This window comes from Podarcis raffonei, chromosome 8 (genome assembly GCF_027172205.1).
Source record: "Podarcis raffonei isolate rPodRaf1 chromosome 8, rPodRaf1.pri, whole genome shotgun sequence".
Classification (NCBI taxonomy): domain Eukaryota; kingdom Metazoa; phylum Chordata; class Lepidosauria; order Squamata; family Lacertidae; genus Podarcis; species Podarcis raffonei.
In genome coordinates, this window is record NC_070609.1 from 78,883,680 (window position 1) to 79,026,106 (window position 142,427).

The following is a 142,427-nucleotide window of genomic DNA, read 5'->3' on the forward strand; positions in this document are numbered from 1 at the left end:
TCCTAGTTGATGTGCATCAGCAGGATTCCCCCTACTGGTGGTTAACCCTTCCCGGACTTCAAGCTGACGGGCTGAAGCCGGATATAGTCGGTTAGGACCGATGCCTAAGCCAATACCACTCATCACCTGTAACCAATAAAACCGTGGCCTTATTTAGCCCATTAACCTTAATAATTGTGTCATGTGTCATTATTTCCACTGGGCGGCATGGGAACTCGCCACGCAACCGTCTCGCCGAGCAGCAATGTACAAATCAACAGGCGTCCATTTCATTCCACGAGGCTCTGGAATTACTCCTGCCTCATGGTGTAGCTTTGAATGGCGTCCTGGAAGAAGGCGGTCGTATTGCGCTCCGGGTGAAAGAAAAGGATGTAACATTTGGGGCCAAAGTAGCCCACACAGATACTGAACAAGTTGAACAGGACGGTGGCCGCTTCAAAGACAATCACCACAAACCCTTCGAAGATGGACATGACAAGGAAGAGGGCCACCCAGGAGCCAAAATAGCCCGTCATGCACAAGGTGATGTATTTGGCTTCGTTGTAGCTCTTCGGCAAGGCCTTCCCCATGTAGGCAAAGCAAAAGCAAAGGAAACACAAACTCATGTCAAAGGCATTGTTGAAGACCGTGGTGGCGCGGTAGTCCTGGTTGCACATCAAGATGAGTATGGCCGGGTCGCCGCTCACCCGGGTTCGGAAGGGTACCGGCTTGTTGAAGTAGATATTGAGCGCTACGATGAAGACCTTGATGACCAAGACGACGGCGACAAAGACCCTCTGCCCGTCGTACTTCCGCCAGGCATCGTAGGCCCGAGGCAGCTGGGCAGCCATCTTGAAGACGCAGATGATCTGGAAGGAGCGGACGGTGATGCAGGCAATGCAGGTGGTGAAGCAGAGGCTGAAGACCGTTTGGCGGCCGAAGCAAACCAGCTCCGTCGGCCGGCCCATGAAGAAGAGGACGCTGCAGAAACCAGTGGCCAGGGAGGCGATCATCAGGAAGCAGAGGCGGCCCCCGGCAGACTTCACCACCGGCGTGGCAGAGTGGCGGATGAAGAGGGCCAAGGTCCACAAGGTCGCCAGGAGGCCGAGGGTCGAGAGAGAAAGGAGGATGATGGAGATGGCGTTGCCCCAGTGGATGTAGAGCAGCTGTTTCGTGAAGCACTCTTCTTTGCCGGGTTCCGACCACATGTCCAGTGGACATTTCTGGCAGGTGAAACTGTCTGCCGACCAAAAAGGACAGAAACCACAGACAAACATAATCAGTCAAAGTTAAGTTGTCACTATATCAGGGGCTGGAAATTTAATTGGATTGCTTTGTCCAACAAAAAGGTTGGTTGGTGGGTGGGTGGTGATTGGGAAAAGTGAACTGACCATCTTTGGCCCAATTATAAACCATTTTAAAAGGTGGAGTTTATCTAGCTGACCTTCCTTCATCATATTTCACTCTGTGGCTTTGGGAGGATATTCTGTTTAGTTGTTTGAAATGAATTTTCCTCTCAGTCTTGCTGCAGATTTATGTTGTGTCATGTTTGTTTCAATACTAAAGAGGATGCTCTCCAAACGCAGAAATTCCCTGATTATTATTATTATTCTGCATTTGCATTTGTTTGTTAAGACAGGGGTAGGCAACCTAAGGCCCAGGGGCCGGATGCGGCCCAATCACCTTCTCAATCCGGCCCATGGATGGGCCAGGAATCAGCATGTTTTTACATGAGTAGAATGTACCCTTTTATCTAAAATGCACCTCTGGGTTATTTGTGGGGCCTGCCTGGTGTTTTTACATGAGTAGAATGTGTGCTTTTATTTAAAATGCATCTCTGGGTTATTTGTGGGGCATAAGAATTCATTCTTTCTTTTCCCCCAAAAAAATATAATCTGCCCCCCACAAGGTCTGAGGGACAGTGGACAGGCCCCCTGCTGAAAAAGTTTGCTGACCCCTGTTTAAGAAGCTTTAGCTTCCGTTGTAGATCCTCTGTCTGGGTCTGGTTTTTCTTTTTCTTTTTAAAGATATTTATTGAGTTTTTCCACCTTTATACATTAAAAAATCAAAAAGAAAAAACAAAAAAGTTAAAAACACATAAAGTTTACAATCCTTATTTTCAATAACCTATTTCCCTGACTTCCCCACACCTCCCCTTCTTATATTCCAATTCAAATTGTTAATTCAACAAGTTCTTGTCCCCAATTTTTGACCTTTTTATATTTAATTCATTTTTTTAAAAAAACCAATTTTAACTTATAAACATCAGTATTTAAACATCAGTGCTCATTCTTAAAACTTTTTTCTAAAGTCGACCCAAATTCCCTTCCACGAATTCCCCAATTTTCATACTAATAACAAACAAAATAAAAAAAACAGATTATTATTCTGCACCCTTTGGATTCCCAAACCCCACCCCTCCCTTTCCCGGTTTCAATCCCCAACAAATGTCCATCAGTCTTAGTCTACTATCAACCTGGAGACCTCACGTCCGAGGCTCTTAATTCTCTCTCAATTCCTCTCTGCCGGTTTTTTTGGTAGTCCTTAATATTAAACACCAGATCTCGGAGAAGCTCTGTCCCGATAGGGTCCATATTTCTTCCAGCCAGACCTCCATACTTAAAAGTGGAGCCTGAATCTTGTTTCTTACTCCTTTTAAGTCCAAATGTCCCAAAAGCTCCAACTTTCACCTTAATCAAATTTGTAATCCATAGGTCTTCAGATCTCCACATAAGGAGATCTCTCCATTCTTCAATCTTCAATTCAAAACAGATTTTCATCATCCAGTACTTATTTTCCTTTGTAGCCATCATGTCAGGCCTCTGGCTCTCCTTTGTCATCTGCAACATTACATCTCCTCCTTCCTTTTCCTCAGAAACAACATATATTTCTTTCTCCACACTCTCAAATCTTTCAAGTTTCTCTTCTTGTCCAGCTGCATGGACTTCATGAGTCAAGTCCTTATCAAATTCAATGGATTTGTTTACTGTTAAGTCCAGAGTTGCAACATTTGTAGCCAAAACATCAATTTGGCCTTGTAACTTTCCCAAGAGAAGAAACACTCTGTCCAATTTAGCTTGAATTTTTCCTCCTTCAGCCATTCTTGTAATGTCCCAAAATCCCCTCTAGAGGGATTTTGGTTACTTTATCTTCCTTCCAGTTCAAATCCAAAAATCAAGTTAGTTTGTATCAGTTCTTCCTTGTTTTCAACAAAATATAACCAAATTGTAGCAAATATATCCAGCAGAGATAGCAGAAACAAAGTTCTCTTTTTCCTTCTTGACAGCTAATTTGACAGCTGTCAAACTCTTCTATATCTCCTCAACAGGCTCTCTCGCGGATCACTCCCGGGTCCGGGGGGGTGGCACTTCAGCTCTCAAAATTAGCTCTTATCCTCCAGTGAAATTACTTATACTGCCAAATCGTGAAATTAATGTCTTTTACCCAATAAAGAAGAAGAAATTCTCTCGACCTTAGTTAGCTAGTCCTTGCTTTAGATTATTTATAAGACGGGGAGACGGACTTCCTGTTTGCGCCTTCCCCGATCATGCCTAATTCAAAAAAAAAAAATTCTTTACAAATCCAATTTCCGTATTACTCATGGGTTGTTGCTTTTAGAGTCCAATTGTTCACAAGAAGAAGTCAGCGCTCTCCGACCATGGCATGCGGCTTCACTCCGCAGGAGAAGCAGTCGACTCTCAGCACCGCGCCGCTCACCCCGTCCCCCGTTCCGAAGCCTTTAAAAAGGCTCCTTCGCGGGTCGGGGGGCGCAAATGGTGCCCGCCGAGTCACCAAGTTCACAGGCTTCAGCGCCTGTGATTTCTGAGGATCCCTGTGTCGCCGCAGCGGCAAGACCCAGATCCTGCGGAGCCGATTCCCTCCAGAGCTCGGAGGGAATCCGCCATTAGCCAATGGCGCTAACCCGGAAGTCCTGGGTCTGGTTTTTCCATTAGGCATGCTAAATGTTTAGAGCTCCACTAGGAGAGATCTTCTTACTTGCTCACAGAGCTGAAAAGCCATGGGTCTCCTTCTCTCACAACTGCAACTGGGCAGGTTGTAGCAGAATTCTCGTGTACTTGGATCTATGACTATGGTGCCGATAAAATGTACATATTTATCTGTAGATCTAATATTGGAGGGATGGGCAGGGGGCGTTACAATTATAAGAGTGCCAATGGTCTACAAAGACTTTAATGCAGCCCTAGACCCTATAATCCCTAAGAGAAAAGCTTCAGGGTTGCTGTTGTTTTGTATTATCATTTAAACATCTTTTTTATCTTACCATATATCATTTCCCAAAATGCCCTCGGTTTCTTATGAGTCACAGTTTTGTGTGTCATAGGCGCCAACCCCCCCGGGGTCCTGGGTGCCTGAGCACCCACAAAATTCCCCACAGTCGGGGGGCCAAGTTGGAACTCCTGTCTAGTGTTATGAGAGAGGGAGGAAAACTATTTTTTCCATCTGCTTTCCACAGGCCATGCATCATTTTATAGACCGCTAACATCGCTGACTTGCCTTTTCTCTAAGCTAAAAGCAGAGTGGGTGGCAGGCTTTTCCCCATATCCACCACCTACACAAACTCTGATGGTAGACATAAGATTATAAGAAGAGCCCTCCTGGATCAGACCAGATGAAGATGACCTGTACTACAACTAATCCAGAATGCGGCAGCTAGACTGGTAACTGGAAGCAGCCACTGAGACCACATAACGCCGGTCCTGAAAGACCTACATTGGCTCCCAGTACATTTCTGGGCACAATTCAAAGTGTTGGTGCTGACCTTGAAAGCCCTAAACGGCCTCGGCCCAGTAGACCTGAAGGAGCGTCTCCACCCCCATCGTTCAGCCTGGATGCTGAGGTCCAGCTCTGAGGGTCTTCTGGTGGTTCCCTCGCAGCTAGAAGTGAGGTTACAGGGAACCAGGCAGAGGGCCTTCTTGGTAGTGGCGCCTGCCCTGTGGAATGCCCTCCCATCAGATGTCAAGGAAATAAACAACAATCTGACTTTTAGAAGACATCTGAAGGCAGCCCTGTTTGGGGAAGCATTTAATATTTGATAAATTATTGTATTTTAATATTTTGCTGGAAGCCGCCAGATGGGGAAACCCAGCCAGATGGGCGGGGTACAAATAATAAATTATTATTATTGTTATTGTTATTGTTATTGTTAGATGGGGACTCGTACACTCTAGCATCCTGTTCTCACAGCAGCCACCCAGATGCGCTGCCAAAAGGAAACCTGCAAATAGGACCTGCACAGAACAGCAGCTCTTGCTTCCTGTGGTCTCCAGCAAGTGGTATTCAGAAACTTACTGCTGCTGTTGAGAAAGGTCCCGGCCTCACACGGCACACACTCAAAACAGCAGGTGAGCATCCCAATCAATTTCTTCTTATGTCCCGCCTCGCATTGCTCTGAACAGATGGACTGAGGCACCTGCAAATGAGAGAGCGTGAGAAGAATTATACGTGATTTGCTCACCATTTATATACATGTGTGTGTGTGTGTGTATTGACGTTTTAACATTATGAGGAAAGTGAGGATTTACAGAAGGAAAGTAAGAAAGGAAGGAAGGAGAGAGAAAATGGAAGAAGGACGTTGTGCAACCTGCTTGCAAAAGGAAACACTGCAGTGTGTGTGGTGAAATAAACAAAAACGAAACAAACCAAAATGTTAATCTTAATTCCCTTGCTTTCTTATCATGTGCATACCATATGACTATGGATACAATTATAGCAATAAAATAAAATAAAATTCTTAAGTGTTATATATTAATTTGCATTTTGTATTTGCATTTTTGCTTGTTTGTCTTATAAGGCTGATTAATATTTTACAGCATTTTAAATGTGTTTTTGGAAGGGGCGGTTATTGTGTGTTTTTGTTTTTGTTTTAACTATTGACTTGTGTTTTTTATCTTGTCTGTTTATCCTGTGAACAGCCCTGAGATCCAATGACAAAAGGCGGTATATAAATCTGATAAATGTATAAAATTACATGGGTGTGTTGTATCTTAACTATTGTATCTTCTTCTAACCCATACTACTATAGCATAAACAGGAGAAACTGTTTATATGCCACCTTATTCATAAACAAAGCATACTGCCAAAATAAACCCCAAAAAACTATTTGCTAGACACTCCAAAGGCTTTCAGTTTTTGTGGCCAGGGGGATGGGATTTCTAACAAGGCTAATGCCAAGACCTTTGAATGTCAATCGCCCAAATTAGCCAGCTCAAACTTTTGCTCCCCTTTTGCTGTTCACCCCCCCACACACACACACACAATTTTTATTTTATTTATTTTATCATGGTGATAAATCGGAATCCTCCTTCCTACAGGAAGGCCCTCTAACATCTTCCAGAGCAGAGGGTCTTCTGTTTCTAAGCCCGTCCATGATGCCAAGGGTTGCCACCAGAAAAATTGTCAATTTCAGTCAGTTACATTTATTTGTTGAGTTCCTTAGAATTTCATTCCAAGTGATGTGTTTAAGACACAGCTCCAGAAATGCAGGATCTTAACGGCATCTCCAGGTGAGACACAAATAGTTTAAAGGTAAAGGTAAAGGGACGTCTGACCATTAGGTCCAGTTGTGGCCGACTCTGGGGCGACACTCATCTCGCTTTATTGGTCAAGGGAGCCGGCGTACAGCATGACTAAGCCGCTTCTGGTGAACCAGAGCAGCGCACGGAAACGCCGTTTACCTTCCCGCCAGAGTGGTACCTATTTATCTGCTTGTACTTTGATGTGCTTTCGAACTGCTAGGTTGGCAGGAGCAGGGATTGAGCAACAGGATAACTGCCTCTCTGGTAGTGATCCTGGAATAGTTTAGTTGTGTGCTTTCCTTTGTATAATGTCAAATTGATGCGGTTCGAATCCACGCGATTGTAAAACAAAAAACAAAACAAAACAACCACCCTTAAAACAGTTTATAAAGAGTTAAAAACAGCAAAAAAAAAAACCCCACAACTCTTGGATATAATCAAAAGATAAAAATCAGCAACAAACCAAAAACAGATGCGGCTGGTGCTGTGGTCTAAACCACTGAGCCTCTTGGGCTTGCCAATCAGAAGGTTGGCAGTTTGAATCCCCGTGACGGGGTGAGCTCCCGTTGCTCTGTCCCAGCTCCTGCTAACCTAGCAGTTTGAAAGCAGACCAGTGCAAGTAGATAAATAGGTACCTCTGTGGCGGGAAGGTAAACGGCGTTTCCGTGCACTATGGCTTCTATCAAGGTGTTCCGTTGTGCCAGAAGCGGTTAAGTCATGCTCGCCTCATGACCCGGAAAGCTGTCTTTGGACAAATTCCAGCTCCCTCAGCCTGAAAGCGAGATGAGCACTGCAACCCCATAGTCGCCTTTAACTGGACAACCGTCCAGGGGTCCTTTACCTTTACCTAATGTTTGGAACATCACATTAGGCCTGGCAATCTTCCACTGGCTTCCAGTTCATCTCTAGGCCCAATCCAAGGTGTTCCTTCACTTACAAAGCTCTGTGGGGATTCGGACATCAGTACCTAACAGAACACCTCCACCTGTTTGTAAGGACCCTTTTCCCGATAGCTCAGCAGGTAAAGCATAAGACTCTTAATCTCAGGTCATGATTTCAAGTCCCACGTTGGGAAAAGATTCCTGTATTGCAGGGGTTGGACTAGATGGTCCTAGTGGTCCCTTCCCAATCTACAATTCTGTGTCCTGAAACAGCCTTCATCCACCTGGTACCCTCAAAATACCTGCAGCTACAGCTCTCATCAGCCCTGGCATCCTGCGTCAGCTCTGTGCCCAATTTCATCCCCTTTACATGCACTGTAGACATTTTCAGAATAACAAAAAAAGCCGCGGTGATTATTATATCTGTCTATCAAAGACAAAGCTCTATGCAGGGACGCCTCAAGGAGTTAACCTCCAAACAGGCACAAGGTGGCAGTCTTGAGCCAATGTAAACAAATTGTGGGACCCGCCTGGTGCAGATAGCTATCAGAAGGGGTGAACTGAGATTTCTATGGACTTGGTTGCATTCACCCTAAAGCATATTGGTAAGTTAGCAAATTATAGGGAAGGACCGGAGCTCAGTTGCAGAGCTCCTGCCTTGCATGCAGAAAGCCTGCATCAATCGCTGGCACCTCCAGGTAGGGCCGGGAAGGACTCCCTGCCTGGAACCCAGGAGAACTGTTGCCGGTCAGTGCAGAAAGTATTCAGCTGAGTGGAGCAATGATCTTCAGGCAGCTTGCTCAGGGTTTTGGGTAGGAGACGATTCTGATGGCTCTGTTGGGGGTTGAGCCTCAGATCTCCAAGCAGATATCGAGCTGTGGTCCTTCCCCAGAAAGTGACGGTCAATATTGTCCACACCTCCAGAATTTCCCAGACATAGCCAGTCGGAAATAGTATCCAGGTGGAAATCGCTGTAATGTCTGGGAAAACCCGGATGCACGTCAACCCATGTCGGAAGGGTAGATTTTTGCAAACATCCTTTAAAAAAAGCTCAAAAACCTCGATTTTTTTGAGACTTTGAAATATGGCAACCCTAGTCCATGGTCATTTGTGGCCTGGACCCTTCCAGATTAGACTGTTGCAATTTTGGGGGTCGTGGGTCAGCTTACCAAAACTCCCTGAAATCCCCATTTTGGACATTTGAAGTTCTCAATCAGAGGTGAGTGGAACCTGTGTCCCTCCAAAGGTTGTTCAACCACAGCTCCCAGCATCATCCCTGACTACTGGCCATCCACACTGGGATTGATGGGAGTTGTAGTCCAAGGATGTCTGAAGGACCACAAGGTGCCCATCTCTGAATTAGGCAATCACTTGTCTTTATTGCCCCAGGCTACCTCCACCACAACTCTGCCTGTTGCCGCCTCCCTCACATGGGTTGCTGGTCTCTAGGTCCCATCATCTTCCCTGACCATTGGCCATGCTGGCTGGGACTGATGGGAGTTGGAGCCCAACAACACCTGGCCACAGATGTCCCACCCCCCAATCTTGAGATACAACGCCAGGTCTCGATGGAAGTTCCCACTGCCACTGAGAAGACCCTTGTATCTAGTAAGTACCCAATGGGTTCATTCCACAACAGGAGGAAGACCTCGGAGGTGAAATGGGCTGTCCGGCGCAGGGCAGCCATGGGAGTCCCTTGAGACGCTACTCACTGTGTTGTTTGCGGTGTGCCAGGTGATGATTTTCTCATTGACATCGAGCCTTCCCTGCAATGAATTATAGGAAGCAATCTTCTTGAAAGGCCGGCCGGGAACGTTCCATTGCCACTGTATGACCTCGAAACCGTTCAGTGGGTCTCCTTTCTGGTCAAAGTTGATCATGGTCCTCAGCAGGGTGAAGTTCACCTTGTGCATCTCCTTCAGCAGCTACGACACGAGGAGAGAGGCATCGTTTGTGCGGTGATGGCAAGCCATTTTGAGCTCAGGTCTCAAAACCACACTACAACCACCACTTCCCTCCCCGAATCTACTCTCGCAGATGCAGCAAGCGAGTGACCCCCATAGAAACACCCTATGTCATTTTTTTGTTACCTCAAGGGCGCCCTCTATGCTGCAGTACCAGGGACCCACCTTAGCATTCTGTCAGCTGACCTCAAAGGGCCAATCCCTGCCCAGGCTCTATCTCTCCCTCTAGTTTCAATGTTCAGCATTGAGTGCTGTCGCTTAGGTAGCCAAAACAGCACCACCCATATGGGGTCATTCCAGCAGTTGACCCAACTGATGGTGCCCAGTGGCCCTGGAATGATGGCAGACTGTTGGAAAGGGGTTTTTTTTATTTGTAGCTGGAAAGCTGCATTTCCTTCCGGGTCTCCTTACTGGGGTCATTGGTAGGGCTGGGCGATATATTGTCCAAAACTGGTTTCATTATCATGATATCGGCTTTGTAGTTTTTGACCTGGGAATATATTGTGAATCACAGCGTGTGTTAGGGCTGGGCAAGATATATCGTCCAAAATTGGTTTCCGCTCCATATCATGATACCAGTTTTGTAATCTTTAACCTGGGAATATATTGTGAATCATGATGCGTCTTTGTGTTTGTGTGCAAAAAAACACAGCATGGGGGGAAACCATGAAGCTAGCCAATGCCTCTACAGTACATAGCTCCATCCTTATTTCAGACACCGTGATATATCGGTTACATCGCAAAGTTTACCTGCTGACATATTGCATTGTTGAAAACCAGATAATCGCCCAGCCCTAGGCACTTGCAGAACTAGAGACAAAATTTGGTTCAATTTTTCTTTGGTAGGCAAATTTCTACACTCGCGTTCATCATCCCTCTCTATCCTCCGCCCACTGGGCAAGTCAGGGCCAGTGAGGGCGTAGGGCCCTGGGGCGGGGGTGTGGTTTTGGGACAGGACACAGCCCGTAAGGATCCCCAGAGGCCAGATAAAGAGGTCTGGAGGGCCTCGGCTGGCTCCCTGGCCTCATTTTCTCCATCCAACCATAAACAACCGTGTCTTGCAGCCTCCCGCCTTTGGTCAGCCCTCCATAAATACCGTATTTTTTGCTCTATAAGACGCACCAGACCATATGACGCACTTAATTTTTGGAGGAGGAAAACAAGAAAAAAATATTCTGAATCTCAGAAGCCAGAACAGCAAGAGGGATTGCTGTGCAGCGAAAGCAGCGATCCCTCTTCCTGTTCTGGCTTCTGGGATAGCCTGCATTTGCTCCATAAGACGCACACACATTTCCCCTTACTTTTTAGGAGGGAGCAAAAAATATGGTACATTCCCTCCCTCCCCAGCCATGTGGCATTGATGCGGGGGTTCACCTCCCACGGATAAATCTCCCGCCGGTCGCATCTCGTGGCGCTGCATCTTAGCAGCTGGTGCAAGGCGTGCGCGACCACGTAAACCGCCGAGTAGACGTTGAAGTTGATGCGGTCCCCGGTGCCCCGGAGGCTCTTGTCATAGGAACAAGCCTCCGCCAGACAGTCGTTGCATTCCTGGTTGCACGTCGCTGCGCCGGAGGCGGCCTGGCCTTCGCCGCCTTCCTCCGGGTGGGACGGACCCCTGACACGGAAGTCATCCATCCCTGGGACAGGCACATCCTGCACGGCCACGCCAAAGATGGTGCCAACACTCGAGATGTTGGCGACGCCGTGGGTGGTCGGGTCGATGGACCAGGCCTCTGCGGCGATCCACACGACGTCCGTCATCTCCTGGCGGATGACCTCTCTGAAGAACGTGGGGAGAGGCAGTTCCAGGCTGAGGATGATCACCACTTTGGCCGTGCTCCTGCTGATCTTGGAGACAATGCTGCTGATCCACTCCTGGGTGCTGTTGCCCGAATCGTGGGGATCCTTTCCCTGGACTGGGATGGTCTCCTGGAAGGCAATGCAGCCTCGGGTGGCCTGGGCTCGCAACAGCTGCAGGTTTTGTTGGCCATAGTCGTCGTCACTGGTGAGGACAATGAACCAGTTCCACTTGAAGTGCTGCAGGAGCTGGAGCATGACAGCAATCTGCTGCTCGGCGCTTGGGATGGTGCGGAAAGCCACCGGGAAGACCTTGGGGTTGCCCAGGTACTCGGTGGTGGCGCTGTAGGTGATCTGGAGTGGAAGGAGAGCATAGCTGTCAACTTACGGATTTGAAAATAAGGGACCAGCAGCCTCGAAAATAAGGGATCAGCAGCCAAAATAAGGGATTTTAGTCAACCAGCAGCCAAACGAAGCCTCAAGCGGTGGTTCCCACAGCGCAGCAACCCGGCAAAGGGGATGCAGCAAGGAAAACTACCGTCACCTCTCCGCTGGGAAGCGCTGAGCAAAGGCGAGTCCCCAGGCAACGCGGCCGATTTGATCGGCACAAGGCATGCAAGCTCCACCCCCCAGTCATTCTTAGACTCCTTATTGGGTGAGCAACGCAGCCAAGCAACACAGTTGGAGCTTCCCTCCTCCCTGGACGGCAGGGAGGGAGGGAGAGGAGCTGCTTCCTTTGAAACCTGGGAAATTTAAGGGACATCATCAATAAGGGACAGCAGCGGGACACAGCGCTGGGATAAGGGACTTTCCCACCAAATAAGGGACGGTTGACAGCTATGAAGGAGAGCCGAGTCACCCTCAGGGCGACCAAAGAAGAGAACTTCACAGGAGGGCACAGCACCAGCAAAGCAGGACTAGCAGATGAAACTGATGGAATATGTAGAAACTGCTAGCTTAAACTAACAGAATGAGAGATTAGGAAGAAAGAGTTTTTAAAGAAGAGTGGGGGGATTGCGGAATACTTGAAAAATTATTGTAAACAACTTAAAACGTTAGCAGGGTTGGAATAAACTGAGCAGTTGGAATGCAGGTGGAGGGGAAAACTGGAAAAGAAAGAACAAGAAGTGCCGTATTTTTCGCTCTATAAGACGCACCAGACCGTAAGACGCACCTAATTTTTGGAGGAGGAAAACAAGAAAAAAAATATTCTGAATCTCAGAAGCCAGAACAGCAAGAGGGATCGCTGCGCAGCGAAAGCAGCAATCCCTCTTGCTGTTCCGGCTTCTGGGATAGCTGCACAGCCTGCATTCGCTCCATAAGACGCACACACATTTCCCCTTACTTTTTAGGAGGGAAAAAGTGAGTCTTATAGAGCAAAAAATACGGTAGTTAGAATATGCAGCAGTAAAGGAAAAATGAAATGAACCATAGAAGGGGGGGAGGGAAGTCAAAGCTAAGTAAGCTGGTAATATGTGCAAATTAGAGTGGCTGGGGAAACCCAGTCACATGGGTGGGCATTATTATTATTATTATTATTACTATTATTATTATTATTATTATTATTATTAAACAGGACATCCCTATTTTCAACAGTGAAATTTTGGAGGATATACATAATGCCAGCCAGGTGAAAATACTAAAAGAATGACTCCGGGCCGGCCAGAGGCATGGCTTGTGGAGAGGAGGCGTGGCCTTGGGAGGCTTCCAAGGGCCAGACGTTGAGGTGTGAGGGGCCACATTCCACCCCTGGGGCCCGCAGTTCCCTGCTCCTGCCTAGGAGGGCCACCAACTTTACCTGTGGGACGAGGAACTGGCTCAAGAGGAAAGCGGCTGTCACCGCTGCCTGGGACGAGTCTGGCCCGATGACGGCTACCACCCTCGGGCGGTACTGCGTGTAGTTGGTCTCAATATCCACCAGAGAGCGGTTGTTGGAGAGGAAGTATAAGATGGGATGGATGGTGTTGGTGAGGTAGCAGACGTCCACCATCTCGTAGCCCAGCCGCACCCCTGGCAGGAGGGCGCTGGCTTTGTTGATCTCTTCTATCGCGAAGCGCATGGCCTGGAGGTAGCTGTAGCTCACGACTTTCAGATTGTACCTGGGAGAGGGGTGAGAGGCGATGCACTGAGGGCCAGGCTCTGGACCGGGGGGGCCGGGCAAAGCTCCGGTTGTGTCTCCTGCTCTTCTTTAAAAGGATTCCAACAAGCATCATTAAAAAATGTGAAACACAAGAACGTCAGAAGCATAGCTGTCAAGCGTCCCTTATTTGGCGGGACAGTCCCTTATCCCAGGGCCATGTCCCGCTGCTGTCCCTTATTGATGATGTCCCTTAAATAAGCTACTGAAGGTAATGGGGCCCTTTCTATGTCCAGCTGTGCTTTGTCAATAACAAATTGTTGCTGTGTTTTTGTGTTGAATATATGCTATATGGTAATTTTTAGGACCTAATAGGTATCTAAAGCCATTTGCACGCAACAAAATATGTATTTTATCAAAGTAATTGTTGATCCCTTATTTTGGCTAGTGAGCCATTATTTTCGAGGCTGCTGGTCCCTTATTTTCAAATCTGTAAGTTGACAGCTATGATCAGAAGCCATCAGACCCATGGTCTAGCTGCCTGCACTGACTGGCAGCAGCTCTCCTGGCCTTCAGGCAAGCCTATCCAGATGCATATTCCACAACTGGAGTCCTGTGTTCAGCTCTGGGCACCACGAAGGAGCTGGGTATGTTTAGCATGGGAAAGAGGAAGCTGAGAGGAGATATCGTCAAATATCTAAAGGATAAGCCGCATGGAAGATGGAGCAAGCTTGTTTCCTCCTGCTCTGGAGAGCAGGGCCCATACCAACGGCTTCACAAGGCTTCACAAGGAAGAAGATTCCAACAAAAGACCAGGAAGAAAAATATACGGTAGAAAGAGCTGTTCCATTAATTTGATTTTGAATTGATTTTAAAATGAATTGATTTTAGAATGCTGTGTTACTTTTATTGTTGTTAGCCGCTCTGAGCCCGGCTTTGGCTGGGGTGGGCGGGATATAAATTATTATTATTATTATTATTATTATTATTATTATTATTATTATTATTATTCCAACAGTAAAATGGACTCCCCTGGAAGGTGGTAGACTCTTCACCAGTGGTTTTTAAGCAGAGATTGGGTAGCCACCTGCCAGAGATTGTTTAGCTGTGAATCCTGAATTGCAGGGGTTTGGACTAGATAACTCTTGGGCATACCCCAGACACTTCTGTGAATCCACACCCGCAATCTCATTTCAGTTCTCCTAAAATCACCTGCCCTCCCCAGTGCCAGATTTACATATAAGCTAAACAAGCTATAGCTTAGGGCCCCAGTCTCTTGGAGGCCCCCAAAAAAATTAAAGGGAAAAAACCCGGATGTACATTTCCAAAATATAAGTTAAAAAACAAATAAAACCTACATACAGCAACAGTGTTTTGTGTTGTGTAGACTCCTATGATGTAAGTAATGGACCCCGCCTGCTAGCCTGCTCCCTAAAATATCACAGGTTTGCTCATTTCTGTATACAGGGTGCCTACATTCTGCATGGGCTGGTTGCATGGTTACATGTGCAAATGGCTTGAGATACCTATTCGGTCCATAAATTGCCATATAGCATATATTCAACACACAAAAAACAGCAACCATTTGTTGTTGACAAAGAACAGCTGGATATATAAAGGACCCCATTACCTTCACTAGCTTTGGGCCTCATCAAACCTAAATCCGGCCCTGGCCCTCCCCCATTTCTGATACCCGGTACATACTTTTTGCAGATGGGGACCTCCTGCGCGGGGCTGAGGTGGGGCTTGCCCACAGCTTCTGTGTGCAAGGAGAAGAGACCCCCTAGGATGTAATCTCCTGCCAGGTGGAAATGGGAAGCGGGCGTGGTTATTGAGGCCGCGGCAGCCACCAAGGCACTGATGCAGGCTGCCACTAGTCCGGTGAAGCGCATGGTGGGGCACTTTTTATGGCACCCTCATATCGGCAGCTGTCCAGCCAGAAGATGGATGAGGTGTCTCTGACCTTCCCCTTGCCACCTGCCAGAGCCTTTCACTAGCTCCTTTGCATAGGAGGCAGGTAAGGACCAGCTCATTTGCATACATTTATGCATGGGGTGGGCCGGACACGGGTAGCACTGTGGTCTAAACCACAGCGCCTAGGGCTTGCCGATCAGAAGGTCGGCGGTTCGAATCCCCGCAACAGGGTGAGTTCCCGTTGCTCTGTCCCTGCTCCTGCCAACCTAGCAGTTCGAAAGCATGTCAAAGTGCAAGTAGATAAATAGGTACCACTCCGGCGGGAAGGTAGATGGGTGTTTCCGTGCGCTGCTCTGGTTCGCCAGAAGCGGCTTAGTCATGCTGGCCACATGACCCTGAAGTTGTACGCCAGCTCCCTCGGCCAGTAAAGCGAGATGAGCGCCACAACCCCAGAGTTGTGCACAACTGGACCTAACGGTCAGGAGTCTCTTTACCTTTATGCATGGTGTGGGGAACCGTGACCTGGGCATTGGACTCAATGGCTCAAGTGAAAACATAGGCCTCAGTCGTTTCGCTGCAATGTGCTGACCGCTTTATATTTTTCAGGGTTGGCCAACGTGGCCCCCTGCAGATGTTAAAGGTAAAGGTAAAGGGACCCCCGACCATTAGGTCCAGTCTTGACCGACTCTGGGGTTGCGGCGCTCATCTCGCTTTATTGGCCAAGGGAGCCAGCCGTTTACCTTCCCGCCAGAGCGGTACCTATTTATCTACTTGCACTTTGATGTGCTTTCGAACTGCTAGGCTGGCAGGAGCAGGGACAGAGCAACGGGAGCTCACCCCGTTGCGGGGATTCCAACCACGGACCTTCTGGTCGGCAAGTTCTAGGCGCTGTGGTTTAACCCACAGCACCACCTGCAGATGTTACTGGACTCCAATTCCCATCAGCCCCTGGCAGCTCAACCAATGGTCCAGGATGATGGGTGTCAGAGTCCTTCAACAGCAGGAGGGCCAGAATTCCCCCAGCCCTGCCTTAAAAGCTAGGGGCAATGAAGGCAAGAGATGGTCCAGTTCAGGACTTAGCTGAGATGGCGAAATGACATGTTTAACCAGAGAAAAGTCACTGTTCACATTTGTTGACGACTGGAAGCCTCCCGTAGACTTTGCATGGAAAAGAAAAATAATGACTTTGGATTTGAAGACTGAAGATGTTTGTTTCTAGAAAGTGGCTTTGTTATGTATTGAGTGAATGAAGCGAATGTTGTTCGCATATGACAAACGAAGAATTAGAAGTCTTACCTTCTGAATTTTATTTCTCTCTCTCCTTTAACCATTCTATTTCTTTATTTCCCTCTCACTCTTTCTTGATTCCTCCTCCCCCCCCCCCTTACGTTTTTATTGTATTTAGATCAAAGTCTCAATGTGGGCAAAAAAAGGAGGGGAAGATATTAAGTATTCAGTATTAAGTTTTGTATTTTTCTCTATCAGCACTAATATATTTTTTTAAGACTATAGAGAGCCTTTATTCTCAATAATATAGGAACAAGTGGAGAATACTTTTATTTCTTTATTATTTGTAAATGGAATCTTTGTACAAGTTAATACTTCATGATCCCTTTGGAGCTGTGCTGTATCTTCACATTTTTCCCTTCCAGGATGTGCTTCTTTGTGGTTTAAATATCAGATTCTTTGTTTTCTTCCTCTTTGTTGCCTGTACTTTGGAGGGGAGGGAGCTTAACAAATCAATAAAATTAAAAGAAAGAAAGAAAGAAAGGAAGGAAGGAAGGAAGGAAGGAAGGAAGGAAGGAAGGAAGGAAGGGACTTCTGTTCACATTAAAAGGCAAGGCTGCCTCAAAAATGGTTTATGTCAGGGGATCATAAACAAAAAAAAACAACCCCTCAGCCCTCTTACCTCCCAGATTTCCACCATGCTAGAAAACTCCTCTCCCCCTTTTTCATGCAAAGCTCAGGGTTCGCTCAGGCAAATAACCCTGTGCTTTGGATTTGCATAAGTAGCCTGTTTGCATTTAACCTTACAAGAACAGGCCAACTGCTCTGTCAAAGCTGTGGAAGGTTGCACTTTGAGAGCATGACACCAATCTTGATCCGGAGACCCCGGTGTTCTTTGGAGGACGAGGGCAGGGGCAACTTTCTGTTGCTGTGGTGGCTGTAAATTTATTTATTTATACCCCGCCCATCTGGCTGGGTTTCCTCAGCCACTCTGGGCAGCTTCCAATATTAAAAACATAATACAGCATCATAATTAACTTCCCTAAACAGGGCTGCCTTCAGATGTCTTCTAAAAGTATGATAGTTGTTTATTTCCTTGACATCTGATGGGAGGGCGTTCCACAGGGAAGGAACCACCAGACCTCAGTGTCTGGGCTGAACGATGGGGGTGGAGACGCTCCTTCAGGTATACTGAACTGAGGCCGTTTAGGGCTTTAAAGGTCAGCACCAACACTTTAAATGCAAGTTCTACAGCAGGGATTAGGAGGCAGTGATGGGCTTTAAAAGAGAGGATTGGGACAAATTCATGGAGGAAAGAGCTATTTGCGGCTACAATCCTCAATTGCTATGTGTTATGGTGCATTGTCATAAAACTGTAGAGCTGCAATGGCCATCTAGCCCAGGGATTCCCCGACTTAGGTCTCCAGCTCTTGTGGACTACAACTCCCATCATCCCTAGCTAGCAGGACCAGTGGTCAGGGATGATGGGTATTGTAGTCCCAAAACAGCTGGAGGCCCAAGTTTGGAAAACCCTGCTCTACAGAGACTCATCAACCTTCTTGCCCAAGACTGCATGGCGCTTGGCCTTTCACCAGCCTGGCGAAATAGAAGAAATACCATATTTTTTGCTCTATAAGACTCACTTTTTCCCTCCTAAAAAGCAAGGGGAAATGTGTGCGCGTCTTATGGAGCAAATGCAGGCTGCGCAGCTATCCCAGAAGCCAGAACAGCAAGAGGGGTTTCTGCTTTCGCTGCACAGCGATCCCTCTTGCTGTTCTGGCTTCTGAGATTCAGAATATTTTTTTCTTGTTTTCCTCCTCCAAAAACTAGGTGCGTCTTATGGTCTGCTGCATCTTATAGAGTGAAAAATACGGTAATCTAGATGACCACCCCCCTCGCCCAGAATCTTGCTTACAGAACATGAACACCTGATTTTCCCAGCATCCCAATTACGATTCAGTCTACCGTCCTCTGGGGGCAGGAAGGATACCTGATGAAAAGTCATGCCGAATAAGATGAGTCAGTTGGTGGATATTTCCATCTGATGTTACCGAGGGCTCAGCAATCTGGCTGGTTTGCATACATTTCCCTGCCCTGAAGTATCTGGCCTCAAACCTGGAACAGAGGAGTCCCAAAGCTGTAGCCGACAGACACACCTAAGGCAGAAACCCCTCCCAGGCATGGCCTGGTGAAAAGAATTTCGGGAAGCAGGGTTTGGGGAGAGCTGCTGCCAGTCAGAGTAGGCAGTACAGAGTGAGATGGACCAACGGCCCGGCTCAGCAAATGGGCTGTAGCTCAGTGGTAAATCAAACAGTTTGTATATGTTTCAGTCTGAACCCCTAAAAAGTTGTTACCAGTCAGTACAGGCTAATTTTTATCATTTACAGTGGTATCTTGAGTTATGAACTTAATTTGTTCTGGAGGTCCGTTCTTAACCTGAAACCGTTCTTAACCTGAGGTACCACTTTAGCTAATGGGGCCTCCCGCTGCTGCCGGCACGTGATTCCTATTCTCCTCCTGGGGCAACCTGAGGTACTACTTCCAGGTTAGCGGAGTTTGTAACCTGAAGCGTCTGTAACCCAAGGTGTTTGTAACCCGAGGTAAAGGTAAAGGTAAAGGGACCCCTGACCATTTGGTCCAGTCGTGGCCGACTGTGGGGTTGCGGCGCTCATCTCGCTTTATTGGCCGAGGGAGCCGGCGTACAGCTTCCGGGTCATGTGGCCAGCATGACTAAGCTGCTTCTGGCGAAGCAGAGCAGCACACGGAAACGCCGTTTACCTTCCCACCGGAGCGGTACCTATTTATCTACTTGCACTTGGACGTGCTTTCAAACTGCTAGGTTGGCAGGAGCAGGGACCAAGCAACGGGAGCTCACCCCATCGCAGGGATTCAAACCGCCAACCTTCTGATCGGCAAGTCCTAGACTGTGGTTTAACCCACAGCACCACCCGCGTTCCAGGTACCACTGTATTATTATTATTATTATTATTACTACTACTACTACTACTACTACTATTTGCATTTAGTCTTGTTTTGTTTCATGAAAAGTAAACTCAAAGCAGCTTGCTACACATCTTCGCAACTGAGTAGTTACCAACTGGATTTCCAGGACACAAACTGGACTAGAACCTTAGGGTCCTGTGGCAGAGGGTGCCCAAGCAAAGTAATGCTGCTGTTGCAATTTATGGGAAATTAATTTTAAGCATAAGGGATGTGCGCCTTTTTACAGAGGCCTATTTACACTGCTAATCGACAAGATGCCTGTAGAATTCATTAAGTGGTTCCAGTTGCATTTTTAAGGCTTTAGCAAAGCAAAATAGTGTCCCGGTGGCAGGATCATGGCACGTGGGACCTCTATTTCCCGAGCAAATGCGCTTAGCTCACCTCTGCAGCTGCTGACGTCACATAAGAGTCCACAAAGTCACACGGTATTTTGTACGACACGTGGTCTCATTCAACCCAACGGTAAAAGGTTTTCACCCACAGATTCCCACTTGTGGGATTCCCAAGAGCTGGGTTCCTACACCGGAGGAAAGTTGCCTCTAACCGCCTGATCCAGCTAACCTGAGCAAACTCAAGCGTGTGCATGTCACATGAATTGAAATCCTCAAGCCCAATGGCAAGATGTGGCCCTCCAGACCTCTATATCTGGCCCTCAGGATCTCAAACCACAAAACTTCCCATCAGGCAACTTCCCCACCCCTTCCCTAAGTAAATGTATTTTAATAAGCCAAGTCCGAAAGCGCATAAAATCTTAATCAGATTTACTAAGCTCTCTTTGTTCCAAAGGCACATACAAATATACGCCCTATTACATTATTATTAACACTGAATTTAACAGCCGCATTGAGCTGTTAAACATATTGCATGTTAGCCGCCCACAAACCAATCATTCCATTTTAACTTTCCCCTCCAAAGAATCCTTCTTTTATTTTATTTGGAAAGTTGATGCCGGAATCTGGATAAAAATATCTGGGCTGCAAAAATAGGCATCCTTAAAAAAAAATAAAAACCACCTTTGCCTTGCCGCACTTGTGATCAAATCTACAGCAGGTGAGGTTTATAAAGAAAGTGGCATTGTTGTCCAAATAATATTGGCCAATGGGAACTTGGGTTTTGGAGATTCTATCCAAAAAAAACACAAAACCCCACAGGGGTTGGAAGGAACAGGTCACACAGGTCAGCAAGTTTGCAATGCTCGCTGCTGATACGATCCATGCTCAGTCTGAAACCCGGAGGTCTTTTGGGGGATGCAACCCTCTTTTTCCAACCCACAACTCTGAGCGCAAAGGCTGCAGGGTCACCTCAGACAAGCAAATGTCCCTATGAACCAACGTTTTAACGAAGCTGCGCTTGGCAGAGAAACCATATTCCTCTGCCCAGGTGGGAGCAGGGCACAGTTTAAGGTGGAAAAATAGAATGATGCAAACTTTTTAGAGACCTGGATCAAGATATCAGCATATCTGGAATCCTACCAAGGTTTAAAATGTGTTGAAATTTAGAGAGCTTTTTAAAGATTAAAATAATATTAATAATTAAAGGTTATTCCAAAGGCTAGTATTGCACTGAGCCCCAATGTTTCCTCCAAAACAGGAAATAAGGTTCCCCAAGGGATTTGGGGAAGGGGGCACCAGTTCCTAGATACACTTGTGCATTATGAGAGATTGCCACTACTTTAACAGATCCACAGTGCGGTGGGTCGGTAACCCAACTGTGGCTCCAAGATAAAGGCACCGACAAGAGCTGCATCACTGCATGTACGGATACTTCCAGTCGCCCAGGGGTGCGTGGGTTTCTTTGACGGCTTGGGGGGACGTCCAGCGCAGGATGTAGTGGGGGCTCCCGGGCTTGTCGTTCGTTCCTGTTTCCAAAGGGGGGGAAATGCAAATGGCAATCTGAGAACAACGATTTCTTTTCTTTTTTTCAAAACACAAAACAAGCAAAGCAAGCGGCTAGACCTCATTGCGCCTCCGGCTACTTATTTCACGTTAGGGATCTTCTGTTGCTAACACCGTTTTCTTCTTCTTTTGCCTGCCTTTTCATTGGTCTTTACCTCTTTGCATTTTTAACTTTTTCTATGGTTTTCTTGCATGGTTCTGTTTTTATTGCTGTAAACCGCTTTGACGTACATTTTTGAAATGCTAATTTTTAAAAACAACAACAAGATATTCAATAAATAAATCTTGGGATTTGGAAGTATGCACTATTACAAGGAAATGTAATATTACATTTCTTCTCAGCACTCCCTGTTAAGTCCTTTTGGACAGCCAACATGGTGTAGAGCAGGGATGTCCAACAGGTCGATCGCTATCTACTGGTAGATCCCTACGAGGTCTTGGTAGATCACTGTTTGATCTCCGCTCCCTTTCCTCAGCATCGCTGAAACTGACTCCTGCCCTCCATTGTTGTCTGATCAGTGGAAGGGAAGACAGAGCTTTCCCTCTGTGGCTGTTATCTTTCAAAGCAATATTATTGTGAGTGACTTTTTCCCTTTGACCCTTGCCTTTAACACCCCCCATAAAATGGAAAAAGCTCCCTAAGAAAAGCTCAACAACTTTGACCTGAACCCCCAAAAAGTGGGGGTAGACATTGCCAGATTTTAATTCTGAAAGTAGATCGCAGTCTCTCGGGAGTTGGCCACTCCTGGTGTAGAGTGTCAGACCTGGGTTCAAATCACCCCATTTGGCCACTTGAAGCGCGCCCCCTGGGAGACCTTGGGGGACAGCCACTGTCCCTCAGCCTAGCCTATCCCACAGGGTCGTTGTGAGGACAAAATGAGGGGGAGCACTAGGTATGCCACTTTAAGCTCCTTGTAGGAAAGAAGATGGTCGTAGAATTGCAAGGGATTCCAAAGGCTCACCTAGGCCAATTCCATGACAGATAGCCATCCAACCTCTGCTTAAATTCTATTATTATTATCATCATCATCATCATCATCATCATTATTATTATTATTATTTATACCCTGCCCATCTGGGCGGCTGGGCGGCTACCCTGGGCGGCTTCCAACAGAATATTAAAATACAATAACCTATTAAACATTAAAAGCTTCCCTAAACAGGGCTGCCTTCAGATGTCTTCTAAAAGTATGGTAGTTGTTCTTCTCTTCGACATCTGGTGGGAGGGCGTTCCACAGGGCGGGTGCCACTACCGAGAAGGCCCTCTGCCTGGTTCCCTGTAACTTGGCTTCTCGCAGCGAGGGAACCGCCAGAAGGCCCCCAGTGCTGGACCTCAGTGCCTGGGCAGAACAGTGGAGGTGGAGACGCTCCTTCAGGTATACTGGGCTGAGGCCGTTTAGGGCTTTAAAGGTGACTAAAACAGAGGAGAAAGGCAGAACCCAGTGCAAAACCCCACCCAACTTTCGCTCTCGCACACCTGAGGCCCGGGATCCGCCGAACGGCTGCTGCGCCACGACGGAGCCAGTTGACTTGTCGTTGATGTAGAAGTTGCCGGCTGCGTTCCTCAGGACCTTTGACGCTTCGTCAATGACGGCTCTGTAAGAGACATAGAAATGGGGGGGGGGGGAGGAAATCATGTTAAGACAGCACGAGGCCACACCTGCGCGACAGGTCACACAGACAACCCAGAAGACCAGGGATGGAATCACTGGATGTGCCGGGGGGGGGGGGGCAGTCAGTGCCTCTCTCAGCCTAACCTACCTCGCAAGGTCACTGTGGGGATGAAATGAGCACGGACAGAACCATGCACACCACTGAGCTCTTCGGAGGGGAAAAGGTGGGGTACCAACCCAATGAAATAATAAGGAACAATAATAAAAGTGGATCCTTGTCTTGGAAAGATGGCCCAGAATCAAAACCCATACCTATATAAAATTAGTTCCTCCTTTCTTGACTTGCTCGCACCACCTGATTTGTACTATGCTGGCAAATGTGGTCAGGATGAGACCCTGGGGGGGTGGGGGGGTGGACTCCAGTGCTTACTTATCTTGGGCAAACACTGCCCCCGTGAGGCCATACGGAGAAGTGTTGTCAATCAGCTGAAGGACGTCTTTGTACTGACTCTCCGGGTAAACATATACCGTCAGGATGGGCCCGAAAATTTCCTGAATGGGGGGGGAGGAGATAGGGAGCAAAAGATAAGAGACAAGAGATTCATCTCTGAGAACAGCATTGGTGTGAGTGTCTAAGCCTCTGCAGTTCTTCAGGATCTGTCCCAAACCTTCCAACATTCAGCTTAGATAACACCTAGAGTCGAACTTAGCTGGATGCCACATAAGGGGTCTACTCTGAGTAGGACCCCAACTCCCAGCGTTGTCCCAGACCACTGGCCAAGCCTGGCTAAAGCTGATGGGAGCTGGAGCCCCAACAACACAAAGAGAGTTGCAAATTCCCATCCCTGAACCAGGCTGTCACTTTGCCTTTACTGCCCATAGATGCCTCCATCGCTTGCCTTCACTGCCCCCCGGCTACCTCCATCACATCATATAGTGCAGAGATGGGCAATCTATTGATCTCTGGATGCTGCTGGACTACAGCTCCCATCATCCCTGACCATTGCCCCTACTGGATGAAGCTGATGGGACCTGGAGTCCAACGACCTCTGGTTTTTCCCTGGAGTAGAATGTGAGATCCAACATAAAATGTTGCTGCCTCCAGTCTTAACAGATCAAAGGTTTTTTCCTTTCTAAGGTAAAGGGACCCCTGTCTGTTAGGTCCAGTCGTGGCCGATTCTGGGGTTGCGGCGCTCATCTCGCTTTACTGGCCGAGGGAGCCAGCGTAAAGCTTCCGGGTCATGTGGCCAGCATGACTAAGCCGCTTCTGGCGAACCAGAGCAGCGCACGGAAACACCGTTTACCTTCCCGCTGGAGCGGTACCTATTTATCTACTTGCACTGGCGTGCTTTCGAACTGCTAGGTTGCCAGGAGCAGGGACCGAGCAACGGGAGCTCACCCCGTTGCAGGGATTCGAACCGCCAACCTTCTGATCAGCAAGCCCTAGGCTCTGTGGTTTAACCCACAGCACCACCCGCGTCCCTTTTCCTTTCTAGAGTAGGGTAAATGCCTTCATCCATGGTACCCACCTTGGAAGCTGTGTTGGGGGGGGACACACAAATACTGTTGGCAATTTTTGCTTTAGCAGCCAGCTGGATCAGGCCCATGCCTCATCTAGTCCAGCATCCTGTTCTCTCAGTGGCCAGCCTGATGAAACCCACAAGCAAGACCCGAACCCAATCCCCAATAATAATAATTTATTATTTATACCCCGCCCACGTGGCTGGGTCTCCCCAGCCACCCTGGGCGGCTTCCAACAAAGTATTAAAATACAATCCCTTCTTGCAATTTCCAGCAACTAGTATTCAGGAATATTGCTGCTGCTGACTGTGGAGGCAGAGCACAGCCATTCAAACCCACCCACCCAAAATTTGTCCAATCCCCTTTCAAAGCCACCCAAGTTGGATCTTGTGACTTCCTAGCCACACCATAGCTTTCCGGCTTCACACAAAATGTGTGTGTGAGCCACGGAGGACGGTCAACGTTCCCCTGGGAAGAAACGCTGCCCCCTTCGAAGACTCACCTCTTGCATGATGGGGTCTTTCGGGTCCTTCGTCTCAATAATGCACGGCTGGACGAAATACCCAACCTTATCATCGCACCCGCCTCCAGCCAGGATGCTGAGGTTCGACGATGTCTTGGCGTGGCCGAGCCACTTCTTGATGCGCTCAAAAGACTGGAAGAGAAGAAGGACATAAGAGCATGAAGAGAACCTTCCGGATCAGGCCAATGACCCATCAAGTCCACCATCCTGTTCTCACGGTGGCAGAAGAGGAAACCAGCAAGCAGGATCTGGTCACAAGAGCCCTCTTCCCCTTCAGAGAGCTAGTGTGGTGTAGTGGTTAAGAGCGATAGAGTCGTAATCTGGTGAACTGAGTTCGATTCCCTGCTCTTCCACATGCAGCTGCTGGGTGACCTTGGGCCAGTCACACTTCTTTGAAGTCTCTCAGCCCCACTCACCTCACAGAGTGTTTGTTGTGGGGGAGGAAGGGAAAGGAGAATGTTAGCCGCTTTGAGACCCCTTCGGGTAGTGATAAAGCGGGATATCAAATCCAAACTCTTCAAACTCTTCCCACTGTTTCCAGAAACTAGCATTCAGAAGCATGGCTGCCTGTGGCTAGCAGCCATCGATAGTCTCCTCCTCCTCCATGAATCTGTCCAATCATCTTTTAAAGCCACACAAGCTGGTGGCCATCACTGCCTCCTGTGGCAGGGAGTTCCGTAGTTTAACGATGTGCTGCATAAAGAAGTTCTTTTATCTGTTCTGAATAACCATTTCCTTGGTTCATCTTCATCGAATGCCTAGCAAGTTCTAGTGTTATTTTGAGAGGGAGAAAAAAACCTTTCTCCGTTCTACCCATAAATTTATAAGCTTCTATAAGGTCGCCTCTTACTCAACATTTCTCTAAACCAGTGTTTCTCAAACTTGGGTCTCAAGCTGTTTGTTTTGGACTACAACTCCCATCATCCCTAGTTAGCAGGACCAGCAGTCATGGATGATGGGACTTGTACTCCAAAAACAGCCGGGGACCCAAGTTTGGGAAAACACTGCTCTAAACCAAAAAGTCCCAAAGACTGCAACATTCCTTCATAGGGGAGTCGCTCCACCACCAGCACCCCCCCTTTGATTAGTTTGCTTGTCCTTTTCTGAATCTTTTCCAACTCTATAATATCCCTTTTGAAGGGAGGCAACCAGAACGACACACAGTATTCCAGATGCAGTCGCACCACGGGTTTGTATAATGGCATTATGGCACGGGCAGTTTCCATCCCCGCCCTACAAAATTTGGGTGCGACCACCGGAATGGAGGGTTTGTGAAGGAAGGCCCAAGTCCTGCACCCACCCAGATCGCATTCACACAACCGCCTGCAATTGGGTGATCGGTACAAGCACCCCGACAGCACTCTACTGTGTCGACTTCAGAGTTGTTCTCCGCTGAAAATCGAGCATCACCAAGGAGGTTAACATTACTTAGACTCCACAAGGCATTACTAGCATATACAGTGGTACCTCGGGTTACATACGCTTCAGGTTACAGACGCTTCAGGTTACACACTCCGCTAACCCAGAAATAGTACCTCTTCAGGATAAGAACAGAAATCGGGCTCCGGCTGCGCGGAAGCAGCAGGAGACCCCATTAGCTAAAGTGGTGCTTCAGGTTAAGAACAGTTTCAGGTTAAGAACGGACCTCCAGAACGAATTAAGTACTTAACCTGAGGTACCACTGTAAAGCCCTTAATAGCTTGGGACCAGTTTGCTTACAGGGTCACCTTAATAAACACCCCCACGACTGCTAAATTCTGCAAAACTGCCACTGTTACAGATGCCTGCAGTACACCATGCAAAAGATCTTTTTCATGAAGGCGGCACCTACACTTTGGAACTCCCGGCCTTTTGAAGTCCAGAACGTGCCAAAACTCACAGTGCCCTTTTCGGCGCCCACCAGAAACTTTTTTTTTTGCCTATCCACGCATTCTTCGGCTGACTGCCAGTTTTAATTCTTTCGGAAGTTTTCGGATACTCGCCGATTTCATCATTTTGTTTGTTTCCGTAAAGCGCTCAGAGGTTACTTAGTGGTACCTCTGGTTGAGAACTTAATTCGTTCTGGAGGTCCGTTCTTAACCTGAAACTGTTCTTAACCTGAGGTACCACTTTAGCTAATGGGGCCTCCCGCTGCTGTTGTGCCTCTGCCGTGCATTTTCTGTTCTCATCCTGAGGTAAAGTTCTTAACCCGAGGCGCTACTTCCGGGTTAGCAGAGTCTGTAACCTGAAGCGTCTGTAACCTGAAGCATCTGTAACCCGAGGTACCACTGTACAGTAGTACCTTGGGCTACATACGCTTCAGGTTACAGACGCTTCAGGTTACAGACTCCGCTAACCCAGAAATAGTACCTCGGGTTAAGAACTTTGCTTCAGGATGAGAACAGAAATCGTGCTCCGGCGGCGTGGCGGCAGCGGGAGGCCCCATTAGCTAAAGTGGTGCTTCAGGTTAAGAACAGTTTCAGGTTAAGAACGGACATCCAGAATGAATTAAGTACTTAACCCGAGATACCACTGTAATGCCCTCAAGCGGTGGCTCCACTCCCTTGGCCAAGGTGGGCTGGCTCATCTGGGGGGGGGGTTGAGCTAGATGGAAGGGACGGTGGCCGCCCCTGACCTTCTTAGGAGGGCCAAGCAAAGGAAAGAAGAGGAGGATTCTGGGAAACGAGAAACTTGCCCCAAAGATAGATCCCCGTGGTCAGTGGCGCCTCTTCCCAACCCCTTTGGGTGTGACGAGAGATTAGCCCGATTCAACAGGAGAAGCAAAGGACTTCAAAGGGAAAGTCTTCGGCTACGGGAAGGGGGAAATGTGCCTAGACGGAGCGAAGCAGGGGAACGTGAGGGCGGGGAGCGAAGAGGAGGAGGAGGAGGCGATGGCAGCGGTGGGGTTATCATTATTGACAGATGCCTGCTCCTAAGCTGTGAAAATACGTCTTTAAAGAAAGCATTTGCCGGCTCAGCCGTAATCTCAGCAGGGATTCGCTCAGCAGAAAAGGCAGGAATGGAGGAAGCTCAGCTCCTGGGAGGTGGAGATAGCAGAGCGAGGGGGGGCGAGGAAGGAACCGAGGTGTGGGTAACGCCACGCAGGACCCAGAGACTGGGGAGGGGGGTGGGACAGGGAGCCATGGAAAGCGGGACAGGGAAGGGCAGGTGGCTGTGGGCTCGCTGGCTGTGGGTCCAAGAAGGATGGGCAGGCCAGATCTATATCCCTAGGTGGAAGGAGGAAACGGGTTTGCTAATTTGGGCCTTTTTTGGTTCCCACCATTTTCGCCCGAGGAGCTCAAGGCAACTGACATCGTTCTCCTCCTCTAATCCCCACAACAAACCTGCGAGGTAGTTTAGGCTGCCCCAAGGCCACCAAACGAGTTTCATGGCCAAGTGGGGTGTGGGTGAATTCGAACCCTTCGTCTCTGGGGTCCTAGCCCAACGCCATAACCACTACATCACACTGCCTGCAGTGCAAGTGATGCACTCCGGAGTTTCATTGAGGAATATCCTGAGAGACGTTTTCCACCAAGTTTTCCAGGACTAAGCAGCAACCTGCACTGCAGAAGGGCAAAAATCTGCCATAGCCATGAACGTCTTTTGAACCCCTGTCTGGACAGGGATAGACTAACTTCTGTAGTCTATGCTCTGGTAATCTCTAGGTTGTTGTTGTTGCTTAGTCGTTTAGTCATGTCCGACTCTTCGTGACCCCATGGACTAGAGCACGCCAGGCACTCCTGTCTTCCACTGCCTCCCGCAGTTTGGTCAAACTCATGCTGGTAGCTTCGAGAACACTATCCAACCATCGTCCCCTTCTCCTTGTGCCCTCCATCTTTCCCAACATCAGGGTCTTTTCCAGGGAGTTTTCTCTTCTCATGAGGTGGCCAAAGTATTGGAGCCTCAGCTTCACGATCTGTCCTTCCAGTGAGCACTCAGGGCTGATTTCCTTCAGAATGGATAGGTTTGATCTTCTTGCAGTCCATGGGACTCTCAAGAGTCTCCTCCAGACCATAATCCAAAAACATCAATTCTTCAGCGATCAGCCTTCTTTATGGTCCAGCTCTCACTTCCATACATCACTACTGGGAAAACCATAGCTTTAACTATATGGACCTTTGTTGGCAAGGTGATGTCTCTGCTTTTTGTCTAGGTTTGTCATTGCTTTTCTCCCAAGAAGCAGGCATCTTTTAATTTCATCATTGCCCCTTCATGGATCACTGCCTTGCCGTGGCGAAGGAGCTTGAATAACTCAGAGAAGCTATGAGCTATGCCGTGCAGGGCCACCCAAGATGGGCAGGTCATGGTGGAGAGTTTTGACCAAACATGATCCACCTGGAGCAGGAACCGGCAAGCCACTCCAGTATCCCTGCCAAGAAAACTCCATGGACAAAGACCTCTAGGTTAGATTACTGCAATTGCATTATACATAGGGTGGCCTCTGAGGGTGGTTTTGAGGCTTCAAGCTGGTCCAGAATTTGGCGGCCAGGTTGCTCACCAGAGCAAGACGGCGTGAGCATATTGCACTGATCCTGGCCTGGCTGCGCTGCTTGCCAATTTGTTTCCGGGCCCAATTCGAAGTGCTGCTTTTGATGTATAAAGCCTTAAACGGCTCAGGACAGCAATACCTCAAGGAGAGACTCTCCCCATAAAAGCGACCTGGACCCTGGACCCTTCTTCACGTGCCTCTTCTGTGAGAAGTCTGGAGGGTGGCAACACAAGAACGGGGCCTTTTCTGCAGTGGCTCCCCGTAGAGGCTCGCCTGGCACCTTCATTATACACCTCTAGGCACCAGGCAAAAACATTCCTCTTCAACCAGGCCTTTCACCTCTATCTGTGGCTTCTGAGAAGAGGGTGAGACGCATTTCCCCATCCCCACCTTGATTTTAATGCATCTATGTTGCAGGGGTGTAGTTGTAAGTTGCTCTGGGTTGCCTTGGGCAAGATAAAGCAACTAGCCAAATTAATTAGTGAATAAATGGGGGTCTCAGGCCCAGGGGCTGATTTGAGGTCCTCGAAGCCTCTTTGTCCAGCCCCTAGGACTCTCATCAGGCCACACCCCCTCCTCTGAGGCCACACCCCTCACTGCCCAAGCTTTGCACCCCACTAGAGTGTTTTAGCCTGGCTGGGAAGTGCTTCCCTTGAACTCTGAAAATGCCTCTTCCTTCTTTGGATGGGGGCATAGAGAAGGACATGTGACTGTTTTATTAAAGTACCCAGTGCCGGATTTACGTATAAGCTAAACGAGCTATAGCTTAGGGCCCCACTCTCTTGGGGGGGCCCCAAAAAAATTTAAAGGGGGGGGGACTGGATGTACATTTCCAAAATATAAGATATAAAATAAAATAAAATAAAACCTACATACAGCAACAGTTCTGTAGGTCCATAAATTACCATATAGCATATATTCAACACAAAAAAGCGACAATTTGTTGTTGACAGCAGGACGTTAAAAGGCCCCATTACCTTCAGTAGCTTAGGGCTTCATCAAACCTAAATCCGGCCCTGAAAGAACCCTATTGCACAAAGGCAAAATTTACCTTTATTGCCCCTCCCACTTTTGCCTCTGCTCCCACCCACCATGACACGTGGCCCCCAAAAGCCTGCCTAGAAGGGAATGTGGCCCTCGGTCTGCAAAAGGCTGGGCAAGCAGTGGCCAAAGGATAAGGAGTGTGCACATGTGTTGTTGTTGTTGCTGCTAAATTTGTTGCATCCCAATCTTTCTCAAAAAAAGCCCTGGGGTGGCGGCTACCAGCAGCTAACACACAAAACGGATTTTACAGAAACCATAATCTAGAATCTGGTATGATGCTCAAAATAACCAAGAATCCCAGCTTGGCCATACAATTCTCCATTAGTGATGGCGGTTGGCACCCACTGGGCCCAGTAGGGCAGAAGGCAGGGAGCCAAACAGCAGGTGGCGCTAGAGCAAAAGACAGGGAGAGCAACAGACTGGTCTGGTTGCAATACAAAAGCCAGGCAGGGAATCACTAGCTTAGGACAGAGTCTACTGGGCCAATGAGATCAACGCTACAGCGTCCCGAAAGTCTGCAAGGATAAATGAACAAAACCAGCGTAGGGGGCAGTCAGAGGTGCACAGGAACAGAATTTCCATAGAGAAATCCTGATTTCACCGCACAGAATTACTGGAGCAACCGAAAAAAAGATACCAATGAAGCCCGTTACCTTGTGGTCGATGACAGCAGAGAAGAACGTCTCAAAATCTGTCGGCTGGGGAGAAAAGAAAATGAGGAAGAAAAAAGTGAGATGCCACTTGGTTTCTGTTCTGCCCATCTCCCACCAAAGCGAGGGCTGCGCTCATGTCTTACGTTGAAGGTACTGTGATACCATTTTAACACTGCTTTGGCTTCCTCTGAAGGATTCTGGGAACTGTAGTTTGTTAAAGGTGCTGAGGGTGGTCTGAAATCCCTCTTCCCCTCCCGAGTTATTCCTTGGGAAGAGGGATTGATTGCTAAACTGCTTTGGAAATTGTAGCTCTGGGAGGGGAATGGGGGAACTGCCTAACAAATCTCAGCAGCCTTAACAAACTACAGTTCCCAGAATCCTTTGGAGGAAGCCATGAATGTTTAAAGTGACATGATAATGCTTCAAATTTTCAGCGCAGATGGGGGCTTTTGTTGCGATCAGCGCTGTTTCCGTCACACTACAGTTCCGAGTCCCACTAAAAACTATTAATCTCGCTATCTGCAATGGCCGAAACTAATGTAATTAATTGCCAAATGAAGTTCAGTGTCTTTAGGTACAGAAGCTGCTATCATCAATGCTTTCCCCAAAGAATTCAGGGAGCTGTAGTCTGTTATGGGTGCTGAGAGTTCTTCTTCCCCACACAGAGCTACAGTTCCCAGCACTCTGTGAATGTTCTCAATGAAGACACGAATCACAGAGCACGAGATTTGGATGGGGAAGGGATCTAGCTTCAACCCTCGCCATCTATGGCTGGAAGGGGAGCCACCACATGTTTTGGGGACCCCTCCTGTTTTGCAATATTGTGCTCTGACGTTGTGATCCGCCCTGCAGCCTTGACCCAGGCCAATGGCCCAAGTAGCCCAGCTCCCCCAAAGGGGAAACCTGCAAGTGGGATCTAGGAGCAAGGGCCCTCTCTCTCCTCCTGTGTTTTCCAGAAACTGGGACTCGGAAGCATCTTGGCCTCTGACTGTGGAGCCAGAGAACTGCCACCATGGCTAGTAAGGTAAAGGTAAAGGGAGCCCTGACCATTAGGTCCAGTTGTGGCCGATTCTGGGGTTGCGGCGCTCATCTCGCTTTATTGGCCGAGGGAGCCGGCGTACAGCTTCCGGGTCATGTGGCCAGCATGACTAAGCCGCTTCTGGCGAACCAGAGCAGCGCACGGAAATGCCGTTTACCTTCCCACCAGAGTGGTACCTATTTATCTACTTGCACTTTGACGTGCTTTTGAACTGCTAGGTTGGCAGGAGCAGGGACTGAGTAATGGGAGCTCACCCCATCATGGGGATTCAAACCACCGACCTTCTGATCGGCAAGCCCTAGGCTCTGTGGTTTAACCCACAGCGCCACCCGCGTCCCACCACCATGGCTAGTAGCCATCAATAGCTCTCTGAAGAAAAAAGGGGGTGGCGGCAAAAGGCAGTGGTTTGGTTTTTTTTAATTAGTCTGTTCCGTGCAACCAACCCATGCCTGTGTAGGCAACGAGTTAATTTCTAATTGCCAGAGAGAGAGAGAGAGAGAGAGAGAGAGAGAGAGTACAGTGGTACCTCGGCTTAAGTACTTAATTCGTTCCGGAGGTCCGTTCTTAACCTGAAACTGTTCTTAACCTGAAGCAGCACTTTAGCACAATTTCTGTTCTCATCCTGAAGCAAAGTACTTAACCCGAGGTACTATTTCTGGGTTAGCGGAGTCTGTAACCTGAAGCATATGTAACCTGAAGCGTATGTAACCCGAGGTACCACTGTACTAAGGACGAAGGAGAGAGTTCTGTAGGGAAAGGGGGTGTCAGGCATTGCGGGGAGGGGGCAGGGATGGTCCCGAAAGCGGGGAGGGGGAAAGCAGGGGATAAAGAGGTGCCTTCAATGGGAATTAACAGCCAGCCAAGTGCAGCCTCTAATCCCATCAGCCACCCGCTGAGCCGCAAAGCCCCTTCAGCGGGAGAGGAGTCTTCCCACTCACATCGCCCACTTTGATCTTCCGGTGCTCTTCCAGGAGCGCGGCTTTGATGCGGGGCCACAGAGAGTCGGGGGCATAGAGGCGGGAGCAGGCCGAGCACTTCTGCCCACCGTACTCGAAGGCCGAGCGCAGGGTCCCGCTCACCACGCTGGGCACGTCCGCCGAGGAGTGGACAAAGTGGAAGTTCTTGCCGCCGCACTCTGCGCAGAGGGAGAGAGAGAAGGGAGACTTTGGCACGGGAGTTGAGCGGCAGCATGGCGGCGACTTCCGTGCATCGAGAGAACGTCGGAAGAGCCCTGCGGCTGGATCAGGACCCTGGCCCAGCTTCCTCTTCTCAGAGTGGCCAACTCTCCTGCAGCTTCTGGGAGCCGAAATCCTCTCTCTCTCTCACACACACACACACACCCCAATCAAACACTGAATTGCTGCTTGTTTTTTATATAATTTATGTTGCGGTCGTGACGCTCTGCTATGTTATTACTGTATGCAAAACCGCTTTGCTGCTCAGGTGAGTGAAAAGCAGCACTGAAATACAGTCGTACCTTGGAAGTCGAACAGAATCCGTTCTGAAAGTCCGTTCGGCTTCCAAAATGTTCAGAAACCAAAGCGTGGTTTCCGATTGGCTGCAGGAAGCTCCTGCAGCCAATCGAAAGCCCCGCTGGATGTTCGGCTTCCAAAAATAGTTCACAAACCGGGAGCCAAAACGTTCAAGAACTAAGCTGTTCGAAAACCAAGGTACAGTCATACCTCGGGTTACAGACGCTTCAGGTTGCGTTTTTTTGGGTTACAGGCTGCCGAAACCCAGGAGTACCGGAACGGGTGACTTCCGGGTTTCGGCGGTCACGCATGTGCAGAAGCGCTAAATCGCACTTTGCGCATGCGCAGAAGCGCCGAATCACAACCCGTGTGTGTGCAGACGCGCCACTGCCGGTTGCGAACGTGCATCCCGCATGGATCACGTTTGCAACCCGAGCATCCATTGTACAGTTGTATAATGAATGAATGAAACATGGCAGAAGGCAACTCAGAGTCTCCGGGCAAACCATCACCTGAATTTCAGCCTTTCAATCCACATGCCTCCCGGAGGTATATAAGAAGACCCCAGCTGGATCAAGCCATCTAGCTCAGCATCCTGTACTCACAGCGGCCAAACAGATGCCTATTACAGGAAGCCCACAAGCAAAGCTCAAGCACAAGGGTGCTCTCTCCTAAGAGCCTTGAGGGGTGGGGAGAGTTGCTGTTCTGCTCAGGTCCTGCAGCAGGGAGTTCCAAAGGTTCTCTGCACATCGCACAGCGCAGATCAGTTTATTTCCATCCTTCCTGAGCAGTTCATGCATTCACTGAGTGACTAACAACCACAATGGCTACAGCTGGAGGCAGCTATGCTTCTGAATAGCAGTTGCTAAACGTGGCAGGATGGGGAGAGGGCTCTGGGGCTCAGCTCCTGCTTGGCCTCAGGATCTGAGGCATCAGCTTGGGCACTGTGAGGACAGGATTCTGGGCAAGATGAGCCATGTGCCCTGATCTAGCAGGCTGTTGGTATGCTCTTAGCTCCTTGGGGGAAAGGAGTAATAACAGCAACTCATGCAAGGAACAACTGAAGTCTTTCCAGCCTCTGTGGAGAACTGGGGCAGCATCACCCACATCAGACTCTTACCCCCAGCAAGCCGTGGGAAGGTGCGGTACCGATCCAGGTTCTCGGAGACCTGCTTCCAGAGGCGTTTGAAGGTTCTGGAAAGGAGGGGAGGAAAAGAAGAAGAAGAAGAGTTTGGAAAGGAGTCTCAAAGCAGCTAACATTCTCCTTTCCCTTCCTCCCCCACAACAAACACTCTGTGAGGTGAGTGAGGCTGAGAGACTTCAGAGAAGTGTGACTGGCCCAAGGTCACCCAGCAGCTGCAGGTGGAGGAGCGGAGACACGAACCCGGTTCCCCAGATTACGAATCTACCGCTCTTAACCACTACACCACACTGGCTCTCATGATGCAGAATTTCAGAACTCAGGCTCTTCCGATGTTCATATGAACAGTGATGTTACACACACACACATAATCTCTGTTTCGATCTGTCAAGCCTGCCCCTAAACATATTGTATGTGATCCTGGGTTCAATCTCTAGGGGGTTGGACTAGATGTCCCTGTGGAGTCCCTTCCATCTCTAACAATTCTACAATTCTCGGGGCACCAAATTCTCTGTTTGCCACCAGCCAGCTGCTTAATTTCTGGCAGAGGCTGCATCAGCAGATTCTCATTCTCCCTCCCATTACAATTTGCTGTTTTCTGGGGCGAGTGGGAGTTGCCATTTCCACCCCTCTCTCCTGCAATCTCTGGCTCTCCGAAGACTGCGAGGCTATTAAAAGTGCCAGCCTCCTCTAAACCTCTGAACGAGCGCCACGCTCGGATGCGCCCCTGCTCCTTAAAAGGTGGGGAGCTCATAAATTAGCGCTGGAGTGTGGGACTCCTGGTGTGACAGCATTAGCATTTTTATTGTTTTGAAAAGCAAGAGTTTGGTCACACTTGAAATCAAAAAGAAAAAAAAAGAGGGGGGAGAGTGAGAGAACGAAATGAAGTACTTCTGGCTTTGCCTCTCCTGCACTCTGCCACGGACAGGAAGTGTCAACCTATAAACAGGAAGTTGAGCAACCTGTAAACACACCTTCCAAGAAGTATCAGCCAATAAACAGGAAGTTGAGAAACTTGCAAATACAACTTCCAGGAAGTGTCAGTGTGTAAGCAGGAAGCTGTTTACACATAAACAACTCTTCCAGGAAGTGGTACCTATAAACAGGAAGTCAAGCATGCTGCAAATTCATCTTGCAGGAAGTATCAGTCTATAAACAGGAAGCTGAGAAACTTGCAAATACAACTTCCAGGAAGTATCAGTGTGTAAACAGGAAGTTGAGCATCCCGGTAAACAACTCTTCCAGGAAGTGGCAGCCTATAAATAGGAAGCTGAGCTGCCCACAAATATGACCTCCAGGAAGTGGAAGATTGTAAACAGGAAGCTGAGCATCCCGTAAACAGGACTTCCAGGAAGTGGCAGCCTATGAACAGGAAATAGAACAACCTGTAAATAGAACTTCAAATCGGTGGCAGCCTACAAACAGAAGGTCTCCCACCCCTCCTAACTCACGGTACACTGCCGGTGAAGTTGAGCCCACAAAAGTGCTCCGAGGCGGTCACTGTATCGCCAAAAACGGGGCCGTCGGCCGGGACGAACTGGATGATGTTGGGCGGGAGCCCCGCTTCCAAAAGGATCTTGTAGACGGCATAGCTGGACAGCATGGCTGTGTCGCTAGGTTTCCAGAGGACGACGTTCCCCTGGAAGGGGAGAAAGCAAATCAGGTTTGTCACAGAATCATAGAATTGTAGAGCTGGAAGGGATTCTAGTCCACCCGGCTGCAATGCAACTGGTATTTAGTTAGGACAGTTAAATGGAACCTCCAAGTTCAGGGGCAGTGTACCTGAGAATGCCAGCTACTTTGCAGAAACAAGGGCAGAGGGCTGTGGCCTTTGTGCCCTGATTATGGGCTTCCCAGAGGCGTCTGATCAGCTGGTGTGGGAAGCAGGAGGCTGGCTTGACTTTGGGCCTTTGCATGTTCTTAAATAGCCACAGTGGTATGGAATGGAGCCTTCGTGTGCGGGGGCAGTCTATCTCCAAAATGCCAGTCGCTCGGAGACAAGTAGCAGGAGAGACAAGAATAGGTGGTCTCACTCAGCAGGCTGAACACTGAGCAGGAAGCTGCCTTATCAGACCAATTGGCACATAAAGCTCAGTATTGTCTACACTGACTGGCAGCTTCACAAAGAGGACATATCAAGCCTACCTGGAGATGGGATAAACCCTGCAGCTACAAAAGACTTTCCCAGGTTGAGCCTCACCTCAAAAAGGGCACTGTAAAGTTTCAAAAGGTTCAGAACAGGGCAAAGCGATCGAGAGGGTGGAGAGACTCACCTGTGACGAAAGGTTGCAGCATTTGGGACTTTTAAATTTAGAGCAGGGTTTCCCAAACTTGGGTCTCCAGCTGTTTTTGGACTACAACTCCCATCATCCATGTCTAGCAGGACCAGTGGTCATGGATGATGGGAATTGTAGTCCAAAAACAGCTGGAGACCCAAGTCTGGGAAACTCTGGCTTTGAGAAAAAGCAAGGAAGAGGGGCCATGATAGAAGTTTACAAATTTGGGTGTGACACGGAGAAAGGGGAGAGAGAAAATATTTTCTCCCTCTCTCATAACACTAGAACTCCTCCAACGAAGCCGAACGTTGGAAGATTTGAGACAGATAAAAGAAATAACTTCTTCATGTAGCGTATAAACTATGGAACTGCCTGCCACTGGAGGCAGTGATGGCTACCAACCTCTCTGGTTGCGGAAAACTACAGGAGGGGAGAAGGCCCTTGTGCTTGAGAGACTAGTTGGGACAGTGGCCTGATTATTCCTAAATTCTTACGTTCTTGAATTTGAGAGATTGGATAGGTGCTTTTGTCCCTACCCCACTCTCCTCCCCATCTCAGGATTGCCTAGCAAACTTCGAGGAAGTTTCCTAGTTTAAAAAAAAGACCTTTTTTAAAAAAATGTCCAGAGGATGGCGAGGGGAGGGAGGGTGATGTTTAAGAACCGGAACGCTTTCCCCATGAGATGCTCAGCAGGCAACAGGAGGGACCCCCTCTGGTGTTCAAAAAGCACAGGGCCGGGTGTAGAAATACGTGCTGCACGGAGGGGGGAGGGGAGAGAAACACTTCTCCCCAAAACTCCCCCTGCCACTGGCTGGTGGGGGGAGGACGAAACACCAGCCCCCCCCCCGATTACTCACCATCAAAGCGGGAGCTCCTGCCAGGTTCCCTCCGATGGCGGTGAAGTTGAAGGGGGAGACAGCAGCAACGAAACCCTGCAGGAGTAGGGAAAAAAGGATGAATTAGGACCGTGGAATAAGCAGCCACGGAAGAGTTTCTCGGGGGGAGCGGGAGGAGCGAGCAAGCGAGCGAATGAGCCCGCAAAAGCGTCTGTAGCATCTGCTTTTTTTAAATATGCACAGGGCTGCAGCTCCCTGAGAAACTTTGCTTTCATTAAAAGAAAAACACACAACCCTGCAAAGCTTCTAGCCCTCATTGTGCACAGGCGAGCTTGAAACCATGCAGAAGTCACACACCTGCTCACCTCTAAACCTTGGTTTATTACCCCTTAAGGCTCCCAAACTATTTGAATTCCTTAACTTCTTCGGCTCATAGATATGCCTTTGTAAAGGCAAGATTCAACACCTTCCCATCGAACGTGCTGAGAAATAGATTCTCCAATGGACAGATATCGCTCTTATGTGATTGTAATTGTGGGGCACCGGAATCGTTGCATCACATAATTTTTGATTGTGCATTACACTCATCGGCCAGGAGCAAGTTTCTTGCTCAATATCTAAAGGGAATTGCCGATGATACGAATGAAGCCAAACTGAGATATCTATTAAATGATGATGACCCCCTAAGATCACTCATGGTTGCCAGATTCTTGATCAGCGTTCTATCCCTAAAGAAGAGAAACGGACTCCTGTGCGGCTCGGATAATCCCTCTAAACTATGATCTATGTTTTAGGATATAATTAGGTGATATCACCATTGATGTCTCCTACTAATTTATGAGTAGAGGGCGATGTTTATGTTACAAATTTATTGTAATGTATGATGTTGGTCTTTTGTTTTTGTTTTGCTTTGGTTCTTGTCTGTTTTTTGTAAGTTTTGGCGGTTTTAAATTTGGTGGTTTAAGTACATTATGTTGGTATGGGAAACTGTCGTGTGATGGGCCAATGGCCGTAATAAAGTTCAATACAATACAATAAATACATGCAGAAGTCAGAAAAGGTGGGTGGGCAGGACTAATAAGATGGTCAGAAGTTGGGGGGGGGGGGCGAATGCCATTTAGGAAAGCGCTTTATTATTATTATTATTATTTATTATTATTATTTATACCCCACCCATCTGGCTGGGTTTTCCCAGCTACTCTGGGCGGCTTCCAACAAAACACTAAAATACAGTGGTCTGTTAAACATTAAACGCTTCCCTAAACAGGGCTGCTTTCAGATGTCTTCTAAAAGTCTGGTAGTTGTTCTTCTCTTTGACATCTGGTGGGAGGGCGTTCCACAGGGCAGGTGCCACTACCGAGAAGGCCCTCTGCCTGGTTCCCTGTAACCTGGCTTCTCACAGCGAGGGAACCGCCAGAAGGACCTTGGCGCTGGATCTCAGTGTCCAGGCAGAACGATGGGGGTGGAGACGCTCCTTCAGGTATACTGGGCTGAGGCCATTTAGGGCTTTAAAGGTCAGCACCAACACTTTGAATTGTGCTCGGAAACGTACTGGGAGCCAGTGATCTTTCAGGACCGGTGTTATGTGGTCTCAGCAGCCACTCCCAGTCACCAGTCTAGCTGCCGCTTTCTGGATTAGTTGCAGTTTCCGGGTCACCTTCAAAGGTAGCCCCACGTAGAGTGCATAGCAGTAGTCCAAGCGGGAGATAACTAGATCATGCACCACTCTAGCGAGACAGTCTGCGGGCAGGTAGGGTCTCAGCCGGCGTACCAGGTGGAGCTGGTAAACAGCTGCCCTGGACACAGAACTGACCTGCGCCTGCATGGATTGTTGTCTTTATGATCATAGAATTACAGAGTTGGAAGGAACCATCAAGGATTTCCTGGTCCAAATCTCCCCCCCCCCCCGCAGTCACAATGGTCTCTATCCTGACTGTCGCATACAGGGTACCCCACCCCAGGGGGGAACAACCTTTGTGCCCTACCTCCAGCCCCCGATAGATCATGCTGTTGGTACTGGGGGGAACGCTGAGCGGCTGCTGTTCCTCCAGCTCCACGGCGTATTTGGCATTGAAACGGAAGAAGTCGATGAGCTCCGCAGCCGCGTCAATCTCCGCCTGAATGACGGTCTTTGCCTGGTTTAAACAAACAAAACTTTCCAAAGTTGCCATTCTTCCAAGTTCATGTTCGGTCCCTTATCCACACGGGCCTCTGCTTCCCTTCCCTTAACGCAGAGCTACCACATAATACTTGTTCAGCGTTCATAAAAAAAAATAATGAGCAGAACAATGAAATTATTACTTTAAGAGAAAAGTTAAAATCAAACATTTGAAACACTGGAAAAAAATAACAAAAATCAACAAGGTGTTGAAAATCGGTTCAAAACCCTCGCAAGCATTCCACGTGCCTGGATCGGCTTTGCCTAATCAAAAACATTTTCAGCAGAAAGTGTATGGTGAAGATGCTTGCCCGGTGTCAAGAGGCAGGGAGTTCCAAAGTCTAGGTGCTAAAAGATTGGGTTTCTTTTCTTTTGCAATCATACAATCCAAGGACTGTAGAGTTGGAAGGGCCTGCCAAGGGTCAACCCCCTGCAATCAAGCAGTACAGTGGTACCTCGGGTTAAGTACTTAATTCGTTCCGGAGGTCCGTTCTTAACCTGAAACTGTTCTTAACCTGAAGCACCCCTTTAGCTAATGGGGCCTCCTGCTGCCGCCGCACCACCAGAGCACGATTTCTGGTTGGCAGGAGCAGGGACCGAGCAACAGGAGCTCACCCCGTCGCAGAGATTCAAACCAACGACCTTCTGATTGGCAAGTCCTAGGCTCTGTGGTTTAACACACAGCGCCACCCGCGTCCCGCCACCATGGCTAGTAGCCATCAAAAGCTTTCTGAAGAAAAAGCGGGGGGTGGCAAAAGGCAGTGGTTTGTTGTTTTTTAATTAGTCTGTTCTGTGCGATCAACCCTTTCCTATGTAGGAAACAAGTTAATTTCTAATTGCCAGAGAGAGAGAGAGAGAGAGAGAGAATGTACAGTGGTACCTCAAGTTAAGTACTTAATTCATTCCGGAGGTCCGTTCTTAACCTGAAACTGTTCTTAACCTGAAGCACCCCTTTAGCTAATGGGGCCTCCTGCTGCCGCCGCGCTACTGGGGAACAATTTCTGTTCTCATCCTGAAGCAAAGTACTTAACCCAAGGTACTATTTCTGGATTAGCGGAGTCTGTAACCTGAAGCGTCTGTAACCCGAGGTACCACTGTATATAAAATTTTAGTAAAAATAAATAAATAAATGATATTGCTTCTTCTTTCGGATTTTTGTTTCTATCTCAACACAGCCCGCGGGAAGGCAGAGGAGGGTCCCAACCACAGAAGCATCTCCCATAAACCCTTGCACAGCCTGCTGGGATTTTAGACCCGTGACACACCACACACCTGTCCCACCATGGTCTTGGCCAAGATTTCCGCCCTCCTGGGACTGCTCAGCAGGTCAGCCGCTTTGAAAAATATCTCTGCACGGTCCTGGACAGGCCGCAGGTCCCATTCTCTTCGGGCGGCCACAGCGGCGTTGATGGCCTTGTTCAGCAAGTCCTGGTTGGGAGGGAAGATAAAAGGGGAGGTTTATAAGAATTACATGCAGTTTGGAGAGAACAGAAAGAGAGAATAACTCCCTCGGCTGTGCGATGCACACAGCACCAGGGGCACTCCCTGCCACAGGACAGCAGCATTCATCTGAGTACTGGATGGTGGGGAGTTTTGCACCCTGCTGGTGGGCCAACCAGAGGCATCTGATTGGCCGTCGTGGGAAGAGAGGGACTGTAGCTCAACGGGTAGAGCATGCAGGAAATCCCATTTCTGCCACCAAGAAACTATCCGTGCCCAAGCAGCACATCTGCCTCCAGACACAGCTTCCGACGAAGGCGCTGCTCACCTTATCTGCATAGCAGTATTTGGCCACTTTGTGGGAACGGTTGAAAGGCTGAAAAAGAAAAAGAAAGGTCACAGTGATCCATGCGACGGTCACCTCCAGGCCTGACTACTGTAATTCGCTCTACGTGGGGCTGCCCTTGAAGCTGTCCCAGAAACTCCAGCGGGTGCAGAATGCTGCAGCGAGACTCCTCACAGGGTCTCTGCCATGGGAGCATATTCACCCAGTGGAGTACAGGGTCAGATTTAAGGTGCTGGTTTTGACCTTTAAAGCCCTTCACGGCCTCAGACCCTCGTACCTACAGGACCGCCTCTCCCGGTATGCCCCACAGAGGACCTTAAGGTCCATAAATGGCAACACCCTAGAGGTCCCGGGCCCTAAGGAAGTTAGATTAGCTTCAACCAGAGCCAGGGCTTTTTCAACACTGGCTTCGGCCTGGTGGAACGCTCTGCCTCATGGGACCAGGGCCCTGCAGGATCTGATTTCTTTCTGCAGGACCTGTAAGACAGAGTTGTTCCGCCTAGCCTTTGGCTTGGAGCCAATTTGATTCCCTCCCCCTCTTTCTTTTTTCCTTTCTCCTCCTGTGATGAGGCTGCATTTTAATATTTTAATGTTGTATTTTAAGCTTGTTTTTAGGTTGTATTCATTCAACTTGTTTTTATTATTGGTTGTTAGCCATCCTGAGCCCAGCCTTGGCTGGGGAGGGTGGGGTATATATAAAATTTATTATTATTATTTTTGGTGGTCCTTATAGTAACGTTCTGCCCGTCTACTCAGAAGCCAGCCCCGTCTCCCAAGGTTCAATGGGATTTACTCCCAGGTAAGTTTATATAGGATAGCAGTAGTCTTAGCTGGGAATAAAGCCCATTGGCATTCCAGAAGATATTTCAAGGAATATTTCAAGCTCATATCAAGGGCTACCCAGGTAGCAACTAATCCCAACAAGATTTTCTTTCATTAGATTTATATCCCGCCTTTTTCTCCAAGGAGCTCAAGGGGTGTACATAGTTCCTTCCAGCCCTCACTTAATCCCAGCAACAACCCTGTGAGGTAGGCAAAAGCAGCAACTAGCCCCCAAGGTCCCCACAGAGAGCTTTACAGCTGAGTCAGGATTTGAACCCGGGTCTCCCAGGTCCTAGCCTGACACTCAAACCACTACATTGCCACAGGTTCCAGCGACAGAGAGGTTATCCTTCCCAAACAAAATCTAAAAACAAAATCTTGACAGCTTAGTGATTTTGGGAACTGGAGGGAAAATTCATCAAAGGCTATATCAGGCCACTAACAAAATATAAATATAAGCAGAAGTTTGCCGACGGAACTCACCGAGACTTGATACCTCACATCGGCCGTCCACACCTCCTCTCCTCCGACGACACACGGGATGGATTCGGTCTTGCCTTTCAAATCATTTAGAGCCTACAGAAAGAGTTAAGTTTGAAGACTTAAGTTTTCCTTTAGAGCCTCCCCTAAGGAATTGCTCCCCTCTCGTTACAAAATGGGGGTCCCTATCCATATCCCCTTCTGGGGCTCACATGCCAGTGGTGAAAAATGAGAGGAGTAATGGAAGCAACTTCAAAATCAGGCTGGTTTCTTCACAGACTCGCACGTCCCTCTCTATTTCTCATCCAGGCAAGAAAGAGGCATTATCAAGGATAATAATAATCAGAATCAGAATCAAGGATACATTTCCAATGAGGCAAAAGGGTTCAAAGGGTGTGTGAACTAGGTCCAAAGGGCAGTGCAGCCTGGAGAGAAGGGATTTTGTCTGGGAGAAACCTGGGAGCCAGACAGAGAGGTGTGGATCACTTTTCCAGATTTAGTTACAGATAGGTAGCCGTGTTGGTCTGCCATAGTCAAAACAAAATTTTTTTTCCCTTCCAGTAGCACCTTAAAGACCAACTAAGTTAGTTCTTGGTATGAGCTTTCGTGTGCATGCACACTTCTTCAGATACACTGAAACAGAAGTTGCCAGATCCTTCTATATAGTGAGAAGGTGGGGAGGGGTATTACTCAGAAGGGTGGTGGGAATGGGTGATTGGCAGATAGCTGTGATGAGCCTGTTGACGACTCTTAACGACTGCAATAGGTCTTACAGGAAAAAGCAAGGGGTGAGAAGGTGAAAAATGGCTTTGTCATGTATAATGAGACAAGAATCCAATGTCTTTGTTCAGACCAGGTCTCTCCATGGTTTTAAGTTTGGTAATGAGTTGCAATTCAGCAGCTTCTCTTTCCAGTCTATTTCTGAAATTCCTTTGTAGTAAAACAGCTACTTTGAGATCTTGTATAGAATGTCCTGGGAGATTGAAGTGTTCTCCAGATTTGCCATTCCCCTGCTACAGAGCCCTGCCGCTGCCCCTTGAAACAAATCCACCCATTCTTCCCTGCTGCTCCCATATTCCTGGAACCCCCATCCAGGACCCCACATAACTCCCTCTCCCACTCCTCAGACCAGGAACGGAGAACAGCCAAGGTGCTCCAGACATGGTTGGACTCTTCCATCTTCCATCAGCCCCAACTAGCGCAGCCAATGGTCAAGGGCGGTGATGGGGGCTGGAGCCCAATCACATCTGGAGGGCCACAGGTTCCCCATCCCTGCATTAAGAAAAGGTAGAGCTGTGATTGAGTTAGCTGGGGCAGTGAAGGCAAGTGGTGGTCTTGCTCAGGAATGGGGAAACTGTGCGCCCTCCAGAGGTTGGTAGACTCGAACTCCTATCAGTCGCAGCCAGCATGACCAACCATCAGGGATGATGGGAGCAGTGTTCGAAATTAGATTGGCGCTTGCTTTTGACGAGTGTGCAGATGATTGGTGGCTTTGTGGATGTGTGTGCGATTGGCTGTAGCAGTCCTGCGGGTGAGCAATTTTCAAGAAGTCTAGGCAATTCCCCCTGAAAAAGTTCAGCAACTGTGTGCAATCCCCTCCCCAAAAAAGCTCAGCAACTCTGGGCAATCTCCCCCAATTTTCTCAATTTTTAGTCCCCAATTTTTAGTCTTATACACGGGGGCATGTTATACATGGAAAAATACGGTAGCTGGGGGCAGTAAAGGCAAGTGATGGTCTAGTTTAGGGGTGGGGGAACTGTGGGCCTTCCAGATATTGCTAGACTTCCCATCAGCCGTGGAAGCAACATCTGGAGGGCCAAGGCTTCCCCATTCGGTCATTAAAAGAAGGCAGAGTTGTGACGGAGGCAGTGAGGGGCAGTAAAGGCAAGTGATGGTCAAGTTCAGCGATGCCCAAAGTGTGTATATCTCCTCTATGCAATACCTTCTGAAGAGCTGCTCGTTCGGGGCTGCCGGACTTGAATGCCAAAATGGGTTCGTTGGCCACCTCTGCAGTGGCTCGGTGCTGCCATCGCAGCCTGGTAGCGGGGCAGGTGGGAGAAAGGAGAAAGAAAAGGGAGAAATGTTAGTTCTGGGTCCCTTTGGGAATTAGCCCCTGTTAAGCTGACAAACCTAGACAACATCTTAAAAAGCAGAGACATCACCTTGCCAACAAAGGTCCATATAGTTAAAAAGCTATGGTTTTCCCAGTAGTGATGTATGGAAGTGAGAGCTGGACCATAAAGAAGGCTGATCGCCAAATAATTGATGCTTTTGAATTATGGTGCTGGAGGAGACTCTTGAGAGTCCCATGGACTGCAAGAAGATCAAACCTCTCCATTCTGAAGGAAATCAGCCCTGAGTGCTCACTGGAAGGACAGATCCTGAAGCTGAGACTCCAATACTTTGGCCACCTCATGAGAAGAGAAGACTCCCTGAAAAAGACCCTGATGTTGAGAAAGATGGAGGGCATAAGGAGAAGGGGACAACAGAAGACGAGATGGTTGGACAGTGTTCTCGAAGCTACCAGCATGAGTTTGACCAAACTGCGGGAGGCAGTGGAAGACAGGAGTGCCTGGCCTGCTCTGGTCCATAGGGTCACGAAAAGTTGGACACAACTAAACGACTAAACAACAACAAAGCTGCTGGGTTCTTTTACAGAAAGGCAGTGGCGGATGACGGCTACAGAATGACATCCACAACAGCGCTAGCAAAAAATCTTGCTACAGGGACACTGCCATTGCCAACACAGCCTGCCCAATGTTTTGGCCTTCAGTCCAAAGTTCAACAGTTTGCTCAGCAGACTGTAGCTGGACCTGTGCGTCTTGGTGCAAAGTTTGACATTCTTCTCCGCACAGGCCGGCGAGCCAGCTCAAATTTTCTTTAAGAACTTTAGGACAAGTGCAGTTGGAGAGACATGGGGAAAGCAGACCGGCTGTGTGTGTTTACTTTCCTAAGATGGTGGCTTCGCAGGTCTGTTATCTCATGCAAGCGCTGATAAAATCCAAGCCCTCATTAGCTGCGATAAGGAAAGGAAAGGTGCGAGGCAGATAGAGATAACAGGACTGTGGGACTGTTGGAATTACCAGGAATCTATGTCAACGGGAGGCAAGAGATAGACTTAAGAATTAAGGGCCTCTGGATGTTGCTGAACTACAACTCACGGCAGACCCAGCAAGCACAGCCAGCAGTGGTGGGAGTTGTAGTTCAGCTACATCTGAAAGGGGCGTAGTAGAAGGTCCTAGATTCAATAACTAGCATCTCTAGCTAGGGCTGGGATTCCCCCTGCCTGAAACCCTGGAGAGCTGCTGCCAGTCCGAGTAGACAGCACTGAACTAAATGGGCAAATGATTTGAGTTGGTAAGACCACACCAAAATTGCGATGTTTCCATTTGGGAATGGGAACTATTGCCCTGTTGCTAACTTTTTAAATATTTTATTGAATTTTTATTTCAGTCTGAATTTTAAAAAACAACACAAGTGCGTCTTTTTAAAAAATCACATATTGTTTTTACCACCTCAAGGACCTGATCGCCTTAGGGTAAAGGTTGGGTATAGTAATTATCACTAATAATGAATTTAGCAGAAAAGCCAGGGATCAGCATTTTAATTTAAAGCCTATAAATAATTCTTTTCCAAATAAGTTAAGGGAAGCACTCTGAAGGGCAAAAATGCAGAAATTCTCCTCCTGCAGTTTAATTTTTAAGAGGTCGAATCATCTTTTAACCTTGCTGGTGGGGGGAGAGAGAGAAAAAATTCCACTTGCTGACTACAGGCCAGAAAATTTCATCAGAGCAGCCACCCGACCTCTGTCAAAGTTCTTGCCTTGAAGCTCCTTGCAAAATCTTTGACTGCCTAGGGAGAAAGGGAAGCACACCTAACAACCCCTCCCCCAAGTCTGTTTTTTTCCAGGTTATCTGAATTTGGGGAAATTGCTCTTTTCGGGCATGGTCAAAGTCTCAGAAAGCGAAAGGCTTCTGGAGATAAAAAGAGAGGAACTGGGTGCTTGTCCCAGGAGATAAATACTATGGGTTAGTTTTACCCAGATTAGGCCTACTGAAATTAATGGTCTCAAGTTTGCCAATGTCCATCAAGTTTATGAGTTTACTCAAAGGAAGGCTAATGTTAGAAACAACTCAATAAATACAGATCTCAATCCCCTGCTACCACCCACCAATAGAATGTTTACTGACAGTTTGAAATTGCAAATCCTTACAACAGCACAAGAAAGTAAGATCCAGGAGACAAAAAGAGATCATGGCTGAAATCCTAACCATGTATACATAAAGGTCCCATTGAAATGAATGGAGCGTAACTCACAGGTTAAGTGAAGTTAGGCTTGCAGGAAGGGGCCCTTACGTTAGGAATCAGTAGAAGGGGGCTATTCATTGAGGAATGAATAGAAAAGTAGTTCCTGGGGAGCCTACTAGGAGGTTCCCTACCGCCCCCCCAAAAAAGTAGAAGGGACTGCCCAGTTTTGATCTTCGTTTACTGGAGGGGTACTTTTGCAGGCAAGGAAGGAGGTTACTCCAGAGATACCCCTAGAACTAAGGGCTCCAGACTCCCCACCACCAGCCCGAAGGATGATCAGATAGTGGCAAGAAGACCTTCCTTTCAAAATGGGGTGGGTCACTTTCAGACTTCTATAAGAAGGGCTCTGCAATACCCAATATAAAAGCCAGCCAGGAAACTACAACTAATCCAGAATGCGACAGCTAGACTGGGAGCGGCGGCCGAGACCATATAACACCAGTCTTGAAAGACCTACACTGGCTCCCAGTACATTTCTGAGCACAATTCAAAGTGTTGAGCGTCTCCACCCCCATCATTCTGCCCGGACGCTGAGGTCCAGCGCAGAGGGCCTTCTGGCAGTTCCCTCATTGCGAGAAGCAAAGCTACAGGGAACCAGGCAGAGGGCCTTCTCCGTAGTGGCACCCACCCTGTGGAACGCCCTCCCATCAGATGTCAAAGAGAAAAACAACTACCAAACTTTTAGAAGACATCTGAAGGCAGCCCTGTTTAGGGAAGCTTTCAATGTTTAACAGACTACTGTATTTTAATGTTTTGTTGGAAGCCACCCAGAGTGGCTGGGGAAACCCAGCCAGATGGGCTGGGTATAAATAAACTATTATTATTATTATTATTATTATTATTATTATTATTATTATTATATACAGGAGCACAGTTTGCGATGGGGTGGTTTCAGCCTGACTGCCCCACACTTGGAAAATCGGGATTCAAGACAGGAAAGAGAAGATTTGCCCCCCTCCCCAAATAATCTCCCCCTCCCCCCCCCAATAATCCAAACTCACCCCACCCTGGGTAGCGTTCTCTGTAACAGAGGAAGCAACATCCTACGTATATACACTGTATATATCTCTCTCTTTAGAGGCTTTGCAAACAGGAATCCCAAACTGGGAGCAAAGCACGCATGGAAAGGGGTAACCCCTCCCTGTTCCTTAATTTGGAATGGACCATTCTCTTAGCAATGCGGGGGAGGATATCTGCATTACTCCCCCCAGAGAAGAACAACCTATTACGCATTGCTACAGAACATAGCTCCGAAAAGCATTTTTTGTTATGTATATTTTCTCAGCAGAGTTCAGCCTCAAATATCCCTAGCTGAAAGTATCTATATTTAGATTCTTCCTTTGCCCCCCTCCAAAGAAAGGCAAGTAGGCTAACCCAATGCTCTTCGGAAAACGGGGAGGGAGCCGCGGGAACCAACCAGAAGGCGGCACCGCAGAGTTCCGGCCAATCAGACGCCGGCTTCAAGTTGCAACCTTTAAATGAGAGAGGTAAAGGGGAAACGCAGCAAAGATGTCTTAAAGGGGGAATCAGCTAAGAGAGCGGTTGTGGAATTGTGGGGGGCAAACTAAGGAATCCTGCAGCATTTCCAATGCATTCACAAAGGGTTGGATATCGGCCCCAGACCCAAGCAAGCATTTTCCCTTAGTCTGCGGCAGCTGGACCACAGGCAGAAATGCAACCGGTGCAGCTGTCCGTGCTATGAAGATGTATCTAGAGCAGGGGTCAGCAAACTTTTTCAGCAGGTGGCCGGTCCACTGTCCCTCAGACCTTTTGGGGGGCCGGACTATATTTGGGGGGCGGAATATGAACGAATTCCTATGCCACACAAATAACCCAGAGATGTATTTCTAGTAAAAGCACACATTCTACTCATGTAAAAACATGCTGATTCCCGGACTGTCCGCAGGCCAGATTTAGAAGGCAATTGGTGCGGATCCGGCCCCCGGGCCTTAGTTTGCCTGCTGTAATAAACGTAAATCTGCCCTTATTCCCTTATGGGGGACACAAGAGCCCTTATAGACTCCTTTGCAGGTTCTGCATAGGTTGGAGAAAATAACAGAGGCCAACCTGAGAATATTGAGAAGCAAAGCCTGATCTTTATTGAACTGTTGCAACAGGGTGCCCCCTTCACATGCAGGAGAAGGAGGACCCAGATCAAAGGTGTGTCCACATTTTAAATTGCCCGCCTTGGAGTCCAAGACCACCCCCAGAAACATCATACCTACATCACAGAAGGGGTGTAGCTCAAGACCACCACCCCCAGATACATCATACCTACATCACAGAAAGGGTGGTCTACAGCAGAAATCTGAGTGCGTTGTTTCCCTCCTGTCTTTCAGGTTACCTGTTAATGCTCACTTGATTGGATATCCTGGGGAGCCTGGCCCGTCTTTTGTAATGACAAATACTTGGTTCCTGAGCCAGGTCACAGGCTCACCCTATTCATACACAAACATACCCTTAAGACAGGATTTGTGAACAAAAAGACAATGGGGAGGCTCCCCCACCTCCTCCCTCCTTGCAGAAAACACATTTGAAAATGGTTTCAGAGTGGTCCTCCTGTGCTGCTCCAGACATGTGGTCCACACATCTATGTATGCGCTTTGTTGGTACATTTATGAACATTTATTATATATATATAAGACCTTATATTTTTTATTTCACTACCCATGCAGCCTTTCTCAACCTTGAGTCAGATGTTTTTGGCCTACAACTCCCATCATCCCTGACCACTGGTCCTGTGAGCTAGGGATCATGGGAGTTGTAGGCCAGAAACATCTGGGGACCAAGGTTGAGAACCACTGATAGAGGGAAGAGCTTTCTCTGTGGGATATCTGCCTGGTATTGCTGGAGAACATAAAAAGAGCCCTGCTGGATCAGGCCAAAGGCCCATCCAATCCAGCATCCTGTTCTCACTGTGGCCAGCCAGATAGATACCCAAAGGGAAATCTGAGAGGAGGATCTGAGCACAAGAGCCCTCTCTCCTCCTGGGATCTCCAGCAACTACAGTGCAGTTGGGTCAAGAGCTCTTGAGTCGTTATGGGCAGGTTCTACCTCCTGTTAAGAACGGTGCCAGGGGCCTTGAAATATTAGTTGCTGGAAATCACAAGCAGGGCTGCTAGTGGTGATGGCTATGTTCTACCTTCTCTGCCATTGGTGGCAGTGTGCCTCTTGCAAGAAAACTGGGGTTTTGCAGGCCAACTCCCCATCAAGGGACTTCAGGTCCCCCAAGGTCTGCTATCAGTCAGAGATACAAATGGAGGAAGCAAGGCAAGCTGTTGATCTTTATTGGCCTCTTGCAACAGGGTCCCTTGCCCCCTTGCTTGCAAGAAGGCGAGGAGCCCAGAGCAAAAGCATGTTAAAAATTCCAAACACCTAAATGGCCACCTCCTTCCCTACAGAGCCTTCTGGGTGCTGAAATCAGCACACGGGGCCCCTCTTGGTAGTTCCTCTGCCCTCAGAAGCTCAGGGGGGTGGCCAGCCTAGGAGAGGGCATTCTCTGTGGCACCTTCTGAATTGTGGAACTCCCACCCCACAGAGGTCTATCAGGTACTTTCATTATGCAGCTTTTGTTGTATTCTAAAGACACACTTCTTTACCCTGGCCTTTTGACACATGAGATGTGTTTTCGGAACGCAGCCCGTTATTTGTTTTAACCATTGTTAATGCTGAATTAGGGACGCGGGTGGCGCTGTGGTCTAAACCACAGAGCCTAGGGCTTGCCGATCAGGTGGTCACGGTTCGAATCCGCGTGATGGGGTGAGCTCCCGTTGCTCGGTCCCTGCTCCTGCCAACCTAGTAGTTCGAAAGCACGTCAATGTGCAAGTAGATAAATAGGTACCGCTCCGGCGGGAAGGTAAACGGCATTTCTGTGCGCTGCTCTGGTTCGCCAGAAGCAGCTTTAGTCAGGGGTCCCTTTACCTTTACTGCTGAATTTTAAGGTTGTTCTAGCCCACCCTGGGGACCTGTTGGCAAAGGGCAGGTAATAAATGAAATAATATTTTCAAGAAATGTGTTGTTGTTTTTAAAAAAACTAATTCTGTGTTAAATGAGGTAGTGGAGACTGAGCAACAAGAAAAGGTGCTCTCGGCACACAGCTATATCCAGACAGACCATTATCAGCATTACCTTGAAGTGAGCTATTATTAGCATTCTAAGGCTATAAGTAGAAAACAGGGGTAACAGAACACCGCATGATCAATGGGCCTGCTGGAAGTACCAGGAGAAAGTTATATGGAAGTTTCACTTAAAGAAAAAACAAAGCCTGATGCCAAAGTGAGGGACTGAATACAAGAGGCTTGACGCGGGTGGCACTGTGGCCTCTTGGGCTTGCTGATCGGAAGGTCGCAGTTCAAATCCGTGCAACAGGGGGAGCTCCTGTTCCTCTGTCCCAGCTTCTGCCAATCTAGCAGTTTGAAAGCACACTAGTGCAAGTAGATAAATAGGTACTGCTGCAGCGGGAAGGTAAACGGCGTTTCCATGCGCTATGGCTTCCATCATGGTGTTTCGTGACCTGGAAAGCTGTATGTGGACAAACGCCAGCTCCCTTGGCCTGAAAGTGAGATGAATGCCACAACCCCTTAGTCTCCTTTGACTGGACTTAACCATCCAGGGGTCCTTTACCTTTTTACCTTACAAAAGGCTTGAGGGAAGAAGAAGAGTTTGGATTTGATATCCCGCTTTATCACTACCCGAAGGAGTCTCATAGCAGCTAACATTCTCCTTTCCCTTCCTCCCCCACAACAAACACTCTGTGAGGTGAGTGGGGCTGAGAGACTTCAGAGAAGTGTGACTGGCCCAAGGTCACCCAGCAGCTGCGTGTGGAGGAGCGGGGAATCGAACCCAGTTCCCCAGATTACGAGTCTACCGCTCTTAACCACTACACCACACTGGAATTGTCCAGTTTTGCAGGATCCTGCGCTCATAAGGGACAGGTCTTCACAGGCTTCACCTAAGTTGGAAAGAGTTGGTGTGGATCAGTCACTACCAACCTGGTGCCCTCCAGGTGCTTTGAACTGTAATTCCATCAGCACTGGCTGGGGCTGATGGGAGATTTAGTCCAAAACACTTACAAGGCACCAGAGTTGGTGAAGCCTGGTGTGCAACACAGAGGATTAACTACAGCTTTGTTCTGTAGCAGCAACATGGGCTTGCTACTACTTGCAGCGTGGAACACTCCATTCCAGGTTCTTGCCAGCCTTACACTCTTCCAGGACACTCCATTTCATCCCCCAACTTTCTGCTCCCTACTCCCCAGACAGGCACTCAGTGTTCTGTGACCACTGAGCATGCTCAGTCTTCATTGGACTAAATTAAGGGTGGGGAACCTCAGGTCCAGGAGCTGAAGGAGATCCAAGCATCAAGCCAAACCATCCCCCAACTCCAACCCTGCTCTATAGCCACTTTCTTGAGAGCTTTTGGACGCAGGTGGCACTGTGGGTTAAACCACAGAGCCTAGGACTTGCCAATCAGAAGGTCAGCGGTTCAAATCCCCGCGACGGGGTGAGCTCCCGTTGCTCGGTCCCAGCTCCTGCCAACCTAGCAGTTTGAAAGCACGTCAAAGTGCAAGTAGATAAATAGGTACCGCTCTGGCTCCGTGCGCTGCTCTGGTTTGTCAGAAGCAGCTTAGTCATGCTGGCCACATGACCCGGAAGCTGTACGCCAGCTCCCTCAGCTAATAAAGCGAGATGAGTGCCGCAACCCCCGAGTTGGCCACGACTGGACCAAATGGTCAGGGGTCCCTTTACCTTTTTACCTTTACCTGAGAGCTTTTGCCTGGAAAAAGGACGGTGTGTGTATGAGAGGGACATGCAAACCTGATTTCTGCCTGGATGAAATCTAACAAAAGGGGGCAGTCACATCCACTGCCGCACCCATTCTGCTACTGGCTCTGCCCACCATTGCCATGCTGCCCAGCCCCGCAGAAAAAGATAGACACACACAAAACTTTCAATAACCAGGAAGTTTGGCGTTTATTGTAAGGGTTTTTTTTCCCTTTTAAACAAAGAATTACCAGAACCCGTTTTCCCCACCAACAAGCTTCAGGTACATCCCTGATTCACAGAGAAGCCCGTTTGGTATGTGAAAGAAAGGGAAGGGGAGGGGAGGGGAGGAGAGAGATTATTCAAAAGTAAAACATTTGCTAGAAAGAACTTGAGAACTGAAGGATGAACCATGTTTCAGAGCTCCTCTCCTAGAAGCAGGACCAGCAGCACAGGGCAGTTCAAGCAGAGATGGACGGGACTCGTGGGTGTGCTTCCTTTTCCAAAAGAGGAAAAGTCCCCACAGTGCTTTGGGACATCAGATTGGATGTGTAAGATGGGAGCTTTTTGGCACTCATGAATGCATGGCAGCAATCCACTTGGAGCATGGAAGTGTCAGGATGCTCACACAATTTCTGGGTGCCCTATCCAAAATGAAAGTTTCTGAACCATCAGTAAAACACAGGCTCATGTGAGGCTGTGCTACAGATGAGGAACAGGGAAATCCCACTTTGATGGGGGGTGGGAGGCATGTGCTTCTGGAGTAAGCTTAAGAAATGGTTAACCCTTGGACCTTTCTCCCAATTAGAGCACAAATACATTACATCTGGTTATCCCCACTCCCTTAAAATGCTAATATACAGAATATAAAGCACAATATGTACAACAACACAGTAAACAGTTTCTTTCCCCATCCCACACTCGTTAAGTAGTCAGGTTTTTTTGCGGTTGGAAAGGAAATACTTCAGCAACTTCAGTCATAAAGAGAAAGGCGGCAGCGGCGGGGTTAATCCAGATTACCCTTTTTGGCCCCAAAATTGAGCCACCTTAAAAAAATAAAATAAAAAACCACAGGATACCAGCATTTGGAGGACGTTATAAATTTCTTATAGCTTATACATTCCTTATAGCGGAAGTCATAAAACAATTTACGCCCACATCACTACTCGCAAACTTCTCTACTGCATTATTATTTTTTAGGCAACAGTGCAAATTCAGAATTTGCAAGGGGACAGAGGGGCCTTGTGGTCCCTTTGCTGGAGGAACATCAGCCATCAGTTGCAAACAAAAAAACCAACAAGCAAACCAACAGCAAACAGACAACACCCAAGCCCTTGTACCTAGGTTTCTGCAAGACAGCCAGCCGAGCAGCTATTTTGCACCATGCAATTCCTGACACCACCTGCCAAGATCAACAGGGCCTCCATTTTAGAGCTTACCTTGCCTAATAAAGTGCAGTTTGTGGATTTCTAAAAGCAGCTCTGCAAGATACATTCACAAAAGAGTTACCAGCTCACAGAAGTTTTTAGTAGTCCGCCTGCCTTCTCACAACACATCCCCTATGTCAGTCATTTAGGGGCCTAAGGTGGAAAAAAATAAGGCCTCTGCTTTGGTACAGCTTTTTATCTGCAACTAATTATACACATGACAGGTTACCTACAAGCCTGTTGGAGCTATGAAGGGTGTGAAATGCTAATAAGCTCTTTGAAAATAGCAAAAACACCAACCCAAACTTTTGTGTCTCCGCTTTTTCAGAACAGGAGAGGCTATATAACAAACGATGGCTGAAATCTCCAAATCAGACACAAATGCTGAGAATCGCCATTTTTAAAGCAGGCTGCTTAAAAAGTGGTCTTGCCTTAGCTCTCCTGCCAAGATGGATCAAGGCTCTTCCTTTTCTACATCTCTCACAAAGAACCAGAGTCAGCAAAGGATGGAGGCACAGAGCTTGGCAGACAGAAGCTTTCAAGTTCACCTCTATGAATTATCTGGAAAACTGGTCTGAAAACCTACCAGGAGGGAAAAGTTAAGTTTGTGCTATTGACCATCTGGAGCAGCAAGTTTTATAGAGGCAGGCAAACAGTCTGCAGTAGCATGACTGTGTTTTGAAACCTGCATCCTCTTCTAGTCTGCTTCCGAGAGAGACACAACAATCAAGTAATCTGTTGTGGAAACTCTGGCACTGGCACATGACATGAATGTTGCAAGGCTAGAATGGCTCTCTCATCAATTTATGCTCAATGTGTTTGAAGGGATGGAGGAGCCAATACAAGGCAGAGAGACTCCTGCACAAACCAGGAGCATGCCTAGGGCTCTGGAGGGAAATCCATACAATCATTTTTGCAGGTGGAAGCACCTTCCAGAAACTATCTGCTTGTTGCTGCAGATATTGTTGGAAACAAAGGCAGACAACATCTTTGCCATTATTAATCTTCCATCCAGAGTACTGGCTGGGCAAATCAGCTAGTTATATTTTTGCTACTGTGAAAATTTGGGACATTGAACTTTGCTGTTTTTGACTGCCAAGCCAAGCTGCAATAGGTAGCAAAGTGCTAAGTCAGGTACAACCTTCCTAAAACTCTGAATTCTTTTTGTGAGCACCATCGACCTGGGCCAACTCAAAAATGAAGTGGTGAGAGGATAAGGCGGCCATCCACCCACCGCACAGGTTCCCATCATTCAGATTCTAATTTGCTACAACCATCCTTCCCCCTCTGATTCATTTTGAGTATGTGAGCTAGCCAGGAATGGTGTTGAGTACAGGAATCCTTTGGGTTGGAGCCAAATCAGCTTTACTCAGAGTAGACCCACTGAAATCAACAGTTCATGTCCATTATCTTCATGCAGAACTAGCATTAGATAAACCCTCTTGAGATTTGAGCGTTACTTCATGTTATGCTGAAAACTGATTTTGACCCATTTCTTTGTGTATGTGTGTGTTTGTGTACACACATGCACACAAATAATTCAGACTGAATAATAATAATAATAACGCCACATCCTTACCTCCATTTCAGTTCCCACATGGGGAAATCTAGAAGGGTTTGTTTCTTGAATAATGCATGTGGAGCGACTGACAGGACAGGAGGTTTGCTCTGTTTTCCCTCTAGTGAGATGCAAAAACCTTGGAGAGTCCTGACTGAAGGATGGTGAGCATGTTTTTCAGCTATTGCAGTTTGTTACACGGCTTCCCCCAAATGCTGCCAAACAACGGTTATGATGTCTGAACTTAACACCTTTAAAAATACAGCATCCCCTTTGAAGAGTACACATTTAAGCTAAGTGAATTTCATTAGGGGGTGGTTTTCCTTTTTGTCCTTGGCATTCATCTTCAAAGCAGCTTTGCATACTTGTTCACTGCCTGAGCCAAGATGTAGTAATAAAACACTGGGAATAATTCAACATTATTGTTCTTTGGACAATTTTTTCTAAAACAACAACATGCATCCATAAAGCAGGCACAAGGCCCGTCTATTGAATTCGCCTATTCTTTTTTTCATATATTTTTTTTACAAACCCAGTTTGCTTAGGAATCTTGACAGATCTTCATCCTCTCACTAACAAGTAAAGGAAATTAGCCGGCTTAAAAAATCCCTTAAAAACCCACAAGAAAATAAGATTCCCACCCCCACTCCCACCCAATTGTAATTCATTTTTTTAAAAAAGTGTCAATATGACACTGCCTCAAGAATAGAAAATAAAGTATTTACAGCTTTACAGAAAAGGGGGGGGGACGAAGTCATTACAATTCACGTCCAGCATTTTCACATTTTTTTTCCTGACAAGCTTTAAATCTGGTTGCTACGGACGGACAAGACTAAATGCAAATCTAGAGGTGCCACTGTCTACTAAAGCCAGCAGCACTGACTGAAAGAAATGCAATACGAAGGAAACTGTACTGTTAAGGGACTGATCCATTTGTGAACTCACCCTGATGCTCCCTCAGAAATAATAAAACCTCATATTCAAAATGTGAAGAGAAATTTTTAAATTCAGGTTGCATATGATAAAAAAGATACCAACCACCACCTTAACCACTACTATTCTGTTCTATCATTATTCTTACACAGGTAATCCCCACCTACCTCTAACACATACAAATAATAATAATTGCTTACTTGAGTACCCATCTAGTCATTACAAAATGAACCATTTTGTTTATGCCCTCTGTGTTGACCAGTGAAACCTCATCCCCCTACCCACTTATACAACCATACAAGAACCAGTTCCCCCTGCCCATGCCTACCCACTACACTCTACCTTGAGCATGCCAGCCATTAAAAGCAAACACATTGACACATGCTCTTAAAGTTTAAAACACACCCTTCCCCCCAAAGAAGATTAGCAGCAATGAAGTTAGATGGCCTTAAGTAAAAACTGCTCAAATTCTCAGTTTCAGAAATAGCTAATCCTACAATTTCTGGGCAACTGAAGTTTAGCAGGTACACATACAGCCTGCACTCAGGAGCTGCCAGATTGGGTAGACGGGTCTCCCAGTGTCTGGAGAAACTGCAGAGCGAAAGAGCCAACATTCAATGCTGGCTTCGGGACCCTGAGATGCTATTTATGAAAGTGCCAAGGCCCAACCCTTTGGAAAGGACAGGGCTGCTGGTCTCCCCTCCACCCCACCCCCCAAAAAAAGCTGCAAAACTCACAGTCAGAAAAGGGTACAGCTTTGGATAGAAATGGGGTGAAAAGAATAAGGGCTTAGAAATGAGATTCCTTTTCCAAAGCAGAGAGAGAAAGCGATGAAGCGCTTGACCAAAAGTTGCAAAAACAAGCTTTTTAAGGGTCGCTAAGCAATGGGGCATAAAGCTACTAACCAGAAGCAGCAAACTTGAGTTTCAAGCAGCAAATCAGGACGAACACAAAGTGTCCCTTTTTATATTGCATCTTCCACCCCCCCTTTTTTTTGCATGGATGGGAATATAGTAAAGCTCCCCTTCTGAAGCCAAATACTTCCCCACCCAGGAGTGTCTCCTTCACAGGACAGACGTGTTTCATCTGCCTAGGAACCAGCCATCACCTTCAACAACCCAAAGCAGCAGCCAATGGGACAAGAAAGCACTCTGGAGACGGGGCGGGGGGGGGGGGGCGGGGAAGGAGCCCATCAGCCATGGAACAGCTTTTACTAGGGGTTGATCTGTAGGCATGAGGGGAGAGGTTTCTTCTTCTAGGCATTTTGTATCATTAAGAAGCATTTTGCAGGAGAGATAAATATCTGACACCCACCCACCCACAGCAGCTTTGCCAGAAGGGTGATTGTGCCTCCAAATCTGGGCAGCATAAAATGATACCATGTTGGCAAAGAGCTACTCTTTTGTTCTGGATAACAGCAAGTGATCTGGACCAAGAAGATGCTGGTTCATGGCACCAACCCCAGCTGACTATGTGGCAAATAAACGTCAGGTGCTTGTGTTTAAGCCACCAAAGGATGGAGTGGGGGGGGGGGGGCTAGTCTCACTTGCCTTTTCAGAAAAGCAAAGCACGTGACAGTTATACCTTAGTGTCAGACAATACAATACTGTACTCTTGATTTTTAAAAAAATCCACATCTTGTAATACTTATTTTCAGTGTACCTGAAATACAGTGGTACCTCGGGTTACATACGCTTCAGGTTACAGACTCCGCTAACCCAGAAATAGTACCTCGGGTTAAGAACTTTGCTTCAGGATGAGAACAGAAATCGTGCTGCGGCAGCACGAGGCCCCATTAGCTAAAGTGGTGCTTCAGGTTAAGAACAGTTTCAGGTTAAGAACGGACCTCCGGAACGAATTAAGTACTTAACCCGAGGTACCACTGTACAGGTGCAGGACCTGACATGCTTCAAGACATCTAAAGCTGTGTTCCTTGCTGAGGGGTCTTGGGAAAGGTAATGCCACCCACCCTATAATTTAGTTAACACTGATTCTGAGGATGGTGTGGAAAGCTATCACGCTCCAAGCTTCCAAGAGCAGCACAAAAATGCAGTCCTTCCTCAACAGTAACTTTTTGAGAGGAAATCATTTGATGGCTAAAGTACAAATGAAGGGGGAGGGTGAAGAAAAGAGGGAGGGAAGGGAGAAAGTTTGGAACCAAAGGATCACTGGGAGCAGATGCAGCAGTAGGAAGCTCCCTTGGCCAAAACAAGCTCCACAAACAAGTAAAGGTGTGCAAAGTGAATGCTCAGCTTCCTTCCCAACAGGAGACAGAGAAGCCCAGCAGTGACCTAACATTCCATACAAATAAGGCGAACGCTTTGCTTGCTTGTTTTTGCATAGTAATTAAAAAACAGTGTTATTCCCACCCCATCAGACTTTTGCTATTCTTGCCTTGCCACCAAGCTTCTAATAGAGTTCTGGACCTCAGCAGAAAAGGTGTTGTGCAGGTCTCTGAAAGGATTCTCTCAAGCCACAATTCACATCCCTTCTAACTGCATGAGCCAAGAGCAGGTGTCATTAAAGGGCTAAGATTGGGAGGGGAGGACACTTTCAATGCTGTTCACGAAAGACACTTGTCCTCATTGCTGCTCAATGGTGTGGTATTTGCTACTTAGTTGCCACAGGGCCTGCTCTGCCAATTTGCCCAGCACTTCAGTCCAGTGCTAAACTTCCATAGCAATTCATTCTTCTGCTATCAGAAGCTTATTTAGAATCATCATTTGTATATAAAAAGCACTATGATATTCCAGTGGAGCTCAAAGTGGCTCAGCTTGGGGCAAAGGCACAATTAAAATACCATATACACATACTTTTTCTTACAGAACTCCACATCTGTCATTTGTAGAACAGTATAAATGTTTTTTACAGCACCAAATCCTTGGATGGGGTGGGAAAAAATACTAGATCAAGTCCTTGGCACCCCCAAGGCTAGGGGCTTTGAAGTCTCTGATCTCTCTGCATTTGTGAAATCTCTTCTTTTTCTGGGTTTTCTTTTTCTTCTCTCCTTGCGCCATAAACATTCTGGTTATTTATCAGCTGACCATGGGCTCAACGTCTGCTTCTCTGTCAAACTCATCCTGAATTTCATCCGTGTTTCCTGAGTCGCTGCTGGCTACCGAACTGGGAGACGGGGAATTTCTGCTGACAAAGAAATGGAGAGAGAGAGGAAGAGTGTGGTTAGATCCATCCTCTTAATAAGCCGTCTTTCCATGTTAAACAGCGGCAAAAGCATGTTCAACTTACATGGATGTAAAGTAGGGAAGTACTGGCTCCTCAGAATGCAAAGGGCAATATGTTAGCTGCATTTCAGGCATCAACAGTTTTATAGCGACATGTAAAACCCTTCGCAGACATTGCAAAAAGTGAGATGACAATTGGAGAAGACAGCACCCTAGTGCTCTGGACCACTGGGTGCCATAAAGTATTTGTCACTCTTAAACAGTATTGCTGTTAAACTGGATTTTCAAGGTAAACAGTTACATCTTGGGGCCTGCTGTGTTTGGTACTTTCAGCGAAACCAGACACCTCAGAACAGCTAGTCTTCAGATTATGGAGTCCCTCCCAATACCTCTGAACGAAAGCTCTCCATCACCATCCCACTTGGGCAAATAAAAGTTATCAGGTGTGGACTCAGGTGTGTTACCTTTCAGCAGAGCCTTTAATGAGCCGCCGGCAAGTCTCCATTTGCACATCCAGGCCCCGTTTCATGCTGCACATTTCCATGTACTCGTGGAGGTGGCGATTCATGTCACTCTTGGCCGTGGCAAGCTCAAGCTGCACAGAAGGAGAGGGCCAAGTCAAGCAAAGCAAAGCATGAGAACCACCTTGTGCCCTCCCTGTCCTCCTGCACATTTTGATGGAATGTCAATTTATTACCACCAGCTGGCCTAAAGGCTGCTAACAGAAGTGAGCATCGCTATTTATAAAGGAGGTAATAAGCTACCTCCTCATTTTTCTTGACAAAGTTCTGAGCTTGTGATATACATAGATTCCAAAAGATTCAAGGCAAAGAAGTATCCCTTCACCAATAACATACACAAGCCCTCTCAAGTTGCACCCAACTCTTCCCTGATTTGCCTATCTGAAGAAGTGTGCATGCACATGAAAGCTCATACCAATAACTAACTTAGTTGGTCTCTAAGGTGCTACTGGAAGGCATTTTTTTATTTTGTTTTGACTATGGCAGACCAACATGGCTACCTAACTGTAACTAGAACCTTTATTTCCTATTACCTTCTGTCATTCTGCCCACCCCAGAAAACTTTGCCCACCTTGTTTCTCTTCTCATGTCCAATTCAACCACACATAGCCCTCATTAGCAAAAAGAGATGGAGATGGTAACTGCCTCGAAAGTTACCCCTCAGCAATAAGGCAAAAGCCTGACCATTTTGATCCATGACCAGCCTGTGGCTGCTCATCAGATTTAATCATTTGCTGCTCTTAATTAAACACAACCAGGCCACACAAACAAATCTTAGGCTCCTCGTTCCTTACCTCAATCTGTCCTATCGTTTCTTGGTATTCTTTGTCCCTTGTTTTGAAGAAAGATTCTGTTTCATGGATCAAGTTGCCCAAGTTCTCCTCTTGCTATAAAATAAAGAAAATCAGGAAGAGGTGAGCAAGGAATTCTGTCACCCAGAACCAGCCAAAGAGCCAGGCAATACTGTAGATCCTATCCAGCTCAGTATTGTCTACAATGACTTGCAGTGGCTCTCCAAGATTTCAGGCCAGGATGTCTCCCAGGCCCTACCTAGAGATGCTGCAGATTGAACCAAGGGTTCTGCATGCATTTAGTATATTATGGTAACATTCAAGATCATCTGTTCTAAGATAGTGTCCACTTGACAGAATTCAGCCCAGCAGAGCTTTACAGACAGAAGCCTGCAGTGCAGAAAAATGGTTCAGTTCTGGCTCCGTCTGGGGAGCTAGAGGCCTGGAGAGAGGGAGTTGCAGCACTCTGTGCTCAGCTCCCTGAGTCAATTAGCCTTTTATTCCTGATCTCGATCTACAAGGCAAATCTACCCTTTCGTTGTGTAATTTTCAGTTAGAAGGGATTTAAGCCTCTTAAAACCTTTAGAGCTGCAGCATGCTAGGCCTGAACTCTGTAATACTCCACTGATAGCTATACTTCTAACACACAGGCACATGGTTATATGCAAATAATCTGTCACTTAATTCCAGCCCATCACTAAAACTGCTCTATCGCCCTGGCAGTTGCAGCTCACTAGAAAGGCGCCTTCACAAACGTATGCCACATTTTGCAGCTGTAGCACTTTGGTGTAATCTCTCACCGTTTTGCAGTGCACACCACCACAGCTCACAAAATGGAAAGGAACAACTTAACATGCGCTCCTGGCAGTCAGTATAAGGTGGATTGCTGAGGAGATGTGGCTGCTGCAGTGGCTTTCTAGCCCAGGAGACAAAGCTTCCTACCTCCCACCATCACCACCCTCTATCATGTTACTGAGAAAGGGAGGAATGGAGGTACACTGAGAATTTGACTCTCCCAGTGTCAAGGCACTCAAGGCTCAAATGCATCATCAGAAAGGGACATCAGAAAGGTTTCCGAGCAGTACGTCTCCCAGTACGTTTCCGAGCACAATTCAAAGTGTTGGTGCTGACCTTTAAAGCCCTAAACGGCCTCGGTCCAGTATATCTGAAGGAGCGTCTCCACCCCCATCGTTCTACCCGGACACTGAGGTCCAGCACCGAGGGCCTTCTGGCGGTTCCCTCACTGCGAGAAGCTAAGTTACAGGGAACCAAGCAGAGGGCCTTCTTGGTAGTGGCGCCCGCCCTGTGGAACGCCCTCCCACCAGACGTCAAAGAGAACAACTACCAGACTTTTAGAAGATATCTGAAGGCAGCCCTGTTTAGGGAAGCTTTTAATGTTTGATGTATTACAGTATTTTAATATTTTTTTGGAAGCCGCCCAGAGTGGCTGGGGAAGCCCAGCCAGATGGGCGGGGTATGTATGTATGTATGTATACATAAATAAATAAATAAATAAATAAATAAATAAATTATTATTATTATTATTATTATTATTATTATTATTACTACTACTACTACTACTACTACTACAACAACACACCCATTAAACACAGAAACTTTTCCCTACAGACTTTATTGGGCAACAGGGACAGGATTCTGTTGCTCTACCCAAACAGTTTAACAAGCACCAATGGAATAAGCAGCTCAAGGCTCTTCTGAACCAGGCATCCTAAAAAGAGAATTTGCAAACCAGTTGACTTGATGCCCTTGGAGAAAGATGTCTAGGCCACTTCATCATTCCTCTCCTCTCATTTTAGCTCAGTGTTTCTGATATATGTAGGCTAAATCAAAGTCCCATTCATTAAAAACTAGTAAAACTTTGTTAACTGTGCCTAGTCTGCTTCCTTTGTGACTAACTTCCTGTGCTGCTGTGTTTCCTGTGTTTCAATCTCTCTGTTGCTGGCTTTAAAAAAATTGTTAAAATATTATCAGACATACAACAAACCTACATTTTTAATACCAAAGCTTGGCCAGCTTCCTGTGAAATCCCCTTCTCATTTTGCTCCAATGTTTAAGTGACTTCAGCTTTATTTCTCCAATATGGGACAAATCAAAATCAATTTCTACAGAATCACCAAGTGCCTATCAGTTTAAGAAATTTATGCTATGTTCCAGAAGTTGTCAGCCACTTCTAAGTTGTTGATAAAAGCATAATTTAACATAGTAAAAATAAAGATTCTCAAATTCACAACCAGTGCTCTTGAGTCCTATATGATCTCATAGGCCCATGTTACTATAGTTGAAGGGAGATAAGTCAAGAGTTGCTTCCCCTCCTCCCCATTTTCTTGTTTACAAACACCACCATTATCATTTAACGAGACCTTGAGTGCCTGGCAACCAGTCACAAACATCATTTACAAACCACCACTGCCTGCAGAAGAGCATGTGATGGAAGGTTCAAGCCACCGGATCATGCGGTAACAGGAGGCTCCACATGAAAAAGCACTGCAATGTGATTCCAGAAACACAGCAAAAAACTTAAGAATGCCCAGCAGAAAACCACACTAGTTTCTGGAGTTGTAGCCAATGCTAGACCCATTTAACTTTGTAGCCATGACAAACCTGGGTTCCATTAATTTCCAAGGGTCTACTCTGAGTAGGCCCAATGTAATGAGTATTATTAATTAATTAATTAATTTGGTATACTGCCCCTCGTACACAGACCTCAGGGCAGGTTCACTACATAAAAATACAATATAATAGGCCTGTGTGGTGCAGTAGAGTGTTAGACTAAGACAGAGCTTTCCAAACTGTGTGTTGTGACAAGTTAGTGTGTCTGCTGCAATGTGTAGGTGTGTCGGTGAATGCTCCCCACGCTCCTGGGGAGGTCTCCCCGACCTGGTCTTTGAGGCTGGCGGTGGGGGAAAGCAGCGCTTCCCTCCACCAGCCCCAAAGAGCAGGTCAAAAAGAACCTGAAGCCTCCGGAGCTCAGAGGGAACTCCCGCTGCACTCCAGAGGCTTCGAGTTGCCTTCACTGAAGCCTGGAGAGTGAGAGGGGTCAGTGCGCACCGACCCCTCTCACTCTCCAGGCTTCCAAGGTAGCCGCCTGAAGCCTCAAGAGCACAGCGGGAACTCCCGCTGTGCTCCGGAGGCTTTGGGTGAATGCACCTTGAACGCACCTTGTTTTAGAGGGGAAGAACAAGAAATTTTTTTTTTACTGTTCTCCCCCTCCTATGGTCCGGTGCATCCTATAGAGCGAAAAATACGGTAATACAGTACATGTGTGTTGAGACGGTGGGGAGCTGAAGGTGGGTGGAGAAAATATAAAAATGTAGCAAACACAATGACAAAGCTTTAAACTCCATGTTGGTTTTTTCCTGCACAAAAAAAGGAGCCTCAACAACACAACTTCAGATGCAGATCAAAAACAATCGCCTGTCAATTATACAGCAGCAAGTAAACCAATCTTTGCAAAAGTGGCCATTTTTATTCTCCAGCAGAGAGGATTTGCCAAATTCTAACACAATGGAGGCTTTTGAAAATTTGGATTTATGTTGTTGATAATAAAAAAATCATTACTTTTTAAAACCCTTCCAGAAATCAGTCACAACCTTACTTCTGAAGAAGCTAGAGAGCCATCCCACGAAGAGCCCAGATCCAAAACTCACCTCTCCCTGGAGCTCGATTGATGGGTTACAGTTGGTGAAGTCTTCCCAGAGGAGCAAAGTATCCTCATTCTCCTCCCACGTCAAACTGTCACAGTCATCATCAAAATCAAAGGTTTCACGCCTGACAGGGAAATATATATACATATATTTTCATTAAAAATCCTTGTAATCCTTCTTCAAAACAAGCTTAGGAGACGGTATTAGTGCTAGAACACACACATAAAGGCATAGGATTTTGATGTGGCTATCTCGCCCTCTGCTGAAAAGAGGCTCCACATTTGCCTTTTATTCTGCTGCAGGATAGACAGACTTGAAATTCCAAGCTAATCTTAGTGTGACAGTTCAGCTGTTCCCCTCCAGGTGGTGCTGCACATCAAAACAACAGTCCAGAGCTTTACACAAAGGTTCTAGTGTCCGAATTAAAAAGATTTCTGCCCATCACTAACAAAAGATACAAAATGCCCAAGACGTACACATGTAATTAAAAAGTCATGCTTTAAAGCAGTGAAAGGATGGGCAGTTTCACTAACCACCTATGATCATTGCTCTGTGCTGCTTTAGTTTCATATGCCGTACAACAGGCGTCGGCAACATTTTTTAGCTGCAGGCCAGTCCACTGTCCCTCAGACCTTGTGGAGGACTGGAGAAGTGGCACTGGGGGGGGGGGCAAGTAGTCCTCCTCCTCACCCCCCATCTCCACCCACAGCCGCTGCGCTTACCTTCCCTGGCCGCTGCTGCTTCTCGTGGGTAGGCAGAGTGAGCTCATCCGCTCCGCTCTCTGGCCCACAGGAGCACCAGGGCAGCGGTAGCGGAGGGAAGATGAGTGGCGCAAAAGGGCTGATGCTGGAGAGGGGCTGCTTAAAATGGTGCTTAGCCAGCTCAGCCCAGCCCCCTTCCTCCTCTAGGCAGGGCAAGAAGAAGCCAGGAGGAGGGAGGGAGGAGGCGCCACCGCAGTGCGTGTTAGGGAGAGGGGGGTAAATGGAATGGCGCGGGGGGGGGAATGGCGCAGCCCAAACGAACAGAATCCCCACACCGATCCACGGACAGTCCGCGGGCCGGATCCTGAAGGCAATTGGGCCTGATCCGGCCCGCGAACCTTAGTTTGCCAACCCCTGACGTACAACAAGCATTACTAGAAACTGGGGGCCCCTGATGGTTTCATCACTAATCCTACCCCCTCCCCAGATTCTCTGACCCAATTTTGAAATCTCCAGGGGACAGAGCTGCATGTGGGAGGTGCACAGCGAATGAGGAGTCCCAGAAGCTCATTTAGCTCTGATGTCTAAATTGGAAGCGGTTTTATATACAGTCTGACTGTTGATCCACTTAGATCAGTATTGTCTGAATAGATGGGTGGCCGGAGTTCTACACCGTACCAAGCAAGACTCTTTTCCCAGTTCTACCTGGGGATGCCAAGAAGTGAATGTAGTGACTTCTGCAGGTAAAGCAGGTGCTTTGCAAGGACCTTTGGACTACAGACCTGTAAGCAGTTAAATGCCGTACAAATGAAGTAACGCAACAGCTCTCATCATTAAGTAAGCAAACATTACTAAGGCAGTTCCAGGGAACACCTCACATCAAAACTGATGCCTTTTATGGGACCAATTTGGGCTAGCCGAAGGAACACAATCAAGCTTGAGAAGTTACATCTAGTCAATGTCACAAGGCAGTGATGCCTGAATTTTCAGCTAAAAACTAACAGGATGAAACTTTGAAAAGATTTTACACTAGCTTCTTTTAAAGAATTGATCCCATCCTCCAGGAATCTTGTGGCTACTCTGCTGAGCTCCACAATGGCAGACATTTTTGTCTCCTGAGTTCATTTCCTTCCCAGCAGAGCATATATAAAGCAGGAAGTCGAGGTCAACACTTCATCTTATGACGAATGGATTCAAAACTTGGCAGTGGACTGGAAGAGGCAGCGTGGGAGCACATGCCAGCTTCTAAAATCGGCCAAGCCTCCCAGTTTAAAACTACTGCATTTATTTTGCAACCATGGCTATTTGTATAATCTGAATAATTTGAACCCTCTTACGAAAAGACACAGCACTAATGCAGTTGTTGTTCCTTAGGGGTTTTAGAAGGGATTTCTTTTCACTTCCAACAATGCAATGGACTGGCCTATTAAGTGTACAGTCAGAACTGTCAACCTTGTCCACAGTGTTTAAACCCAAAAGATTACTTGCAGAGTGTCAAAATAAACTGCAGGATTCCTGGGTGGGCTTGCAGACGCAGGGGTTGTACTCCATTACTGCTGTAGTCCAAGCATGTAGCATTTTAAGAGTAAAGGTGCACAGCAAAAGGTGATGTTGGCACATGCCATTCAAAATAAGAGCTGGAACAAATCCCATGTCCCCAAAACATGCCATAGGGGTGGGGCTCCTACGTAAGGCGCATGGCATGAATGAGAGCTGCTAACTGCAGATCCTTCTGAGGGAGAGTGCATATGCACAATGGCCTGGAAATTCTGCTTCTTGAAAGGGGCAAAGTGTTTAAAAGCATTGGCTCTATAAAAACAGTCATAAAGACCAGCATTATGATTACTAAGCAAGAGTTTCACTTGGGGACATAATTTCTGAGTGACGAAGACTCTTATCTTTTATTGGCATTTAAGAAGAGGACTGCTGGGTGAAGTCATGATGGATTCCAGTAACGGTATGTATAAGCTAGCCAATCCTGCCTAGCTCATTTTCAGCAAGCTTCCCTCGCACTGGATAAGAAGGGTTGCTTAGACAGCAGGGCATGCAGTGCAATGTAGGCTGTCCCAAAGTGTGTGTTGTGATGCCCCTGCGTTAGGGTTGCACTTACAGCAAAAGGCGGCAGGCCCTCTTGTCAGCAAGTCTTCCTCAGGGGATCTACATGCAGAATTTCAGATACCTGTATTTTCAGGTATCTGAAATTCTGCATACAGATCCCCACCCTTTTCATTTTCTTTTTGAAAACCAAGTTGTTTCTGGCCATGATGACTGCAAAGCATACAACTGGAAGTGTGTAGGCAATTACCACCAAGATCTCAAGAGGTGGCAGGGAGTGAAAAGCTAATATTTCCAGCGGACAGGCTTGAGTGCCCTGTGGTATCCCTGTGATATGAAGACTCTATCTTAGCTGTATTTAGAACAGAGCTAGGGAACCTGATGCCCTCCAGATGTGGTTGAACTACCACTCCATCTTTCTGTGACTGGGGCTGATGAGAGCTGGAGCCCAACATCTGGAAAGCACTTGGTTCCCCATCTGTGCTTTAAATAGACATATTCATGGAGGATAGGTCTAGCAATAGTTATTAGCTAGGACCGCTATCTGGAACCTCCAGGTTCTGGAAGCAGTGGCCCTCTAGTTACCAGTTCCTGGGGGACAAATTGGCCAAGGATTCCTGGCTTTGAGTATTGCTTGTGGATTTTCCCAGAGGCACCTGGCTAGCCAACAAGAGAAGCAGGATGCTGGAATAGATGGGCACTTGGTCTGCTCTAGCAAGGTTACTCTCATGTTCTTCCAGCAGAAACAGAATTATGCAAAACAAGCAGATCTATGCGAGCTCTCTGATTTGCATGATTAAAAGCTACAAAATCCTACTTGCCTCAGTGAAGAACAGAAACTACCTCGAAGCCATATTTTGGTGCCACCTCCCCCTTTCCAAGAGCCACAGCCAAAAGGATGCCAAGACGTTCCCCAGCCTCTGAAATACTCACAGCTGATTAAACATCCTCTTCATTTCATCCGTGATGTTCAGAGAACAACTGACTTCATCGTCCGAAAATCGGGCATTGTCTGGATCCTGCTCAGAGAGGTCATCATCCGACACGAGTTTCCGCTCTTTCTTCTTAGAAGCCACCTGAATTGGAGAGAAGGGCAGTGACTAGAAGGTTCAGGTGAGTTGCTGCGCCAAGAAGGGGCAGAGATAAAGGAGAGGTATAAGGTGGGGGGAAAGATTGTGAGCCATCAGCCACCCCCACCCCACTTCCAATGGTTTGAGTGAGCAAGTGACAGCTGACACAGATTCATTAAATCACAAGTGTTACAGGTGGCAGAACACACAGCACAGGGAAGCAGATTGAGATAGCGCGCGGCAAAAAAGCAAGCTGCTAGACAGGCCATGCCTCAGTGGCACAGCCATTTGGGCTGCAGTCGGCCATGCGAAGGCTAGGAGGATGACGCACAAGCGGTTGGAGATGCTCACGGTGACAAGCTGGAGAGCAACAGGCACCCCTTGGCGGTCCCCTGCCTGGCCTCAGCTAACAGTGACAAGGGGGGACTAGGCTGTGCCATACAGCTAGGAAGAAGAACCCCGAGTCCTGCACCATTTTCCACCTAGAAGCAGAGCTAGTCAGGCACCAGTTTTGACAGGAAAACAGAATGAAATTGGAGGAAGGAGTTTGGAAACACAAAGAAATTTCATTTCAAATATCCATCCACCATAAACAAAAGTGGATCACAGCTAACAAACAGAGTTATAATCGGTAAGCATATATGAGTGAACTGATTCCTTAGTATGACTCTGGGATGGTTTTATGAATTTTGTTTTATTGGTTTAAGGTTGTATGGGACAGTGTGCTTCTTGGGATTTAATAATGGATAGCAGAATAATCAGGGGCATAAATACTAAGAGGAGGGGCAGGGTGCCCTGTGGTGATGGCCTGTCTCCTACTCCCTGGACCAAAATCTACTTGTCGATGGAGGTTTTCACAGCTGCCTACACACTTGCAATGTCATGACAGCTAACTGTTTGTTTTCTCCTAGAGTTCTCCCAGGGTCAGAAAAAAATATCTGATTTTTATTTTACAAGGAACATAAAAGCCAAGTGGGACATCGTAATGCATTTTTGTGGTGTCTCAAGAGGACCAGCAGACATACAAGCTTGCTCTTATGATTTATCTGAAGACTTCTAAAGAGATTGAGGTCTTAATGTTGCTGTGTGAGACCCAAGGCCTGGTGACACCTGTGCAGACCTTTGTAGATGCAAGAACACAACTCCCTGCTTCAGTTAGGTTATTCCCAACATGGGAACAGAGCACATGAAACTGGGGTGTTCTCTACAGAGGCTTGTCAGCTGGTCCCATGATTTATAGTGGGAATCCTGAACAGCAACTCCAAATCCAAAACACAGCTCCATCTCTCTCTGGCACAGCCATGTTCTCCACAGGACAGGACGGAGCCTAATCACCTGGAATATCTTGGAAACGTCTTCAGAGTTGCGCTGCTGCGCTACATCACACAGTTTGGCTGTGATATCGATTCGTCGGCAGATGTCCATGTCCACCTTCATGGCTTTTTCTTGGATCTTTGTGTCCAGGTCTGTCATAGGCTGCAGGAAGGACAGCAGTGGATTATCTTCCATTAATACAGTTCAGAAGATAAGAAGGAGATGACCTACAGTATCTCCATCAATGCAGATCACGCCAGCCTCCATATTAAATGCTGCCTGATTTCCAGGCATGCTAAACATCCAAGGGACAGCAGCATTTGGGGTAGGTAGTCAATTCACTGCAAGTTGAACACTGATTTCTAACAAAGGCAAATGTTCAAGGAAGGTTACGCTTTAAACAAACTCTCAACCCAAAGCCTTACATTTGCAATGCTATTTATTTTATGGAATGTACATGGAAAAACCTATTCCAGAAGTCCCCCACATGATGTGTGGGATGCAGGTTCTGTTTTATGTAGAAAGACAGTACTTCATGTCAGAAAATTCACCTAGCTACTTCACACTAAAAATAGTTTCTCTTACAGGACAATGATATTATTGAATTCCAACATCTTTCAAGAACTTACAAGATGAAACCTGGCACATGATATATGCCTGCAGAAAGTAATGAGCGTTTAAAAAAAAATCTACAACCTAAAATATTTAATTCTAGGAGAAAAGGGACCTTCCGAATTTTCTAATCTTGTTCAGATTTTCACTTCCTAGGTTTGTTTGTGTACATATATTGTTTTGCTGCTCATTATTTGCAGTTCTAAGCTCCTTTAGGAGGAAGAGCAGCACAGAAATGTAAGAAATTCAGTGGCTATAAATGGAGGAGCATTTCCCAAATATTCTGTAACTGTGCTTTTTGCACTACATAACCCTTAAAAATCTACACACACAAGTCTTTCTAGAGAAAAGCATCTAGTTTCTTAAAAAAGAAAAATCCAAATCTGACCAAAGCCAAATATTTATTCCACATACAATACTGATAAGGACAACTTTTTACACCTCATACCCTTCCATTATGGAAATGTCTCTTAAACAATTATTTCTTATCCAAAAAACCTTGCACTACTCTCTATGAAATTCTGCAGCTTCTGCTATCTACAAAAGATGTACATTTTTTTGTATTCCCTCACCCTTAGTTAGACTGTGCTCTGACTGGGCTGCTGCTCTCTGCACACACTAACAGTATTTATTTTAAACTATTAAGTTTTAACAGTCCATAACTACGCCACCTATAAATTACAAAGATAAAATTATGCCCTGCATGTTTACATCATGAAAGTTACAAGGTATGTAAACTCAACTGAGATCCTGCCAACCTTTTTACAGTTCTGCTGCCCTAGAGCCACAATGACACAGCCACACTTGGCCGGAAGAATGGATTTCCCTCATAAAAAGGAGAGTGCAAATACTTGTGTCCATTGACATTTTCTTTGGAGTCTGACTTTCAGAACCACAATATGCACCAACAGGTTCTCTCCACACCCCCCCACGGTTTTTATAAGGAGCCCAGGGCAACATTCTGATATGTCCCAGAGCAATGTTTGAAGTTCCCAACTGAAAACAATACTACAGAGGGGGGTGGAGAGAGAGAGAAAAGAGGAGGGCTGGGGTAGCTCTGCTGTTGAGCCCAGAGATAAATGTGAGCAAGGCCTTAAAGTGAAGTGTGTGGAAAATCAGGAGTGGCTTTTCTTCATGTGAACTAGAATCTTTGAGCACTCAAATTCCCTACATCAGCTAAATAGTTGTCACATAAACGAGGTTTGTCATGCTTTCTACCTGTTCTGATCGTCAGGCCACACTATTGACAATTCAAGTTTCTGCTCCCTGAAACGACTCCCTAAAATGGCATTCACAGTTCTAAATATGCACACAGTTTACTCAATATGCTCAAATGGCAGGCTTGTGACCCAGCAAAGTAGATCTGAACTGGAGTTTCTGAAATCATTTTGGTTAGATGAAACTGAAAGGAGTATTTTTAGCATTTTTCTAACAGATGGCACCTGCATGGTGCTTCTTCAAACCTGCACTTAATGGGAAAACCTAAACCCTTTAAAGAACATTCTTTCCAGAGGTTGCAGCACTGGAGGGGTGGGGGGAAGTACCCAGCAGTGCTAGCTGGTGTGAAGCCATCGGGGAACACTCAGGGTTGTGTGATAAGCAGCAAGTTAAATGCATCTACACAGACCAGACAGGAAGCAGGGAGAGGACGAGGGAATTGGTCTGATGCATTAGATCATACAAGGCAGCCATAATACTAACTGCAAGCAGCACTTACTGAAATCATAACTTTTTCATTAATGAAGCTATGAAGATGACTCCCCCCCCTTTAAACCTGGTGCAACTCAGCCTGCCAGGGTACTTACATCACTCATCAGACCCTTGAAGACGACAAGTTCAGCTTTCAGTCTCTCAATCTTCTCATTTAACTCTTCTTGGAGGGCTTCGGCTTCTTGTGCCTCCTAGAGGACAAATGGGACAAAGAATTGTGGTGCAGAAGGAAAGGCACAAGCTTCAGACACAAAGCTCTAAAGAAATAATTAAATACAGATCAGGAAGCTAATTTCAGTTTGCTCCTATCTTGTGGATCAGCCTCACTAACTCCCAGGTAAGCCATGGAGTGGAAAATGACATGTGGTCCTCTGGGTCCGCACAGTGCTATCTCAGATGCCCCAAATACTGTAATAAACATTATCTCTGGATGTTGGAAGGTCAACAATGTGAATTAGATCTACATAAGTAGACAATCTTAGCTGCTAATGAAAAGCTATGCCATTATGCAACCCACACCTCTGGACTGCCAGCTTTATTGATTTATCAGATTTCCAATGCATCCTTCACCATAACACCCTAGAGTGAGTTACAACAATTGAAAATACAATCAGAAAAAGAAATCAAATTATTACAATTATAAAACTGTTCAAAATGCAACAGGACAATATCAATTCAATGAAAGAGGTGGGTCTCACAAAATAAAATGTCTTAATGATCAAATAATTGGATTACGATATGCATCTTCAGCGTATGACAAAAGCTGTACAATTAAGATGCTTAGATGCACCTCTGTGGGGAAGGAGTTCTACAATTTAGGGGCCACCACAGAGAAAGCCCTATCTCAGGCTACCACTGAGGATGGTGGAATTATCAAGAACCCCTATCACACCCCACAGTTCTTAACACCTGCGAAGGATAGTAGAGATGAAGACAGTTTTTCAGATTTTTGGGGCCTACATCCTTGCCATAGGATACCAGGAATTGAAGTCCTCTTTATAAAAAAATAAAATCAGAGTTCTTTATTATCCTGTAGTACAATTTACAGAAAAGCAGCTGTGAACTAGTATCCCATTTAGGGTCTGATTTTTTACAAATGAAGTGATACACACACCTGGTCATTAATCCCAGGCAGTCCCTAACCCCAGGCCACAGGCTGCTCATGAAGCCAGCTAGGTGCCAATAAAAATAAGAACTGGCCCCATCCATCTTTGAAGAAACATACATTTAGGTGCTCTCTGAAACCTACCTCTTGGAGAGTCTCTACCATTGATTCCAGATTCATTCTCTTTGCCAGTTCCTCCTCCCATCTGAAAAAAGAAGAGTTGTGAATTACAGATAAGAGAGAAGTATGTGACAATGGCACTCTAAAAAAGCACAGCCCAAGTTGGAGGGAGCCTTACGAGTTCTGAACCCAATTTCAAATTGGAAGATCTGACAAGCAGTTGTCCTGGCCTTGGATAGTCCTGTATGGGATCCAGTTTTCCTTGCTTGTCACTGATTGTTACATACGGCCTAAAGCCAGCCTTCTCCAACTTGAGGCGCTTTAGATGTTTTGGTCCACAACTTCCATAAACCCTTCCATAAGCCCTAGTCAGCATGGCCATAAGATGCTGGGACTGATGGGAGTTGTGATCCAAACATCTGGAGGGCACAAAGTTGGAGAAGGCTGGCCTAGGTTAGGGCGAATGCATGCCCTACCCCAGAATTTAAATACAGTACTGAATCTCACTTACTGGAAAAACTTGCCAGGAATACTTTGGTTCAGTAAAAACATGTTAACCTCCAAATGATCATTTCTCATAATAAAGGACACTCTTTTAACAACTACAACTTCATAGGTGAAGCCAAAGCCTGCCTCCTCCTACAAGCACAGTGGCAGCCCAAGGCACTAGGAGCTACTGCTGACTCCATCAGATAAAACATTCTGCAGAAAGCTTCCCTTAAGTAAGCCTCAGGAATGCATCAGGTCACGTTTGAAGACCTTTCGCTCCACAAATCCCTCAGCAGAAGTGCTGGAGAACTTGAAAGCTTGGTTATGAAACTATGATTGACGACTGCCATTAGATGTCTGGAAAAAAGCATCAACGCAAGGATGATTAAAATACTCCCAACAGTCTAATTAAAAGCACGGTATGAAATTACACTTGTTTACTTATCCAATTGGCTAACATTAACAAGGTTACATTGGTGGAAGAACAGAAAACACAAGATCTACCCACAACACTTCATCAAAACTACAAAAGTTTGAGAACTGTTCCTGTGTCGTTTGCTGACAGATTCATGCAATGATTTGCCAGCATTCCCATTTCCAAAACAATCTAGTGATGTTTGTGTTTACCATTCAACCACATCCCACTGAACTCTTTCCAAAAGCAGCTTCTGTGCAGAACCAACATTTTACAAGTCGTAACACACACACCCTTAAGGGCTGCATTTAGAACACAGCCACATGCCAAGGGGATCATTTCAGAAGGGGACAACAAAGGCAGCTGTTAGGCTGTCATTTTCCGTACTAATCCTTGACAAACTGCACCTGAACGTGTCGTTTTCCTGAAGCGGAAGGAGGAACTCTTGTGAACCACAAGCATTATGTGCAACCCACAATGGCCAGGTTTACTTTTGTGTCTGCAGGGCAGATCTACTGGCATGAGGGGTGAAGTCTCCCTAATAAGCAACTGCACACTTGAGCAGAAAGATATTTCTAACCTTGCTTTTCAACACCAGCCATTTAAAATATTGGTGCTGGGGTTTGTTTTTAACACATGTGTTTTTAGACTTCAACTCTAGTGACCCTGCTTGCACACAAGTTACTGGTTACCAGGGTATTTATATACAAGCAATGATGCTTTTCCAAATCTGCATCTATCTTCTGACCTGCAGGAAATATACTTGGAGGTAAAAAAAGAAAAGTTGCCATTCTAGACAACAGATTTAGAGATAAATAGTTGAGTTATTTTTCCAAATCATTTACACAAGGAATATTGATGAGATCATTACAATTTTACATGCCAGGTAGGATGTTGTACCTCCAGTACTTAAACTGATAGTATCAGTTGCTGCTCTCAAAGGCTTATCTTCCTTGATTTCAACTTCTTGAGCAAGAGACAGACAAACTGGTATTTTTTTTAAAAAAAATAAAAAGCACAAGCAAAATGTTAGGTGGGTCCTTTCCCAGTACATGAGTCATTCTAAACAAGTGTCATAAAGTTATGACAAATCACTGTCCTCTCATAGTCTGCAGGGTGTTTGCTAACCACAATCACACAAGTAGAACTGTGAAAAGTTTCATTATCTTTGTTTAAACCTAGTTAATTTGCTTCATGCGGTGGAAGGACCCAATCCCAGTTTAACTGACTTAACAACATGCTTTCCTGGTGACACAGAGGAACCTCAGGCCCAGGGGCTGGATGCAACCCTCCAGGCCTCTGTCTGGTCCCAAGGCCCCACACCCTCCCAAGCTGCACCCATTGCCAGACTGTCCTTGTACCCTCCTTGAATGTTTTTGCCTGGCTGGAGTATGTCCTTAAACTCTGATGCTGCCTCTGGCTTGCTTGAATGGAGGATAGAGAGGGAAATGTAAGGGTGAAGAAATACGTTGCCTTTGCCAACCCCTCTCATGTGGCCTCTAAAATGGTTTTCCAGGAGAGAATGGGCTGAAAAAGGTTCTGCGCCCCTGGCATACAGTGATGGAGTCATATGCATGCTATGTGAATGTACACATGTAAAGAACAATCCACCCCCACCCCCTGCTTTTAGTTGCAAGGCTAGCTGAGCCAGATAGGCAATTTTTATCTGCCAATGACTCTCTCTGAAGAAGAGCCAGCCGCTACATTTCACTAATGGCACGTAAGGTTTCCCCAATGGAAGTCATAACCAAAATCCCTTTTTGTTCTTGGCTTTGACTGTTTCTCCCATGACACTGATTAATTTCATACCAGCCCTGTGTGAACACATTTAAAAACCAAAGTATCTCGACTCCCTGGTGTAAACCAACTCCTGAAGTCTTGAGTCTGACACAAGAACACAAATTAAAGCAACCCACCAGCCTTGCTCCTTTCAGATTAATATGTTAAAATAGGCAAGGGTAGAGTCATGACATACAGATCCTATTCACAAACAAATATTGTTAAAACGGATTCTGAAACAATCCACCACTTTTGCTGCTAGAAGCATCACAAGCAATATAGAGGTAGTGATGAAGGAAATACTTGCAGCTGACTGCTATGTTCTTTAGCCATTCCTATAAGGCCTCATTCATTGCCAAGAGAGCTTTAAGATGCTGGTGCAGCATGTTTCAGCTGTCCTTAAGATATGCTCAAGCTCTGAAGCAACCTGAGAGGCCAGCATATAAGTGGGGCTGCTGTGAAGTAGCCTAAGGAGATGCTGAGGCAGCCATTCTTGATCACACACGTCACCTTCCCCCTTCCAACAAAGCAGAGGAAAACGCCTGACTGCTTCATTAGCATCCCTCTGGCAGTAAGAACATAGGAGCCTGTCCTTCTATTGGTAGGCCCACTTCCAGGCGGTGAGACTGCAAGGTGTCTGGGAAGGCAGCCCAAAGGACAGCAGTTCTCACACTTATGCTGCAGACAGCTGCTCTTCCTAGGTTCAAAATTTTCTTGGCCCAGACCTCAGTTCCCACAATGTGCAGCTGCAATCAAGGCAGGACATTCAGCGCTGGAGCAAATTTTGCCAGCCAGAATTTACAGACTGCAAAAATGCCATTAGCAGCCACGTCACAGGCTACTGGGATTATTTTTAAATAAGGTATCAATTCCAAAACATTTAAACGCCGGGCATGATCTAAGCTCCTTCCTCTCTCTAAGGGCAGCTGTGTGTTTTGACTACTCTCAACATTCACATGGCTCATTGTTATAGTTACTGGGAAATGATGGACCAGTCAAGCTGAAGCTAGGAATCCAGCCCTCTGTTTCCATAGGCAATAGTGCATTCCTCACTTATTCCATCACTGCAGCCCCAGACCTCAAACTACCTCCGATGTCATATGCTTCTTTGACAGGCTGGGAGGAGGGAAATACTTTCTAGAGGTAGCATAAAAACAGTTACAGTATTACACAGCAAGGCAACAAGGCAAACCACACCGAGCTGATGAAAGCAGTGTTGGCTATAGAAAAGAGTCAAGAGTTTAACTACGTACTTCAGCCTTAGAAATATTATTCATGAATTGAACTGACTTCTAAAGAAATATGAACAGTGACAGAAGGAATTTTAAAAGGTGGCCATTATGTAAATGTTTATCTTGATCGGGAGTTTCCATAAATACCCACTTCCTTTTGCATTAGTTTGAACCATTTGGTTTAACTCTTGCATTACAGTGGGGGATACCAATGCCTACAATGATTCTGGGTCCATGCCTTCCTTTCCTGTTGGGCCCCAGGAAATTTCAATTGCCCTCTACCCTCTGAAAAAAGGCACCCCTCCCTCCTCCTCTTGCCCCCATCCAGGAGAGGTGTTGAGGTCTGCTGGGATATCTGCTCCCTCCCTGTCTGATGGAGGATTTGAAAAACAAGCTTTGATATTTTGGGAGTAGCTCTGACAGAGCAGCTGCTTTGCATTCAGAAGGCACAAAGTTCAGTCCAGGTGGGAATACTGGAGAGCTCTGCAGTCAAACCTCATGTCCCAATGAGGAACATCTTGCCCCCATCAGAAGAAACCACATCATTGCTGAACTGACACGGTGCTTCACCAAAGGGGCTGACCTTCTTCCACTCCAAAGCTACGCCCAGTGGACAGGGACCGTGGGGTTTAGTTTCCAAGATCATTGTGGTTGGCGACCTCTGTGGGGAAGAACCACTTGATCAATCAGTCTGCAGAGACACTATTGACAATAACTACAAAGTCACCTTTGGGGTGGACTTAAGAGATGGAGCATTTTGAGGTGCCTGCAGCTGTGGGACACAGCTGGCCAGGAGTGCTTCAAATGCATCGCCTCCACCTACTACCACGGGGCTCAACCTATAATCATCATCTTCGACCTGAATGACATGGCCTCCCTGGGCCATACCAGGCAATCACTGGTTGATGTCCTGAAGGAGAAAAACCCTTCCAACGTCATTCTCAGGAAGGATCTTAGCTCTCCAGTGAAATACAGCTTCATCAAGAGGGATACCCTCAAGGTGACAAAAGAAATGGAGGTTGAATACTGGACTGTCTCCTCACTCACAGATGAGAACGTGTGGCGAGTTCTTTTTCCTGGTGGCAGAACTGACCTTCAAGGGCAGTGTGGTGGCAGAGCTGGAGAGGAGCAACACACTCAGGATTGGCAATGCCAAGTGGATCCACAGTGACGAGTGAGACCTGTACCTGATAAGTGGTGGAGAGTCAAATGCTGCTAGTGATGCAAACTGTACAGATGGGGAAGAAGTTGCATTGGCCTGAACATTTGCACTGAACTTATTTCTATACTAAAGGAAAGTGTTTTTTAGTGTGTGTGTGTTTTTTTAAAGAATAGAACAAATAACTCCAGGTTGTCTCATATAGGACCATCACAAGCTGCTTTGTACTAAGTCAAACCATTGGTCCATCTAGTCCAGTACTGTCTACACTGACTGGCAGCAGAGGCTGCCCAGGATTTCAGGTAGAGGATCTTCCCAGCCCCAGTTGGACATGCTGCTGGGGACTGAGCTTTACATCTTCTTCATGCAAAGAGCAGGTGAGCAATGTGCGATTCCTGCATCGCAGGGGGCTAGAGTGGAAGACCCTTGGGGGTCCCTTCCAACAATAAAATTCTTTGATTCTATGAGGGGGGAGGTGTTAAAGAAAATCTCTTCCCCCCCCCCAAAATCCTGCATACCTAGGCAGTATGTGGGGAAACCATGACCTTCCCAGAGAGTGATCACATTTTGCTGCCAAACCAAACAGACACCAAACCAACAAGCTTGATAGGATGAGGATTATGTCACAGTCACAGACTGAAAATCACCCCTCCCAGGGAGACAAACCATTAAACAATTATTGGGTACAATTTTAAAATGCCTCTTAACTGCACATGGAGAGCTAAAGAACATTGTGAAGAAAGGAGGGCAGGCCATGTTTGCTCCTAATATGAACCAATAGAGAGGTTGGTTCTCAAGCTTCCATAGAAATAATTGTGATTATCAGGTGCATGCTTTAATCAACATACTAGCGGCAGAATTCCACAGTTCCAATGTCAAGTGATAATTTCAAGGGATGATCGAACATACATGCACACCTAGGTGTTGAAAGGAATTCTTCATTTGGTGAGAGCCAAGGATGAGAGAGTGTAATAACAGATGTCAGCTTTTCATCTGGGCATGAGGGTTACACCTAGTTTGCTCATCTCTTCGATGAGAAGCATCTAAGGTATTCTGTCATGAGCCCCGCCAGCATTAGACAAAAGGATGAAGAACAAAGAACAGCGAGTGCCAGGCCCAGGTAATTGCACCCTGGGTGGTACCCCCTTGCCCCACAGTCACGGGCTTGAGACACGTTTTTCCACTTGCTGCCCCATGGCAACGCTGCTTGTCTTAAATCGCTTCAGATCTCTTGATGGCCATGTTTTCCCAAGGTGCACCTGACTGGCAGGGTGTGCCATACTGTTTGCTAATGCTGGCAAGAGATTTTATGTTCCTCATGCTCAAACACAACCAGTTTACTTTGAAATTACTCATGTGTGGGTCTGTAGCAACATGCATACTAATCTCTTTCTCCCTATATCCATCTAAAGAGTCATTTCCCAATCACCAGGACTGGCATTAATGGTTTTTTAGTTGCTGGTTACATCACTGTGGCAACTGCCAAGGATGTCTGATTGGAAATCATCATTCAAGGAGAACTACATCTCTCATCTACGTCAATGCCATTAAAAAAAATGTCAAAAGGCAACATTTGATGTACTAGTTCCACGAATACCGATGCAAAAATGACGCTTATAACTAAGATAAAACAGAATTGTGGAAAATTAGTACCCTCCATCTAGGTAATTTTTGAAGTTTATACCAGCTTGCCTTGGTGCAGAATTCAGCTAATAAAGATGCAGCATTTTGAGTTAGCTTCTCTAAATACACTGTATGCCATTAGGTGCTCCTTTAAACCATTAACAGCAGAGACAAGTATACCACAGACAAGAGCTTTTCAAATCATTGATGATAGTCAGCACTTGGTAGGCGATGCTGAGGTGGGAGCAAGAAGATGACAAATAGCTGTAAGTAACCAGAATAACTGCATGCATTTTAGCAGTTCTGTGTTTATATTTTTAGTAAGATGCTTACTGAAACACAAAATTGAATGGATACTGAACAGCTCTGTGCAAAATGTTTTAATTTAATGGGAATATCCAATTCCATTAAAAGCTGGCTGAAGCTGCTCAGGAGTTGCAACTTAGAGCATCATTTCCTCAAACCATGGATGAAGTTCAGTATACTAATTTTAACAAAAACAACATTATATACTGTCAACACTGGCAGGCAGCTGCTCTCCAGAGTTCCCTGTCCTTCCCAGCTCTACTTGGAGAATGATGCTGCCATTGCAGACCCTCAGACTTTCTGCACAGAATTAACTAATCTACCTGAGAACTACACCCTCTCTTCTCTTAGTTTTCGATATGATGCTACCAAGTACCAAGTTTCTATATGCAGGAGACTTGAGCAAACAGTACCATCAAGTTGGCTTCTGTACCTGTTCTCATTAATTATGCCCCAAAATGGTAATACTATTTCTCCTGATGGTGGAAAATGTTAGCAAGAGATTTCATAGGTCTGGTATGCACATGTCAGAACAATGATAATGGCTGGTGAGCCAGTACCTTGTAAGCACTGAACAATTATGCATGGTGATTAAATTCACCTGAAGGGGGGAAGCAACAACTTGTTGTTGGAGCCACAATAAACACTCTGCACTGTAACAAAGAGCAAAGTTGTATTTGTTCCAAGCTTTGTAATAGCAAAACTCCTCCATGCTTAAGTTTACGAAGAGCTGAGAGGAATGTGTTGGGTTGTGGTTTTGACCGCATTCTTCAAAGTTCTGTTGTTAATTTCAGCAGGGCAACACCTTCTCAAGCAGCTCTTGTGCAGAACTTGCAAATAAATACATTTCAATCTATTGTGGTAAGATCTGTATGCATGCTATGCTCCAGCTACCATTGCAAAGATTTTATTTGCTTAAAGCAAAGGAACTTCACTGAAATAAGAGCTGGGATATCTCTGTCCTAGCCTGCTCCAAGTGCTCAACAGCTCAGTCCTTCTAATATAACCAAGCAGCCTGATCACATGCTATTTGCAACACACATTGTAAACTGCAGAATTTTAAAATTAGCATTCTGAATATTAAACAATACCACAATTTTTCAGCCTTACCTGAATAGCAGGGATGGAGAACTAGTGACACTCTAAATATTTTTGGACCACAGCTCCCATAATCACTGAAAACTGACCATGTTGGCTGGGGTTGATGGGAGTCCACTGTCATCTAGAGAACCACAGGCTCCTCATCCCTGCCATACAGCTCTGATGGCATGGCATCCATATAATTTAGGTCAGGGGTCAGCAAACCTTTTCAGCAGGGGGCTGGTCCACTGTCCCTCAGATCTTGTGGGGGGCTGGACTATATTTTAATTTTTTTTGGGGGGGGAATGAATGAATTCCTATACCCCACAAATAACCCAGAGATGCATTTTAAATAATAGCACACATTCTACTCATGTAAGAACACCAGGCAGGCCCCACAAACAACCCAGAGATGCATTTTAAATAAAAGGGCACATTCTACTCATGTAAAAACACGCTGATTCCTGGACTGTCCACAGGCCGGATTTAGAAGGCAACTGGGCTGGATCCGGCCCCCAGGCCTTAGTTTGCCTACCCATGATTTAGGTGATATATGGAGATTCCCATGACAATTTAGTCAGCTGTCAGGGATGATGGGAGCTGTGGTTTAGCAACATCTGAGGAACCAAGGTTGCAGAACATTTCTCTAGGCATCATGAACTATTTATAGCACTCTCCAGACATAAAACTGTACTAAAGAGAACCACCTCAAAGGATGGATCAGAAACAACCTTATTTTTAAGGCCATCCTAAAAAATAGGGGAACCCTTCAAAAGAGCTACTCCTTAAAATTACACTGAAACATGCCATGGTAAACAGGACACATGTTTTGTAGGCTTAGTTGAAGCAACAGGAAAGTTAGTAGCTTGAAAAAGGAAAAGTGAATGTAGCAAGTTTTCTACAATACATTTTCTTCCAAGTTGCCAAGACTGAACAAATGCTTCTGAATCACCTTCCTGACGTTTTCTGAAGGGCAGACTGTAGCAGTTTATAACTGGGATGAAAGCCACAAAGGCCTTTGTATTACTGATCTCCAGATTCAGCAGAAAGGAACCAATTCAGAGAGGAAAATAAAAGACAACAAGGAAACCAGCTCCACGGCAGCTTGGGGAATTATTCGAAACCACATCCTGCAGTACATAGCTGCTGTATTGTAGCAGCTCTTCCTAGTCAGTAAAAATCTGAGGGGTTTACCTAGAATCATTATAGGGAATAATAGTAAAAAGCCATAAACTGCTCTGCTCACATTTAAGAAGAAATTCATCATATCACACAGATTTCAGCTAGAGCTACAGATACATTGTATTTCTTATTTCATTCTTGTTTGTTTTAACTATCACACATTGAAACGTCTTATTGTATATTAAGAGTTCCTCAGTGTCAGGCAATAATGTCCATCTGCTTAAGACACCAGTCACAAGAATGATTCACTTACAACTCGAATATGCTTACAGGGGAGTAAACAAGTTTCTAGAGAAGACTATTCCTGTGCATATATCACATTCCTTCCCACTGAACAGTGTGATGCCCAAGTCAGCCAGCGTGCCAGCTCTTCTGCAAGAGCCTCCTTCTACAGGGTCAGTCTACCCTACATGGATACGTCAAAAGGAATGCCATTCTCTATCTGACCAAAACTAGTTCAAAAGTTGCAGTAAGCTATCCTTTCTGCAGACTAATTTATGTGGTAAATTTTTATTCCAAAAATATCCCTTAGCAAACTGAATGTTAACTGCTTTCATATGATCTAAGTCCTACTGGAAAAACAATTAGTAGCAAGGCTTATGAAACATCTGTGGTAAAAAAAAAAAGAGAAAGTCATTCTTTGCTTTTTGTAGTAACTGCAGTTATTATAACTGGAGGTAAAAACAGAATTCTTTTGGCTCACTTTTGAAAGAGGTAATTATTTTGGCAATCTGAAGAGCAGAGGATTAGCTTGCTGAAAAGAGCTCCAGGGTGCAAGATAATTAAATACAGAACTCATGTTTTGGAGAGCATTTTCTTGCCTAAGCAATATCTATATCGCCACATTGTAAACTACCTGTCAGACTAGCTGCATTACATTAATACTCAAATGTCTACTGAATTTTAAGCAACATTTTACTATGGTGAAAGAAATATGATGAAATTTTTACACACACACACAATGATCATGCAGGCTAAGAAACAATGTAGGTGTATGCATGGTGAAGGCACATTTAAAAACTTTTTGATCAACTCACCAAATGCAACTTGGATATTTGTTTGAACAAAAAGCAAAGTATACTGCATTACCCTTGTAAACATTACAGGATTATTTTTTAAAAAAAGATTACAGGATATCTTTGCACTAAAACTCCTAATTTTCAGTTTAGGGGAAAAAAGTCTACTTCCTTTAAATAAAAGTGGCTAGCAACACAAAGAGCTTACAGGCACCTAAAGATTAATGCTGGTGCATTTTGGTTTTTGAACAGCCACAAGCAGAATACTACCCATTTGAGAGATGAATATTGTACATTTTAAGAACTTCAGATTTAGGCTTTTATACTTGGTGGAAGATCCAGTGAGAGTGAAGCTGCACAACTATTACTGGTGTTTCTTTCATCTTCATTATAGCAACCAATCTGATACTGATAAACTGCAATAAGATAACCATAAGGCTGTTGTATATCAAGTAAATGTATTGTTATTCCCCACCACAGAATTTTGCAAGCAAAATTTCAGATAAGAATCAGGACTAGAGTATCACTCTAATTGACACAGTCACGTTTAATGAAATATAGTTTCCTCAAAGAAGAATTTCAGGTGTATCACAATTTGATCAGAAGGCTTTACAAACAGCAATGACATACTTGCTTTTGAAAACAATGAATTTATTTTGGTACATCAAGGAAGTGCCAGGTACCAATGTCATAAGCTTTTGTGGGAGAAGATGGTTCCAATCTGGTTTCCAGGATGCTGGGAGTTCACCTCCCTAAGTGGCACAGGCTCAAAAACCTTTATCTACTCAAATAAACTTTCCTACACTTGATTTCCCTCCAAGCAGGGTGACTGGATGTGCATGGTCTTCAGCACTCTCTTCAAGTTATTACTGATAGATTTGTCCTAACTTAGATCTCCAGGGCAGTGTATTCTCTTGAAGTAATAGCTGTATAATAAGAAAGCAGTTCTTTCATATTCCTGCCCCAATATATTGGACAAGGATTAGAAGGATTTGAACATATGAACCACCAATGGGGAGGCAGTTGAAGTGGGACCCACACTAAGGCTAAGACTCCTCCTCTCCCATACATATAGCACAATCCTATATATGTTTGTTCAGTGGAGCTAACTCTCAGGTAAGTAGGTGCAGTATTACAGCCTTATTCTCTGTATCAGTTCCACTGTTGGTGGCTTTATGTCAGCCAGTGCAGTAGCTATTTAGTAATCTATGCAAGTGCATGGAGTTGCAAGAGTTATAGCATTGGAAGTATTACAGCCCCAACAATGTTCACTTTAATAAAAGAACTGGTTGCATGGAACACACTGGCAGATGCTATAACTTCATCATTCACTCCTCAATAGAGCAATGTGCAATTACTAGAGTGCTTGACTGGGTGGGTCATGTGCTTGCATCCTCTTTAAATCACATGCAAGGCAAAGTCAACAGGAAGTAAAGCAACCAAGAGAAGTTATAAATCTATCCAGCCTCCTAAAGCATCTATGCAATACGAAGCTGAGAGCAGATGGAAAGCACACTGGAAATAAAGCCAGTTGATAAACCTGAAACCAGCAATGTGTGTGAGAGAACTGCAGTAGCAAGTGGCAATTCAGATTTTCAAACAGCCAATTCCACAAATTTATTTCTACACTGATAAAGGTTTTTATTTTTATTTTTTAGAAAAAGTCTAACCAGCCCCACATGCTGCAGGTAAACAAAAACCCTTCACAAAATATTATATAAAGAGCATTTGTGGTGCACAACAGTTATTCCAGCCTATCATTTGCAGCATCTATATAACAATATACCCACTCCAATGTCTCCCTCTAAGCCTACATCTAAATTCATCTACATGTGCAGTCCTAGAAGCTAATAATTTTTCTGCCCCTCATGACAATTATTGAACACATATAAATTATTATTTCGTTCACACAGTTTTAGACATTAAATAAACTTACAGCACAGCCCTATACATTGATGTTCATTTCCAACGAACCATAGACTTCCAATATGGAGGCAAGAGGAATATTATATCAACATTATATCTCTGAGCTTTGCTCCTGAACTGTGGTAGCTGATTCTGAGCGACTTTTCAAAGGAAAAAATACTAAGAAACATTCAAGATAAGATTACTAGTGTGGGTTAATATTGTATTCCAAGTAATTATGGCTGGATAAAGCAGACTATGTGAATCCTGGCAGGATTACAGCAGCCAGTGAATGAATATTTGCCACATGAGTGCAGATTACCCTTTGCCAGACATGCCCATACTTAAAATGCACCATCTATGATTCAGTTTCACACAATAACGCAACCAGAGTGCAGATCTGTGTTATTAACAAGCAAAGCACATCATTAATGGAGACAGAATACCATTCTCTCTGCTGCTCTAACGTTCTTGTTTGCAAAGGAGATTTAGGGACGGGGCTGATGTAACAGGCTGTAGATGAAACAACTCTACATCCATGGCATAGAATTATTCTTCTCCTCTGAGATTAAAATGGAAGTCTTCTCACATACTTTAAAATGAAGAAAAACAGGCAAGTGAGGGACTATGGAGGATAAAGCTTGCCAGTTGCTGGATTTTGCTGAGCATTTTGTGGTCAGGATCCAAAGAAATGTTCTTAAGGTGCCACAAGGCTGCAAGAGACTGAAAAATCTACCCACTCACCCATCAAAACATGTGGAATTGGGACTTCACATCTTTATTTCATTTCAGCAGTTCCAATACCGGAGACAAGCTGCTGTAAGGTTTGAGTGACTGGTCACTCGGTCCTTGGAACCTGCACAGCAACACCTGAACTCCAAAGCATTGACTGGCTGTATGTGCTATTCTCTCCAGAGCATGCACATATCCCTCTTCTGGATCACCATCACTTTAGACAGAAGAAACGATATATATTTACATCCCCACACCTCAATATTTACAGTGCAATCACACATTTGCTTACTCAGAATCAAATCCTACTGTGTTGAATAGGACTTACTTCCAGGTAGTCGTGTATAAGATTGCAGCCTTTGATATCTAAATAATTTTGTGCTCAATGAGAATCAAGGAAATAAAGATATGAATCATAATAAAGAAACACTTCTATATTTCTTCCAGGTTGGTGGTACAGCTCGTAGATCTTCTGACAGGGGGAAAAAGCCTCTAGAAGCCAGCATCCATCTGCCATTAACAGAACCTAAGAAACAGTTGGTACATTACTATGCTGCAGATCTACCTGCACACACATTTCAAACACTGAAAGAGAGGTTGAAAAACAGCAATGGAAACTAGGCTAGTGGAAACAGCACTCAGCAGGACTTTAGTAAGGCAACTGAAGACAAAAGAAAGCTGAAACCTGTTATAGCCAGAGTTTTATTTAAGCACTGAAGCATAACATTGAGCTCTACTGGTTGTGTGGCCAATGAGTCAAACCTTTCAAGAGCATTAAAATATTCTTGATTTTATTTACTGGCTGGGCAGCTATCCACACTAGAAAAATGTTTGATGGAGCACTCTACACTAGATCCTATGGAAAAATACAAAAATATTGATCATTTTTCAAAAAGTCTTGCATTCAGATTTTAAGCAATGGCAACAGCCATCTTCATTCCTTTTCACAGATCTGTAGCTTTGCCATATATTAAACACAATCCAAATTACAAATCTTCACATTCTCAACTTTTAAAAGCACAGCCCTAAGATTAGTCAACAGCCCTGGGGAAAAATAAAAGCTGCACAGGAGTCAAAAGGCAAAATCCTGGCAGTGTCCCCACAAAGCCTGAACAGCAGTTTTTTAAAAAAAGCAGCTGCTGAGCTTTACATCAGCCTCATTCTTACTTTAGCTACAGACAGTCCAGCACTTGGACTGCTTTCTACAGCCATTTAAGCCTATGATTACACATAATGAAGAGCTAGAAATATCTTGTGTCTAGGTTTCTATTTTCACCCAAGTCGTCCCTGCTCATGTCTTCAGATACTATTTGAATTGGATTTAAGAGGCTGGTGCTGCAGAGCTACTTAAAAGAAAAGGAAATATAAAGTAGAACTTCCTAGAAGATTAGTGGTCAAAACACTCAAATGGCAAGATACACCAGACACTTCAAGAATGTAAAGGCTCCATGAAAGCTTAAACTACTAACTAGTATGTATTATGAGGATTTTGTATGGGGGGAAAAAACCAAGCTTTTTATTTAGCTAAATTCTGCAGCAGCGCAACCAGATGCTTTAATCTGCAACAAAACATGTCTCTCCCGCATCAGTTTCTACAGACACAGCAGGCACTTCGACCCTCCAACACAGGCTTCCTCAACCTCGGCCCTCCAGATGTTTTGAGACTACAATTCCCATCATCCATGACCACTGGTCCTGCTAGCTAGGGATCATGGGAGTTGTAGGCCAAAAAAAATCTGGAAGGCCGAGGTTGAGGAAGCCTGCTCCAACAGTTCCGATTCCACTCCATTGTCTCCCAAAACAAAGTCAGAGAAGACTCGCTGAAATCAGTGGGAATGTCCATTATTTTCTATGAATCTACTCAGAGTATGGTGAATTCTGGATACAACCCCAAATCTTATCTACATGGTTAAGCGGCATGATTTTTTTCATAACCCTTAGAGAGTCTTGCTTAGCCTTCTCCAAACTAATTCCCTCCAGATGTTTTGAACTACAACCCCCATCAACTCTAACCACTGGCGATGCTGGTTGGAACTGATGTGAGCTGTAGTTCAAAACACCAGGAGAGCAACAGGCTGAGGAAAGCTGGCCTTGGTGATCACCTCAACACACTTTCACATAATTATTACAACCCTAGCAGAGATAAGCACAAGAATGTTAGATAAGGAGAAATTAGACTGACTCAGTGAAAACAGCCAAAGAATTATCAGAAGCAGTTTTACGGCATGAGATTTATTGCCCATTTATTCTCAATTCTATTGATTCAGCATCAGTATTTAAGCCTTAGCCTATGGCTCACAAGGCAGCAGCTACCTAGCATTGACTGTGATGGAAATACCACAACCAAATGAGAAGAGAGAGCACATATCAAGCTGCCTATCCAGCTACCTCATTTTAAAGGCCATACTCACTGCATTTGCTCTCCCTTCCCATCTCTAAATCAGGATGAATCTTAAATATAAAAATACTATGGGTAACAGCCAACAATATTCCCACTGAAATTAAGTCCATTGATTTCAATGGGTCTACTTTGATTACTTGCACTGGATATCACCTTAATAATTCAAAGTTTCTTGAAAGATAGAATCATGTGTATACCAGCAAAATGGCTGGCACGCATGTGTGCGGAGATTCCCAGTGAAAAAAACAAAATGCATCCAAGATTGTGGTATTTATAGCTCTACTGTTAGGAAACTTGCACTTAAAACGTTAGAATTGGCTCTGCCCTGCATTTAAAAACTGACACCAATCAGTTGGAAATACCAACTTTCTGCATCAAAGCTATTCATTAGTACAAACTCCTAATGAAAAAGCAAACAAAAAAAGAACTCTTGGAAACTATAGTGATTAGACATTTTCTCATTAAGAAAAACCCACACCAAAAAACATCAGAAATGCAATGAAGCCATAGCAAGGTAGCACAAGGAACATGGTCAGGAGAGAATTATAATTTCACTGGAATTCCTTCCCATATCAAAAATCATTTGTTTTTGATTGGCCTTTGCCAGTATAACATTTGCATCTTGTTACAGTGATATTTTAACTTAAAAGTTGATTTAGACATTCCTCACAGATTGCTTTTAATAAAAATGTGCTTAAGTTCCTTAGATTTGGAAAACAAAAGTTTGTTAGTTTTGTCACGCTTTCCCTTTGGCAATGATAACCTTTCCCCTCCCCAGCTGCAGAAAATTTGGAATAATCCCTGTCCTCAACTGGACTTTATTAATCTGCCAAATCAAAGTGCAACCTGAGGAAAAGCAATTATTTCCAGCTCAACCAATATTAACAAGTTAGTTTTCTCTCCACAGTCACAAGAGGACCCAACTGCCTGATAAACACTCAATGTCTGGACCAATTAAAGACAATTTTGGAACCATAATATACAAATCCATTCAAGTGCTGGAACTAAAGTTCCAGACAGACTGATCAATAGGCTTTCTGCAAAGAAAAGACCTCTTCAGAAATGAGAATACTGAAGACTCTATGAGGGATTTTCACTAACTAGGCAGTCTTTAGCTGGCCACACAGAGTTATTAATTCAAACCACACATCAAGATCTTATTGCAATATTTATCAACATATACTGCACCACCAGAGATAAAAATCTAAGCATCTTTAAACAGACACACCCTAAACATTTCAGACCAAATGCTACAATAGAAACAAGAAGTCTGAGCGAAGACTTTTGTAATGCGAAAAATAAATATCAGATTTTAGAGCAAGTGTCATAAGCATCAAAAAGAAAGAAAACAAGTCGTGAGATGATAGTAATATGGGGGGAGTGTGGGGTGTTTTTTTTACTATTACACCTCACAGAGCATTACTCTGACCCAAAAACATGAAAGTTTAAGCTAACTACCTGGTCCAAGAAATGTCTTATTTGCCTTTTGTTCAAAGCACATGGTATTCCTAACACCATACAGTCAGTACAATCTTTATGATATGAAGCCGATGAAAAACAGATCAGCTAATGGTTCTTCTACAAGTTAGTAGATACCACAGCAAAAAACCTAATGTGGAACAAGAGCTGCAATCCTAAGCAAGTTTCAACTGGCTTACTTATGAGTAAAGATGCATACACCAGCTGACAACCAAGTGTGATTACAGGACTGGTTCCCTGGATCAGTTGCACATGTGTATGGATTGGGATGCCAGTTTTCCTTCAAACCACTTGCAAAGACTGTAATGTCTTTATTTCTCCTTTTTCAGTTGAGAACTGCAGTCACATAGATTCTTAATCCACCATAGCCTCATTTACAAATTTCAGGTATCAGTGTGCCACTCATGGATTTATTTGTGGAGGATACTATTTTGCAGGAACAAGAAAATGGGAGCGTAGAAGTTACAATAATAACTTGTATTCTCATTTGTCAACTTCTGCTTAAAAAACCAACAACTATGAACCTGAACTCATACATTCTCTTTGAGATTTCAGTGGTTTTTCACTTAAAACAACTGAAGTCTTAGATTAGAGTGGCATGTCAGACTTCCCACGGAAATAAATTATTGTAATATCCATGTATTTGTTCTGGGCCTTGAGTTACAATGAGTTTATTGCTCTCCTATCCCCTAATACCATGCCAGCCATGTTTCCTTATCCCCAATCGCACACAAGCAGCCAGCAATGCAAAGTGAGTCCACAAAAACTGTGTATCCTGTGGACACCCACATACACACTGAAGAAAGGAGGGAAGAGAAGGAATTATTTCTCTAGCACATTTTTAAAAATTCAGTGACTGATGATCATTCTTACCCACTGCTGAGAGGCAGTATGGAGTAGCCTAGGGCAACCCAGTCAGTCGGGCAGGGTGGTACTACTACTACTAATATAGTGTTGGCCCATATTCAGCCTCTACTCAGGCATGAAACTCACCATCTCTTAGCCTAGCCTAGTCCACAGGGTTGCTGCACACTGCCCTAAGTGCCATGGAGAAAGAACACAATAAAAATGTAATTAAAATGTTTTAAGAGAAGTGATCGGTAACAAACCTCTGTGAATTTGCTACTTAAAAGAGGGACCATATATAGCTTATAGAATTACACACCGGGGGAGGAGAGCGCCAGCAACTGTATCTACAGTTGAATTCTCCAATTGACGACAGAGGAAATTCAGGACTTTTCACTTTTTGGGTTGTATCCAATAAGTTTTACTCAGAGAAGATCCACTGAAACTAATGGACCTTAGTAGGACATTTCTATCAACTTCAATGGGTTTACTCAGAGTAGGACCAGCTTCAGAAACAGTCCTATGTTAGATTATTTGTTCTGCTGTAAAAACATAGCCAATATATGCTGTACCGCCTTATGACATTTCCATGGGCTCTTACCCACAACAGCACCATCAGGATCACTTACGTGTTGCAATACCTTTTAGAACATCCACAGTAAGCTACCAAAACCATGAATAAATAACATACATTTACAATGCCATCTGCTTCGCATAATAACAGTAAAGAGTTTAAATACCCAAACAATACTTGGGTAAGCAACTTCAAAATAAAGAGTCAGAGCATAAAGAGAAAAGACACAGTTTCTTTAAAAGTAGCAAAAACTATGAGCGTTATTTTAAAAAATAGTGCTGGAGACTGAGCCCTTAAAATAACGAAAAACAGAAAAGATTATTATGTTCTTTTTAATTATTTTGTTATCATCTATAAATAAAAGCCGTAATAATGACAAAAATGTCTTTATTGCTGTTTACAAACCCAAAGGTCAACATCTTCAAATATTCATTCTTCTCTAAACTCAGCATTAATGTATCTCAGAAGTATTTGATAGTTAAGAGTTCCAGCCAACTTTTAAAGGTAATTTATGCCACCATTACTCCACATTATAGAGTAAATTTCATATGAAATATACAGAACAGGGACCAAGAGGAAGCCTGTTTGCTGACTGTACCTAGAAACAATACAGTGTGGAAGTGGGAGCCAAGACTGACTATAACATTTCCTTCTCAGTTTTTAAAGTCATGATTACATTATATCTACAGAATATTTCAAAAGCATTATGAGGAAAATCACAAGTTCCAGTCCAAAATGAAGTATGACGATAAGGACAGGCAGAATAGCCAGGCCCTAAAAAAGAGTGGGTGCCTACCAATTAAAAAGAGAACACTTATGCCCAGTTTATAAAGGCAACAGAAGGTCTAGCTTAAGGAAGGTTGCATCCTGCAGCTTTCTCAAGGCAGTTACCTATTCAAATAGCCATCTTCCTACATTCCTATTTACACCTACACAACACACATACCATATAACAGGGGAGAAAGTCAGCATACTAAAGAGGCAACTCAATATGCTCAAATCTACTTTGAGTTTATAGAAAATGAGGCTGCACAGGTGCTTTTTTCTTTTTTTTTAAAGGCAAGCATTATATTCAAACAGCTTTGTTTGGATGCAATCCCTTCCTCTGCAGTGTTCTCAGTCTAAATACTGCACCACTGAGCTCATACACAGGAGCCAAAAAGCAGGCTCATCAAGGAGAAATCCCCAACCAGCTTTTGCTACCAAATTGTAAACACAGAGAAAAAAGCAGATGTCTCTATAATGTCCTTGCCAGAGGTATCTTCCTAACCCGGCAGGAACCCACCCACAACACTGACTACCAGAGTTCAAGAAATGCTCGATTTCATCTTTTCCCTTGAATAGATTAGGCAGAGAGTCTTTTGCATATATTTCCTTCTCTACAACCTACACCCTAATTCTATGGTGTATCATCTTACAAATAATTTTAACCCCTCTTTCTTTGACATGAGGACACAGGTACTCATTATCCAATTTTTATTGAGGTGACATTGCAGCCACTCAGCTCAACAGGCAGGGCATCACCTTTACCCTCTATCCCATAACCTAAAGTACCCATTTCATCTCCTGCTGCAGTTCTCTCTCTCTCTCTCCACCCCCTCACCCTTTCCTCCAGTGACAGTCAGAAAACCAGTACTGCACAGAGAGAGTCTCTGACCATTCATGCTGCCATCTTGTACCGAACATAGGCCTTTTCCAATGCCCTAATTGACACATCATGCAAAGTACCCACCTAATGAAAATTACTCCTCTGTCAAGGGCCATAAACTCAACTCCCACTCTGCACTGGAACATGCAGTATCACAGTATTTAAATTTGACAACTGTATCCTGCTCTGCACAGTACCACCATATGCTCCCCAATGAAGCCACCTCACAATCCCTTTCACTCCTCTTCATCCTCCATCAGTCTCAGAATTTATACTGAAGGAGGAAAGTGCAAGACACAAACCACTGTCTATTTCTTCCACAAGTAGGGAGCCCACTGAACTAATCAGCCAACTGTTTTGCCTTATTCATGTGAAATACAGCACCTCATCCCACCACTTATCATCATGAAGTCTACCCCAGGGCCAATCTGTCACCATTCTCTTGTCCTAAAGGAAGAAGTTAAAAATTGTATTCAAACAACCACTTCCTTTTTTATCTCACTGTTTTCAAAACTCACACCCTCCCTCTCCAGTTCCCCCAAGAACTCATTTCCTGCTCTATTGGCATGTGCGTGGGTGGAATGGGAAGTGCTGTTCCCACCCATGTTCATCATCTCCCCCTTTAGATCCCCTTCCCCCACCTGATGCGCTGCCCCCACTTCCTACTGGGTTGGGAAGGAGTAGAGATTTACATACCAAAATCCCGGCTGCCATCTGTCATCTCAGAGGCCCTCATTCTATGTCGCATCAAACCCCCTCCCCTCCAGCCCATTATCAACTCTCCCCATACCCCTCAACTCTACCAAGATAAGCTAAGAAACACAAAGCCCTGACAAGGATAAGTCTTTAAGCACTGCATTATAAATATGACTTTCTGCCAGAAGGACCAGGATTCCCCCCTTCACTGTTATCTATGGTAAACAGTGAATCTTTGCCTAACTCTTTGAGCTCTGGAGAGTAAGAACTGATGTACTATTTATTACTTATATCCTGCTCTCGCTCACTCCTGCCCCCATCCCAAATTTTGTAATTGCCTGATAGTGGCATATCTTCCCCTCCCCCTTATTTATCCTCTTCCCCAATTGCAGATTCCCTCATCTCTCTCTCTCTCTCTCCCCAGAAATCCTCCTTATTTATTAATTTGAATATCCAATTCCTACTCTGCAAACATTCTTCTGAATATCAGGTACTGGGATAGACAATGGGTTGAAGTTATCCAGAAGCATCTGGTGGCTCAGTCTTAAGACAGAAATAGACTAAGTGAACTTCTGGCAATCTTTGTGACTGTACCTTTATTTCAATGTCCTTTTCTTTCTTTACCACCCCCTCTCTTTCTGCTCCATTCCAAGCTGGCCTCCCTACTCTATTTGTGTACTCCTTTCCAGCATATTTCAGTCCTCTCCCTCCCCCCATGCATTCCTAACAGTCTCTATTCCCTCCCCCCTTTTCATTCATCCCCATGCCCCTACTGCCCTGCTCTCCACCCCCCACTTCTTCTCTCCTACACTACAATCTTTCATCCCTGACTTATTTCTCTCTCTTCCCCAATTCCCACTATCCTTCCAGTATCTTAACTTCCTCTGTCATCCTCCATCCATTTTCTCCTCCCCTTCTTACTCAGTGTTTCCCTGTCTTCACTTCCTCTTCTCCACATCCCTCTACTCCCATTCTTATTCAGCCCTTCAGTTTCATTCATTCCATTCCCCAGCTGTATATTTCTATCCCTCTTCCATCCATCTATCCATCTCTTCTCTTCTCTCATATCTCCTCCACTGCATTTCACCTTGAGCCCTTCTCCCCCTGCAAAAAAAGCTTCCAAACATCTGGGACAAATGGAGGGTTGGGCAAAAGGAAGGTTAATATTCTTACATCATTATCCCCACCACCACCTAAACCCATCCCGTGCTAATTTGCTAAACAGTCTTGGGCCTATCAGAGGAAAGGCAGAATAGGAAGCTAAGTAAAGAAAGAAATATACTATCCAAACCCCCTCCAAAGACTCCAGAGAGCTAGATCCATTGGTCAGGGGGGCAAGAGGCCCTCCCTACTACTTTCACTATAAAGGTACCAGAGGAAAGGTTAACTATATTAAAGCCCCAATCCTATGCACTTACCCAAGAATAAGCCTCAATATACAGCAGGACTTAGTTCTGAGTAAACGTGCATAGAATTGTGCTTCTAATAATACAGATGAAATTAACCTTCCGGATGAACTACAATTGTTTAGGAAGGCCAAAGGAGCTGTTTCTTCCTAAACTCCATCCATCCAGCTGACATCTTACTAGAATTGCAAACAAACATCCCTTTAAAAAGAACCTTTGAGAGTTAAAACCCCATTTACTTTATGTGTCCTTCTCTTTAACAAGAGAGAGAGCTATTTTAAGATGGATAGGTTTTCTATGAGTACAGGAACTTTATGATACTGCTTTAAGTAGCCTATATTTTTAAATGATTGTTAATGTTGCTGCTTTATGTTTTTGAAGTTCTGTTGAGTTTTCATACTACAGAAAATGCCATAAGTGGAGCTTATGAGTGATGTGGAACCCGTGTGGTCCTCTAGATGCTGTTGGATTCTAACTTCCATCAGTCCCAGCCAACATGGCCAGAGTTTAGGGATGACTATGGGAGCTGAAATTCCACCACATCTGGAAGGGCATAGATTTTCCATCTCTGATCTACAGGAAATGTACCCATGCAATCATTTCCAATCATACAAAAAGTAAATGAGTGAGCCAATAGACATAAAAGGGAAATGCTTTTTTTCTAACAAAGTATAACGAAATCCTAAGATGGAAATGTAAAAGGATGGATATTAGCCAACCTTCTGCCCTCCAGATGTTGCTGGACTCCACCTCCTAGCAGCCAGCAAGCCTAATAGTGTGGTCTAGCAACATCTGAAGGGCTACAAATTACCCATTTCTCTGTCAGAAATACAGTAAAAGATTGTATGCAGCGCTGGTCATACCCATAGCAGAATCACTGAAATTAATGGACATGATTAACTAACATCCATAAAGCAACAACCAACAGCTGCTTCAGATGTCTTGTGAAGACTTGCCAGAGCTTTCCAATGAAACTGGCCCCTGTTTTGGGTGTCTAGTTTTGTTTCTGATTAAATGATGAAAAGTTGTGGGGTTTTTAAAGACTGTTATGCCACTTAAATTACTATTTTTTTCAAATTCTAGGTTTCTAAATTCTTCTAAATAACCAAAGCTTAGATCCATTAATCTTGGTGGGTCTACCCTTAAGACTTAGCTGGGATATAGCCCAAATATCTCCACTTAACACCACCACACTCTCTCCCACATGTGCCCAGTTTCCTCAGGTGCCACAAGTGCTCCCCATAGGAAAGACTGCTTAGGACACTCTCCCCCACCCCAAATCATGAGTCCTATTCCAACCAACTTCCCACAATCCTCATGTCCCAACCCTCCCCCATGATCCACGTGTCACCCCCCACACACACACATAACACTTACAGATTCAGGTGGATAGCCATGTTGATCTGTCATAGTCATAATAAATAAGATGAAAGATGAAAAAATCTTTTTTAATAATTCCAGTGGCACCTTAAAGATCAACTAAATAGAAGCTTTCAAGTTATGAGCTTTTGTGTGCAATACACACTTCGTCAGAATTTGGCCAGGAAGCAGCATCTTTCATCTTGCTATTTATTATAATACTTACTGGTCATCCCCTACACCCCAGCACACCAACCACATACGTGTCCCACTGATTGAATAATCCACTCCCACACAAGCACAGACCATTCCCACACACATCATTCCCATACACAGACACAATTAACGTGTTATCCCCCCCACAAACCACTAACATGTCCCACTCACCCCATAATCCACGCGTCATTTCCATACCGACAAACAGACCATTCACGTGCCGCAGCTACCCCATGATTCACGTGTCAATCCCATACACACAAAGATTGCCAATTCGCGAGTCGGGGTCCTCTCCGGCCCCGCCCCACCCCCCCATTATCCACGTGTCACTCCCACCCCCCAAGCCGAGCCCATTCCCTCGGCGGCCTTCCACCCACCTCCTCTTGTAGTCGTCCCTCTCCCGCTTGACTTTGGCCAGGACGTTGTAGAGGGCGCGGATCTCGGGCGTGATGGTGTCGATCTGGACGCCGACGCCGTCCGGGTGCACCCAGGAGACGCCGGGCCCTTGCAGGGTCTCCAGGCCGCCTCCGCCCGTCCGCCTCACCTGCGTGTAGCTCCAGATGGTGCCGGGCAAGCGGCTGTAGTGCTGCTGCGAGGAGGAGGAGGAGTGGTGCGACGGCGGGTGCGAGTGCGAGTGAGGCAGCTGCGAGGCGGGAGCCGATGCCGGCGGGAACGAGGAGAATGAAGCCGACGACGGAGGAGGCGGGTGAGGAGGAGGAGGCCCGGCCGCCGCCGCCGCCGCCGCGGACGGCACGTAAGGGGGCATGGAGGGCGGCACGGGGTCCGTCTGCACGGCCTGGTGCCTGGGGAAGCGCTTGTAGTGGAGGCGCCGCTCGCGCTCGCTCAGCTGCTGCGCCTGCAGCTGCTTCTCCAGCAGCCGGTTCCGCCGCTCCAGTTCGTGCACCTTGGCCAGGAAGCAGCGGAAGCGCACGTTGAGCCCCTTCAGGAGGTGGATGTTGGAGCCCAGGTCGTTCCGCAGCGCCGCCGTCACCGGCGGGGCCCCGCCGACGCCGTCGTCCATCTCGCCCCCGACCCCCGACGAGGAGGCCGGCCCCGCCGACGCCGGGAAAGCCCGCGCCGCCATCTCGCCGAACAGCATCGAGTTGAGCATCATTTTCAGCGGCGTCGCCCTCCCTTTATCCTTCACTGAGGTAAAAAAATTGTTTCTTTTAAATATCTATATATCTATTCCTCCTACCACACGGGACGTCGCTTTCCCTGATATTATTTCTAATATGCAAATTAAAAAAAATAGAAGTTATTTCATTCTTATCGTTTGAATTATTCGGCCGTTGGGCTCCGGCCGTTGGAGCCGTAACGGCCGCCGCCGCCGTGGAATTCAAACGCCCGAACGTTCGAAACGGCCATCCTCGCAGCTTCCTCCTCGCGCCGAGGTGAAAATGGACTCGTTGGCCGGGAGGGGGGAGGGGGGAAGAAGAAGAGGAAGATGCGCCGGCGCCGCTGATGCTGCTGCCGCCTCTGCAGTGCTCGCCGACTAACTAACCCAAAAGGCGGCCACTGAGCGGCTTGGGGTTGGCTGGCGGGGTGGGGACTGCGCGGAGAAGGACCCGCCCACTCCGCAACGCCTCCTTTTTTCCTCTAGTCCCTTTCCTATAGCTTGAGCACGCCCCTTCTGTCTCTTAGCCACGCCCTCTCCTCCCGTTCTCTTTTCTATACGCCTGTCTTGCCCACGCCTCTCATTCTTTTATGCAGCATCCCTCCCTCTCAGCATTGAGCCGCGCCTCAGACTCCGCCCACTCCCTTCCCTCCGCGTTGCGGTCCTCCGGCATGCTCCTGCTGGCCACGCCCCCCTCCTTGCGCGGCTTGAGCTCAGGCGTTGCTCCACGTGGGCCACGCCCACGTCGTCGCCGGCGTCGCCCGCTCTAACCACGCCCACGAATCTGCGTGTGTTGAACACGTGCTCCGTGCGGTGGGTATCTATGTTGAGTTAAAAGAGTCAAGGGGGTCAGGTTCGTCCGGAATTCACATCGTGGCTGCTCAGTGGTGCTGAGGTGCATGAACTCTGCGTATGCTCGGGGACATTTTTTGTTTTAACTGCTCATGGCCCCTTGACTCATTCTTCCCTCCAGTTCAAGGTAAGCCAAAATCACATATAGTTAAAACCCATTGGGTTCAATGGCCGGCTGGATTGCCAAGGTCATTTTTCCTGGAACTTTGCCCTCTTTCCTCCCCCTTTTACATTTTTAAATATACATATTTTTACCCTGCGCATAAAGCTGAATGCACACTAGCTAAATGTGCATAAGTTGCAGGCTTACTGTTCAGCTACACTCAGTGTGGGGAACCTGGGGTCTTCCACGTGGTGCTGAACTGCAACTTCCATCATCCCTAGCCATTCGTCATGTGGCTGGTGGGTGTTGTAGTCCACCAGCATTCCCCATGCTGACCTACACCAGCACACTATATCAGGAGCTAGCGTGACCTTGAAGCTGGGTAAATTTCTCTCTTTTAATGCAGCAGACTGCTAAGAGAGGTCATGCTGCGAAAGTGGCTTGCAGTCTCAGAATGCTTTGCAGTGTTGGAGGGGGCACTGGGGAGGAGAGGTGGAGCTCTCTTGGGTCACAAGCTGTTCTAGCTGTACCCTGGAATAATAATAATAAATTTTTATTTATATCCCGCCCTCCCTAGCCGGAGCCGGGCTCAGAGCAGCTAACCAATAAATTTTTGAACTGGAAAAGAACTAAGAGCCTGCTGGATCAGGCCATTGACCCATCTAGTCCAGCCTCCTGTTCTCACATTGGCCAACTAGATGCCTTTGGGAAGCCTGCAATCAGGATATGAGCACAACAGCACTCTGCCCACCTGTGATTCCCAGCAACTGATATTTAGAGACATGATGCCTCTTTGGGGCAGCTCCTGTGCTTTAGATGTTAACACTGATACGGGTTAGCTGAGTACTCTCTGAGTCAAATACAGCCACCAGGTATGCACTGGGGCATGCTAGATGTTGTGAGAAGCCCCTGTTTTTGCATACCCAAGCAGGCAGCAAATCAAGGGTGCTGTTTTCCATTTTATCCCAAGCCCCTACAAGTCACCAAACACGACCAAGTGACTGTGGGCAGGCTGCGCTTGAAGGCCTGGACTACAGTAAAAAAAAAAAAAGTCTGCTTTCATCAGAGTGGAGATTCACCACCCAGCCTCCAGGCTGTTCGTCACCACATTTGTTACCCCCCTCTCCTCTCTCCCTCCAGCTGCACAGAAGGAGCATTGTGTTCAAATGGAGAGGCTGCCTTTCTTTGCTGGCTTCACCAAAGCCTCCCGCAGCCGCCACTGCTGACGTACTAGGGAGCTGGACAACTTGGGCATTGTGAAGTTCACACGGGATATTAAGAAGGGGGGCTCTGAAGAAGGCACTTGTTTTGCTTCTGCTTAAAAGCACATCAAAGCTTGTATGGTTCACTGCAGAGGCACTGGCAGAGTTTATCTGACCATTAACAGGCTTTAATTCTAATTAAAATCCACACGGTTCATTTTTCCTGCAGCAAACACACTAGTATGTTTCCTCACCAACGTTATTTGGTTACAGCTCCTGTCATAATAGCCTCATTTGCCTCAATTTCTATGGAGTTAATAAATGCCAATACAACTCATAAACAAATAGTTTTGGAAAACACCACTGCAATCCTCAATTCTTAGGGAAGAGGCCATCCCAGCAGAATGAACTTGTCAATCAACCCTTTGCTTCTCATCTAGGCACTGTAACAGCCCCAGCGCCATCTGCAGCCATTGGTTGAGTGTCTCTGATGCCATGGAATGCTCAGAAATGCCCATTTGGTGAAGGTGCAACCAATGGCAAGCAGTGTACAGAAGTAAGAAAAGTGGAAGATCAGTTTGAGCGGAAAAAAAGAAAAACGAAGCAGGATCTTGTTTCAGGGAGTTTTCTATGCTATGAAAAGGCAAAAGAGCTTGGGGACGTGGCAGGAGCTATCAGCCAGGAAGCCAAGAGAAATTGAAGCACAGGTGACTTTCATGCTAGGCCCCATTTCCACATTCCTTTAAGGGTTCGCCATCTCACACTAACGAAGTCTGTGATCTTCCACTTGAACTTGGGGCCTTATTTTGGTCATCTGGTTTGAAGAAGCAAAGCATGAATTGTCTGGGAGGCATTTGGGGTTTGGCTACTTTAAGGCGTAGCACTTTCTTTCAGGTGGAGAGGCAGTGTGTGCCTTGTGCGTTCTCAGCATACCTCAGGCAAGGAAGCTTCCATCATTGTTGTTCTGTCTGCTTGCTGAAATAATTGCACTGGGTGGGTGTGTTAATCCAGATGAGAGAAAGAGGTATTACATAGAGGCGTACGTTCTTCCTGTATGGAGAAATTAGGGTGCCCTGTTTGCTCCAGCAATGCCGTGTTTTGTGGTTTGACAGTAGGCTGGGGGCCAGGGTTGGGGCAGTATCCTTCTTGTGCACTGAACTGCTGGCAGTTAAATGCGAGGATTTAACATGTGACCTTCCATCCTAGAGTTGCCTTTAGAGAACTTCTGGAAAGTGTTAAAGAATTAAAGGTTCTTGGGAAACCCAAAGCACCCGCCCAGAGAACAGGCCACTGGTTGCATCTCTGCATGATGTCTCAATCCAGTCAGCCACTGTGGAAGGAGATAGTTTTCACCACATATCTGTGTTAGATGCAATTGTTTTATCCATCAAACACCCAGACAGGCTAGAGTCATCTGCCCTCAAAGGAGGCTGCCTGCCACATCTCAGCATGAGGAAAGTTAATCCCAGACAACGACAAGAGAAGCAAATGCATAGGCTGCCAAAATCCTGGAACTGCAAACAGGTTTGGAGGCTGAGGCCTGGCTTTTTTGTCTCCATCTCCCATCTATGAGTCCTTTTTATGTGAAAAAGTACAGAATCCAAATGGATCAAGATTGCCTCAGCCAAGCTCTCAGTTGGTAGGTTCAATTCAAAAGGATGACACAGAGTAGGAGACAATAGAGACCTTTCATCTGGTTAGCATTTTAAGCCACTGCCTAATTGCATTATGGTCTCATTTCATCCCTTGACGAAGTGATTGAATTTCAATTAATAACTCTCAGAAACAATTCCTTCCACTGAAGTCCGAGTGACTTTGGAGAAACAAAAAGCTTTGTCTTGCGAAAGGATCCATCCGGTCGTAGATTAGATGTGCTGCTGTTGATCTTACAGAGGTTAGAAGGGACTTTTTCAGTCTTTTACTTCTATGGAGTTGCTGCCTCATGGACTGCCCCCATAATTACCCAGGATGTCCCTAAAGCAATTCCAGGCACGCCTGGAGGATGCGGACCATTTGGATCCCTTCCAGTCGGGATTCAGGCCTCATCATGGGACTGAAACTGCCTTGGTCGCGCTGGTTGATGATCTCCGGCAAGCTAGGGACAAAGGTGAGAGTTGTTTCCTAGTTCTGCTGGATCTCTCAGCTGCCTTTGATACAATCGACCATAACATCCTTCTGGACCGTCTAGAGGGGCTGGGGGCACTGTTATACAGTGGTTTCGCTCCTTCCTCCTGGGCCATGTTTAGAAAGTGGGGGGGGGATGAGTGTTCAGACCCCTGGGCCCTCACTTGTGGGGTGCCTCAGGGTTCCGTCCTCTCCCCCATGCTTTTTAACATCCATATGAAGCCGCTGGGAGAGATCATCAGGGGGTTTGGACTGGGTGTCCATCAATATGCAGATGATACGCAGCTCTACCTCTCTTTCAAATCAGAACCAGTGAAGGCGGTGAAGGTCCTGTGTGAGTGCCTGGAGGCGGTTGAAAGATGGATGGTGGCTAATGGATTGAGGCTGAATCCTGACAAGACAGAAGTACTGTTTTTGGGGGACAGGGGGCGGGCTGGTGTGGAGGACTCCCTGGTCCTGAATAGGGTAACTGTGCCCCTGAAGGACCAGGTGTGCAGCCTGGGAGTCATTTTGGACTCACAGCTGTCCATGGAGGCGCAGGTCAATTCTGTATCCAGGGCAGCTGTCTACCAACTCCACCTGGTACGCAGGCTGAGACCCTACCTGCCCGTGGACTGTCTCGCCAGAGTGGTGCATGCTCTGGTTATCTCCCGCTTGGACTACTGCAATGCGCTCTACGTGGGGCTACCTTTGAAGGTGACTCGGAAACTACAACTAATCCAGAATGCGGCAGCTAGACTGGTGACTGGGGGCGGCCGCCAAGACCACATAACACCGGTCTTGAAAGACCTACATTGGCTCCCAGTACGTTTCCGAGCACAATTCAAAGTGCTGGTGTTGACCTTTAAAGCCCTAAACGGCCTCGGCCCAGTATACCTGAAGGAGCATCTCCACCCCCATCGTTCTGCCCGGACGCTGAGGTCCAGCGCCGAGGGCCTTCTGGCAGTTCCCTCATTGCGAGAAGCAAAGCTACAGGGAACCAGGCAGAGGGCCTTCTCGGTAGTGGCGCCTGCCCTGTGGAACGCCCTCCCATCAGATGTCAAAGCGATAAATAACTACCTGACATTCAGAAGACATCTTAAGGCAGCCCTGTTCAGGGAAGTTTTTAATCTGTGATATTTTAGTGTATTTTTGGTTTCTATGGAAGCCGCCCAGAGTGGCTGGGGAAACCCAGCCAGATGGGCGGGGTACAAATAATAAATTATTATTATTATTATTCCATTATACTTTTGTGGCTGAGAACTGCTGATTCTCACCGATCACAGATAGTAATAATGATGTCCCCCATTGTTATCGTTTCCTTCCTGGTTTTCAAGGACTAAGTAACCCTCAAGTTCAAGCAGTAAACTCTCTAATTAAGAAACAAAACAGGCTGATTCCATTCACTGTGCCCACAAAGACTTGGTAAAATACCAAGAGACTGACTTCCCAACTCCAACTGTAGGAGGTATGATCTTTAACATATAATTGATGGGTGTTAATTGCTGCTGGAATGGCCAGTGCAATAAGTACGTTTCAGAAATACATTTGGTAAGTGTACCAAGGTCTGGTAATTAGCAGTGAAAGGTAAGAGTGGAATCTGTGCATTGAGAGGCAGGACACTTCCCAGTGACCTAATACTATGTGTGAGTTTTCCTGGGATACTGGAGAGTGCTGTGCTCAAGGGATTTGTGTGGTTCCCCCACATCATGGCAATTATTGCATCTAACTGTACTGTAAAATTTGACGTAAGCTGCAGAGATGTAGCCTGACGACAGTCATGGGTGAGGTCCATTGTGCGAGTACTTCGTTCCAGCTGAATGCCACACATGCTAACACCTCACAAATGACATTTACTCAGCCCATTAGAGGGAGGAGAGGTCTGTCATGCCTGCACACTGGAACATCCATGCATCCAACAACATTTCTGTTGCACTCAAATTATTTGTGTTGGATTTTAATTGTCGTGAAATCAATTCAGATTGCATAGGAATATCAATAATACGGGAACGCTCTTCCGCGAGAAGCAGAGTTAGGGCATGGGAAATCAGGTTCCAGAACAAGAGGATAATGGATTCATTTCAGCCATTAATTCCAGGCTACACCTCTTGTGTCTAATTTGTCAAAAGCAAATGGTTCAGGGGTTCCTAACGATCCGGGCCCAGCAGCTCCTGTGACCTTACTTGGAGAAAAAAATGTGTGGCAAAGCAGAAAGGAATGCAATGCCCAGACAGGAGCGGTCCAGCATGGGCAATGGACAAGAACTTGCATGTTCTGAGGAAGAGCACCAATATGACTTCATCAGTTGTGGTGACTCAGAGCCCACAGCCTCAAAAGCAGTGACTTTATAACATCAACTCTAAAAGGCGGCGCCTCTTGTGTTCTTCTCAGAGCCTTTTTTCAAACTGTCAAGGTGGGAAGAAGGAAAGGTGGATGAGTCACACAGGTGATCCAGCCTCACCATATAAGGGATAGGGCTTTGGTATTTCCTGGAAGCATCGCCCATAATTCTGGACCAAGAACAAGAGAATTTGCTGGTGGGACTGTACCTGGCTCTTTCGCAGAGGCAGAGATAACAAAAGAGCAAATGACATCACCGGCAGCTTGACTCACGGATAATCTGGCTACCAACACAACAAACAATATGTGAGCAAGCTGTACAGGATTTGGCCAGGACTTGCAAAGATAAGATTTAAGACTCTAGAGAAAGCAAATGCTGAGAGTGATAACCAGGAATGCAATGCTGAGAGCTGGTTTATTGGCTAATGGTTTTTAAAATCTTTTCAGCAACTAAAAAAGTCCACCTGATTGACTGGGCCTCAGATCACTTGCATGAAGAACAGTTAAAGCTACTACAGATGGCAAAACGTAATCTTGGAAAGGCTTCTACTTCTCTCATAAGCACATGGGTGTAGCCAGGATTTTTGTTGGGGGGGGGCAGACCTTTTGTTGGGGGAGGCAGAACCTTAGTTTGCTATGGATTTTTATTGACTGGGGGGGCAGCTGCCCCTCCCTGCCCCCTTGGCTACGCCTATGCATAGGCAGTAGAGCAGGATGCCCCTGTGGATGCAGTTAAGATTCCACATGAGCTCTACCTGGTCAGGGATGATGGGAGTTGTAGTCCAGTAACATCTGGAGGGCCAAAGATGTGTTTTATTTCTATAGTGTGCATTAATTGTTCAAAACAGTTACTACCTACTATGGAAGGTTGGTTATTGAAATTAATGAATTTGGCTGAGATGGCACAGCTGACGTGTTTGGTTAAAGAAAAATCATTGTTGACATTTATTATTGATTGGAAACCCCTTGTGGACTTTTTGTGCAAAATGGAAAATGAGCTTGTGATATCTGGGTTTGAAGACCGAAAAAGGTTGGTTTATGGAAAGTAGAAGAGTTGAATGCTATTATGGAGGAAGCAGTTTGCATAAGTCTATAAAGCTGATAGACGGTGAATCAGAAGTATTTTCTTTTTTCTTATTTTCTTTCTTTTAGTTTTTATGTTTAAAATGCTTGGTATTTGATATTAACTTTTCTATATTGCTTTTTCTTTGTTTTTTTCCAAGTTTTAATAAAGACAGCTTTCTCCCCAAAAAGGAAACGGAAACAATACCCAACAATACCCAACTCCCCCAGTTTAAAAGGCCATATATTGTTTCATTAGCCAAAAGGGGAAGATGAATGTTTTTTGCCTCATTCATTTCTTAGACTGGTGCTTAATTATGGGAATTGGAGTCCAACAGCTCCTAGAGGGCACCAGTATTTTACCCCTAGTGTAGACAATACTGAGCTAGATGAAGCAAGGAATGCATCGTCAAAGGCACCTCCCTATAAGCCTATGTCTTGAAGGGGAGAGCCATAGCCATAGGTAGAGCATCTGCATTCAAAAGGTCCCAGGTTCAATCCCTGGCAGCACCTCCAGGTAGGACTGGGACAGATCTCCTGCCTGAAGCACCACTGCCACTCAACACAGACAGTACTGAGCTAGGTGGGCCAATGCATCTAAATATCAAGCAGTTTCCAGTGCTCATTTTAGGTGGACAGCTGTGGTTGTATGGCAGAGTTGGATGGACGAAGGGGCTGACTGTGCAAGGGATACCCGATCTGCCAGCTGGAGCTAGCAACTTGACCCAAGGCTGTCCAGAAAGCTTCTGGGTCACCTTGGTTCTCTTACATTTCAACTAGGTCTTTATTACATTTGTTTCCTATCCTGTTCTTGGAACCCAAGATGATGTACGTGTGGTTCGCAGGCAGGCGCCCATCCAAGCACTTACCAGACTCCAGACCTCCAGAGTTTTAGCCAGGCAGTGTATAGGGATCTTCAAGGTTCCTGGTGCCTAAGTGGTGGGTCACAACCCACTACCAGGTTGCGACCTGATCTAAGCTGGGACACAACAGCAGCAGTACCATACAAATAAATGGTAAAAGAACTAGACGACTCTTCTAGATCCTTAAAGTAAAGGTAAAGGGACCCCTGACCATTAGGTCCAGTCGTGACCGACTCTGGGGTTGCGGCGCTCATCTCGCTTTATTGGCCAAGGGAGCCAGCGTACAGCTTCCGGGTCATGTGGCCAGCATGACTAAGCCGCTTCTGGCGAACCAGACCAGCACACGAAAATGCCGTTTACCTTCCTGCCGGAGCGGTACCTGTTTATCTACTTGCACTTTGACGTGCTTTCAAACTGCTTAGGTTGGCAGGAGCAGGGACCTAGCAACAGGAGCTCACCCTGTCACGGGGATTCGAACCGCCAACCTTAGAAGACTGTGCTCTAATTAGGAATGGGTGAGACATGCTTGGATGCTTCCTCTGAAATTCATAAATCAACAACTAGATGGGTGGTGGCAGAAGGTGTTATCCCTTACACCACAGCTATACAGATATGTCAGAACAGGTACAGACTGAGACAAGGACAGCAGCCATTTCCTCACTAACTTTACTGGACAGGTTGATGGACAGCTTGGTGTCTAAGGCAAACCTCACCCGCTCATCATCATCTGAAAAAATTGCTCTATGTCAGGCCAGAGGGAGACACCATGATCCAGAATAACCCAAAGCAAACGTGTTTTTTAAAAAAGGCGCTGTATCAGCAAAAGTTGAGTCAGCTAAATTCTGGGGTGTCTCCTTCATAACAGCATTTCCTAAGATCTCAAGTGTGCTTTTAGGGCGATGGCCAAGGGTGGAGTAAGAAATGCCATCCCACACCCAGCACCCCATTTCTTCCCGTTCCCATTCCACAGGAAGAGTCATGATTAAGATAGGGATCTTCTTCATTGCACCACTGCAGTCTTCCCCAACCTGGTGACCTCCAGATGTTTTGGACCAAAAATTCAGTTGTGCTGGCTGGGGGCTGATGGGAGTTGTGGGTCTAAAACATCTGGAGAAGGGAAGGCTGTCCTCATCGTGCCTGATAGCCCTACAGCTCAAACCTATCTGAAGAAATCTGAAGTACTGTCACACCACACCCCCATCCTGTTGAATAGACAGAGGGAGAAGCCTGGGAGGAAGAGGTGTCAGAAGCTGAAGAGGCAACAGAGTTTAGTGAGCAGGTAGAGTCTGTGGCACAGAGAAGCCAGAAGAAGAGGCGGAAGCAGGAGAGGAGGGAGGCCAAGGGGCAGAGATGAGCCCAACAGGTGAAGAAGCCAGGCATTCCTCCCTGCCCTGCTGCAAGAAGCTCCCCTCCCCGCTGGTCTCCCAGAACCAGGAGAGGTATGAAGAGGGATGTGGAGAGGCAGGAGCATGGTGGAATCTCAGATTGCTTGGGAATGACCCAGGAGAGAAGGAGATTTAGGCGGCTGTAGGAAGCCTTCACAACTGCGTCACAGGGTCAAGACCTACCAAGAAGAGTTGTTGTGTCCATTAGACCTGGCGCTCCTGAGCTGACTCTGTTTCTTCTAATAAAGAGTTACCGTATTTTTCGCTCTATAGGACGCACCGGACCACAAGACGCACCTAGTTTTTAGAGGGGGAAATCAAGAAAAAAAGTATTATTGCGCACAGCCTGTCCGCTTCTCCCAGAGCTTCTCGGGGCTGCGGGGGAAGCCCGGGTTCCCCCCTCATCCCCAAAGAGCAAAGAGGCCAAGACAGCGAGCAGGATCCATCCCGCTGGCTGTCTTGGCTTCTGCCATAGCCGCACAACCTCTCCAGCCAGGAGCTAAACCTCTTCCGCTCGCTGCCTTGGCTTCCTCTTTAGCCTTGCGCAGCCTCTCCCGGCTGGAGAGGCTGCGCGCGGCTATGGCAATTCCCCAACCTCCCGCAAAAGCCCACAGGAGCCGCACACCCTTTAAGGATCGCGTGGCTCCTGCAGGCTTTTCTACGAGGAGGGAGAAGGGACTGACTGGCCACGTCAGTCCCTTCTCCCTGCTGGGGAAAAGTCTGCAAGAGCCGCGCAAAGCTATGGAGCGAAAAATACAGTAACTTCACTTATTCTGTGTGATTTACTCCTGACACAAGCTATGATGGCTGTGCTTTGCCTCCATGGTCAGAGGCAAGAATGCTTCTGAATACCAGTTGCTGGAAGCCACAGGAGGAGAGAGGGCTTTTGTGCTTGAATCTTGCTTGCTGGTTTTCCTTTGGGACATCTGGATGGGCCCTGTAAGAAGAGGATGCTGGACTAGATGGGCCATTGACCTCATGCAGCAGGCTGTCCTTATTTTCTTAAGTTTGGGGCAGGTGTGGAAACCTGAATTTGGTGTGAGCTGTTGTAGCCTAGCAGCCGAGAAGCTGAGCCGCAAACCAGCCAATACCCAGTTCAAACCACCCCTTATCAAGTGGACATCAGGGAAACCATGCTCTCATTGCCTCAGCAATGGAGTGGTAATATTTCCCTATGTTAAAGGCTCACTGTAAGGATTAAAACAATATATGTTAAGCTACAAGAATGCAGATGCCCCATGTACAAATACCAATCCCAATTCTCCAGGTCCTTGGCCTCATTTAGCCAGAGCAGTCAGGCTTGCACATCAAAGAGAGGTATGTTCATGCTTGGAGAAACCTCAAGGTATGCAGACATACAAAGCAAACTTTTTGAGGCAGCGGGGAGCCAAGGGGCACCCCTCTTCCCAAAAGAGTCCAATGAAGATTGATGGTTGGAGGGGAGAGAATTGTGAGGGTGAAATGGCACCTCTTCAGGATTTCAGTCTTTCCCTTTTTGGACAGAGAACAGGCATTCTGCATCGGAGCTACAGCCCTTCCCTTGCGTCCATCTAGCTCAGTATTGTGTATGCCAACTCACAGCAGCACACCAAGGTTAAAGACAGGGTTCTCTCCCAGCCCTAAATGGAGATGACGCTTGGGACCAAACCTAGGACTTTCTGTGTGCAAGACAGGTGCTCTACTACTGAGCTATGGTCCATGCCCTAAAAATAAAGCAAGATCCTAGTCCTCATGGTTCTCAGTAAATAGATGATTTAACCAAAAGCATGGGAAGCTGCCTTATACGGAGCCAAGCCATAGGGTCAATCTAGCTCAGCACTGTCCACACGGACCACCTACGGATTTGAGGGATTATAGGCAGGGTGATGCCACTGAGGGTTGAACTTGGGAACATCTGCATGCAAAGCAGGGGCTGTAGCTGGGCTCCCCTCTGTGGCTCCCTTCTGAAGCCCCTATGCTTCTGTCTCTGTTTTGTTGCAAAGCAAGTTTGGAAAAGGCAGTGGGTGGGGAGGACAATTTCTAGCTGCCCAATTGTGCTGTCTGGTTAACCAAAACACAAGCACAAATGCCCATTGAACAAGTTGGTGCAATTTTCCCACATGTGTCTGTGGTTCATCCTATTAAACAGGAGCACCTATTAGGCCTCCTTCAGCATGTTTTTGTCAGAGGCATGTTGCAACCTCACCTGCCCCAATAAGGCTGAGATCTTAATTACTTTTTTTTTTTTTTTTGCAGGCATCAAAAGACATCTTTGGAAGCAACCCCATCCCTTTGATATGCCCAGATGCAAATAAAGGGAAGAAAAAGAACTGGGGAAAACAGCTGACACAAGTCCAGAGATTTTGCTGTAGTAATCCAGAAAAAGACACTGCCCCACCCTAGGCTTGGGGTGGATTAACTAACAGATGTGGGGCTGAACCGAATTCCTGGAAGGCCAGAGAGGAAAACAAATTCTCCTGGAACATTAAAATGCCTAGGTAAGCACAGCCAGGTTTATATATGGTTTGTCCATTTGAGACCCACATTATTTTGTCCGACTCTGAGTTGTTTCAACAGGTCTTGTACTAGAATATTTGGATGGCCCTCTTCAGGGATTATTTAGCTGTGGTTCCTTCATTGCACAGCATTGGACTAGATCATCCTTAATGTCCCTTCCAACTCTACAACTCTATGATTCTATTTTCCAATAAACCGTGCTCTTAATTTTTCCCAATTTAAAGTACTAATTCAGTTCTGCTAACTATTCCAACTAGAGCCTGAGACCCATCTGATCTTAAAGCTGATCTCCCAAAAGTTTTGCATCTGTTCTGACTCCGTTTTATTTTGCGGTTTCCAAAGCTGAGTTGTCAAGTTCAGGCAAATTGCACAGGAGCTGAGCTACCTAGATAAAAGCAGGGGGTGGGGGGAGGGCCATAGCTCAGAGCACATGCTTGGCACATCCAGGCAGCATCTCCAGGGAGAACTGGAAGAGACCCCTGCCTGAGACCCTGGAGAGCTGCTGCCGGTCAAAGCAGACAGTACTGAACTAAATGGACTTTCAAAGTATGTTCCAGTATAAGGCATCTTCCTATGTTCCGGACACTGCCAAGACACTGAAGAATTGTATCAAACCAGAGCAGCAACATAGCTCACCTCTAAGGACTCACAAAGAGACCTCCCAAGTAAGCTGTCGAGTCAAGTTATCATCTGTTATACTGCCCAGGAGCTGAGCTGGCTCAATCAAAGCTTGTTGGAGCAGCAACTCATTTGCAAAGGTCACCGAGGGAACTGTGCTGGATCTCACCGGCTACACGGCTCCTGACTACAATCCTATCTGCCTACACACCTTAGATGTGAGCAATGTGGCTTCTCTGGTGTCTATTCAGCTCATTATCTCTTTTGCTAGCAAAGCTCAGCAGATCAAGAAGCACAGATCAGAACATCCCACCAGACTAGAAAGGCAACAACATGAACCATCGAGAATACTTCACAGATTTGGAACTGCAGTCTGAATCGGAGAACAAGATTTGTGAAAAATAAAACACCATCTAGTGTTACTGAGTCCTCACTGAGATTTTGAAAGCCAAGGGTGGAACCTCGGAGTGAAATTGGCACATTGTGCTGTTGTGGAGCTCCCATTCACTCTCAACAGGGCTTGTTGTGGGTTGTGTGCCCCTAAAAAATCTCCATGTTCGGAGGTTTCAAAAACTGGTTTCAGCCAGAAATCTCCACCGTCTCCTTTGTGTTTAGGAACATTAGAAGAGACAGCTGAATCAGGCCAATGGCCCATCTAGCCCCACATCCTGTTCTCATTGTGGCCAACCAGGTGCCTGTGGGAAACCGCAGCACTCTCCCCTTCTAACCGTGGAGGCAGAGCAGAGCCATCATGCTTAGTAGCCATCAAAAGGCCTCTCCCCTCCATGAATTTGTCCATTCCTCTCTTAAAGCTATCCAAGTTGGTGACCCATTGGCAGGTCAGCTGTCTGCTTCATGAAGTCATCCTTTCTTTTCTCTGTCCCAACATGCAACTTTGTTGGCTGTCCATGAATTCTAGTGTTAGGAGAGAGGGAGGAGAACTTTTGAGAACAGCCTTTGCCAAACTGGTTCTTGCCTTGCCAGATGTTGGACTATGACATCCATCAGCCCCAGCATCATGGACTGGCAGGAGTCGTGGTCTGAAACATCTGGAGGGTGCTGGGTTTGCAAAGCCTGTGTCAGAAGGAAGAGGATATTGATTTGTAGCAAGCTTTACTCAACTACTTCAGGTAGGAATCTGGGCCTGGAGGGGAGAAGCAGACTTAAATTCCTTAAGAAGCTAATGGAGGGCAAAATGGGCTCTTACATAACCATTCTTTCATCTCCCACACCCCTTGGGATAGTGGGAGAACATTTAAAGCCACATGGAAATCCTCAGATAAATCATCCAGCAACCCTCCACCACACCCACCCCTTGGGGCTTCCTAAGAGGGGAGGGTTCCACGTTATTAGGCACGAGAGTTGTATAGACTATGTAATACATTTGTATGTGTGCGCATTTCCAGTCACTGTTGGTTTAGCAGAATTTCTGCAGAAATCAGAGCTGTGCCAGGAGATGGGAGGACGAGGTGGTCCAGAGAGGAACAACTATGAAGAACCTCTTTAGAAGAAGAAGAAGAAAAAGCACACCAGATGACAGTTCAGTGGTGTGCGGTCAGTGGACTAAGGGGACTAGGCTAGTCCCCTAAACGTTTCCCTGGCGCCTCCTTCCCAAAGCCTGGGCAGCTTCTGCCTGGCTTAGGGAGGGAGGTGCAATGCTCACACGTGTGACATCGGGACGTGTGTGGCATCCCCCCTCCCCAATCACCCTCGCAAGTTTGCGCCTCAGGCCCTAACTGTTCCCCTGTGAAAAATTTCACTGCACACCACTGTTACAGTTCCGGGCATGCACCTGGGAACTTGCACAAACAGAGGCTCCAAACAGATAAAAGGCCATCTTGTTAATTTTTTATAGGAGTGAGCTAATAAGAAATCTTAGGGACAACTACAAGGTTTCAGAATGAGAGAGAGAAGCTCCACCACCTCCATTGGCTGGTTTTCAGAACCTGCGAGCATTGCCTCACCCAGAACAGAACTGATGTGACTCTCTGCAGCTCAAACTTCAAGAAGAGACGTGCTGTCAGAATCATGCCCACAGAAGCGCAGAAAGTGGAGGCAACACAATTGCAACAGCAGCATGGAGGACAGGCCTTGGCCGCTATTGGGGGGGAAATACTTAGGGGTCAAGTTAATGAGCAGCCCAGCTTGTGTAACTCTGCAATTCCAGGGTAGTGCAGAAAGTTCACAGAAAGGGGTGTTGTACACAGAATTCAGCTTCCAAAAACTTTTTAAACCCAAAGATTCTGGTCTGGGTGACACAGCTGTGAAAATCGGCTTGAAAGCATGTGAGCCATTGTTGTTGAAACCTCAGAAGCCGGAGATGGCAGCCCCCTAAGATGTCCGTAGTTGGGTTGTTAGCAAAGTCAGTTGAATAATGCAAATGGGAGTCCAGAGAGAGAGAAGAACCTGGTCAGACTTTACTGAGGAAACAGAACACAAACAGTTTATAATTTGAGGAAAGAGGAACAGAAAAGCATACAGCAAGAATGACCTTGTCCCAATATTTCAGCCTGATGTACATCAGTTCACAGGGGACTAATCTCTTCCCTCCCTCTTTCTCAGTTCAGCCAAGGGCAGATGTCATTATAGCAACTGGGTGTTGAAGCCTCACTTCAAGGCTGTCTCCATGGCGCCTTCCGCAAAAAGCTTAATGAGCTGGAGCAAAACCCGGTTTCCCAGCCGTTGGCCGCTTGCACCTCAGAAAGATCACTCCCAGGCACAGCTGCGATGATGATACAAGAAAACTGACGCAGAACTTTGCTGCATTGACTGAAAGCATCCCTCTTAGGAGTTTAGCACCAAGCCCTTCCACCACCACCTCCTCGCCCACGACACACCTTTCCTGACCACAAGCACTTGTATATGCAAAAAATTTCATACACTCCTGAAGACAGATCCAGACAACACCTCTGTGTTGGCTCTTGCTGCTGGAGGTGGAAGGCTTGCCCATCTCACTCCTGTGCCCTGCTTCTCTTACAGCAGGCCACGTATGAAATAAAACGCAAAGTGTACGTAGATTAATCAAGCGGTCCCACGCGAATACATGTGACTTCAACATTAGTCTTAATAAATCCCCCCATGTTAATTAGCTGACCAATGACAGGGCTGAGGGAAGGGGTGTCTTGTCTTCTGGGCAGCTCAGGATTTCCATACACACTGCCCAGGCTTGCACCTTGAGGAGGTCACTTTGGTGCTGTTAACACAGTGGTTTGACTTCTTCTTCTTTTTTTAAAGATATTTATTGAAATTTTCAAATTTTTATACAAACAAAAAACAAACAAAAAAATTAAAAACATATATAGTTCACTTATACTTAATTTTCAATAACATATTTCTCTGACCTCCTCATACCTCCCCTTCTTGTAGTCCAGTTCAAATTATTTGTTCAGCAAATCCTTATCTCAAAGCATTACAGCTTATAAAAACACCTTATTTTCTATCCAACATCTTAGGTTATTATAACCTTAAATTTTTACTTATAAAAAACCATTTTTTCATATTCCTTTATACCATTACAGCTAGAAACCACTTAATTTCAATCCAGCATCATTCAACATTCCTTAATTTTACAATATTTCTGTAAATAGTCCTTAAATTTTTTCCAATCTTCTTCTGCCGACTCTTCTCCCTGGTCACGGATTCTGCCAGTCATTTCTGCCAATCCCATACAGTCAATCAGCTTCATCTGCCATTCTTCCAGAGTGGGTAAATCTTGCGTCTTCCAATACTTTGCAATGAGTATTCTTGCTGCTGTTGTGGCATACATAAAAACCGTTCTATCCTTCTTTGACACCAATTGGCCGACCATGCCCAAGAGAAAGGCCTCTGGTTTCTTCAAGAAGGTATATTTAAATACCTTTTTCAATTCATTATATATAATTTCCCAGAAAGCCTTAATCCTGGGGCACGTCCACCAAAGGTGAAAGAATGTACCTTCATTTTCCTTACATTTCCAACATTTATTATCGGGCAAATGATAGATTTTTGCAAGCTTGACTGGGGTCATGTACCACCTATACATCATTTTCATAATATTCTCTCTTAAGGCATTGCATGCCGTAAATTTAATCCCAGTGGTCCACAACTGTTCCCAATCAGCAAACATAATATTATGTCCAACGTCTTGTGCCCATTTGATCATTACAGATTTAACCATCTCATCCTGAGTATTCCATTTCAACAGCAAATTATACATTTTTGACAAAGTCTTAGTTTTGGGTTCTAACAGTTCTGTTTCCAATTTAGATTTTTCCACCTGGAAGCCAACTTTCTTATCCAAATTGTAAGCCTCCATTATCTGATAATAATGAAGCCAGTCACACACTTTATCTTTTAGTTTCTCAAAACTCTGCAATTCCAGTCTGTCCCCTTCTTGCTCCAAAATTTCCCAATCTTTTGGCCATTTGGCCTCCATATTAAGTTTTTTCTGAGCCTTAGCCTCCATTGGTGATAACCACCTTGGGGTTTTATTTTCCAATAAATCCTTATATCTAATCCAAACATTAAACAATGCTTTCCTGACAATATGGTTTTTAAATGCTTTGTGTGCTTTAACCTTGTCGTACCACAAATATGCATGCCACCCAAAAACATTGTTAAAACCTTCTAAATCCAAAATGTCTGTATTCTCAAGAAGCAGCCAGTCTTTCAACCAGCAGAATGCTGCTGATTCATAATAGAGTTTAAAGTCTGGCAGGGCAAATCCACCCCTTTCCTTTACATCAGTTAATATCTTAAATTTTATTCTAGGCTTCTTGCCCTGCCAGACAAATTTAGAAATGTCTTTCTGCCACTTCTTGAAACAGTCCATCTTGTCCAAAATTTGCAACACAGTGGTTTGACTTCACCCCCCAGAGGCACACTCCATTGCCTCTTGACATAGACGGATGGCAACAACAACAGCTTAGGTGGGATAAGCAGATACATGCAATGCTTTTATTTTCCATATTTTTCCGTGTATAAGACTAGGTTTTCCCCCTAAAAAAGAATGTCCAGAATTTGTGGGCATCTTATACATGGGGGCCATCTGCCCCCATTTTCTTAAATTGTAGTCCCCAAAAATAGGGGGCATCTTATCCATGGGGACGTCTTATAGACGGAAAAATATGGTACCCTTACATCACAGTTCCATCGCAGAGGATGGCTAATGTGTGTGTGTGGGGGGGTGAGTGAGAGAGCTCTTCTCCCAACATCAGGCCGGGGACAGATTGACTACATGCCCACTAGGAAACAGAATGACTCCAGACAGCATTCAGAGACACCTGAAATGTGATGTTCAGAAACAACAGCAGTCAGAATTCATTCATTTATATACCCCACCTTTCCTCCAAGAAGCTCAAGGTGGCATACATAGGGGGGAAAGAATGTGGTCTGGCATCCAACCTGTCAATGGGGCACTGCTGAATGATAGCATGAAGGTCTGCAACAAACACTGCCTTGAAGTGGGGCAGGATCTGTGGCCATTTGTTGTTTAGCTGTGTCCGACGCTTCGTGACCCCATGGACCAGAGCACGCCAGGCACTCCTGTCTTCCACTGCCTCCCACAGTTTGGTCAAACTCATGTTGGTAGCTTCAAGAACACTGTCCAACCATCTCGACCTCTGTATTCCCCTTCTCCTTGTGCCCTCCGTCTTTCCCAACATCAGGGTCTTTTCCAGAGAGTCTTCTCTGCTCATGAGGTGCCCAAAGCACTGGAGCCTCAGCTTCAGGATCTGTCCTTCCAGTGAGCACTCAGGGCTGATTTCCTTCAGAATGGATAGGTTTGATCTTCTTGCAGTCCATGGGACTCTCAAGAGTCTCTTCCAGCACCATAATTCAAAAGCATCAATTCTTCGGTGATCAGCCTTCTTCATGGTCCAGCTCTCACTTTCATACATCACTACTGGGAAAACCATAGCTTTAACTATACGGACCTTTGTCGGCAAGGTGATGTCTCTGCTTTTTAAGATGCTGGCTAGGTTTGTCATTGCTTTTCTCCCAAGAAGCAGGCGTCTTTTACTTTCATGGCTGCTGTCACCATCTGTGGCCATTAAAGGTACCCCTGCCCGTACGGGCCAGTCTTGACAGACTCTAGGGTTGTGCGCCCATCTCACTTAAGAGGCCGGGGGCCAGCGCTGTCTGGAGACACTTCCGGGTCACGTGGCCAGCATGACAAGCTGCATCTGGCGAGCCAGAGCCGCACACGGAAACGCCGTTTACCTTCCCGCTAGTAAGCGGTCCCTATTTATCTACTTGCACCCGGGGGTGCTTTCGAACTGCTAGGTTGGCAGGCGCTGGGACCGAACAACAGGAGCGCACCCCGCCGCGGGGATTCGAACCGCCGACCTTTCGATCGGCAAGCGCTAGGCGCTGAGGCTTTTACCCACAGCGCCACCCGCGTCCCTGTGGCCATTACCTTTCAGCAAAGAGTTGGCTTCCCCCAATGCTTCCAGGAAGAGTGAACAGCTTATCTCGTAAGGCCTGGAGAGAGAAAAAGACTCATTTTGCAACTGGGGGGAGGTTGCTTGATTGTTTCTTCTTGAACTCCTCCAAAATTTGGGAGCTGGCAGCTCTAGCTGGGGCTGCATCCTTCAGTATCCTGACAAGGGCCATAGTTCAGTAGTGGAGCACTTGTTTTGCATGCAGAAGGTTCCAGTTTCTATCCCCATTGGCATCTAATGGTAGGGCTGGGAAGCACCTTTGTTGAAAACCCTGGAGAGCTGCTGTCCGTCAGTATCAGCAGTACTGAATTAGATGGACCAATGGTCTGACTTGGTATAAGGTGGCTTCCTGTTTTCAGTCTTCAATCCACTATCTTTGATCCATCTTGGTCAGCACTCTACATGTTTATCCAGGAGTCTCTCCAGGAGTTGAAACGTTCTTACTCTGCACATTCGTGCCGGGGGCAAGAATGAAGCAACTGCTCACGTGCCCAAAAACAAGAGTCAGAAAGCAGGGGGAACGACATCACTTGGCTTGGATGGGAAGGCAGATCAAGACGCCTTCTCTCATCCAGGTTGGTGCAAAGGCCACGTGAATTGCCAGAACTGCCGCTCCCACCTGGCAACAAAGTGGTTCTAGATGGTAAACACTGAGTGGGGTAAAAGGCGCCGTCCAACTGCACAAACTGAATCTGGGCCCTAAAGACTGGGGAAAAAGACGGCTGCAGTTCTTGCAAACTGTGAATTCTGCATAGGACATCAATAATAAATAATAATAATAATAATAATAATAATAATTATTATTATTATTATTATTATTATTATTATTATTATTATTATTTATCCCCAACATCCATTCTCTGTGTGGGTACCAACTGGATCTTCTAAGCCAGGTCTGATTCTCTTCCCCTACAACTCCCACCAGCCCCAGGCAGCCAGTCATTGGAACACTGGATTAAGAGGGAGCCTTGACCTGATACAGCAGGATGGTGCTGAGCATATTTCAGAATACACTAATAGCATTGGTTCCATTGTTCAAGATTCAGAGGCAACTTATCCCTGAGTGCCAGTTGCCAGGGAACAGAAGCAGCTGCCTTTGTGCCCTGCTTGTGGGCCTCTTGGAGGCATCTGATTGGCTACTGTTGGTTGGAAAAATACTGGTTTATGGAAAGTGGAACAGTTGGATGTTGTTGTGGAGCAAATATTTTGAACGGTTCATTTTATGTAACTGACAGGCACAGAATCAGAAGCCCTCTTTCTTTTCTTTTCTCCCCACCCCCAATTTCTTTTTATCTTGCTGTATCAAAAAAACCTTCAATTTTAAAAAAGCATTTTAAAATGGATACTGTTAGGAAAGAAGGGACACGGGTGGTGCTGTGGTCTAATCCACAGAGCCTAGGGCTTGCCGATCAGAAGGTCGGCGGTTCGAATCCCTGCGATGGGGTGAGCTTCCGTTGCCCAGTCCCTGCTCCTGCCAACCTAGCAGTTTGAAGGCACATCAAAGCGCAAGTAGATAAATAGGTACCACTCCAGCGGGAAGGTAAACGGTGTTTCCATGCACTGCTCTGGTTCGCCAGAAGCGGCTTAGTCATGCTGGCCACATGACCCAGAAGCTGTACGCCGGCTCCCTCGGCCAGTAAAGCGAGATGAGCGTCGCAACCCCAGAGTCGTCCACAACTGGACCTAATGGTCAGGGGTCCATTTACATTTACCTTTACTGTTAGGAAAAGGATGCTGAACTAGATGGAGCTTTGATCAGGCTTTTGTGTTCTTACCAGACCTTTCCTACCCCTTACCGACACTGCTGTCTGAATATTCTGTTAACTCATGAGAGTATCCAGAACAAGGCAGCACAGACATACTACATTTGGATTGGGCCCAGTGACGTAGTGGTCTAGGGTTGTGGGGGGTCCACGACCCATTACAATTTATGCGGAAAGGTCCCTGTCTCCTGCATCCTAGAGGTTATGAATCAACAGCTCTTATCAGCAGAAGATATGAAAGGGCAGCTCTTTAGTCATCAAGAAGGAATCTCCTCCTGGAGTCCCCGACTTGAGCCAGAGTGAAATGAGGTAAATCAGCCACTGAGGTTCAGTTCTTAGGATCACGCTGGAGAAGAACATTGAGGAATTGTTCTGTATCCTCCAAAGCTAAGCATTTCGTAACCCTGAGAACACAAGAGAGTGGTGCACAAGTTCTGTTACATACACTGGAACTTCAAGGGAAACACATTTTAAGCCACTCCGAAGGAAGATATTGGAGCACTCGAAATCATTTGCCCGCATACGTGTCCAGAAAATAGTTGATCTAGCTGAGAGGCAACACATAGAACTCTGCAGTGATCCCTGCAATGCATGCCCAGTTGCTATTATTTATCATGAGAAGTTTGTTGCATGATCTCGGAAGGGGTGTGGCTGTACTTCTGCATCTGCCGCACTGGTGGGCCAAAGGTGAAAAAGCAGGGATGTGGAACCTGTGAGGCCCTCCAGATCCTGTTAGATCCCAACTTGTCCTCATCACGGGCCATGCTGGCTGCTGACGGTCTGAATCCAATATCATCTGAAGCGAGACCTGTGTCTAAAACCCTCCTGATGGTGCCGTGCGTTCCTCAAATGTGATCTGAGCCGGAAAGAGCTTGTGATTCCTTTGAGGCATTTGCGGTGGTGCAGATGGCACTGTTTTAAGGCAACAACAACATTTCCGAGGGTTTGGAGAGATGATCCCAAACAGGCATCTGATGGAAAAGGAGAAGTTGCTGGAGGCAAAGAAATAGGGGATGACTCGAGACAGCGTATGTCAGAGCAAAGGGGACACGACTGGAGAATAAACAACTCTGTTGACATTTGTACATGGATGGCACTGCCAATTATTCCCCAATTGGGAACAACCTACACAGCTGGCAATGCACATCTGCTGTAAGCCCTTCACTACGTGCGCAGACACACAGCCCTGCGCTTATCATACCACTTGAAATATAAATGGGCGAAGCGCTTTGTCACTGCAAATATTGACCAAGCAGGCGAAACTGTTTTACAACTTGTTATATTCGGTCCTGCCATGAATCTCTGTTTTTTCCCTGTTTTAACTGCTTGGCTCGCAGAGCTTGTTTTTCTTTAAATCCCTGGATTAAGACAATGACAGGCAAGTTTACAAACTGGAACTGCTCTTAAAATTGTTAATAGAGGCTATTAAAAGTATCACCACACACAAATGGGGTACATAGTTTGCCACCAAAAGCCTTCACCACTAGGCCTTTTGAAAGAGGCGCCTCAAGGTCTGGGCCAATTTATCTTACAGCCACTACAACATCAAGGGTACCCTTTGCTACAGTTGCAGAAACACAACCCTGGCCTGGGTTTTTATTCCAAAATCAACCATCTCATGGTCAGCAGTGGGGGCGGAAAAACTTCTGAGAGCCCCAAGGCAGCGCTCGTCAATTGCGTGCCTATGAAGGCACCATTCAGAAAAAAATCCAGTAATACACCATGTGTTTGGTGGGTCTAGCAAGTGAGTGCCTATTCTACACTCTCTTCAGAATGGATTTGGGAGAAAAGGACCGTCCTGTTCCCAGAATAGACACTGCACTACGTATGACAAAATGTTCCCAGCAAGGTTTGGCCCAAACCGTTTGATGTGCAGTCAAAGCCCCTTTCAAATTTCCAGGGGAAAAGCATTTTGTGACCTGGCTTTTCCTGTTTCACTATGAAACACATCAACACCCACCCTTTCTCCCTTCCTGCCCCTTATGCCTTTAACTGACACCCCCCCCCCCCAAAAGAACTTGTTTGTGCAGGGCCAGACTTCAGCAGGCTCTCAGCACCATGCTGCCAATAGCCCCCCCCCAAACACCACACACACACTGCAGCTGCTGCAAATGAATCAATGATCCGACTCCATATAAGACAGCTTCTTATGTCATTTAATGCAGCCCTTTATTCAGAACAATGAGAACCAGAATCTTACTTTATTTTTAGGGAAAGGGCCATAGCTCAGTAGCAGAGCACATGCTTTGCACACAAACAGTCCCAGGTGCCGTTCTGAACAATACTGAGCTAGATAGACCAATTGACTCGGTATATAATGCCGCTTCCTGCGTTCCTATGCAGAAACAACTCAGGAAGAGGAAACCAACAAAGACAATGTGTAGTTGCTCAACAATGCCACCCCCCCCTCCGCACATCTAGACAGCAGAGAAGAGACGGGTAGTCTTTGCAGTCTTCCCTCCTCCTGGAACAGACAGGAGAGCAAGAGAGGAAAGGCTACATCTAATTCACACACCTGCCTGCACCTTGTGTTTAGAGAGAGATGTCGACCTCCACCCTGATGGCTAACTAGCAGCGGATCCCAGCAAAACCCACAGGCGCCAACCAGCATGGATCAGTTGCAACAGAAGAGCCTGCCCTCCTCCCAAGGTGATGCATCCATTGCACCAGGTGAGGCAATCCTGCGCACGGGGCAAGATAGAAACGTGACTGGTATGCCACACAGCCATGTGAAAGTTTGTTTAACAAGCCAGGAGAGCGCTCTTAAGATCTCCCTGCCGGCTCTGCCAAAACCACATCAAGGATCCATCCCTGCAGACCTGCCAAGGAGTTTGCAGGCAGCCGAGGAAGCGAGTGCCAGGCCCCGTGCTCAGGGAAGGGCTCCAACATTCCCACAGTGGCTGGCTGAACAGAGCTTCTCTCCTCCACTGGTAGAAAGGGTCACGGGATATAGAGATCTGCCTGTGCAAGTAAGAGATAGAAAACATCCTGTCAAAGGCACCATAGTAGGACGGTGGTTGAGGGCAGCTGAGCAAGGCTGACGTTGGCCAGGATTTCCCCTTGCTCCAGGTCAAACCAATTCAGCAGCAACAAAAAGTTGGGCACCCCAAAATGAAAGCAGACGAGGATTGTTTCCAGGATACCTTTGGGACAAAGTCGTGCATGCTCTCTGTCCTATGAGGAGCAGTTGGGGTTGTCCCTGGATGTGAGGGGGGGATCCACTCAACATGTTGTGAAGGACACAAAGCGGCAGCCTGGGGGTTTTAGGTCATGATGTCAGGCAATGGGTGGGCAGGACAACCCACCTGCTAGTCAAAGTTGGCCAGCAGGGGTGGGGACAGATTCCAGGCTGTATGCCGTGCTAGTTCTATTCAGAGTAGACCCACTGAAGTTAACAGACATGACTAGGGTTCATTAATTTCCTGCTCTGAGTAGGACTAGCAAAGAAGTGGCCCTGCCCTGGAGGTTCAATTTCTGTAGGCTCAAAGTCTCCACTGCCCCTTATGCTTGAAACTTCTTTCCAGCACCCATTCTTTCAAATCCCTCTCTTCCATTAAGCCTTTGGGCTTCATTCCTTAGTTCTCACCCAGCCCAATGTACCTGTAGAGCAGCTTTTGTCAACCTGGTGCCCTCCAGATGTTTTCGACTATGACTCCGATTAACCCCAGCCAACATGGCCGTAGGATGCTGGGGCTGATGGGAAGGCCCAAGTCAGGTCAAGAGGTAGAAGCAAAGGGGCAATGCCTTCCCTCCACCTCCAGCATGTAATGTAGCAGCATGTTGTAGAACAAAGCATGATGGGAGTCATGGTCCAGAACACCTGAATCTCCAAGGTAGGCTGTAGGGCTGTGCTTTTATTGATCCAGAGATCCTCCTGGCTACCAAGGAGTTTGCAGGCAGCCGAGGAAGCGAGTGCCAGGCCCCGTGCTCAGGGAAGGGCTCCAACATTCCCACAGTGGCTGGCTGAACAGAGCTTCTCTCCTCCACTGGTAGAAAGGGTCACGGGATATACCTTCCTCCAGTGGCTGAATTTAGATTGAAATCTCCTTGCGTCACACAGGGTTCATCTTTTGCTGATTACAGTGCAAAAGAGCACGTGGTTGTATGCCTGGTGCTAACCAGCTTAGGTAAAATGGGCTTCAAAACAGCTGCCCTTGCCAGGATCGGAGCTCACCACATCACAGCATCCTCACAATGAACTGTATCCAAATCCCAGCTCTCCTCCTTCATGCCATGCTTTCCTTCAGGCCAAGATAGAGCCTTCCAGGGCAGCTAATTAATTTCATTTGGAGGTGGGGGGTGGGTGGGATGAGGAAACTAGAACTGGAACGGGCGCCTCCAGAAACCTTCCAGGGAGCAGTGAGTCAGGAAAGGGCACCTCATCTGCCCGCACCCAACATTATCATTGGCAAATCACATGAGATTTCTCCGAATGGTTATTTGTGTACTTGTGAAGAACACCATGGTTCAAAAGCTTGCAGCTCATGGGCCACTTCTAGAAGACTATTCATGTCTCTTAGGGGAGCAGGAAGGGGGAAAGCCAGTGGGGATCATGCACTCCAAACTCTGCTCATATGTGGAACTTGGAAGAGGGAGGAATAATGCTGGACGGCTGGGGAGTGTGGTGGAACGCTGGGCGGAGTTACAAGTGAGTGACAGGTGAAGTGCATCAGGCTGAGTAGGACAGTTGAGAGGCAGAAAATGAGATGATAACGAGGGATAACAAAAGCGTAGGATGGATATTAAGGAGGAGAGACAATTATGTTGTCACAATAGTCAAACTCTTGGAAATTTCTTCCCGCATAAAAGCATTAAATTGTTCCAAGCATTAACTATCTCTGTTCTGGTCTAGGTTATTCCTGCGGGGATATACTCAAACAAGGATATAGAGGGAAAGTCCTTTTGCTCTTGATAAAACTTAGTAGGTGCAGGCTGTAGGTTCTGTAAGGACTTTTAGGGGAGGTCTGATTTCAGTAGTCAAACATCTGACCTGGCGACTTCCAGGGGTCTGGCAGGGGACCGTGAGAACGTCCCAGGGGGTGACGACAGAATACTCCTCTGCACATGCATGCACTAAAAATGTTAAACCACAAGAGCTACAGTTTGCGTAAAGCAGAAGTATTTTGTACACAGACACTTTTCTAAGGGTCAGTACATCAAGATTTCCAGTGAACAGATGGCAGGAAAACCAACCCTTAGGAAGCGGTAAACACAAAGCAGGCAAAACTCATTCCCACCAGGGTTGTATTTAACTTATTTATTGACTGGTAAAATGGTCAAACACACAAAGAAGCAGTAGAACTGACTGGGGCCGGCTTGGGTTATTCAAGTCCTTGCACGTTCCTTCACTGGCTCGGAGCACGCAAGGCAGAACATTGAGAAGCACAGGGGTGGACCGGCGGTGGTGGACAGGGGAGAAAACAAGCTGAAAATCCAACATCACTCCAAGATTGGGGTCAAGGCAGGGGGCGAGGTGGGGGGGGGAGAGACAAGGGGCTTGGAGATAAAGTAACTGCAACATTCTTTGCGGGCTGGTTGGGCAGGATACAGAGGAACAGCAGGGAGGCAAGCTGATTGTGGTCTCTTCATGTAGCCGCTCAGGGGATGGAGTTGAGGAGATCCTTGAGGAAGCCATCTGGATCGCTGATTTCTGACAACAGTCCTGAAACCAGGAAAGGGCACGTCAGCTGTGCACATTCGGCAAACCAATTCCTAGAAGCATCTCCCTTTGCCACCAATTCAGGCAAGCAAGTGAAGAGGCCAGGGGAGGATAGGAACTAATGGAGAAGATTGGTGCCCCCCTACTCTTTAACAGCTTCAGTCCCCAAAACCAAGGAGGCAGGAATAGCTGGTAGCCACAGGAAGGTCTGCAGTTCACTGTCTGCTCACTTACCCACTGCTATACTATCCAAATCACTTTTGGTTCACAAGATGCAGAATACACAGGAAGCTGCTTTATACCAAGTCAGTGCTGGCCCATCTAACCCAGCAAATTGTCCTCTTGACTGGCTCCCCAAGCCTTTCCCAACCCTGCTACCCACGTGAACACGTTCACTGGAGTTTTTATCCCTGTGGGAAACATCTCGGTTACATCTGAATCGGTTCCCATCACTCAAAGGCAGCATGTCAGCACACAGCGTTATTATAAAACACGCGTAGAGCTTTCTGGAATAACTCACCAGCCACGTCCAGAAATTCTGAAAAGGTCTCCACAGGCATAAACTCCTCCTGGAAAGTCTTCAGAGCCTTGTCTGCGGCCTCGTAGATGGGCATGTCATTGTGGCGGATGTATTCTGCCAGAGAGTAGGACCAGCCCCCCTCTGTGTTACTCGTAGGCACCTTCTGGATGGGAAAGAGGAGGAGAAGGAAGGGTTAGAAGCTTGAGCATGGAGGACAAAGAGGAAGCAGGCAAACACGGCTTTAAAATGGGGAATCGGACCTAAGGCGGGGAAAAACCCTTTTGACAGAAGGGCCTAGCAAGAAGTTGTAAGCCAATAATGCCTAGATAGATCCTCCAGCTTCAAGAGCAGTATTCCTTTGAATGCCAGCTCCTGGAGAAAGGCTGTTGTCTTATGGGCTCTTCCCGGGAGCATCTGGCTATCTGCAGTTGGCAACAGGAGACTGAACTGGGAGTCCCTTTGCTGTGGTCTTCTTTTGTTCTTATTCAGAGGATGCCAAGAATCTCATCTACTGAGGCTTTTAAGAAGATGGGTGGTACATGCTGCACCTCTCCAGAACTGATAAAAATTGTGGAAACTGAGGGATGGGGAGAGCGAAAGAACCTGGGACACTGATGTAAAATGTCTTAGTTCAGCTTTTAGATCACCCTGAACTAGGATTCCCCCAACATTCCTCAGCCTGGGAGCTGCGCACGACAGATGGTGCCGGCCCCCTAGAAAAAAGCAGGCCACTGGTTTGAGGAGCGTTGCTAAAAGAAGAAGAAACGCACCAAGTTCGTTCCAAGCTCGCTTACTTTGAACATGTTGTAAATGAGATCAACGAGGGCCCAGAAGAGGAGGCCGGAGCGATAGGCAGAGTAGTCCTTCACTGCTTTATCCGTTAGCCTGTTAGGAAAATAAGATCAAGCCTCGCAGTTAATTGCTACACTTTTCTTTGCTGCCTGAAGCTCAGCTGATGAATAGCCCTGGCTGTGGCGACAGCCAGAATCCCATCCATAATACATGTGGGAAAATGCGTGGGGCAAGCTCAGCCAGGCGCTGGAGGGAGGGAGGGAGGGAAGGAAGGAACACACAGAGAGACGGGGACGCTCCACTGTTCTCCCCAGCAAAGCGATTTACAACTACGGCCGCAGGCACAACTGCAAAGTGTTGTGCAATGTGGGGCCTGGCACTGTTGCTGAAATTCCTGACATCTCGTTTCCATCCCCTCCCCCCAAAAAAGAGGGGGGGAAAGCATTTTCTCCAGGACTTAAGACCATGTAGTTAAGCATCCCCTGCCCCCTAAATCACCACAGCCATGTTGAAAGGGGATTCCCGGCTCCACTCTCAGAACGTTTGTTAAGGGCAGGTCAATGCTACAAAGCGAGAGGTGCCATCAAACTGCCTCTGCTTCTGTCAGGGCTACAAGGCCTTGGGCTGCTTGAGAACTGCAGGCTGCCGGTCCCTGAGGAAAGTGCTTCCCATGGGAGGCTAAAGCTACTTCCCCAGAACGGGCATGAATCAAATGGCAGATTTCCCTTACAGCAGCAGGAAATGTGCAGAGCAATCGATGCCGGAGTCTGCAGCCCCTCCCTGAAGGTTACAAGACCACTCAGGCGCATATTACAGAACATCCAAAATGCACGCCCTTCCATCATGACCCCTGAACACCTGCTCTCAGGAAGGAAACACTTCAAGTGAAGGGGTCAGCAGAGACTCCTCCAAAGACCCACAACCCAATTTACTCTCCTGTAACACAGCTGATGCGGGTGGCGCTGTGGATAAAACCTCAGCGCCTAGGACTTGCCGATCGCATGGTCGGCGGTTCGAATCCCCACGGCGGGGTGAGCTCCCGTCGTTCGGTCCCAGCTCCTGCCCACCTAGCAGTTCGAAAGCACCCTTAAGTGCAAGTAGATAAATAGGTACTGCTTTATAGCGGGAAGGTAAACGGCGTTTCCGTGTGTGCTGCTCTGGTGCTGGTTCGCCGGAGCAGCTTCGTCACGCTGACCACGTGACCCGGAAGTGTCTGCGGACAGCGCTGGCTCCCGGCCTCTAGAGTGAGATGAGCGCACAACCCTAGAGTCTGTCAAGACTGGCCCGTACGGGCAGGGGTACCTTTACATTTACCTAACACAGCTGATCCAGCCATGGCATGGTCCAAAGGGTTAGACCCTGGGATCAAGGCACACACAGCACATCTCTTCTCCCTCTTACGGACAAGAGATCAGAGGCAGAGGACACGGAAAGCCTGGAGCCATTTCAAATGACCAGAGGGTCACCCCTTGGGCCTTGGTGGTGACAGCACCCGTCCCCTGCAGTGTCCTCCCTTGAGTAATTTGTGAGACAGGGACAGCAGTGACCTTTACATGCCCCTCAAAATCTATCTAGTGCTAAGCCTACTCAGAGCCAACCTGCTGAAATCAATGGACGTGACTAATTTAGAGTCATTTCACTGCATCTACGCTTGAGTAGAACTTAGCTGTAGACCACCCTATTAAGTTTAGCCAAGCTTTCCTAGGCTCTGAAAGTTGTATCCAATCAAGTTCAATGGGTCTACTCTGAGCAGGTCTAGCATTTTAAATTGTTTTGTATGCAACTCAGGTTTATATACAGTGGTACCCCGCAAGATGAATGCCTCGCTAAACGAAAAACGCGCAAGACGAAAGGGTTTTCTGATTTTTTAGCCGCTTCGCAAGACAAATTTTCCTATGGGCCTTTCTCGCAAAACGAATTTTTTTTTGAGTTTTCCCCCACAGACTCCCTCTAAACTTCAGCGGAGTGGGGCGGGCTGGGAGGGAATCCCTTGGACCCCCGCCAGACTTCCCGAAGCTCTTTTGAAGTCCGGCGGGGGTGCAAGGGATTCCCTCCCAGCCGCCCGCCTTTAGAAGCGCTCAGGGAAAGCAGCGCGCTTCGCTGGGAGGGAATCCCTTGCACCCCCGCCGGACTTCCCGCAGCTCTTTTGAAGTCCGGTGGGGGGAGAAGGGCTTTTCTTCCCACCGCCAGCCTTCAGAACAGCCTTCTGAAGGCTGGCGGTGGGAAGAAAAGCCGTTCTCCCGCCGCCTGCCTACAGAAGAGGTTCGAGGAAAGAGGCGAAGGAGCGCTGCCCCTTCACCTCTGTCCCTGGAGCTTGCCGTTCTCCCCCGGCCTGCCTTCAGAAGAGGTCCGGAGACAGACTGTCCCCGGACTTGGTCTGAAGGCGGTCTCCATAGGAACGCATTAATTGATTTTCAATGCATTCCTATGGGAAACCGTGCTTCGCAAGACAAAAAACTCGCAAGAAGAAAAAACTCGCGGAACGAATTAATTTCGTCTTGCGGGGCACCACTGTATAGAATTCGTTTTGTTTTACTGATGCCTTATATATATATATCAGAATGCAACCGGGTGTGGGGAGGCACTGAGCCACATACTTAATGCAGGCAAAACAGAAACAGCTCTGTGGCCCAGACAAAGAGGAAGGAGAAGAGGTCAAGCTCCTCCAGGGATTTTCAGCAGGCCCAGCTCACTTAGAGTCAATGTCAACTACATCTAATTCTCCTGTGTGCCTGAAGAGGGCGCCGAGACCTGAACCAACATAGGGAAAGAGAGTATCCAACAGCATCCATCAAAACCTTGCGTGTTGTTCTCGACTCTTCCAGGAACTATTGGAAATTCAGCTTTTTTTAAAAAAAAAAGATGCTGATTTTTAAGCAGAAGAGCATTTTGTTTGATCATCAAAACCACCCTTGCCAGCCAGGTGCCCTCCAGATGTTTCAGACTGTAACTCCACATCAGCCTCAGAGTCTAATGCAGAAGGCAAAGGCTGTGTAGCCAAGTCATGTCCAAGGGTCCCAATCCAACGAGCCTGCCTTTGTAACCCTATAGGACCATTCTCTGGGGGTGGGAAGGGAAGGAACCAGCTGTTTTCTCTGCAGCACAGAGAGAGGAGAGGAAAAGGGGTGTGTGGATGGGTGTGGACAGCCCCATACCTGCTTGCTCCCCCTGGCGACACCACCCGAGCGTGAGAGATCACCAGCAGCCGCTTGAGAATGTCGATGCGCATCGCCTTCCACCTCTCCGGGGGCAGGATGTGAAGCGCCATGACGATGTAATAATGGGGCCCGTCCACCTCGAAGGCACTCTCCACCCACTTCTCCTTTGGGTGCTCCAGGAAGCTCTGCAGGTTCTTCTCTTCTCGAGAGGTCGCTCGTGTTCTGGAAGTTAAGCAGAGACAGAAGCGATGCACTTTGAACAGCAGGGGGAAGAAACCCTTCGACGTAAGAAGAGCTTGTCAGATCAGTCTGTCCAGCATCCTGTTCTCACATTGGCCTACCAGAAGCCTGCAGAACAGCAGCCTCCTACAAGGGCTAGACAACCCAACAATATATTGTTGAGGCTTTCTCTCCAGTGTCAAGAACCAGGGCTGAGATACGCCAAGCTAATGAGCCAAAAAGCAGAACAAAATGCCCCCATACCTGCCTTCCCCCATCCAACCAGACATCATTTCATTTCACAGGCTAAGCCAAGATCCACCTTCATATGTATCAACACCTGAACATAGGTCCCCTTAGCATACTCCAGGGATCAGCAACCAAAGGCCCATGGGTCACAAGCAGACCACGGGGGTCGTTTAACCGGCCCACGAGCCGCCACTGAACCGAGTCGCCTGCTCGGCAAGTCCCTGCGCGCTGCGCTAAACCAGCGCAGTGCAGGGATGCGCTTCTGTGGCACCAAAATCGCATCTGCGCAGACGCCAGAAATCGCATGCACGCGATCCGGCCCATGGAGGGATCTCCGCTGGAGTGAACTGGCCCAGCCGAGGTAAACCTTGGCTCTTCCCCAGGGCCGATCCACCCCTAAGGCAAAGTGAAGTGACAGCCTTGGGCAGCAAGATCCACAGGGGCAACAGATCCAGCCTCCAAGGAATGCATTACTCGCTGCTGCTGCTGCAGTGGCAGCAGTAGTTGCAGCACCGCCACAGCGACCTCTCTGCCAATAGAAGACACTACTGGTCTCCTCCTCCCAAAGCAGATCTTCACTCATTCGCTCCTTCTTTCCTGACAGGGGACACCCGCCATTTTTTGGTTCGCATCAGGTGCCAACATGGCCCTGCTCCTGACCAGCAGCTCTCCCAAGACCTCTCCATTCCCCAGCCCTGAATGACTGGGATCTCAGGCACGCAAACCATTCATTCTCACAATGAGCACTGCACCCTCCTCCCCAAAGGAGTTTAGGCACATACATCAACATCGCGCCAAAGAACGGGTGGCAAACTGTTTTCGATCTCACAGCCACATTCCTTTCTGGGCAAACTCGCAGAGGCTACGTGCCAGTATCATGGGGTGGGGCCAGAAACAGGGCACCAGATGCGAGTCCTACCCTGTGTGGAGAAGCCTATATACCCAAACAACACACTACACTACAGGAAGGACCACTGGATTTAATCTGAAGGTGTCTTCTCCTCAGCGGACGGACGGTATTCCCTGGATGGGTCACTCCCTCCAGCCTGATCCACAAACGGGGCTCAGGCCAGTGCAGGCCGCTAAGCTTTACCTTCGGTAAAGGTAAAGGTACCCCGTTAGGTCCAGTCGCGGACGACTCTGGGGTTGCGGCGCTCATCTTGCACTATAGGCCGAGGGAGCCAGTGTTTGTCTGCAGACAGTTTTTTCTGGGTCACGGGACTAGCATGACTAAGCCGCTTCTGGCGAACCAGAGCAGTGCATGGAAACGCTTTTTACCTTCCTGCTGGAGCGGTACCTATTTATCTACTTGCACTAGCGTGCTTTTGAACTGCAAGGCTGGCAGGAGCTGGGACCAAACAACAGGAGCTCACCCCATCACGGGGATTCAAACCGCCCACCTTCCGATCGACAAGCCCTAGGCTCTGTGGTTTAGACCACAGCGCCACCCGCGTCCCTACTTCCTTCGGGAGGGGTGAGCAACAAAACCTCAACATCTAGTGCTCCATCTGCAGAGCAATTCAATGCAGCAACCCGTCTCACAACGCCCTGCTCCACCAAGGGAGAATGGCTCAAGGGACAAATGCACAGACACGCAGAGAGAGAGAGGCAGATAAAAGGTACTGACGTGTTGAGGACATAAAGCACCGTGTGAATGATGTAGGGGATGAGGTGGACGTTGCTCTCCCGCCCTCCGCCGCCCGTGTCCATGCTGAATGACTGCTCCATGGCGAACCGGAGGAACAGCAGCTTGGTGTCGTGCACATTGAGCTGGTAGGTGGGCTCCCGCTGCCCCGTGCATTCTTGAAGGTAGGTGTTGTGCCTACGGGAAGGAAACCAACACCAGGTTAGGCTGCAGATCTCACAAGAGGCCCAGGAAAGCCTCTTGGCTTTCCAAGAGTAGCTGGAGGGTTAAGGAAAGGGCAAAATACAGATACAGTTCTGAAAAGGTTGTGTTAAGATGGTACAGTCCAAGAAATCAGGCCCTCTTCCCCTACAAGATGGTGGGAAGAGGGCACTTGCAGCAAGAGACTGCTGACCCCGACAGAACAGCGGGCAAAAGGGCAGCTCCTCAGACTCACCTGGCTAAGCAGGTGGCAAAGGCCGATTCTGGGACATGGGGCCCCCACACCGGCAAGAGGCCGTTGCATTTGGTGTTGGCATTCTGCAGGGCTGCACTCTCCCATTCCTCGCGTCCACGTGCCAACCTGCAGGAGTAAAAGCAAGGTCATTATCAGTCAGGGAAAGTCCCTTTCCCTGCAAACTTCTTCCCTGTAGAGCAGAGCTGGTGACTACTTCAGTCCAGAAGACTTAAATATTTTACACACACACCACAAACCCTGGAGCTTACCAACTAGTGACTTCCTTAAAGTATTGTTGGTTAGCTCATTACCAAAGCTGCAGCTGATGGGATCAGGCATGGCTTTGCGGCCAAGATGCAAAGGAGATCTCAGGCCCAGAAGGAAACTCAGACCCACCTCACAGCTGCCAGGTGACAGTCGTAGTGGACAATGTTAAAGTGCGAAACGGTGCTGTAGCCCTGCTGCTTCCGAGGCTTGTTCTCAAACTCCTCCAGGGCGACTCGCTTGGTGAAGGTGTAGATGCCCAGGACCTTTGTCGGCTGGGGGGAGAAAACAGAAGCTGCGGCAGAAAACCCAAGGCACCAAGCTTCGAATGTGGAAAAGCTGCACAGAAACAGCTGCCGTTTTCTCTTTGGCCTTGGAAGTCTATAGAGCAGTGTTTCACAAAGTGAGCGATCCATCCCCCTGGGGGAGGGAGCTGGAACAATCGGGGGGGCAGTAGTAGCCTTGGGTGCAATTGGGGGGCAGTGAATAAAAATAAGAGGGCAGTGGAAGCATAAGAAGAAGAAGAAGAGTTTGGATTTGATATCCCGCTTTATCACTACCCTAAGGAGTCTCAAAGCGGCTAACATTCTCCTTTCCCTTCCTCCCCCACAACAAACACTCTGTGAGGTAAGTGGGGCTGAGAGACTTCAAAGAAGTGTGACTGGCCCAAGGTCACCCAGCAGCTGCATGTGGAGGAGCGGGGACGTGAACCCGGTTCACCAGATTACGAGACTACCGCTCTTAACCACTACACCACACTGGCTCTCAAAAAAGAAGAACCCATTTGAAAAACCCATTCGTACATGTTTCATCTGCTGTGTAATGGCACTTCCCATCAGGCTAGGCACTGCTGCGGGATGACAACAGTGTTTCCCCTGGATCTGACAATCGTACTGGAGGAGAGGGGTTTTCCCGGGCATGGGTGAACCCTTTTCAGCTTCACTCAGGCCCAGGAAGTGGGTCGCAGCTTGTGGTGCACCAGGGACTCGGCCACATTCATCACAATAATACATTTTGAATGCATTATAAGCATGCAACACCAGAGAGCAAATAGGAATTTATATGCATTTTTACATAGGCTTTATTTTTCTTTCATTGTAACGATTGAATTTCTGACTTATTTATAGTGTTTTTAACCTGTGTCTAGATCCACCCCGGTTCATCTTTCTCACTAGGATCATTTTTAACGTTACTTGTAATTTTCATTTTAATATTATCCTTTGTTATCTAAATATTCTGTGTGTGATGTGAATGTGGCCATAGTTGATTTTAATAAACAATTTTATAATTTCAAGCTTCAGCATGTCTTATCTACAACAACATCTTTCTTTACCATGTTGTAGCACATAGGTAGAAATAGAGATACATAAAAGAACGCAAATTTGTCACCGCACCTTTCTGTTTGTTCACTTAAAGAAGGCAGATTTCTAGGGGGGCACTGAGATATTTTTTTTCCCTGAAAAGGAGGCTGTAGGGCAAATGAGTTTGGGAACCTCTGGGAGAGTCACAGAATTATAGACTTGGAATAGCCCCAAAGGGTCATCTGGTCCAACACCCAGCAATTCAGTGTAGACCTGCACGACTATGGATGTCGCTTAGCTGCCCAGCACCTTGGAAATACGGCTGCAATGAAATGTGCATATGTAGACACAGGTGCCTGCATGAAACAGTGTGACTGGGTGAAAATTGCCAGTCTCTGACTCCCCACTTCACCCCCAAGGCCTACCTGGAACTTGTAGCCCTCCCTGCAGATGCAACAGGTGAGGCCCGGCTCCTCGATCAGCTCCTCCATCTGCTTCAGCAGCGCTGTCTTTGTCACCACCTGGCCCTTCTCGTTGGTCTGAAAGATCCAGCACAGCAAGGTTGTCGAGGAGAAAAGCAGGGTTGGAGGGGGGGCGGGGGAATGAAAACTGGTCGTGTGGGTTGGAGGAAGGGGGCCATCACAAGGCATGGAAAGTTCCGCATTGGAAAATGTGTCCTTGACCTTATGGTTGCTGCTATGGCCGTGATAAAACAACCGCGGTTTCCCTTGGCTAGAACTGGGTTGCCCTCCTGCCTCTCCGCTTAAATCTCCCCTAACAAGTGGGACCTGAACAGCCATTGGTCCGGCTGGATTAAATAGCACCACCCAAAGAGCCAGCCATTGCTAGAACTCGTGGACATCCAATGGAGCTGAACATTGGAAGACTCAGGACAGATTAAAGAAAGGACTTCTTCATGCTGTGCAGAGTTAAACTGTGGAACTCTCCCCCACAGGAGACAGTTGGTGCCCACCAACTTAAAAGGCTTCAAGAGAGGATTAGACAAAGGAGAGGGCTTCGGATGGCTGTGCTTGGCATCCAAAGTTGGAGGCAGTAATGTTTCTGAATACCAGCTCCCTATCGTGGCATCTGGCTGGTCATTGTGAGAACAGGATGCTCTGCTAGATGGGTACCGGGCCTAATGCAGCTGGCTCTGCTTATGCTCTTACCGTCATGCCAAGGGTGCCCAACGCTTTCTGGCGCATCGCCATGGCCATGCGCTTCTTCTCCGCTCGCGTCTCTCTCCGGGCAGCGTCAATCTTCTCGTTCACCTCTGGGTGCTCCCGCAGGGCCTCCAGGAGATTCTCGGCCAGCGTCCCAATCCCTTCGTCACTGGAGACTTGCTCCAGCTTGTGCAGGTTTGTGATCGAGTCAGTCCCAATGAGCACCTGTTCGGGGAGCAGACGTTAACGCAGTGGGCAAGGAGGACAGGAGGATGAGTCAGCCTAGGCCCTGAGCTGTGGAACCTGAAAAGGAAATCTCCTATGCTCTTCCCCCCTCTACACCAGATACAGCTTTGCTCTTGAAAAATTGTCCGTCTTTCGAGCACAGTATAGTACAAAAAGGCACCCAGACCTCCAGGGATGCCACCCAATTAACGCCATTGAAATTCAAGAGCAAAGTGAATTTTGAGCAACTGAGTAATGGATCGATGAAATTGCGTATGACATACAGAGCGTTCCAGTTACACCAGCCAAGAGAGACAGGGATGCGGCAGAAGCCCCTGCGACACCTTGGAGGAGCACCAATGGAACACTTCAAATTTTCCCCTTTCAAAACCGTATCGCTCTTCTTCAAGAGCATCTTGTTCACTGGAAGAAGACCATTCAGACAATTGTTTTCTTCTACCTGTTGTAGTAACTGCAATGTGCTGCACTAGCAGCTGTGTGATGTTTAATTGTACTGTTGCTGCTTTATTTCATATATATTGTATTGCTAGAATCACAGAATTGGAAGGGTCCTGGAGACCAACCCCCTGCAATACAATCTTACTGTATTACAATTAGAATTCCAAGACACACTGCAATGCATCCGAATGACTCTCGTGGACCACCATTGGGAACCACTATTCTGTAGCACACTTTGGGATGTTTTCCTTCTGCCCCTTCTGATGTAGCTCCGTTATTGCTGGATCATTCCCACCCTAGGCACAAGCAACACCCACACCTGAGGTCCAACATGCCTCTGTAGGGGCTGGGCTTAAAGATCCCTTTGCCTTTGTCTCACACTTAGGAGAAGGCAGCTGAGCCTGGAATCAGCCCCTAGGATCAGGCACCACGTATACGCCTAAACCTGATGTACATGGAGACCAGATTAGACTCATGGGCCAGGGGGTGGGGGGAGGTAGAAGACATCTCTTTCACCTGTGTTGGGGGGTGCTGCGTGGCGAGACCTCGGAGCAGCCGGAGGATGAAAGGAAGGGCCGGCCGGGAGAGGAATTTCTTCCATACATCGGCATCCAAACTGCAGAGAGAAGATTGGAAAAGAGAAAGCGTTTGAAAAGAAGAAGAAGAGTTTGGATTTGATACCCCACTTTATCACTACCTGAAGGAGTCTCAAAGCGGCTAACATTCTCCTTTCCCTTCCTCCCCCACAACAAACACTCTGTGAGGTGAGTGGGGCTGAGAGACTTCAGAAAAGTGTGACTGGCCCAAGGTCACCCAGCAGCTGCATGTGGAGGAGCGGAGACGCGAACCCGGTTCACCAGATTACGAGACTACCGCTCTTAACCACTACAGCAGCTGTCAATATCAACATCAAGACCTGGATTACTCCACCCCAGCCCCGCTGTGTGGCTCACACACGCATGCCACCCACTCCCCAAATTAAGGCAATTCAGACACTCCCAAAAAGAACCACCTCAATTCCCACAGTGGTGTCCTTTTGCCCGAAATCATGCTTCATGTGGCTGAGCTCCAAACACCCCGAGAAAATGACTTGGCCAGGGGTGGCGGGTGAGACAGAGACCTGCAGTTGCTTCCCTGGGAGCCAGCACAGAGTGTCAAGGGTCCAAGAAGCTGTTAAGGGCCCAGGTAACCTTTAGTGCTGCCTTATCCAGAACTGGGTCCACCTAGCCCAGTGTTCTCTGCTCTGACTGGCAACAGCAGTTCTCCGTGGCCTCAAGGCTGAGAAATTTCCCTGCCACCTAAACCCCAATATTTTGCTTTCTTAAAGGAAGGCAAAGCTTGGGATTTTCTATCCTCACATTAGCTCTGCAAGGGAGCAGCAAACTGGGCACACTCAGGCCACCCCCAAGGAAAGGGCAATGCCCAACACAGAGGAGGCTCGTCTCAGTGACTGCCATCCACAAATCGCCTCCATCCTCCCTCACGACTCTCACTTCTTGGCACTGGGGATGTGCTTCTTCATGTAGTCGAGGGCGTTCTGCGTGATCCCCTTCTGCAGAATGAGGTCTTTCAGGAGGTGCCCATTAGTGTTGTTCTTGATGCCAGCTGCTATTTTGCAGAAACAGTCCAGGAAGACCTTGTCATCCCCACTGTGCTCCTCATCGTACCTGGGGGAGAAAAGAGGCAAGGGACTCACAAAGGCTGTCAGGGGGCCAATCCGGGCTCAGATTCTCCACTCTAAATACAGTGGTACCTCGGGTTACATACGCTTCAGGTTACATACGCTTCAGGCTACAGACTCCGCTAACCCAGAAATAGTACCTCGGGTTAAGAACTTTGCTTCAGGATGTGAACAGAAATCGCGTGCTGGCAGCGCAGCGGCAGCAGGAGGCCGCATTAGTTAAAGTGGTGCTTCAGGTTAAGAACAGTTTCAGGTTAAGAACAGACCTCCAGAACGAATTAAGTACTTAACCCGAGGTACCACTCTAAAGCTAAGTCGCATCATTTCTTGGGGGCAGAAGCACAAGCCATCTGTACCCTCTGATTCTAGCCTTGGGGGCTGCTTTTTGCAGAGCTGAGCTTGTAAAAAGGACTCTCGCCCCTGTTTATTTCTATGCCACTTGTTGGTCCGAGAGGCAACCCAAAGCAACTCAAAGTGAGTAAAATATTAATAGGAAATTGAAATAGTTTTTTGCTCACTGTTTTCTAGCATTAATTGTTGCAATACCCACGAAATGCGCATTAAAAGCACAACAAAAGGACACTGGAGAACCATAGTGATACAACTGGTGTAATCATTCAGACTCTTGACAGTATTAGGTAAAGGGACCCCTGACCATTAGGTCCAGTCGTGGCCGACTCTGGGGTTGCAGCGCTCATCTCACTTTATTGGCCAAGGGAGCCGGCGTACAGCATGGTGGCCAGCATGACTAAGCCGCTTCTGGCAAACCAGAGCAGCTCACGGAAACACCGTTTACCTTCCTGCTGGAGTGGTACCTATTTATCTACTTGCACTTTGATGTGCTTTTGAACTGCTACGTTGGCAGGAGCTGGGACCGAGCAATGGGAGTTCACCCCATCGCGGGGATTTGAACCGCCGACCTTCTGATTGGCAAGCCCTAGACTCTGTGGTTTAACCCACAGCACCACCCGCGTCCCTTCCTGAGAGTATTAGCTTTTGTCAAAAAGGAGAGAGGGGTGCAAAGTTTCTAGTTCTCAAGAGGGTGAAGCTATGCTTGAAATTATGCAAGGATATCCAGCAGTTGTGGGGAGGGGCTTCAATGCCCTTGCCCACCCTCAACAGCAAGTAGAGGAAGTCAAAATTAAGCACATCTTTGCATAATGCATAACACACACCTTTTTTGTGTAACATACAGAGACTCCTGTACGCAACCCAACTTTTTTAAGACCAGCCTGGTGCCCCTTCAGAGTTTGGGGCTACAATGCCCCCACCCCAGCCTGGATGGCATAGTCCAAAATATCTGAAGGGCACTCAGTTGGGATTCTGTGCTCTGGAACCAGAGATTAAGCAGAGCCCTTGCAAACCCCAATTTATTTTGCACACTTAAAAACTCAAGGAACAGGAGAGGGCAGGAGAGTTTGGTTCAGGGTTCCCAGGGAGGCATACTTGTCGAAGTTGCAGTAGGGCTTGAAGCGATCGACCAGGATCTGCATCTTCTCCATCTCCCCAAAGGACAGGTAAGGGATGATGCGGAGCAGACCCTGCAGGACGCTAGGGTTGGAGCGGACGAAGGTGCTGTTGATCTGGTCCAGCAGCATCACCAGCTGGTCCTTGTCTCCCGTGAGGAGGAGGTTGCCCTGCGGAGGGGGGAAATGGCCCGTCAGTCAAGACACCTGGAGTCTATATCTGCCTTGGGACACCCTTCTCCCTGCCCCACACCTCATTTACAGGGCAGCTTCTCAAATCTGCCCCCCGCAATCTCTCAACCTCCCTGCTCTCTGCAAATTCCCTCTATTCTCAACGCCTTCAGGACAACACCTAGCTTCCCCCTCCGATAACCCCCCTGACCACTCCCTGATCCGGCCAAGCCAACTCTCTTAGGCTTTTTGTCCTGTCCTGGATTCATTTGGAGGATTCACCATCAAATCTCTGTAAGAAACGCTCCCTGAAACCAATTTATTAGCAACAAAACATGTGTTCCAATGAACACAGCAGGCTGAAAAGAAAAAATCCCATTTAGGTAGGCAACAAGAGAAGGCCTAGTATCTCTACGGCATCTTTTTTTGGGGGGGGAGGAGGGAAGAGCCAAACCTCCATCCTCGCTAGGGAGTTCCTGGATGTCCTTCAGCTCATGGCAAGATACAGTTCAACACCCTTGAGTGCTGCTGAAGAGGGTCAGAGGCTGGTCAGGCCCAGCTATTGTGACCTAAAGACCCTGGTCAGCCAGCATATCCCCTGATGGCTAACTCTGAGAAGGGAGGGGTGGGCCCATGGCTCAACCCCGTTATGCCATAAGTGCGCCTGCTCCAGAGGGTCAGCTCTGACCCAGGGAACTTCTAGTTTCTAACCCCTGCTACTGACTGTGCTAGTATGGTCAAAGGGAAGGTCAAGAACTATTGGAACTCTGTGTTCTGAACACATCTTCCAATCGCTCTCATTTATCTAAAGGTTGGCTCACCTCCTTCCAGTGTAGCCCCAATGACCCCTTGTTTCTTCATGCTTTTTTACTTTTTATTGAAAATATAAGCCCTATGTTTCTTCCCACATATAAGAAGCTGGCTTGCTTTGCAAAATGATTCTAATATTGCCAGGTGTTGAAAGATTGCAAGAAGGTCAACTAGCCTGAAGCCACGTTAGCTCGCTAATTAATAGTGAAAGAAAGCAGACACACTAGCTGGCAGAGATGTGTTTGTTTTTATACTTAGGTAAAGGTAAAGGGACCCCTGACCATTAGGTCCAGTCGTGACCGACTCTGGGGTTGCAGCACTCATCTCGCTTTATTGGCCGAGGGAGCCGGCGTACAGCTTCCGGGCCATGTGGCCAGCATGACTAAGCCGCTTCTGGCGAACCAGACCAGCACACGGAAACCCCGTTTACCTTCCCACCGGAGCGGTACCTATTTATCTACTTGCACTTTGACATGCTTTCGAACTGCTAGGTTGACAGGAGCAGGGACTGAGCAACAGGAGCTCACCCCGTTGCGGGGATTCGAACCGCCGACCTTCTGATCGGCAAGTCCTAGGCTCTGTGGTTTAACCCACAGCACCACGCACGTCCCTTTTATACTTAGGTCTAATGTAATTGCTCCTCACACTTATTGAAATGTCCTTGTGTAGAACTGAGAAATAAGTTTCAGTTGTTTCTCACCTCCAAAGGAAAAACTATTTTCTTTTTTCCTTCCTGCAGCCCCATTAAATGAATTATAAACTGTATTTCTGTCTCTGCTGGGCCTCTCAGTCTTAATCCATTTTGCATAACAGAGAGGCAAGGTGGCCTTGAAAAGACTAGATGCTCCACGTAACAGAGTACTAAAAATGCAACATTTTGCAGGAGACAGAAGAATGGATTTATACCTTTGTTTTAAAGCAATGTGCGGTTATGATATTGTATAGTAGGTAAAAGCATATTTCTTAGACGATGAAAAGTAAGCATGAGGTGTTCATGAGCTGTCCATGTGCTCAGATGACCAATTGGAGCCTTGGAAAGGACTGGGCACAAGGGAATCATGGATGGGAAAATATTATAAAATGTCTTTGTAACCTACTGCCCTGGGTCCAGAATTTGGAGAATTCTTCTGGGCCATTTTATGCTTTCTGCAGACTGCAATAAATCTTATCACTTTGCGTGATGCTGTATGTTTTTATTTGGCTAGAAGAACCAGTGTATTTCCAGACCCCCCTTTGAAGGGCAACACAGAGAGGCAGCTGCATAGCCTCCTCAAGGGCGTGACTATAGGGTCCGATTACAGAGGATGCAGAGACAGAACAGGATCCCCTTTGGAAGGAACCCTGAGAGCAGGCACTCATGCAGGGTCAATGAAAAAGCTCTCCCCTGCAGATCCTTCCATCGTTTCCTAAACATACGTCCTCGTGGGAGGAACACAAGCAGTTTTCTGGCACCACAAAGGCATTGGAGAAATGGCACTCAAGCTCTTTCCCAGAAGGCCAATAACAGAACAGCTCTGTCAATCTACCCGAAGGCCGACGGATGCCAGACTTCCTGCGACTGCCATTAAAACCCCCTCAGGGTCAGATCCTTTCTTAACCCCCAGCCCAGAAAGACAAGAGCAGCTCTCAGCTATTAGTGATCCCCAACAGAGGAATAATAATAATAGTGGAACTGATAGTGGAATAATAAGAGCTTTTGGAATGGAGAGGTGAGGCAGGGAGGGCATGAGAGATTGCATTGGAAGGGTCCTTGCACAAACATGTCTTGCAATTGTATTTGTAATTTGCACCTCCTGCTTGTTCTGGAACAGCTTCCTGGATCCTGTGGACTGTGGGGGCCCTTGGGCACCTACGGGAATTTCCCTTGACTCCAACCCACAGCTATGCTAATTCCACCTGTCTCTGTTTGCTGCTCAAGAGAGCCATGAAGAAATTGTTATTTAGACCAGGAGTGGGGAGCCAGCTGTGACCCTCCAGATGTTCTTGGGACCCGAAATCCCAGCAGCCCAGGGATGATGATAACTGCAGCCCAAAAACACCTGGAGGACCACTGGCTCTCTATCCCCGATTTGGGCAATGCCACCTGTGTCTGTGGCGATTCAAGAGTTTCCTGAAGAGAGACGGGCTAAATACAAGCAACTACTGCTATGCAGGCAGGCCTCTGCCACCAAGGAGCATACAAAACTAAAACAACAGGGAAGAGGATCAAGGGAGGGGAGGAATGAAATCTGCTCCCTGGGTGCAGAAACCGCAAACCTCCCCCCTCGCCCCCACTCCTCCCACGTGCACTCACCTTGTCCTCACTTAGTGGCTCGGCGTTGGACTCATCCAGGATGATCTCCATGATGCTGAGCACCTGCTCGGCCACAGCTGCCCCTCCGCTGTCTTTGCTCTCTTGCTCAGC

General features: G+C 46.8%; 4 protein-coding genes, 2 long non-coding RNA genes and 1 pseudogene across 15 annotated transcripts in view; 3 read left to right on the plus strand and 4 right to left on the minus strand.

Annotated features, from left to right (window-relative positions):
- Positions 1-200: 200 nt before the first annotated feature.
- Positions 201-13,256, minus strand: TAS1R2 (taste 1 receptor member 2). Its single transcript, XM_053401008.1, has 5 exons — positions 12,956-13,256; positions 10,735-11,511; positions 9,109-9,321; positions 5,296-5,410; positions 201-1,228 (listed from the first exon to the last, which is right to left on the minus strand). The coding sequence occupies exons 1-5, from the start codon at positions 13,214-13,216 to the stop codon at positions 291-293; spliced, it is 2,304 nt and encodes a 767-aa protein (XP_053256983.1). The 5' UTR covers positions 13,217-13,256; the 3' UTR covers positions 201-290.
- Positions 13,257-20,124: 6,868 nt separating this feature from the next.
- On the minus strand, positions 20,125-48,555 carry ALDH4A1 (aldehyde dehydrogenase 4 family member A1). The gene is made up of 15 exons (XM_053401009.1): positions 48,415-48,555; positions 45,048-45,141; positions 43,109-43,201; positions 41,786-41,833; positions 41,290-41,445; positions 39,845-39,994; positions 37,881-37,955; positions 36,199-36,386; positions 34,727-34,800; positions 33,073-33,269; positions 31,096-31,140; positions 24,910-25,062; positions 23,317-23,438; positions 22,751-22,869; positions 20,125-21,236 (listed from the first exon to the last, which is right to left on the minus strand). Exons 1-15 carry the CDS (start codon positions 48,453-48,455, stop codon positions 21,124-21,126), a joined length of 1,668 nt encoding a protein of 555 aa, XP_053256984.1. The 5' UTR covers positions 48,456-48,555; the 3' UTR covers positions 20,125-21,123.
- A 10,156-nt stretch (positions 48,556-58,711) lies between these two features.
- IFFO2 (intermediate filament family orphan 2) lies at positions 58,712-99,026 on the minus strand. Of its 2 annotated transcripts, none has more exons than XM_053401010.1 (9): positions 97,860-99,026; positions 73,964-74,024; positions 72,810-72,905; positions 70,414-70,554; positions 68,942-69,084; positions 65,256-65,376; positions 61,591-61,683; positions 60,740-60,870; positions 58,712-60,237 (listed from the first exon to the last, which is right to left on the minus strand). In XM_053401010.1, the coding sequence occupies exons 1-9, from the start codon at positions 98,594-98,596 to the stop codon at positions 60,129-60,131; spliced, it is 1,632 nt and encodes a 543-aa protein (XP_053256985.1). In that variant the 5' UTR covers positions 98,597-99,026; the 3' UTR covers positions 58,712-60,128. The 2 variants fall into 2 exon arrangements, with proteins under 2 accessions (XP_053256985.1, XP_053256987.1); XM_053401012.1 differs by having other exon boundaries at positions 58,712-60,234; positions 97,860-99,024.
- LOC128418800 (ras-related protein Rab-34-like) lies at positions 76,557-79,116 on the plus strand (annotated as a pseudogene).
- LOC128419835 (uncharacterized) lies at positions 98,524-114,642 on the plus strand. Of its 2 annotated transcripts, XR_008331930.1 has the most exons (3): positions 98,524-98,633; positions 110,745-110,986; positions 111,895-114,642. It is a non-coding gene; the product is annotated as an uncharacterized LOC128419835 (long non-coding RNA). The 2 variants fall into 2 exon arrangements; XR_008331929.1 differs by lacking the exon at positions 111,895-114,642 and having other exon boundaries at positions 110,745-111,222.
- Positions 114,643-125,047: 10,405 nt separating this feature from the next.
- The window catches only part of UBR4 (ubiquitin protein ligase E3 component n-recognin 4), a 141,382-nt gene continuing 124,002 nt past the window's right edge, over positions 125,048-142,427 (minus strand). For all 8 annotated transcript variants that reach the window (XM_053401007.1, XM_053401005.1, XM_053401001.1 and 5 more), the window contains 13 exons: positions 142,317-142,427; positions 139,023-139,213; positions 137,389-137,562; positions 136,412-136,511; positions 135,218-135,436; positions 134,474-134,587; positions 132,880-133,022; positions 132,484-132,609; positions 132,030-132,224; positions 129,932-130,156; positions 126,779-126,869; positions 125,985-126,147; positions 125,048-125,467 (listed from right to left, as the gene is read on the minus strand). The exon at positions 142,317-142,427 is cut by the window's right edge and continues 9 nt beyond it. In XM_053401007.1, the coding sequence (XP_053256982.1) occupies positions 125,403-125,467; positions 125,985-126,147; positions 126,779-126,869; positions 129,932-130,156; positions 132,030-132,224; positions 132,484-132,609; positions 132,880-133,022; positions 134,474-134,587; positions 135,218-135,436; positions 136,412-136,511; positions 137,389-137,562; positions 139,023-139,213; positions 142,317-142,427 (1,917 nt within the window). In that variant the 3' untranslated portion in view covers positions 125,048-125,402. The remainder of the gene's footprint in view (positions 125,468-125,984; positions 126,148-126,778; positions 126,870-129,931; positions 130,157-132,029; positions 132,225-132,483; positions 132,610-132,879; positions 133,023-134,473; positions 134,588-135,217; positions 135,437-136,411; positions 136,512-137,388; positions 137,563-139,022; positions 139,214-142,316) is intronic.
- LOC128419836 (uncharacterized) lies at positions 139,369-141,199 on the plus strand. The gene is made up of 2 exons (XR_008331931.1): positions 139,369-140,281; positions 140,647-141,199. It is a non-coding gene; the product is annotated as an uncharacterized LOC128419836 (long non-coding RNA).

Coding starts and splice junctions, on each gene's coding strand:
- TAS1R2 (XM_053401008.1), bottom strand. CDS start 13,216: ATGCGCTTCGCGATAGAAGAGATCAACAAAGCCAGCGCCCTCCTGCCA. Junction 9,322..10,734: donor GGGAGATTTATCCGTGGGAG/GTGAACCCCCGC, acceptor CTCGTGTCGTAG/CTGCTGAAGGAGATGCACAA. Junction 1,229..5,295: donor GGCCGGGACCTTTCTCAACA/GCAGCAGTAAGT, acceptor TCTGTCCTTTTT/GGTCGGCAGACAGTTTCACC.
- ALDH4A1 (XM_053401009.1), bottom strand. CDS start 48,455: ATGTTGCTTCCTCTGTTACAGAGAACGCTACCCAGGGTGGG. Junction 45,142..48,414: donor AGAACGCTACCCAGGGTGGG/GTGAGTTTGGAT, acceptor CCCCGCTACCAG/GCTGCGATGGCAGCACCGAG. Junction 33,270..34,726: donor CTTCCCACGGCTTGCTGGGG/GTAAGAGTCTGA, acceptor CCCTCTGCGCAG/AGTGCGGCGGCAAGAACTTC.
- IFFO2 (XM_053401010.1), bottom strand. CDS start 98,596: ATGATGCTCAACTCGATGCTGTTCGGCGAGATGGCGGCGCGGGCTTTC. Junction 69,085..70,413: donor ACGTTTCCAAGATATTCCAG/GTGATTAGGCTC, acceptor TCTCCAATTCAG/GTGGCTTCTAAGAAGAAAGA. Junction 65,377..68,941: donor AAGAGGATGTTTAATCAGCT/GTGAGTATTTCA, acceptor TTTCCCTGTCAG/GCGTGAAACCTTTGATTTTG.